Genomic DNA, 106204 nt, shown 5'->3' with positions numbered 1-106204 from the left:
CAGGCACGCACCACCATGCCCGGCTAATTTTTTCTACATATATTTTTAGCTGTCCAATTAATTTCTTTCCATTTTTTGGTAGAGACAGGGTCTCGCTCTTGGTCAGGCTGGTCTCGAACTCCTGAGCTCAGAACGATCCGCCCGCCTCGGCCTCCCAGAGTGCTAGGATTACAGGCGTGAGCCACCGCGCCCGGCCTCAAACCACCTAGATTTTAACAGCTCAGGAAGACTTATATATTCTTGGCAATATTAAGAAGTGATATACACACCCTGGTTAAGTCTTAACATTTCGGAGAAATAATAACAGTGCAGGGGACCAAAGGAAAGGGAGGGATTAAGAAAGGCAGCCAGGTGGAAAAAGAACAGCAGGGTACGAAAATGAGAGATGAGGTGCCACAAACTCCTGCAATCCAAAAAGAAAAAAGGTTTTCAAAAGAATAAAATTCAAACTGGACTCAGACAGTAAATGTCTGAGGACAATGAATTCTATACAAGACTAATCACTTGAGAATGAAGGCAAAGACAGGAGTGACCTCAAGAAATGTTAACTACCCAGACATCTTTTCTGATAAAGTTGCTCAGTTTTGAGATTCATGAAAGCATTGGGTCCCTGCTGGACCACCTATCTACCCCAATACTTTTTTCTAGTAATTTCTCTCCTCTTTCATGTGCTTGTTCCTGCACTGTATTGTGATAGTAGGAAAAAGATATGTGTGCTGAAATTTCTTTTTTCCGTTTTATCACTGTGCTCTCCTAGATTCGAAGCAATTCAGTTTCGTAACTATTGAAGATGGGCATTCCCGTTTTCACAGATGAGGCCTCAGAAGCACAGAAAAATTCAACGTCATGTCTGAGATCCCAGAACTAGTGAGCAGGGATCTGACACTTGGACCCAGTCTGGATCCAGTCAGTGCTCTTAATCACTTGCCTATCCTGAGAACGGTGCTTCTAAAAAGCTTATTCAAGAATCTCATCAATAGACCTTTCAGTGTTACCTTTGCTGCAAATGAAAGAGCTATGTACACTTGAGAATATTTATTGATTATACTTAAAAGTGCATTTCTCCAAGATGTACCCTGTTCCTATCTGTTAAGTTTGTTGAGCGATGGAATGATTCCAGTATTCTATTTATAGCAGAGGCTTTTTATCAGAGCTTTTATTCCCAGTTTCTTTTCTAAGTTTAATGTGTAAGGTACATTGTTTACCAACTTCTCAGAAAAAGTACAATTATATCAAATCATCTGTAAAAGCTAACATTAAGAGCAATGAGATCATTAATACTTTCAATTACCACATATAGTATCTATCAGAAATAAAGGACAGCGGGGGCAAGGGCAACATACGTAATCTAAACATCTGTACCCCCATAATATGCTGAAATAAAAAAAGTAAATGGATGAGAAAAAAAAGGACAGTAGTCTTTGTTGTCTATTATCAGTAATGTTCAGTTACCGTTCACCAAAACTGATTTCTCATTAGACATTTTTACATCAACTGTGATGTATACAAAGGATCCCTAGAATTTTACAATAATCACACAAAACTTCACAAGTAAATTGGGGTTCAGGGAATTAAGAATTTTTGACCCAATACAGTATTTTTCAAAAAGGTGGGGCATGGTGGCTCATGCCTGTAATCCCAGTGCTTTGGGAGGCTGAGGCTGGAGGACTGTTTGAAGCCAGGAGTTTGAGACCTTCTCTCTAGAAAAGAATTTTTAAAAAATGAGCCGTGCATGGTGGCACGTGCCTGTAGTCCTAGCCACTCGGGAGGCTGAGGTAGAAGGACCGTTTGAGCCCAGAGGCTTGAGACTGTCTTGAGTTATAACTGCACCATTGTACTATTGCACCCCTGATTGGGTGACAGAGCAAGACCCTATCTTGAAAAAAGAAAACAACAACAAAAAAAACCTCATGAAGAAGTATAACTCTAACTGTCCAAACTTCAGTGCATAGATGTTTGTGACTGGTCAGCTAGCTACCTTCCATAAATTAAAATGATTCTTTTATGCAGTTAGGAAATTTTAAGTTAATACTACCCTTCATATTTAGAACTTTGTTAAAAATAAAGATAGTACTTTCTTCAGTGCCAAGTAGCCAATGTCTCTTGTTCTGGACATCTAAACTATGCCAAATCAAATAATGCCAATCAGATTCCAAGAAACAAAGTCCAGGGAAAATGTCACTTGTATATTTCCTGCTCACTCAGTTGGGCCAAACAAGCAGCTTCAAGTGGGCTTCCTATTGTCTCACTGTCCCATCTTTCTTAATACCGTGTCCAGAGAAATATATTTAACATTTGCCCCAACACACTTTTTTAAAAATAAGAGCTAATGAAAGGTTTTCCTTCACTAAATACTCCTTGCAGTCACTGTTCAATATAGTTTTCTCCTAAATATCTTTTCAATGCTGGGATTCTAAGAAAAATTTTCTCTCAATTTCATGTTAATATAAAAGGTATCAGGTGACAAATGCTGAGGCAAACTAAAAATTGATTTAGGCCTCCTTGAAATATAAGATGCAATAATGTTTCAGCACAGCTAAAAATTCTGAAGAAACCATTTATTTAACAAGTTTTAGTACCAGATGTACCAGTAACTCATCAAAATTGTTTGTATTGGTATGTGGGAATTGAAATTGTGTGGACTGAGTTATACAGGTGGGAATCATGATAAATACACCTAACTGGAAATTTCCAGATTCAGTAGTGCACGTATGAGTGAAAACGGTACACAGGTACTTTGAATAAACGTATCATAAGGAAGTGGGTAAATTGGGTTTGGTAACATCATGAAAGGTCTTTTCTCTTGAAAATTCCCATCCCAGGAACCCATCCCAATGACATTATCTTCAGGAGGGGAAGCAAAACCCCTATCAGTGTTGTCTCTGCCTCCAATCAATCACAGAATTACATGCAACGTATTTTACTTTAATATGCTGCTTCCTACAGGCTGACTTTGCTTCCATCTACTCCTACCTTTCTTTCTTAAATTTAATAGGGATTCTCATAGGGAAAAAGGCACAAAACTGATTTCTTAATAAAAGAACGCTTGCCCTGATGGGAAAATGTCACCAACAAAATTCAAACAAGGAAAAACTAAAGATGCAAAGCAGCATGTGCCTTTCTCATTTGGTTGTTTCTAACCCTCTGCACTTTAAAAACATTACATTTTTAGAGAAATGTAAACTGTAGTTTACATGTAGTAACATGAAGTTACATCTTCTTCACTAAGAGAGCTGCCCGGTATGTAGATATTTGTGAGACAAATATTACCAAAGTTCCCACCTCGGCATATTTTTCTAAACAGTAAATTTACGAAGTTTCTAACTGAAAAAAAAGCAACCACATCCACACTACAAAAACCCGCATTCGTGAACAGGAACAAGCAAAATAAATAGCTACGTTACACTGATAATTTAAAAGCACCTCCATTATATTCTTAATGTTTAAATTGGTATTAAAAAGGCTGGAAAAATATTAACATTTATATTTTAATAAAGGATAATAAGTCAAATTACAGCCAACTGTTAAAGATTTTTTGGGTTTTTTTTTTTTAATTCTAGGGTACAAAAAAATCAGTTCAGGGTGTTTTTTTCTGGGCAAATGATCCCTCGGTCTTTCCCACAGCAGGCTCCTAAGCAAGTAAGTCTTTCACATTTGCTGCTTGTAATTCCCAAGTGGTCAATATCTAGTATTTTCACTTCTGGGTAAGAGAAAAAGCATTTTGGTCCATTAATTCACCCACTCGCTCCTGGAGGACATTAACCAACTCTGCTATTACAAAGACATGAGTTTCATCAATGTCTTGAATGATGAACTTCTTCCCCAGGGCATTGGACTCATCCAAATACAGCAGAAACTGCTTCATGGCAGGATCACTGTAGAAATAAACACACGATTATAAGACACCTTGTTGTCAAATCATACCATAGAGACTAAAGCAACTAAATTTGAGCATGTAGAATTTTTAGAACGATTTTTAAAGTTCTGAACTGTTACTCAAAATCTCACTTCCTCTCTGCCTCAAGTGTTAACAATATAGAGAGACATGACTTCATTTTAGAACTGTTAGTACAAGTTTAAGAGAAAGAGGCCAATGATAAGGTTTTTAAGAGTAACGTCACTGACAAGTGAAATAATAAAAGTATATTCAAAGCGTTGTAGTTAACAGGGCCTAGAATCACAGCTTCCTAAACTGATTTAAAAAATGAATTTCCTTACTTACCCATGACCATTACATTTAAGAAACCAATAGCTGTTCAATGTCTTGCCAGTGACAAATTAACTTATTAAACCAGTTAAGTAGTCACTCTGAAAAGGCAGGGTATATAGTAAGAGACTCAGATCTGGATTCAACCTCAGCTTTATCACTTATTTGTGTGACCCTGCATATGTACTTAATCTCCTAGAGCCTCTGTTCCCAAGTATAAAAGTGAGCTTACATATTAATAATAGAATTGTTACGGAAATTAAAGAAGATAAATGTTAAAGACAGTGTTTGGCTTGTAGTAGGTACTCAAGTTTTTTTCCTTCCTTAAAATTCTGAATGCTATTAGTCTGGACTATCATTCAGAATCTTTGAAGGGAATCCTAACAAAATAGCTTTGAGAATACTGAACTTGAAAGACTTGGGTGTCTGTAAAGGAGGAGGAGGAGGGAAGAGGAGGATTAGTGGGTGGTCTATGTTGATGATCTGGGATTCATAACTGGGGGTTTCTATGGAAGAGAGAGGGAGAATTTCTGGAAGGGGCAATAAGGAGCATGGTAGATACCTATCCCATTTCCTGGCCCAATGGTACCAGAGATAAAAGAGGAAAAAAGTCACCACTTGATAAAGCTGGAGGAGAAGCAGTGTGCTCAGGAGAAAGCCAGGTTTTATTATAGCAAAAAGGAAAAAGCGGGTGGGGGAAGGAGAAGAGAACGTTCAGAGAAGAGGCTGATGATACAGGGGATGCTGCCGCTGCTGCTACCTCACTATGTTCCAGAGGGTGAGGCGGAAGGATGGGGGGCGCTGGGCGCGTAGCAGGAGGGCAATGAATAGGAGATGGAATGGAAAAAAAAGCAGATGAATAGAGCCATAAGACAATGAGAGTCCATAAGGTAAGAGATGAGGGATGGCTCAGGAGTCTGTGGCTTTTTGGGTAACTGAAAGAGGAAAGGAAGGCCTAAAGACACAATGACAATGAGGATCTCAAGGCAAACAGTGACACGAGATCAAACAGAATGGTAGCAACAGCCAGTGACAATGGGAGACAATGGCGTCTTTTATGAACAGAGAAAACATAATGGCCACAGCCTTAAGCAGATACAGAAAATGATAAAATTCACATTTTCAGTAATTCCCTAATTTTGAAATTTAAATAAAAAATTAAAAAACAATTTTTGTAAAACAGTACACATTATACATTGAGAAATTTCATTGAGGTAAACAATTTATCAATTATTAACGAAGAGCAAAGGCAGAAACAAAAAATTAAAGTGCTTAAAGAGCAATTCCAGAAGGAACTTGGGGGTGATGAAGCAGGTTTAACAGGGTACTTCCCAGATAATATTACAGAAAGGAAAATGAGGAGGCCCAGAGGACAGGGAAACCTAAGTTTCAGCTTCTCTAAAACTATTGTTTCCCTACTCAGACTCTAAAGTAACTTAATTGTTTCCCTAAACTTTTCCTTGCTTATACAAATAAGGGGGGATGCAATAAAAGGAGAACTATTTAAGAGTAGACAGGGGTGATGGCTGGGGGCGGAGCTCCTCCTTTCCCTGCAAACAAGGAACAAGGGAGGACTCACGTGGTGACCTTGGCACCCACTGCGCTCTTGCCCCCTCCAGGCCCCACAAAAAACTCAATATATTCTACAAAAATCACACACTCAGAGGTTTCTTAGAAGGATATACTTTACACAATGAGACAAACAATTGTTTTGTGTTGGCACTTTAAAATAAACTTTGGGTCCAAATGTAACATGGTAATAAGCACAAATAGGACATTATAAAATTGCTGTCCAAATGTGATACATCATCTTGTTAGTGTTTGAGCTCAGTGCATTCAGAGGACACCATCTACTCTCAGTAATTGGCAGCTGCTAAGAGGTATGAAAGGTAGCAAGGGTTAAGTGGCTATGAAGACTAATATCTCTATGAACTTTCTAAACGAAATAAATTTACATCATTTCACTGATATAAAAGCTAAACCACTGAAACCAAGAAGTGTTGTGGGACTCACATTTGTGCTGAATCATCATGCCAGCACTTTCAAAATTTTTGCCATTTGCACACTATCCTTGTTATTTTGGCCATCTCTTAAAATACCTTCATTGCAAATCATGTAATAATTTTCCTTAAAGTGCCTTTAAATCAACTAACTTTTAAGCTTAACTTCATCTGGTAAAAAACCAAGAGTTTGATGTGTTAGTTTCCTTTTTTTCCCCTCAAATAAATTAAACTAGTCATATAAAAAATATTTTTGTGTTCTATTCTCCCCAAAATGTGTGTTCCTCAAATCATCTTGAACACTAATGGTATTCCCCATTCTTAGGGAAATGCTGACAAATGAGATGGCTCAGAAGAATGACTGGTTAGTAAGACACTGAAATATTAATAACTCTAATAGCAACTGCCTCAAATTTTGAAAGGAGATGGAAAGAAGTCAATTTGAGATTGAATTCTCCAGCATGCACTTGAAATGTTGATAATATGTAATGACTTAAAAAGACTATTTAAAAGACACTCAAAGTTAAAGGGACTTTTGTTATGAATGTGGAAGGCCTGAAATATTCTTGTCTGAACATAGGGCTATTCCACTTCCACAATGAGAGTGGCAAGAAAAAAGAATCCAAAAAACAGTGCTTAGGCACTGTTTTGGGTATCTGGGAAACTTCAGTGACACGACCATACAAAGAAGCAAAGGCTGAGAAAAGATTTATAAGTGCTGTAAAAGAATAGAACAATAATTAGACTGGTTTTGTCTCAGTTCTTCTTATTTGCTTCTCATACATACCACAGGGTTAAAAGCCAAAGCCATAAGAACATATATTTCTCCAGATTCTTTTCTATTATGCTATAAACTGATTGGAATTTGCACCTCTGCAACAGATCTTTCTTGCTAAAGTACTCGTCAAACCAACTGTGGTAACTGTCACACCAGAGGTCTGCTCCAGCACCTGGAATTGGACACAAACATACTTTGGGCATATGCTGCTTGCTTCAGGAATTGCTGTGGTTGGCTATATTTGGGAAAGTGCTTGGTGTGACCCTGGCAGTTGATGGTGGATCCCAACAAAGGGGAAGTTTACATCAACCTTGTTTTGACATGAAAACACAAATTTCTAAACATAAAGATTTTTTATTTAGATGTAGATTTTGATATTTGATAAGCCCTTGCTAGGCAAAGTACTTTGGTTTTTCAGTTCACTAAAGCTGGGCCTAAATGGCCATTGCCATAATCTGGTCTATTTGTTTCTTTACTGTAGAATCAAAATTAGTTAAAAGGAACTGATAGACATGGAGTTTAAAACTGGCAGGAAGTTAAGCCAATCTAAGACAGGAGTCATATTAAAAGACGCTGTTCTTGAACTATGCCATACAAACTTGAGAAGTATTTTGCTGCCTGCTGGGATGGAACACATAAAACAGCACTATGTAAACTATTACACATTACCTTGTACAGTGATGGGACTGGAATTTGGAGACAGAATTACTGGGACGGTGGGAGCAGTTTTAGGAAATTCTTGAGTGGATTGCCTCTAAATTCCAGACTTATCAAATTCAATACTCTGATACAACTAAATGCTTCATACAATCCATGGATGTTACAAGGTAATTAATAGACCCATGCCAATACTGTATTAATAACAATGTTTTCCTTGGCATCAAATAAGATATGAGGAAAGCTGAAGGACTTTTCCAGTCATCATCCCAACATCTGCACCTGATTGTGAAGGAGGATCCACCAGCTCTGGCCATACCCTTTATGAATCTGTTATTGTTAGGTCTAAAGTCTTTTTAATGTGGCTACTAACAAATTTAAGACTATGTATGTGAACCACATATTTCTATTGGACAGTGCTGCTCTAAATGTTGTAAGTGTCCTAGGGCTTGGTCTTGCTCCTTGCCAACACAGCAAACAGTACCATTATCCATGCAATCGCTCATATTAAGAGTAAAGAAGGGTAGATAGGAGTATTTTCAGACAAAGGGAGTGTCCACAGGGCAGAGTTCCCAGATGAGACAGAATTACTGATGGGGCAAACAGGCAAGTGAAGACTGAGCAAGATTGATCCAGCAGTTCAGGTTTTAAAACTGGGTGATAACTAAGTCCCATATGTTAGACTCCTCTGCCCATTACAGTTTCTAGCTTCTCCTTTGGAATATGTGCAAAGGAGTTCAAGAAACCTTCCTCAACTAGCTCTCTTGTTTTTCCTTCTCTTTTTAAAAGTCTACTGTTTGTAATGGTGAAGACTTAAGCAAGTTCCTGAACTCTTGTACGTCCTAAATTCTAGTTAAGTCCTGATGGTTTGAGAATACAAGCACTGTTTCCCTAAAGAGGACTAAATCTAACATATATGCTGGCTCTGATCATAATGCCAATTGCATCAATTCAATAAAAAGACTGAAATCTGGCACCATGAAAAAACTAGGCACTAAAATCTGTCCCACATGTTAATTAAATAAAAAAACTGAAGTTTACAAAGCTGAAAGACTTGATTTCATGCAGCTCTTCAAAATAAAATAAATGGACAGGATTTTAGAAAAGGTATATATGTAAATCAAGATTCAACATGTAAAATTAAAACTCACGAAGAATCGAAACTACTAACCATTCTATAAGCACTCCTTTCAAGACGTTGACCATCTTTTCCCACTCAGAATGTGCAGATGACCTCAAGGATGCTAATAAAAAAGATAAGGTGACATACAATTCAAAAGCATCAACTTCAATATACTTTGGGAATTTACCTCTGAAATGAGGCAAAATATTAAATGTCAACGTTAAACAGTTAAATCTCTGAATGACAGAACATTAAAAACACAGATATTCTGATCTTTTAACATAATTAAAATGAATCTACTTAGAATATCAATAATGAGAAAAAAATCTTACTTGCAAACAAATTCTACCCATGAACAATTAATCCTAATGAAGGCAAGCAGCATAACTCCACAGCAGCGTGCCCAACCCAGGTGTAAAACATGTCCATTATTCGAAGGCTCTCTTTTCCCATTCAGGAGAATGATAAAACGTAAGTTCCTGAGAAGCAGGAATCACAGAATGGTAGTTCTGAAAGAGGCCTCAAAAATTACAGACTGAGGCCAACCGCCTCATTTCACAGATGAGGAGACCGGTTGAAGACATTAAGCCATAGCTCCGGTCAAGGGAAGAAAAAAAAAAAGTACAAGCCAGATCTCCAGATTTTGTGTTCCTTCACTAAACGAACCACATCCCCGAAGGCTCCATGCTCGCAGGACACTACCCAGCGTCAGCCAACTTAACCCTCTCACGTCTACACCTGGACGCGGGGCGGGGCGCGCCGTCCCCACGGGAAACCCACGATTGAATTGGTGTGGACAGCTGCCCCTCCCCGCTAGGAAGGGCCCGGAAACGTGCGCGACACTTCCCCGTAACCCAGCACCCGGAGGACGGCTCCTAGGTATTCTCTCCTCCTCCCGTCTTTTCTCCGGACCCTTCCGTCCTCTCCGCACCCCACTTTCCTCAGTCGCCCAGAAGCTCGCCACGCACCTCCGCCCACAGACCCAGCGGCCCCTCGGTGTCGCAGACAGAGTGCGCCTGTGCCTACTACGTCATCGCGCCAGGCACGCACTCGTGGGTGGAGCGTGCGGGAGGGAGGAGGGCGTGGGCCAGGCCGAGGGGGCGGGGTCACGTGCCCGCCGCCGGCGGGTGGAGGGCGCAGGCTGGGAGCCGCCGAGGGAGGTGGGCGCCCCAGCCGACTGGGTCCCCGGTGAGCGGTTGGGGGCGGGCCGAGTCCGCGAGCTGGCAGGTAGGAAGGGGAGGCCGGGCTCGTGGGGGGCGGACGAGGGTGTCGGCGCAGCTGCGCGCGGCGGGGAGTGGGACGCGGGGACCGGGCACGGCTGGGGTGCCCGGCTGAGGGCGCGCGGCCCCGGACCGACCCGCTGATCCGCCGCGGAGAGCGAGGGCCTCTCTGTGGTCCTCGCTAGCCTGACTCTTCTTTCAGGGTCGCTGCCCTTCTCTGGTTGCTGTCGAGTCCCTGAGGGGAGCACCTACCGGTACTTCACTTTGGGCAGTTAGTTTCCGAAAGATAGTGGCAAGGAGTAGGGAACAGCCACAGTCACATCTGAGCCTCCCAGACCACCTCTTGTTGCTCCCTCTCTGACCCGGGAGATGGGCTAGATTGAATGCTAATAGGTCTCTAAACCCAGTAACGGTCATTTTAAAGTGAAAAATTCCAGAAGGTTCTAAAGTTAATCCCTTCCTCAAATTCTGAGCTGTAGTCTAAGAGCACGCACTGTAATTATTTTAACTAGTTGAGATACGAGGTTCTTGCTTTCTGTTCCTTAGGTTAAATTATGCTTCCCTAATTAAATTCATGCTGCTTTTTTATTTCATGTGTTTATGTGATTGCTTAGGAACCCACTTCTTCCATTTATTTCCCTCTTTCTATCCCTGAAATCTTTTCCAACTGGTGGAAATATTGTTGCACTCTCTCCTTAAAATTTGCCTCCAAATACAGTTCTTCCCAAGTGTCTTTTCTTTACTCTTTTTCCTCTTGCATACATTCTTCTGACCATCTTCTCAGTTCCTTCCCTTTGAATGCCACTTTTGAGCGCCAGGTGTTCAGCTCCAGGTGTTGCCTGTGCATTAATGAATGACCTATGAATAGACTAAATGTCACCTCTCAAACTGAACTGGTTTACCTCGCTCATCTTCACTTCAAAACCTGCTTTTCTTCCTGTGTTTCTCCAAATCATCCAGACTTAAAACCTCCATTTATTCACCAAACATTTTTATGTACCTAAAAGGTTCCAGAGCCTTCACACTATTCACGACAGTAATTTCCCGATAAAGACCTAAACATGAAAAGACACATCTGGAAGATAGAAAAAATACAGGAGACTATTTCTCTAGGAAAGATTTCCTTTTTTGTTTGCTTTGTTACGGTAAAATACACATTTACCATTTTAACCATTTTGAGGTTAGTGTTCAGTGACATTCACATTATTATGCAACCATCACTACCTTCCATCTCCAGAACTTTTTATCTCTCGGGAAGGATTTCTTAGGTTACAAAACACCATTGAGGTTGTTATCTCATTACTTCAAACTGAAGATGATGGTGGCTTGAACTGGACAAAGTGGTAGCAGTGAAGATGGAGAAAAGTGGGTGGATTTGGAATGTGTTTTGATAGCAGACAACAAATTTTGCATGGTTTGGATATAGAGTGAGGAGAAAACAAGGACTCAAGGGCAACACCTGAGTTTTTTGCTTGAGCTGTGAGGTAGATCATTTACAATCAAAGACCATTTACCATTTGGCTGATGGTGATGGAGAAAATGAGTAAGAGTTTGGGGAGAAAAAATAAGGAATTTTGTTTTGGACAGCTAAGTTTGAAAGTCCTGTTGGACATCCAAGTGGAATTGTTCAATAGTTGTTGGATACATGAGTCTGGAAAGGTTGTGGCTAAAGGTATTTTGGGATTACTGGCAGATAGACATTTAAAACTATGGTGTGTTAAGATTAGATTCAGCTGTATTACACAGAAAATATAATAATGGCTTAAATATGCATATGATTGCATACGTAGGCAGTCCATGGCTAGTATGGAAGCAGCTCCATGATCATCAGGCTCAAATTCTTCTGTGTTGCTGCTCTGCTATCCTTAGCAGGATACCTCATGGTTAAGATGGCTGCTTTAATTCGAACTGTCACTTGCTCATTCTAGTAAGAGGGAGAAAGGAAGGATGAAGAAAGGCACATACTCTTTTTAAGGACACTTTTCAGAAGTTGCACATGACACATCCATTCATATTCCATTAGCCAGTTCCTAGTCAGTGACCACACTTAAGTATAAGGAAAGAAAGATGATGTCTTTATTCAGGTATCTGGGTGCCCAGCTACAATTCAGGTTTTGTTAATAAGAATGAAAGTGCAAAATGATGGTTTTTTTTTTTTTTTATTAATATACGCTAGATCCTAGGGAGAAATGATGTTTAATTTCAGTGTGGTCTCTTCTTCAACCAGGACAATGAAGCTACCATTATGAAGACCGTAGTCGCCTCCTTGTTGTTAAATTTTTTTTAATTTCTTTTTTTTTTTTTTTAGAGACAGGGTCTCACTCTGTCACCCTGGCTAGAGTGCAGTGGTGCAATCATAGCTCTCTGCAGCCTCAAAATTCTGGGCTCAAGCAATCCTCCTGCCTCAGCCTCCAAAAGTGTCTGGGACTACAGGCGTCTGCCACCATGCCTGACTCATTTTTTAAAAATTTTTTGTAGAATCAGGGTCTCACTGTGTTTGCCAAGCTGGTCTTGAACCCCTGGCTTCAAGCAATCCTTCCGCCTTGGCCTCCCCAAAGTGCTGGGATTGCAGGTGTGAGCCACTGCAGTCAGCCCTTCTTGTTAAATTTAGTGTAATTTTTGAATTTTGTTTTATTTTGTAATGATAATCTTTACCTTTTTACTTTCTGTGTCCTTCTTAGTCTCCTCAGAATTTCATCTTTTTTTGCTGCTTAAAATCAGTGTTTCAGATTTAATGTAATCACAGTCATAATCTCAATGGTTCTTTTAAATAGAAATTGACAAGCTGACTCTAAAATTATGTGGATGTGCCAAGACTTAGAATAGTTCATCTTGAAAAGGTAGAACAAAGCTGGAAAACTTAATACTACCTAGCTTCAAGACTTACTGTAAAACTACAGTAATCCAGATAGTGTAATATTTATGTAAGAATAGGCAGAGCAATGGAATAGAGAGTCTAGAAATAGGTCGCTACCTATATAGTCAGTTGATATCTGAACAAGGAATTAATTCAATGAGGAAAGGAAACTTGTTTCAACAAGTTACACTGATACTATTGAATATTCATATAGAAAAAAAATCATCCTCAACCACTTTCTCGTGCCACACACAAAAATTAACTTGAAATGGATCCTAAATATAAAAGCTAAAAGAAAACTGTCTTTTAGACAAAAATCATAGAAGAATATCTGTAAATTTTATGTAGGCAACAGTTTCTCAGGACACAATGCAGTAACCATAGAAGAAAAAAATTGATAAAAAGACTTTATCAAAATTAAAGCTTCTGTCAAGAGGTACCTTTGGGAAAATGACAAGTCACAGACTCAGAGAAGATGTGTGTGGTATACAGTCATGCTCCCCATAGTGATGTTTTGGTCAATGACAGACCATGTATACCACAGTGGTCCCCTAAGATTATAATGGAGCTGAAAAATTCCTATTATCTGGTAATGTCATAGCTTTCCTAATGTTGTAACACAATGTGTTATTTACATGTTTGTGGTGATAGTGTGAACCTACTGTGCTTCCAATTGTATAAGAGTATAGCACATATAATTATGTACAGTACATAATACTTGATAATAAGTGACTGTGTTACTGGTTTATGTATTACTATACTGATTATTGTTGTTTTACAGTGTATTCGTTCTACTTATAAAAATACTATAAAACAGTAAGCCATGTTATGCCAGCAGCAGCCTTATACAACTCCTGTTTACCATGTCTCTTGATTGCATCATTTCTCTTGTGCTTGATTTACTCTCTTGTTTTGTTAATCATGGCCCCTAAGCATACAAAATCCGTGGCTAATATTGCCAGAAAGAGGCCATGTTGAGTGACTGACCTGAAAATGAAATTAAATTGATTAAGGACTATAAAGGTAGAAAATTAGTGAAGGTTATTGTTCACCAGGCAGGCATGTCCCATTCCACTGTAGCTAAGCTCTTTAAGAGCAAGAACAAAGTGATAAAGCTGTTAAAGGATCTGCTTCATTGAAGCAGTGAGACTAACAAAAATTCAAGGGGCGTATATCAGATATGGAGAAACTTCTAATGGCCTAGATTGAAGACCAGGCACAAAAGAGTATCCGTCTCAGCACCATGATCATGACCAAAGCAAAAAGTTTGCAATATTCAAAGAAGAGCTGGATCTGACTACAATGTAAAATTTACTGCTATCTCTGGGTGGTTTAAACCAGTCAAGAATCATAATTCATAAATCATGTGAAAGTGAGCGGTGAGTCTGTGAATGCTGATATGAAGGCAGCTAAAGAATTTTTGGAAACAAGATAAGCTGATTATGGAGGAAATAACTTTCATTCATAAGGAGGCCAAGTTAATGCCAAGTTTCAAGGCTTTTAAGGACCTGATAATTTTGGGGGGCAGTGTTGCATGTTATGAATTGAAGCCCTTTGTGACCTGGCACTGTGAGAACTCCAGCACTTTCAAGCATATCAGTAAGCACACACTGCCATTGTACTGCAGGAACAATAAGAAGTCATGGATGACCCAGCTTCTGTTCCAAGATGCCCTTCCAAATTGCTCTGTCAACAAAATGAAGTAGGACTGTTTGGAGAATAATATACCTTTCAAGATTTTGCTTATTGTTGTTAATGCTCCCACACCTCCTCCTCGTATTGGTGATCTTCATTCTAATATCAGAATGGTATTTCTCCCTCCAAATACCACTGCTTTGATCCAACCAATGGATCAGGGATTTCTCGCAGCTTTCAAGACCTGCTACCTAAAGACGACCTTTGCCCAGGCTATTGCTCCGACTGAGAAGGCACTGATGGAATTCTGGAAGGATTACAACATCTAAGATTCATCACGAACCTTGCTTGGGCTTGTGGTGATATCACAGGGAGTGTATAATGGCATCTGGAAGAAGACAATCAGGAGATTCATCCTTGACTTCAAAAGATTTGTCAAGGATGAGGAGGTTGCAGAAATCAACAGGGTTATGGTTGAGATGGTAAACAACTTTAATCTGTATGAAAATGTTTATAGCTGCTTTATTCGTGTTCACCAAAAACTGGAAACAACCCAAATATCCCTCAGCTGGGTAATGTATAAACAAAGTAGTATCTATACAATGGAATTGTACTAATCAATAAAAAGAACGAACTACTGATACACACAGCAACTTGGTGATGTGAAGGAAGCCAGACTCGTAGGCTACATACTGTATGGTTCCATTCATAGGACATTCTTGTAAAGGCAAAACCTTAGGGACAGAAAACAGATCGGTAGTTTTCAGAGCTGGGTCTGGGAGAGACTTGACTATGAAGGGACACAGAAATGTGTTGATAGAACTTTTATATTTTCATAGGATTGTGTTGTCAAAACCCTTGGAACTATACATTTGAATGTGTGAATATTAATGTAAATCATACTTTAAAGTGAAAAAAAAGGTATATGAACAAAATTGTTTTATCACCTTTTCCTCTAAAACTCAGAGATAACCTACAATGTTCTTGATAGACAACTCAGGACCACTAATTTTCTAGAGACCAAAATTTTAAGAAACACTGTCTTAGACAAGGGGGAATTATTGAAAGATTTAAAGCAGAAGAATAATATGCTAAGATTTTAAAAGTTAAATTTACTTCCAGGCAGCATCCTTTGCTCCCTCCGTACACATGAAAATTCTAGGTAAAATGTAACAGAAGAACTTGGAATTGTGAGAAGGAAAAGAAGAGGAAACTCAGAAGAAAGTCCTAGCATTGAGGGAGAAGGTTGAAGCAAGTTACAGAGTTATCAGAACACGATAGAGACCTTAATTGCTTGGGCCTAATGCGCACATACAGTTAAAGTCAGCTTAGCCTAAAAGTGATAATCTTGAAGGAATACACCTTCAAGGAAACAAGGACTGGAAAATTTCCTTCCAGTAGACAAAGGAAACACCATGAAAACTTGCTTTTAACAGCAAAATGAAAGAGTGGAAATTGGAACTCTAATTCTGTACTGCTTGTGGTAGTGGGGTTTGAATTCAAACTGTCCTCAGAGTGCTGGGAACCCAAATTGAGAAATCCATAAATATGTAATACCTGTGGTACTTTGGCTGTGATAAATTTTAAACTGCAGTATAGACCAGAGCACACAGGACTCCCATAGGAAATCTACTGAAGATGAGATGAGCTCTCAATCAAAGATTACAAATCATGTAAGCAAACAAACCACTATGAAGGATAGCCAACCCTAATTACTAGAAATAGTGGTTCCAACAGAGAGACTTTAAAATAAGTGTGTTTAAAGTGTAAAGCAAAGTTGAGATACTACATATGTCAGCTTTTTGTAACATTATAAACCATCTCATAGCCTACTGGCTAACCATTTGTTATTGCTTGCAAGTCTAAGGATTGAATATGGGGTTTGTAGGGTCAGCTAGAAGCTGGTTAGTCTTGTATAGCCTCACATGCTTGGAAGTTGGTGCTGGCCATCAGTTGGTACTTGTTGGCGTCATTAATGCAGATATTGGACATTGGTCATCCAGCAGACTAACCTAGGCTTCTTTATACAGTGGTGGTCACAGGGTTCTCAAGAGCAGCAAGACAGAAGCCTCAGTGTGCACGTGTGTTTCAAGTCTCTGCTTGCATCATGTCTCTATTGTCCTATGGCCCAAGTTACATAGAAGCCCAGTCTAAAGTCAGGATGGGAGGGAACTACCAAAGAGCATGGTTATAGGAAAAGGAATAGCTTATGATCATTATTTTTTTTAATAATCTGCACTTTAAGACAAAATGTGTGTAAAAAGAGCAGGCAAATGTGAAAGTGAGCCAGGTGGAAGTTTTAGAAATAAAAAAGAGTTATTGAAATACTCAATGGATGGATTGAATGACATGTTTAAATACAGCTAAATAGAGGATTGATGATTTGGAAGATAGATTTGGGGAAACAATCCATAATGCATGTCAAAGAGATAGGCAGGAAATATAGAAGAAGTTGAGATTTGAAGGGTAAAATAAGAAAATCTAAAGTATACCTAATAGGAATACCAGAAGGAAAAAGTAGAGTGGGGTCAAAGTGATAATTGTTAAGAATATTGCAGAATTGAAGAAAAATGTGAGTTCTAAGATTGAAGGAACACACCAAATCCTCAGTTGGATATGTAAAAAACAAACTCATACCCAGACATAAAGTACAGAATTGTAAGAACATCAAAAACAAAGAGATCTTAAAACTGCCAGATGGAATATAATATTGATAATAAGTAGCATTTATTGAACACTTAATTTGGAACAGGTACTATTCTGTGTGCTTTACACGCATTAACTTATGTAATATAACAACCTTTTAAAGTAGTCGCATTATTATTGCCATTTTACAGATGAGGAAAGTGAGACACAGGTTAATTAACTAGTCCAAGAGCGTATGTCTAGTTGTATTTTAAAATGTGCCTGGGATTTTGTTTTAACCACATCTGGTAAGATGATAGACATAAAGACAATTGCCTTGAAAGAAGAATTTATTATGTACGGTTCTCAAGGGAGAGTGGACATATGACACCACTCTAGGCCACGTGGGGAAGTACCAAGGTCAGTCAGGAGGCATAAGGAGCAACGGCAAAGCATAGGCCAGAGCCTTTATTGTGGTTTTTTGTGGGAGGGAGTGGGCGAGACACGGTAGGCAAGCTGAACAAGTTTGGGATTGGATGGTTGGAATAATTTTGGGAGGTCAGATGGGTGGTCCCTAGTTGTTCAGTACCTGGCTCTGAGGTGATTTAGGGTAGGGGAACATTGGCTTGGTGTGAGAGGGTTAGTTAAAGAAGGTGGTTGGGGGGGTGTGGATTCAAGATTGGTTGGTTTGCATGTGAAAGGCACGCTCACAGACAAGTTGGTTGCTACCTCTAGGAGTTATCTAACCCTGGGAGGGGAAGTCATTACCTGGATCTGCACAGCCCTAAGATGTCAAAGAATCATAAAATAAAAAACATGATTAATACAAGTCGCTGGTGGAACTGGATTTGAAACCAGGCAGTGTGGTTCTACAGAGCATGTTCTTAAACTTCTTTACTATTATTTTGCTTACAGAGAGACAATAATTAGACTTACAACAGATTTCTCCTGAGCAGAGCAGCAAGAAATATTAGTGAAAATATCATGAATGTACATATCATTTATGTAACAGAAGGAAACCTGCTGTTACTCTGACTTCTTAACCCAGAATTCTCAGCCCAGCTATTTTTTTAGCATACCTAAAGTGTAATGATTTTAGACATGCTAAGATTGAGAGTGCTAACTACACATAGGCCCTCTTGAAAGAACTGTCAAAGGATATACCTTCATCAAGAATGATATTAACCCAGAAAAAAGTTTAGGTGCAAGAAGCAATAGTAAGGAAAGAAATTGGCAAAATGTTGATAAATATTTAGATTGACTGCTTTTAAAAATGACTTTTTGGGGGATGTTCAAAAATAAAATGGACTTAAAATACTAGACAAAAATACCTAAGAAATAGGTCAGATTAGATTTAAAACATTTTCATATTCTCATTTGGGAGGATAATGATAATGTTTAATTTTATACTCTATATAGCATGTTTAAAATGTATTTATGTACTAAAGGGATAGAAATAAATGATTTAACTTTAAACCAGTTAAAGGATAATATAGAAAACGATCTATCCAGCATACAGTACGTGTAAATTGATTAAAATTCATCTATTAAAGACAAATTTTGAAATTGTAAATTATACCAAAGGATTATAACCATGATGGGAAAAGATATGATAAATACTTGTTAAAACTGACAAGGAAATATTAATATGTGAAATAGAACTTAAGGCAATAAACGTTAATAGGGTTAAAGGAGGACAGTATGTGATGATAAAAGGAACAAAGTACTAAGTTTCTAATAATCATCAATTCGTATGCACTTAATGACATATCTTTTCACATCATGACCAAAAACAATAGGTTTTGTTTGGCACACTGATTGGAGAGTTCTGCAGTAGAAAGTAAGATAGATGAAAGCAGGGGCTTATTTTTCTGTTCACTAAATTTCCAGTGCCTAAAAGAGTTCCTGGTTCACAGGGAATCATGTAGATAAGTATTTGTTGTATAAATAACTAATTTAAAGAAATAATGGACAGCTACGGAGGAAATTGATAAATATACAAGTCAGTGTGAAATTTTTGAAAACCTTTCAGATACTGGCAGATCATACAGACAAAAATTAGTTAGGCTGTACAAACTTTCAACAACACAATTGAAAAGCCTAATATAATAGCTTCTTGATAATTCTGCTCACAACAATGTATAAGCTTCTATGGTATAAATATTGACTGCAACCAGGTAACAAAGCAAGTCTTCACAATTCCCAAGAATCCATGCCATGTAGTACAATAAAAAGATAATCTTTAAAAATTTCATATGTTTGAAAACTCATAAAAACCATATTCCTAAACAGTTTACAGATTAGAGAAGAATCACAGTGGAAATTTAGAGGGGGAATTTATGGTCTTAAATGCATTTATGAAAGAACAAGAAATGCTCATATTAAGCATTGTTGAAGAAGTTAGGAAAAGGACAGGATCCACCCAAAGAAAGAAGAAAATGATGAAGAGCAGAAATAGAAAACAAAACAATAATATAGAGATGATCAGCAAAACCAACAGAATGATTCTTGGGAAAAATTAATAAATGATTTTTATATTAACGAACCTCTAGAAAACTCAGGAATAAAAAGCACAAATGTTAGGAACAAAAAATGAAACTTTAATCATAAAAAACTTAGGAATAGCATGAATAACCTTATACAATGATTTTGAAAACAAATGCATGGTTTCTTGAAAAATAGATATCAGGACCAATTCAAAAAGAAAGAAAAATCTGAATAGGCCAATAATTAGGGAAGTAATCGACTCTATAAAAGAGGCACATTATCAACGAAATAAGATGTGTGGACCTTGTTTGGATCCTAATTCTAACAGATCAATAGTGCAAAACAAAACAAAGTTTATGAAATAATGAGAATGTTAATCAGATATTTGATGATACCAAGGAATTATATTTATTTTGGAGGCATAATGATACTTTTTCTCATTTTCAGGAAAAGGATGAACTAAAGTACTCAGGGGTCATGTAAGACATTTTGGATTTGCTTCAGAATAGTTAAGTGGTGGTGGTGGTGGTGGAGGAAAGTGAAGATGGGTTAATTTTTTTTTTTAGTTTGTTTTTGTTTTTGATGGGAGAATATTGGGCATCCCGTATTTTTTCAGAAAGAGCTGAATGAGGGGGAGAGTGTGAAGATTGAGAAAGGTAGGTAGTTGATGAATCAAGGTCCCTGTGGAAATGAGATGAGATTTAGAACATAGATGGAATATTTTCCTTTGAGAAAGAGATAAGGCCTTTTCCTCAGAAACTGGGAAAAACAATGCACTTAAAGATCTATTTGGAATCTGGAAAAGGTGATACAGATAAATATACATTTGTAGGCCAAGGTAGATTTACTGTGGAATTATGACACGTAAGGTTTAGGGTGCTTTACTTGCGTTCGTCCCTTTGAGTGATAGGCATTGCTAGGAGTTGTAATGTTCGAGGTAGGGAGGGAACACCAGGTTGTAATCCAGAAGCATTTCTATGTAAGCATTTCTGATAATGAAATTTCAGAGGAAAGTTACCAGATTTCTAAGATTTAAGTAATTTATCGTGACTTCTTTTTTCATTTTAGATAACTTTCACTTAGTAGCTAATTTGGTATTTGTAACTTTGTGTTTCATTTTGTTAAAGAGTTCCACCCACCCTCCAATTTGAATAAACATTGAACTCCACAATACCTGGATTTGTCCCTGCTTGTTGGTATGGGGACAGAAGTTGAGGGAGTTCATAGTCTTCATTGTCTGAGTGAGGTAAGGGACAAGATGATCCGACAAGGATGGAGGTAGGCTAGGAGGCTTGGGTGAGGGTGTGGATTGTTTAGAATGGTCCCTGTGGCACTGAGAAGAGATCTGACTAGGATCTCTGCTTCCGAGAGCCCACACTGAATTTGTCTTTTATTTTCCTCCCCCCAGTTTTGGCCGTACAGGTGTAGGAGCAGAGAAGGCACACTTTTCAGATTAGGGTTCCAGGATAGTAGAAACGGGTGGGGGGATTAGTATATTGAGGAAGCAAGCAGAGAGAGAGGAGTTGGAGTGGAGGCTGGCGGGGAAGGCAGTACAGACAGCAGACGGTGCTCACTCTGGGAAGAGTAAGGGGCAGAGCATTTGTCCAGGCGAGGCTGGAGAGTAGATGCACAATCAAGCCTTGATGAAATAACCAAGACCCAGATGAGGAAGTAGAGGAAGTATGTTTCCAGCATACTCAGATTTATACCCAGGACTCAGTGGAAGGGAAGCCTGCGGAGGAGGTGAGTTTAAGTTATTAATAACACTAGGAAGGTTTTTAGGCCAGAGAAGTAATTGTAAAGGTTATTTGTATAATGTCTTACACTTGACTGCTTTTGTAGTAGATGTTAGGGTTGAAAGAAACAGTAGGTGTGTTTGCTCTGTGTTTTTTAGTGTATTTTTATGTAGTAACTAAAATACGACTCTGTTCACCAACACTGCCCTGGTTTTGTGAGCACCTACTTCATCACAGTCTTTATATCATTTTTACTTCCATGTGTGTCTTACAGAGAAGTAGTAGTCACCCACTAAACAAGAAAATAAGAAACAATGACCTTCAAAACAATGACCTTTACAAGTTTACTTGTTGCCTAAATTAGTTTGCTTAGTCACCAATTGATGCAGTGGAATCACAATTAAGAAAAAATTTGAAAGTTCTTCATTTTGTGTTATTTCTAAAAGATATTTCTTACTCAGGTATACCAGTAATTTCTCCCATCCCTATAAAGCTGCTAGAAGTTTTTAATATGTTGAACCAAAGGACCATTTCTCACATTAGTCCCTCACGGTACCTTCCTTCTTTACCCTTATAGCAAAAACAAAAAGAAAAAAAAGGTCTCATTATCCAAAGACAATCTGTTATGGTTCTAGAATACTGAATTGTTTTAGGAATGACTATCATATTTACATCATCTTTACTCAGTTGATGAATTAGTTGGATGACAGTTCTTTTTTGATAAACAATTAAATTTTAAATCTTTTATTTAAATTTTTTTCTTTGTTTATATAGGCCACCCTAATTTCAGAAAATTTAACAAATTTTAAACAATGTTAGATACCATCCTGAAGGAGCTAGAGAAAAGCTAAACACTTTTATGGAATCTAAGTATGTCTTCCATGTAGAGCCTCTCATTTCTGCAAGGCGTTCAGTCATCAGAGATAAATATGCATATATAATATATACATATGCCTATATTGGTATTCTAATTAATGATCTGTATATTCTTGTTACCTGTTAATCACTGTTAACAATTGGATGCAGTTTGAAGAAGAATAATGAAATTACTAGCAAAATATTCTAATAAATGTGTTTTGGGTTTTTAAAGGAGAAATTTTTTTTTTAATTGAAAAGTTTTTTCCCCGGTCTTGAAAAATCTAACTCTTTGGACAGTCAATCCACTGTGATGATAACATGTTCTTATAGTTGAAAGAAATGTTCTGAATTAGATGCTGAATTATATTTGTTATAATTGTTCCACATACACAGAATGTCCCTGGCTGCTTATTGTGTCATCTGTTGCAGAAGAATAGGAACCTCTACTGCCCCGCCAAAAAAGGACACATACTGGAGAGATATCAGTGAGTACAGTTTAAACAGTAATATTTCCTTATAGAAACAATGATTAAAATTGTGATTAACTTTCCATGGTGGACCACACAAACTTATTTATTAATACCTCATGATTAAGTCTTGGATTTGTTTATGACTTTCTGTACTAATGGTCTATCCAAAAATTGTAGGCCCAGAGCCATACATAGTCCTTTTTCTTAGAAATTCTTTTTCCTCCCCTGCTTTTCCTGTCAAATTTCACACTCATCCTTCTAAACTTAAATGTAATTGCATTCTCATTCAGGAGATATCTTTTATGCTCTAGCAAAATAAGGTGCCAGGCAGATTAGGTTCAGGGAATATAGTGCTGAGCGAGGAGTATGTTGTTGTTGCCCTACTGGGGTTTGGAATTTGGCTGTGATCTAGTCCCCACACTGTAGCCTTTCTCTAGGTCCCTCACACCCTACACCAGGTTAGAGCTGTCACTTGTCATTTTGTAGAGTCAATATAGAACTTCATTAATTATCTGACCTCCCTCATAGACTGTAAACTCTGTGAGGGTAGTGTTTTATCTTGTTTACTATTATATCCTAGTTGTTTATTCTTATATATGGCATATAGGTAATCAAATAGATTTGTTGAGTGATAGAATGAAATAACTTACTTTCTCTGAGTACTATTTCCTTTATTTGTAAAATCTGATTGGCTACAACTGTGTTGCACGGTTAGCCCTAACCTACAGAGTCATCGAGGAATTTGAATATTTTTAGGTAGTAATCAGGTTATGTTAGTAAGGATTAAGAGGCATGTGTATTGGATAGGCAATTGTTAATAGCAATGTCTGCCAGTATGATTTTTTTTTAATATTAAAAAATGTTTTCTGGCCAGGCACAGTGGTTTACACTTGTAATCCCAGCACTTTGGGAGGGTAGGGTGGGAGGATCACTTGAGTCCAGGAGTTTGAGACCAGCCTGGACAATGTAGCGACACCCCATCTCTAAAAAAAAAAATTAAAAAAAAAAGCCAAGTGTGGTGGCATGTACTTGTATTCCTAGCTACTTGGGAGGCTCAGGCAGAAGGAATGCTTGAGTTTAAGAATTCAAGGCTGCAGTGAGCTATGATCATACCTCTGCACTCCAGCCTGGGTGACAGAGACCCTGTCTCTAAAAATAAAAAAATAAAAAAATTATTTTCCAAGTTCCAAACAAAAATGTATTAAAAAACCTGTAGAATGTAACCTATATCTTATCCATCAATTGTAATTACTTTGGGAAACATCATTTTGTATACCTACTTGACAACATAATCCCTTAATCTAGTCCTAGTAGTCATAGGGAGCATTCTCCCCGTTCCTTTATTTAGTTGGATTATTAACTAAAAGGAATCGGAAGGGAAGTGAGCTTCCTGGATGTTGCGTTCAGTGAAAGCACAGTAGTCCCAGCAATATCACCGGGGGAACGGGGACTAGGGTCTCTCGTGATTTGGCAGGGGTTGGAAGAATAGGAGGTAGAGGAAGGGGAGGAGAGTATGAAATTCCATAAATATAAGTTACATTTTTGAACCCAGTGCTTATTGATTGGTTTGTTTGTATTCAAGGATAGGAAACCATGTGTTGCTAGCAACCGACTATATTAATAGAAAAATATCAATAACTTCTTACCTGATAACATATGATATAGGTAGAGATTTACACTGCCACCTATTTCCTGTCACACTTTGAAAAATAAAATTCGTCACATTGACTTCTTTTCTTTCTTTTTGAAGGAAATATAATAAAATTTACTGGATCACTTCTTTTAGGGTAAGTTGTCAACTGACATTAATTTGGCTTCATTATAGTACTATTCAAAACCTCGATGGAAGTGATTGAAGGGTGGCATGGGATAGTCAGAGGGTACAGGTGTTGGAATTAGTCAGATGGATTTAATCACTGGCTCTGCCACTCAAATGTTATCCTGATCTGGTTTCTTTACCCTCTGAAGAATGTTTTCTTTAGATCCGAGTGTGCAGCAGGGTTTCTGCTCGCCTGACACTGTTGCTGTACGGAAAACACTCAACACGTACACAGCAGGCATTCAGTTAGCTTTTGCACGCTAAAAATCACGTCTTGTATTAGGTTCTAAAGTGGGTAAAAATAGACTATAGTCAAAATTATTTTTGAAAATCTCTTAAATCACCGTAAAGTGTTCATGAAAGGAAATTGCAGCTGACTGAGAAAACAAACAGAATGACATCTCCCATTTCATGCTCCTCCAGAGGCACACGCTTAAGGAATGGAGTTACCCTCTTTCTGCAAGTTGTTGTTTTTTGTTCTGTTTTCCATTTTTGGGGGGGATATATATGTTAAATGTATATCTAATACTACTCTACTGTATTTGTTAATACTTTTTTCACTAGTATAAATATAGAATCAACTCCTAGATACCAAAATGACAAAGGGGATACATTTGGCATTTTATTCAAATGCATACATTTCTCCATGACATTGTAATTAAGGCAAAACATATTTAGATGATTTTTTCCTTTGACTCATTGAAGGATAAATGTACACATTCCCTTTTCTGTAATACAGTTTCTTTGTTTAGATCACAATTATATTCAGGAATACAATGAAAATTGATCACATAATTTTAAAAGAATTTTGTCTTTCATGGAAAACATAAAAATTCAGAATACATTTACTCCTTTTGGCTGTTCAGATAAATCCCCAAGAGAGCAGAGGATTCTGTAGAGCCTTGTCTGTGTTCTCCTTGTACTGGCCAGTGTCTGAACTTTCTTTCTCATCTGCTTGCTTTAGGGTGGAATCAGAAGTCAGGAGAAAGTGTAGGATACGGATGTTGCCAGCTCTGAATCCAGGCAGAGTGCAGCCTTTGTGTCTGGAGTGTGTAAATCAATTTGATTAGGAAAAAAAAGTCTTCGTTTTGTGTTGTACATACAACAAACAACATTTAAAAAGCTAATCTTTGTGGAAAAACAGTTTGACATTATCTAGGAAAGTTGAACAATATATATACTGTCACAAAGCATGTAATTCTACTTCTAAATCTGTATCCTAGGGGAACATACACTTACATACGCAATATAGATACGTAAGATGTATGACAGCATGGTTTGTAACAGACTCAGACTAGAAATGTCCTAAATGCCCATTTATGGTAGAGTGATAAATAAGTTGTGGTATATCCATACAATGGATGAATCACATACCATATGAAAATATAAATGCAGGCAACAACATAGATGAATCACACAAACATAAGGCTGAGCAAAAGAATACATATAATGTGATTCCATTCATATGAAGTTCAAAAACAGGCAAAACTAAGCTCTCTTGTTTAAGGATGGTAAAACTGTAAAGAAAAGTAAGGACATTATAAAAAATCAGAATAAAAATTACTTATAGAGGTGAGTAGAAATGAGAGAATGGGTCAGGATGAGGGAGGAACACACTGTAGGCTTCTGGGGCACTGTTAATGTTCTATTTCTTGCCTGGATATGATTATGCAGCTATTTATTATTATTCATTAAACTGAAATGTGTGTGTATATCTATCAGTTTGCCTAATAAAATTGATTTACACACTCCCTAAATTCAGACATAAAGGCTGCACTCTGCCTGTATTCAGAGCTAGCAACACTAGTATCCTACTGTTTCTCCTGACCTCTGGTTTCTAACCCTAAAGCAAGCAGGTGAGAAAAAAAGGTTCAGACACTGGCCAGCACCAGAAGAATACAGACAAGGCTCTAGAGAATCCTCTGCTCTCATGGGGATTTATGTGAACAGAAAAGTATGTGATTAATTTTCATTATATTCTTGAATATAATTGTGATCTAGTCAAAGAAACTGTATTACAGAAAAGGGTACATGTACATTTATCCTTTGCCTGGATATAATTGTACAGCTATTTATTATTATTCCTTAAACTGAAATGTAAGTGTAAACGTGTATACATACGGTCATGTGTCACTTAATGGTGGGGTTATGTTCTGAGAATCTGTTAGGGGATTTTGTCATCGAACTAATATCACAGAGTGTACTTACCAAACCTAGATGGTACAGCCTGCTACACACCTAGGCTAGGTGCTGTAGCCTGTTGCCGCTAGGCTACAAACCTGGACAGCATGTGACTGTACTGAATGCTGTAGGCAACTGTAACACAATGGTAAGTATTCGTGTATCTAAACATAGAAAAGGTATGGTGAAAATAGCAATGTAAAAGATAAAAAAAAAAAAAATAGGACGCCTGTATAGGGCACTTAGCACAACTGGAAGTTGGTCTGGGTAAGCCAGTGAGTGAGTGGTGAGTGAACATGAAGGCCTACGGCATTACTGTATGCTACTGTAGACTTTATAAATACTCTGCACTTAGGCTACACTAAGTTTTTTTTTTTTTTAAGAGGGTCTCCCTATGTTGTCCAGGCTGGCCTTGAACGTCTGGGCTCAAGAGATCCTCCTTACTCACCCTCCTGAGTAGCTGGGATTACATGTGCAAGTCACTGCACCCAGCAGAAATGTTTTTTTTCACTTTTTAAAAATTTTTGTTAAAAATTACGACACAAATAGACACGTTATCCTAGGCCTACACAGGGTCAGGATCATCAGTGTCACTATCTTCCACCTCTATATCTTGTCCCACTGGAAGGTCTTTGGGGTAATAACATGCATGGAGCTGTCATCTCCTGTGACAACAGTGCCTTCTTCTGGAATGCCTCCTAAAGGACCTGCCTGAAGCTGTTTTGCAGTTAACATTTTTTTTTCATAAGTAGAAGTACCCTCTAAAATAATGATAAAAAGTATAGTAAATACATAAACCAGTGACATGGCTGTTTATTATTAAGTATTATGTACTATACATAATTGTATATGTTAGACTTTTTTTTAACATAATGTACATATTTATCGGGTACATAGTTATGTTTCAGTATGTATAATGTATAGTGATCAGATCAGGGTAATTAGCATATCCATGACCACAAACATTTGTTATTTCTTTGTATTGGGAACATTCAGTATCCTCCTTCTGTGCTACACTTGTATACGACTGGAAGTGCAGTAGGTTTGTTTACACTGGCATCAACCACGAACAAGCAAGTAACGCACTGCACTGCAACATTGCAGTGGCTGTTACAACACTACGGGATAGGAATTTTTCATCTCCATTATAAACTTATGAGACCACCTATATGCAGTCCATCCTTGACCAAAAAGTTGTAATGTGTTGCATGACTGTATAAATATATTATATGCACATTATTATATATGCGTTTTTGAGTAAAAAAGAAGTTTATTATGAAAAGCTTAATAAAGGAGAGTAGTTCTTGTGTTACATTTGGATCATGAATTTATGATGAATTTTTTTGTTTCTTTTAAAGAGGTTCTTTATTTCTTACATATGAAGTTCTGGCCCTGAAGAAATCTTTGACATTAGATACTCAAGTGGTAGAAAGAGAAAAAATGAAGTCATATATATATCTCCACACAGTTTCTTTAGATAAAAGAGAAAATCACGGTAAGTTTGTTGTAAAGTAATCCCATCTTTGTGGAAAATGGAAGCTAGTTATTGAATTTTAAAATAAGCCTGTTTAAAACAGTATTTTAGGATAAATTCAGCTATGTCTAAGAATCACCAAACCCTGTGAGAACCAAATTCCTAAAGAATTAATTAAAGACCAAATTTTGGACTTCTGCATTTAACCCAAGTTTATAGCTCTCCTAGAACTAAGTGAAGTAAAGACTGGCTGGCTGTCTTAGTCTGAACCTGGAATGCCACACCTTAGTGGGGCGTTACTTCAGAGGCTAGCCCTCAGTTTGGCAAGTACAGAAATATGATTTTGTCATTTAGCTCAGAGGTATTTCTGCTTTAAGGGATTTATTCATGGAAACAAAACTCATGAGATGGATTTATAAATATGAATACCAGTTCATTTATTATTATTTGTCACAAAGGCTAGAAAACCTGTCTCTGCTAGTTAGGACATTCTCCTCAATATTTAGGTCACACGGAAGCCTTACTGGTAATTGACAACCAGATGGTTGCTTGGCGAACATGAAATTTTAGAGTAGAGGAATGTATTTTCATCAAGATATGGGTAGTTTGGTGAGTCACCACACTTGACTTACAGCTGCCTGTTCCTACATTGCCAGCCAGAGTGTGCCTGTTAGCACATGATGTTCCCTGAGTGGGGCAGGCTGTTCTGCTCCCCTGACTGTGAGCTGTATGTATTACTACTCTGTGCTATTAGTGTTTATTATCATATCACCTTCTTGCATTTCAACATGCTTTTATGGTATGTTTACAATTTCAACTACACAGATAATTGTTATAGTTTATAGTTTACTATAGTGAGGCTTAATCTCATTAGTAAGGTATCTCCAAATTTCAGTTTGAGGTGGGCTTATACTAAGGGGCATTTTCCTGGATATTGCTAATTCTATGTTGTATATGAGGATTTTGTTAGCTTTACTTAGGTAGTGTTTTTGTTTTGCTTTGTTTTTTTACTTTTTCCCTGACTTGGAGATGATCTTACTTTGAAATCCGGAGCTCTGTGTTCCCATAATGGTTTTAGTTGCATTGATAATGACAATAAAAAGACAAAGATCCTATTTTATATTTTTTTCTGAAAAAAAATTAGAGTTTAGTTTATACATTTCTTTTTGAAGTATTGGAGCATAGCATTAAGAATACATAGTTGGTTTTATTTAAGTTTGTAATAATTTTAGGGATTGTCTACCAGGCAAGAAAAGAACTTCACAAAGCAGTAAGAAAAGTTTTGGCAACATCAGCTAAGATATTACGGAATCCATTTGCCGGTAAGTATGAAATATTTAACTTGGAATCGTTATCAGTAATCTGAAAGTTATTTGATGATCAACGTGAGATTTTTTTTGGTCATTCCTTATACTAATATTTTTTATAGCTATGGAAAATTAATTCAGAAACATTATTCTCTTGCACTATATTGAATTTTAAGGGCTTAATGCTTTGGACAGTTTTCTTCCTTCCTTAGATACCTGTAAATAAATATGAGTTTAAATATACCCTGTTCTCTTCATGAGTGTTTCATAATTTTAAATTTGTTAGAAAATGTGTTGCATGCCTTCCTATAATGAGAACACAATCAGGCAAAACTACCGGAGGTAGCTATAAAAGAGCTGAGCTGATCTCTATAAAAAGTTGGCATCATGAAAAAGAAGAGGTGGGAAAACTTTCTAGAATTAAAAGAGACTTAAGAGACTTTATCAAATCCTGGTTTTAAAAAGCCTTAAAAATATCTTTTTGGAAAAATTGAGGAAATTTTAATATGGAGTTAGACTGGATTTTAGATGATTTTGGAAGACTTTTGTTAATGTTCTTGGGTATGATAACAGCAGTGTGCTTATGTAAGGGACGACAGCCTTATGCTTGGGAGATGCAGGTGAACTGTGAAAGGGTAAACTGTCATCATGTCTGCAACTTCCTTTCAAATAGTTTAGGAAACTATTTTAAAGTGATTTCATGCACATAGATGAAGCAAATATGGCAAAGTAATAAGTTATTGAATCTAGATGTTATAAATTTATGGATGTCAGTGTATCATCGTTCAGTTTTTCCATATATTTGATCTTTTTCAAAAATAAAACATTTTCATGGGAAAAAGAAAATGACCACATAGCGCAAGACAACAGAGTATATAAAACAAAAGCACACACAAAATGCTCACAATAAGTATAATAAAATAATATGACTGAATTGAGAACAAATATATCAGTCATTATCAATACCTACAAATGGATTTACCTCTCCTTTGCCAATTTCAGATCTTTATAAATTACCATCTTAAAGTGAGGATAAACATGTTTTCTTAACTGTACACATTATCTTTTTGTTTTGTTTTTGCAAAGACCCTTTTAGTACAGTTGATATAGAAGATTATGAGTGTGCCATGTGGCTGCTGCTGAAGAAGAGCAGGTCAGAGGACAAAACCGAGCGGTTGGAGGCTGTGCAGGAAATGTCAGAGACCCACCACTGGCATGGTAATGAGACCAACTGAACAGGTGGCACACCCTCACCCAACTCTTGATTTTGATATAAAAGAGAAGGAAATGAGATTAAGGAAGGAAAATAACTCAGGCAATCTTAATATATATAAAAAGTATTTTGATTGGACATAGTGGCTCAGGCCTGTAATCCCAGCACTTTGGGAGGCTAAGGTGGGAGGATCACTTGAGCCCAGGAGTTCAAGACCAGCCTGGGCGGCAACATAGTGAAACTCTGTCTATATAAAAATATAAAAATTAGCTGGGTGTGGTGGTGTGCGCCTATAGTCCTAGCTACTAGGGAGGCTGAGGCAGGAGGATTGCTTTGAGCCCAGGAGTTCAAGGCTGCATTGAGCTGTGATTATGACACTGCATTCCAGCCTCAGAACTAGACCCTATCTCTTAAAAAAAAAAAAAAAGAAGATATTTTAAAAAATTTAAGGGCCGGATGCTGTGGCTCATGCCTGTAATCCTAGCACTCTGGGAGGCTTAGGCAGGAGGATCGCTTGAGGCCGGGAGTTCAAGACTATCTTGAGCAAGAGCAAGACCCCGTCTTTCCAAAAAATAAAAAAAATTAGCCAGGTGTCATGGTATACTTGTAGTCTCAGCTACTCAGAAGGCTGAGACAGGAGAATCACTTGGGCCCAGGAGTTTGAGGTTGCAGTGAGCTGTGATAATGCCACTGCATTCTAGTAGGGGCAACAGAGTGAGACTCTGTCTCAAAAAAAAAAAAAAAAAAATTTTTAAGAAGACACTTCATTAATAAAGAAAATAGAAAACTTGCTGACCTGGTAGTTAGGTGTGTTTGGTAGGAGCAGCCTCAAAAATAAGGTGTACATATATTGGTATAACTTTCTACCAGAGCAAAATTTTGATTACATATTTTCTTGAGAGAAACTCTTGATTCTAATAGTTATTGCCTAACGTTGTGCTTGCATTTTCTTTTGGTTCCTATTTAATGGAATTTTGTTATTGATACATAAAGAATGGCATGTTTAAATCAAAGTACTACCATCTAGAACCTTAGACCAAATATTCATGGACATCATGGAATACCAAAACACCATGCCATCACCACAGAACAGAAGACTTACATGCAACCTCATGTGTTTTGAGTAGTGGTCAGAACTATTCAATGCTGGAATTATTAAAAAAGAAGTTAAATTGGTTCTGACTTACCAGTTTTCTCATTTGAGCTTCATTTTTTCCAAAACGTTAATATATCTGGTTGCCAGATATATTAATGTGTAAGGAGCATTGTGAGGTGAATCATGGAAATGTTGGGTATCTGTTATGTTAATAGCTTATAGATAATGTAACTGCAGTTGTAGTTGTGAAAAAATACTTGGGAAATTTTGGATTACAAATTTGTAGAGCGGTTTAAAAATTAGAGTGCTTTCAAGTCGTTCGTTCATTTAATCTTTGTGATGATTATAAACTAATTTGGGTGTTAACAAAAGATACACTTTTTTGATAGATTACCAGTATAGGATAATTGCTCAAGCCTGTGATCCAAGAGTTCTTATTGGTTTGGCACGAAGCAAAGAGAGTGATCTTCGCTTTTTTCTCCCCCCACCTCCTCTGCCATCTTTAAAAGAAGTAAGTAAAGAAAATAATCCAGGGAGTGAAAAATAGCATCATCTTCACTTTGGGTGCAAAGTGAACTTTCAAAAAGTAGTTGTTGGCTTCTTTTCACGAGTAGGCAAACTAGGATATAAAACTAAAATTGTAGTTTTCATACAAAGATTTGCTTCCTCAGTGTTCTTCCTCTTATATTATTTTCTGCCTCTGGGAATTGGGAGTCTCTGTAAACCACTGGATGACTCCATAGCATCACAGCATATAAACATCCATGAGCTGATCCCTTCTAAGAAACTGCTGTAGGTCAGGTTTTCTCAACCTCAACACTATTGATATTTTGGGCCAAATAATTCTTTGTTGTAGGAGGCTGTTCTGTAAATTGTAGGATGTTTAGCAGCATCCTTGGCCTCTACTCCCTAGGTGCCAGTAGCACCTCCCAGTCATAACTAAAAATGTCCCCGGACATTGCTAAATGTTTCCTGGGCAGCAAAATAGCCCCTGGTTGAGAACCATTGCCACAGATTTGAAAGCATGTTTCTTGAGTACCTTTCCTGGACTAGAATATGAAACTCTTAAAAAATTCTGTTAGCAATTAGTTTTTAAAAAGTAGAAAAGTGAATATACTAGATGTTAGAGTGTGGAAAGCCAGTGCACATGAGTTTTGAGAAAGATTTCTCCAGACAAAGTTTAGGATAGGAAGAAGAAGTTAATTTACTTTTTCCTGGGTGGAGACAGGGCCAGAAAAAGGACCAGCACAGAGGTGGAGAAAGGAAGAATGTGCTGGCCTCGAAAACCAGCTATTCAGACTTTTTAAAGGTTATGTTATAAATTAGCGGGCTGCAGTTGAGAAACTGCTGCATCTGCTCCTTCCTTTCTTCAGAAAGGGCAGCAAGATGTCTAAGTCCAAGAGTTGGCTCCCTCCGCCTTGCCTAGGAGTCAAGATTAGCCTAGTGCAGGAGATGTGACTTTGCCCTCAAGATATGGCTGAGGCCTGAAACTCCCATTCTGCTGTTCACGCAGGAACTCGGTAAAAACGGATCTTCACGAGCAATCTTAAAAGAGAAAGATTTACATTTCTTTTCCAGTCTATTCAGCTCTTTTCAGAAGTTGTGTAAAACAGAACTCCTGCAGGGTGCCTGTTAGAGAACTCATAGGATTGATCTTTAACTGTTACTAGGATATCGCAGGATTAGATATTTTCCTATTAATTTTGCAAGGCTGCCGCTTTCACTAGATATTAATTATTAGAAAAATGAGATAGTAATGAGCTCTGAATTTAAAAAGCAATAGCTTTAGTTAGAGAGGGTATAATAATTCATTTTGAGTCAAGATATCAAGAATGTCAAGGTGTCACTCTGAGGTGAAAATTGAGAGTTACAATTTGCAATAGGTCTCTCAAATTGAAGTAGCAGACCTGAAAATATAGAATTCAAAATTAAATCATTGTTTATTTACATGGCTGGGTGACTGTTTTTAGGACTGAAAGTACTAATTTATCTCTGCTTATATATCTCTCTATATAAATATTGTGTGTGTGTGTGTGTGTGTGTGTGTATATATATATATATATATAGCCTTTGATTCTTTGAGTATTTTTTTTGTCATACTCAGTTATTGAGTTTATTTATCAGGAATTTCTCTTTTATTTCAGGATTCTTCTATTGAAGAAGAGCTCCGACAGTTGCTGTCTTCTTTACCCCAGACGGAGCTAGATGAGTGTACCCAGTATTTTACATCCTTGGCTCTTAATGAAAGTAGTCAAAGTCTAGCTGCTCAGAAGGTTAGCTCATTTATTCATTCGGTAAATATTTTTGGGTGTCCACTCTTTTCAAGATACCGTGCCAGGGGCTAACACTTAGAACCTTAGAATAGTTACTCTGCCATAACTGAGTGAACATACTGACTTCTGGATTGTGCACTGGGCTAGGTGTCAGGAATGACAGGGAGGAAGGTAAGTAAACAGTCAAAGAGTGTGTAAGAGATTCATGTTCCTTCAAGAGCCCTTTGCTTACGAGGTCATTTCTAGCTTCATAGGAGGTAACTTCTAAATTGCATCTTAAAGAATGAATAGATAGTAATTTGTAGTTTTAAGTATCACCTGTGTGCTGATGCCTAAATTGATATCTCTAGTCCTTTGTTCTTACCTAAGCTCCAGATTTGAATATTCAACCTCCTACTTGATGTCTCTACTCAAATGTGTACTAGGAATCTCAGACTAACAGGTTGAACCTGCCCTTGCACCACAAAACCCTTCCTCCTTTAGTATTTTCATTTTAGTGAATGGCATAGCAGCCACCTAATTGCTTATGCTGAAGATGTGTTCAAATGCCATCTCCGATGGGCTGGCTGGCATTTTATATCCTCAGCCCTGGGCTTAACACTTCTGTTCTATGTTCTCTCTTCAATTCTAGTTCCCAAGGGTTTCCCTTTATTTCTTCTTTTTTAAAAATTTTATTATTATTGTGTTTTGTAGGGATGGGATCTCACATATTGCCCAAGCTGGTCTTGAACTCCTGGTCTTAAGTGATCCTCCTGCTTCGGCATCCCAAAGCGCTGGGATTATAGGTGTGGGCCATTGTGCCCGGCCTGTTTCTTCTTTTCTTTAGACCTTGGCTACGTTTTAAAATAGTTTTTATTGTATTTTATCAGACATTCCTAATGTTTGTGATGAGAGGGGTTCAGCAGAAGCCAAGTTCACCATCTTGTTGGATCTGGAAGACTTCCTCATCATTTCCCTATCACCTCTCAGCTAGACCTTGCAGCAAGCTCCTAACTGGTCTCTCCGCTTCCATTTCCTGAGGGCAGCCAGGGAGATCTTTTTAAATACATCAGTTAGAAGACTATACTTTCAGGGATTGTTTGTATAGTTTGGTACTAAAAACATCAGTTAGATCCAGTCACATCACTGCTTAAAGCACTCCAAATGGCTTCCCATCAAATGTTAAATCCAAGTCCTTTACTTTTTATACTCAAGACACAGACACGCTCTTGTCTACTGCATGGCTTCCCCCAAGGGTGGTGCCCCCAGTGATAGTGATGAGATTGGCAGGAAGTTGCCAGTAGGCACGGTTATAGGACTAAAGTTTGTTTGGTGGCAAAGTGTGTGAAAACTGAAGGAGACCCTAACACAGGCCAGGAGAGCAGAGCGTGCTTGGCTGTGGGCACAGTCTCAACAGAGCTCTCAAAGTGCCCTACAGGAACATTCAACTGCTGATGTCACCCTCCTCTGGAGTAAGGTGGCCTTTGGACGTGAAAAGCTATTCCGGTGAAGGTTTTGCTGCTGTTTTTGCTGTGATCTGCATAACTGGTGTGAACTGATCCTATTACATGCCAGAGGGCTGCTTCCGAGTGAGTCAAAGGGCAGAGTCCTAGGCGCAGCTTCCTAAACAGACTCCAACTCCAAGCCTCCTAGAAGGCTGTTACTGAATTCCAGTATTCTTGGGGTATCATCTCAGCAAGTTTTTGTGCTAATAAAATCTCCTATCTCTAAGAGAAATCAGAACAAATAACCATTACTATTAACTGTAATAACTATATAATCTACTCAATAAGGAGCAAGTATTTTGTCAGTAAAACAAATTACAGTATTTTATATTCTTTTACTAGTTGAATGGTTTATCTTCTCATTTTCCCTTTTATGAGAAATTAGGGACACATCAGTAGATACAACTTCTCTAGTAGACTTTATAATAAATTTCCCCTTTGGGGTCATATTTTGGAATTTCTCTAGTGAGTTATAATTGTTTTGTTCTCTTTGATGCTCAGAAGTCCATTGTGTGGCCACTAGAGCCCTTCTTTAGGGTGGCCTTCTTGTCCTTTTTAATTCTGTTCCCAAAAAGGCTGTGAAAGCACCTTTGTTTTCTGACAGATGTCCCTGGCTCTGCTTGATTCTTCCTGCCTACAAGATTTGGCTGCTCCTCCAATGAGATCTGGTTCTTCTTAGCAGAAAATAGAGTCAACAGCTCAGGCACTAGGTATGCATATTATATTGTTCCACGCTAAGGTAGAGCAAACGGACCCAGGGCTCCTGGACACCTAAGTAACAGAACAATTACCTTTTTCTTAAAAGGCCTTAAATTCATGATGGCATTTTCAATCCAAATAATAGCTTTATTGAGATATAATTCAAATACCATAAAACCCTTTACAAGTATACAATTCCTCGGGTTTTAGTATACTCACAGAGTTGTGCAATCATTACCACTCTCTAATTCCAGAATATTTTCACCCTCCCCAAAAGAAACCCTGTAACCGTTAGCAGTCATTCTCTATTCTGTGGCTCTGCAGCCCCTTGCAACCACTAATCTATTCCTTCTCTCTATGGATTTGTCTATTCTGGACATTTCATATAAATGGAATCATCCAATATGTGACATTTTGTGTCTGACATCTTTCATTTAGCATAATGTTTTCAAGATTCAACCACATTATAGCATGTATCAGTATTTCATTTCTTTTTATGGCTAAATAATATTACATTGTGTGGCTATACCATATTTTATTTATCCATTTATCAGTGATGGACATTTCAGTTTCTATTTTTTTGGCTATTATGAATAATGCTTCTATGAACATTTCCTATTGGGAAAAAATAAACTGTACTGTAAGATACAGGAAAAAAAACAAAGCATTTTTCCTACTTTCAAACACCACTTAACATAACATTTTTTTTTTTTTTTTTTTTTTTTTTTTTGAGACAGAGTCTCACTCTGTTGCCTGGGCTAGAGTGAGTGCCGTGGTGTCAGCCTAGCTCACAGCAACCTCAAACTCCTGGGCTCAAGCAATCCTTCCTGCCTCAGCCTCCCAAGTAGCTGGGACTACAGGCATGTGCCACCATGCCCGGCTAATTTTGTCTATGTGTTTTTAGTTGTCTGATTAATTTCTTTCTATTTTTAGTAGAGACGGGGTCTCGCTCTTGCTCAGGCTGGTTTCGAACTCCTGAGCTCAAACAATCCGCCCGCCTCGGCCTCCCAGAGAGCTAGGATTACAGGCGTGAGCCACCGCGCCCGGCCAACATAACACTTCTGACACCAGATGTGTGGAGGGTTTATTCTTGTACACGAAGCAGTTCTCCAGCGGACACCAGCTGGGTGTCCTCTAATTCAATTCTGTTCTGACACTGTCTGCCTGGAGATAGTGTCAGAGTCCATAGGTTAAGGACTCAGTCCCATAGGACTGTCCCCTACTTCAGATGCCAATAGCAAGCCCCAGGTTGTGACCTGTGCTTCTGATCAACCAGAAATTGGGAGTTCCAGACCCCCTGCTTGGGTTTGATTAATTTGCTAGGATGGCTCACAGAATTCAGGGAAACACATTACTTACCCATTTATTATAAAGAATATGACAGAGCATTCAGATGAACAGGAGATGGAAGAGATGTATAGGACAAGGTATGTGGGAAAGAATGTGGAGCCTTCATGCCCTCTCCAAGTGAACCCCCCCCCCAGACATCTCCACATGTTCAGCTATCCAGAAGCCCTCTGAACCCTGTCCTTTGGGTTTTCATGGAGGCTTCAATACATCAGCACAATTGATTAAATCATTGCCCATAGGTGGTTAACTCAACTTTCAGCCCCTCTCCCCTCCCCAGAGATTGGTGAGTGGGGCTGAAAGTGCCCACTCTCTAATCATGCCTCAATCTTTCTGGTGACCAGCCTCCATCTGGGAGTTATTTAGGTGCCCTCCAGCCACAGTCATCTCATTAGCACAGAGGTGTGGGGAGGAGACCAAATATATATTTCTTATTAAATCACAATATCAATATTCATGTACAAGCTTTTGTGTGGATATATGTTTTTGGTTCTCTTGAGTACCTAGGAATAGAATTGCTGGGTCATATGATAACTCTGTGTTTAACTTTTTGAGTAACTTTCAAATGTTTTCCACAGAGGCTGCACCATTTTACATTCCCACCAGCAATGTATGAGGGTTCCATTTTTTCCATGTACTCACCAACACTTGTTATTGTCCATTTTTTATTACAGCCGTCCCATTGAGTGTGAAGTGATATCTTCATTCTGGTTTTGATTTGCATTTTCCTAATGATTAATGATGTCGAACATCTTTTCATGTGCTGTTGGCACCTATATATCTTCTTTGGAGAAATGTCTATTCAAATCCTTTGCCCATTTTTTGTTTTTTTACTAAAGTGGTTTTTGTTTGTTTTTATTTATGTTTTCTTGAGATGGGCTCTCACTGTGTTGCCCATGCTGGATGGAGTACAGTAGCTATTCACAGGTGCTATCATAGTGCACTATAGCCTCAAACTTCTGGGCTCAAGTGATCCTCCCACCTCAGTCCCCTGAGTAGCTGGGACTATAGGCGCTCACCACCATGCCTGGCTCCCTTTGCCCGTTTCTTAATTGGGTTACTTGTCTTTTTGTTGTTGAGTTGTAAGTGTTCTTTATATATTTTGGATACAAATCCCTTATCAGATGCATAATTTGCAAATATTTCTCCCATTTTGTGGGTTTTCTCTTCACTTTCTTTCAGGGCCCTGGAACCCCCTGTCTCCAAATATTCCCACAGGAGCCCTGGGCAAAATCGACAGTGGGGATTCACTTGGCACTAGCCGAATGAACAGAAGCGTCCAGGGGTCCACTGTCCCTCAGCTGCCACCCTGATCCCCAGCACCAACCAGGCCTGGTGCTCTGCAAGCCAGGCAGGGGGCGGCAGGGGAGGTGCCAGGTGGCAGTGAGGCAGCCGTAGACAAGTGGTGGCTGAGAAACTAATCACAATGGGCCCAGGAGATGGACCCTTTTCATCTGGAAGGCCCCCTCCTTTGCCATCTGAGTCCTGGACTTAAAAAAAAAAAAAAACTGTTTATTTTCCTGTAGGCTTCCTGTCACCCAGAATCCTTTGCAATTTTGTGCAGTGTTCTTTCAGGGTCCTTCTTTACAGAAAGTCAGTCTGGGGTGGCTTTTTTGCTCATTCCTTTTGACTGTCTCAAAGGACTCTTTGGCTGTTCTTGCACATTCAAGCCCCACATCTCATACTGCTGCAAATTTCCCTGCTATGGCTAGGGGTTCCCTCTGGCCCAAATTGAGTTTGCTGGTAGGAGAGATCATGGCAAACCCTGGGTCATAATTTACTGGGGGTGAGACTGAAGAGTTAGTTTAGGCGGCACCCTCCTCAACCCCTCCCATGGTGCCAAGATGGTGGCAGTGGCTGGTGTTCCTTACCCCTGGCTGCTCACCACTCCACGGCAGACTGCGTGGGCCAGTCCTCCCTCCTTCTGGCTCCACCCCTGGCTGGTGGGGTTCCATCGGGGGCAGGAGGACCTCATTTATCAAAAATCTTATGAACACAGATCATTTTGTATATCATAAACAAATGAGTTTATCTTAAGCAGAGAGCCTTGAGACTCAACATTGTAACTCTATAGTGATAGGTCAGCCATTTCAGCTCTGAATTTTCCTTGAGATAATTTGCCCTTCAGTAAAAACTTATGCACAATAATTGGCCATCCTAAGTGGTTGGGAGAGGCAGGGTAAGTCTTTGTTATTAATATTTGTGCCAAAGGAAATGGCTCAGCCCGGACCTGGTAAAGGGAGGTCCTGGGTGGAGATCACAAGATTGTCTTCAGGGATATGGGATAATCAGAATCATCAACTGTAGTTGAACAGTAATTGTCTGAAGCTGAGAATGCATCCTTTAAAAGCTCTGTATTTCTGCTTATTATTAGGACGATGGCATTTCAGACAGGAGTCTCTGTTCTCCTCCTCTGCTGCCAAGTAATAAAACTTCTCTTTCCTTCTCAAAAAAAGAAAAAAAAAATTGTCCATTTTAGAAAACCTGGCACACCTTTGAACCTTATACAAATACTTGCAAGTAGAGGTGCCATAAACCAACTGGGGTGCCTGAAGGGGGTCGTTCTCCTTGTTTTTTAAAGGATTTATTTCCCATTTTTCTTTGAAAGCTCATTTATCTATAAACAAGACAGTTTGATTTCCTCTTTCACAAAAACACAGAAAGGCCAATCAAGATTAATTTTGGGAGAAAGAGGCAATGAAGAAGACCCTTTAGATTGTACCTCCAAATCAAAATTAGGATCCAAACAACAAATTCCTGGGAATCAACAGCTCAGACATAGGTTCATAGTTGACCATTCAGAAATTTCTCCCAAGGGACTTGCAGATGGAATAGAAATGGAGCCTCTCATGTTAGGACAAAACTCACAATCAATCAGACACAAACAATATAGGGGATTCCCAACCCAAGCAATCTAAAATGCCAAGGCCTGTTAATCAAGTGGGAATTTTCATTTAACGGCCTCTTCTCCTCACACTCCAGCATGTACATTGGATTACAATAACACTATTTTCGTTACACATAGGTTCATAGCTATAAGTTAACCATTCAGCCAAAGTTTTTCCCCAAGGGACTTTGCTTCCTTATGTTGCAACAAAACTCACAAATAACAAACATAAACAATACAGAGAATTTGCAACATAAAATGCCACAGCTGACCAAATGGGAACCATCCAAGCCAGAACCAAATTCTCAAATGAGAGCCACCATCTCCCAATCCCCTCCTGCTTCCCTGGGAACTGCAAATGAGCTCCAAATCCAAACCAGGTTCCCTAGTTCCACTCAACCTCTTGTCTTCCAATCCCAAATCGTGCCTTAAAACGAATCTAATAGGGAGATCTGAGATCCACCACCCCCAATATGGGTGGAAACAGGGTCTTAGCATCCTGGGGAACTTTACTTACAAATGGTCATGGCTGTCATGACGCTTCCCAAATCTGTTTCCTTCTCCTTAACTCAGTTCAGGTTGTGGGGAGCTGGTCTAATTTGGTGGGGAAAGAGATGGGAGTTCCCCGGAGCTAAAACATGCTCTGGCAGCTGCTGGGACCATCCTGTACTCTCTCACCTCAAAAAGAAGCTGCTGCTTGCAGGGAAGACCCACAGCTTGTCCCAGGGCTGCTCCCTGCTTCCTCCAGTAGTCGCAGGGTGCTGATCCTCTGGAGAGCCCATGAGCCCACCCAGGGACACCAAAATCTGTTTCCGAAGGTTTGGCACTTATCCTTGAGGCCACATCAGAATGAGAACAAGTGGTTTGAGGAAAAGGAAAGAGAAGTTGGTTTATTTGCCAGCAAATGATGAGGTTGGGGTCTTAAAGTACCAGTGTCATCCAAAGTTCTTATTTTGAAGTAATTTCAAATTTAAAGAATTATAAAAGTAATACATTTCACTAAGATTCAATAGCTATTAACATTTTATCCCATTTGTTTTATCATTCTCCCCATTTACTTTCCCTCTCTCTGTAGATACATTTTAATGTACCTATTTATACACATTTAATATTTTTCTCTCTGAACCATTTGAGAGTTAGGTGCAGACATGGTGCCCTGAGGACAGTCTCTGAAAGAACCACAGTACAGTTATCAAATTCAAAAAAATTTAACATTGATGTAATACTGTTACCTAGTATATATGCCATATTTCAATTTTGCTGGTAATTACTTTGTGGCAGTTTTTTGTTTTTTAAAAATCTAATCTAGGATCTTATTTAGGATTAAGCATTACATGTGACAGTCTTGTCTATTTAGTTGCCTTTTAGCTGGAAAAATTCTTCAGCCTATCTCTATCTTCGTGACATTGATGTTTTTAAAGAATACAAAGCAGTGGTTTGTAGAATGCCCCTGTTTAGTTGCTTCATGCTTCCTTGTTAGATTCACGGCGTGCATTTATTACAGGAATACAACATAAGCGATTTCGTGTCCTTCCCAGTAGATCACACCCAGAAGCGAGTGATGCCAGTTCATCCCCTTATTGCTGATGCTTAAAGTGATGTCTGCCAGGTTTCTCTGCTTGAATGTTAATGTATTTTTTTATTTGAAATTAATACAGGATTTGTATAGAGAGGAGGAGATACTTTGAGACTAGGAGATAATCCTGTTCCTCTTTAAACTTTCAGCCAATGGTTTTAGTATCATTTCAAGGAATCTTACCTGAATAACAGTTACTGTTGTATGGTTGAAGAATGGTGACCTTTTCCCCAATTGTATTATTCCTTATTCAGTTATTAGGAAGTACTCTACTATAAGGAAAAGCTTTCCTTCCTCCTTCCTTTCTTTCCTTCCTCTTCCTTTCTTTCCTTCCTCCTTTCTTATCCATATGGACTCGTGCATTATTATTTTTATTCACTAGATTATAATCCATTACTATCCTTATTCACGTTGATGCTCAGATTGTCCCTGATTTGGCTGTGGGAGCCACTTCAGGTTGTCTCCCATGTCTTTTGAAAACGTCTGTTATTTTTTGAGCACTTCCTTATTTTCTGATATTAGAAAATATTCCAGACTCAGTTAAACTTTCCCTGCTCCAGTGCTAGAATCAGCTGATTCTTCAAGAAGCCCTTGTTCCTTTTAGGGCTAGTAGTATTTAGAAATCAAGCTCTGGGCTAGGTAAGCTCATTGCTATTGGCATTGCTTTTACACTCTTTAAGTATATAGAGCTGGGGAAGTGGCAGCTTCGTATGGTTCAATTCAATATGTAAATTATATTTTTTAACAACATACCAGCGTGAAGGCTGTTGTTGCTTTGCTGAATAAGAACATTAAACTGTGGACTAGTTTATAGATCAATACTAACGTTATTGATCTCAAATAATTGTTGCTAAGGTATACTGGAAAGCAGGGTAGATTCTGTATCACTGGTATGAGAATGTGCAACTTCACTCTGTTTGATAGTTGGCATTTAAAGGAATAATGAGTATAACCGTATTTTCAGAAGGCTACAACAAATGAGATGTGATGTGAAAATATCTGTGCTTTCCATTGCTGACAGAATTGCAGATACAGCTTATATGACTGTGATTTATTGTCTATGTTCATAATTGAATACTGTGCAAAATTTCAGAGATTAGGAAAACAAAGATGTAATTTTTTTCCATTCAAGTTTACCTCCTGCCTACCATGAACTATATCTATTTGAGATCCTTAGGGACCCTGGTTTAAAAATTCCTGCTTTAGAATGAACATTTTTTTTTTTTTTTTTTGAGACAGAGTCTCACTGTGTTGCCCGGGCTAGAGTGCTGTGGCGTCATCCTAGCTCACAGCAACTTCAAACTCCTGGGCTCAAGCAATCCTTCTGCCTCAGCCTCCCGAGTAGCTGGGACTACAGGCATGCGCCACCATGCCTGGCTAATTTTTTCTATATATTTTTAGTTGTCCAGCTAATTTCTTTCTATTTTTAGTAGAGACGGGGTCTAGCTCTTGCTCAGGCTGGTTTCGAACTCCTGAGCTCAAACAATCCGCCCTCCTTGGCCTCCCAGAGTGCTAGGATTACAGGCGTGAGCCACTGCACTGGCCTAAACATTATTTTTTAAGCCTAGTTAATTTGCACAAATTGTAGAGCTTGAAGGTTGTAACTTTTTATGATGAAACACCAGAGATTAGCTCTTATGTATGATTGTGGCCTTTTAATTTTCATATCTTTTTATTATTGTTTTGAACATTTCACATTCTCCAGCTTTTCCTATGCATTTCTTTAATCCTTAAGAAGTTATTTTTTTGTTGCGCTTTATGGAATTTGATGTGTAGCATTTCTTAAACCTTTATGGATTTATTTAATCTTGTTATATTTTGACCCAGTGATAAAACAGCAGTAAATATGTATATTATTTTTATGTTAGGGTTAGAATATAATCCATACAACCACACCATGAATTTATACCTTTGTATCATTCCTTTTGGCTTGTACTTCTTACTGCCACATGATGTTAATACCAGTTGGTAAGTAACAAGCTTTGACAAGAATGGAATTGGAACTGCATTCTTATAATCACACTGCTGAAATGATTAAGAGAAACTATCATTTTTCTTTCCCTTCTCCCCTTTTTTTCTTTGAGACATTTAGGGTAGAAAGAGGGTAGATTATTCAAGGGTACATGGTGGGAAGAGGGTTTGGGGAAGCCAGGCTGTGGGGATAAATCTTTAAGAACAATGTCCCATTCCCCAAAGTCCACCAATCTACTACTTACCATTGTCTCTGCCAGAGAAGGGAATGACTTTTAATGTTAGTCCCTTCTCAATCCTCAACTTAAATAATGTGAATCTTTGAGATCCAAGTATGTTTAAACTTGGAAAAACAGAACATTAGAGAAGAAGGCATGAATAACATTTGTAAAGTGACCAAAAATTATTTTTAGTATTTAGTTGGTTTACTGAACCATGGACCTTATAATTAACTCAATACAGAACCTTATGGATTATATTTCCTATAGAGAACACTGGGCTTTATATACACATTTTTGAAAGACATTACCTTGTAGTTGTCTTTTTTTGCCACCAGGTGGTCTGTATGCGCACAGATATGACCCCTAGCTTGAAGGTGAAGTGTGTCGAAAGCCCCTGCAGTAATATGCCTTCTTTCCATCCCTTCCATCTCCCCTGTCCTGACGTACATGCACACACAGACACACTCTTTTACACAAAGGGTAGCTCATGACACACACACTGTTCTGCACCTTCTTTTTCTTACTTGAGGATTTATCTTGGGGATCGGTATATATTAATCTATGAGGAGACTCTAGCATTTTTAAACCTGCCTAGCATTCCATTGTACAACTGTACTGTAATTTATTTAACTGAACACCTATTGATGAATATTAGGTGGTTTTCAGTCTTTTGTTATTACAGACAATGCTGCAGTGAACAAGCTTGTACGTCTGTTATTTTACCTGTGTGTATCTCTGTAGGATAAATTATTAAAGGGCATAGGCACCTGTAATTTTGATAGTGGTTGCCAAGTTGCCCTCTGTAGAACTTGTGCCTTTGATACATTGATATTACCAGCAGCAGGGTGATAGGAATGCCCGTTTCTCCAGAACCTCACTTGTCTGATAGGTGAAAACTGTAGTTTCTCAGTGTAGTTTCGACATGCGTGCCTTTCATTATGAGCAAAGTGAAGTGTCATTTCATATGTTTTAGAGGCATTATGTTTCATATCCTATGAACTTCCTGTTTATGGCTGTTATTTATATTTCTATAGCATTGTTGATATTTTTCTCACTGATTTGTAGGAGATTATTGCATATTAGTGACATTAACCCTTGATCTGTGGTAAGAGTTGACTTTTTTCCTTTTTTATTTTTTTAAATTAAATTTTTAAAATTTTATTATTATTATTTTTCGATACAGGGTCTTGCTCTGTCACCCAGGATGGAGTACAGTGGCATGATCATAACTCAGTGCAACCTTGAACTCCTGGGTAGCTGGGCATGTGCACATTACAGGCATGTGCCACATGCTCAGCTAGTTTTTTAATTTTTTTGTAGAGATGGGGGTCTCACTGTGTTGCCCAGGCTGATCTTGAACTCCTGGCCTCAAGTGATCCTCCACATGGACCTCCTAAAGCACTGGGATTACAGGTGTGAGCCACTGTGCTCAGCTGGCCTATTTTATTCCTTATATTATAATATGTTTTAATATCTATTAGGAGTAGTCCCCACTATTCTGTTTCATATTTTTTGTAACTATTCCTATTTATTTTTCCTTATGAACTTGAGTTTCAACTTGGGAAGAATTAAAAGCTCTGTGATTATTGTTATCATAGTCTTTATTTTTAGTTTGTCCAATAATGCTTTTTCTATTTTTTATTATTTTGATTATTAGACTTTAAGTAGACAATCTGGAAAATAATATACTGTATTAACTACCAGGGGCTGAAAGAAATGACACTAGAATATTTTGATCAACTCTGGGCTCGTCACTTGATAAAAAATTGTGTGTTGTCACACTTTCAGATAAAAGGACACAGGAGAGAATTGAGAAAGACTCAAAGATTGCTCTCTTCTAGGAATAATTCTGAATGTTTTATATTCTAATAAGCAACAGTTTGCATAAAGTTCCCTTTAAGTTTCTAAAGTATTTTGAGTTCCTATATATTAGTATTTTCTAACACTATATATAGTACAGAGATTTTTTGTCAAAAAATATTAGTTTTTTAGTAAAATTTTTAATTATTTTAATTTCAGGGTGGCTTATGGTGTTTCGGAGGAAATGGACTTCCTTATGCTGAAAGTTTTGGAGAAGTTCCTTCAGCTACAGTGGAAATGTTCTGTTTAGAAGCTATAGTAAAACATTCTGAGGTAACTTACATTTTCAAAATGTGATTTACTTTTCATGATTATATTGAAAAAATTATACAGGTTGGTTCATGCAAGGGAATCATCATTTATTATAAAAGGAAAAGAAGTTTTCACTTGTTTTAAAATTTCTGCGTTTTTTCCATTTTGTTAGAATTAATAATCATGATTTAACACCAATGTATGAGTTTCATTTTTGCCAAGTATTTCTAAAATTGGATTTAATCTTAATTGCGTATAAAGAAAACAGCCTATCATGTAAATATGGCATTCACCTTTTAGTTATGCTGTCTTCTACTACCTTTCTCAGATTATTCTTATGTATAATATTTTCAGGTAAACAATTTCCGTTAAAACAACTGCCAAAGATGTGGCAAGATTAAAAAAACGCAAGGAAATATTAGATGACCACATGCTTGAATTATAACTATAGCACACATCAATGATTTTTAAAATTTTTGGTGTTGTGGAAACTTTTCTATCTTGATAACAGTTTAACTTGAAAAAAGCAACAAACCTTGTACTCAAAGAGTGCAGAAAGATCACCCAGAGAGCATGTTTAAAAATGTGTTTCCTGCTTGCCTTTAGCAACTTTAATTTAGTAGATTTGCTGTGGAGTCCAAGGATTTGCATTTGTAGCCAGCATCCCTGGTAAGGTTAATGCAAGTGGTCCATCCCACAGCAGGAGAAACACCATCCTAGAGATCCTGAACTCTCCTGAAAAGCATGGTACCCTCTAGTCATCTTTAGTTCCCACCTGTGGAATGAGGCACCAAGCATGAAGCAGAGTGGATAAGGTGTTGTAGTACAAAAGGGAAAACTATCTTCTGAGTATTTTCTGAAGCAATATATGTAGCTTCAGTACAAAGTGCAGTACATGGAGTATAATAGTTACCTCTTCAGAAATCTCCAGTTATTACAGATATTTCTTGATACACAGTATGTCTAAAAGGCATATATTCTAATGCACTTAAACTGTGATAAAACTTAATAAAAATTTAGAAAATGAAAATTGTCACGTATGCATGACTTGTGTCAGTGAACGAAACTAGTGATAGGAAGAGGCAAGGCCGTGCCTGGTGACGTTAAGGAGATTGGTTGGTCAGTTCTCTCACTTTATCTTAATATACATATTTCCTTTGGTTTTCTTTTTCTTTTGTTTCTTTTCTCCATTAAAAATGCAAATCCCTTTTTCTTTATTTTTGCTTAATCTTTCTGTTTAAAGATTTTTTTTCCAGCTTTTGAGTTTAGGCCAGCCCTGTAGCTGTGGGCATTGTGTTGGGTAGCACGTGGGGCCGTGGCGGCTGCTTGTCTCTACCTGGGCAAGTCCTTGTTTGCTGAAGCAGAATCTGCCTGCTTGCACAGAGGACTGTTTTCTGTTATCAGGAGGCAGATTCCTCAAGGTTAGAGAACCGTTGTATGGTAGTTTCAAGCCAAAGTATCACTATAAATTGAAACAGTCTTGTGATAATGACATTGTGAGGTTACATCCAACCAAGAGCTAAGCACAGTAGGAGTAACGGTGTTAGAAGTCCTGGTGAGAAATGCCTTCTTGGGATTTTTTGCAATAATTTTAAAGCATATCCCTCTTAGATAGGAATTGGCTTGTTTATTTAAGTAAGCTGAGATGAGAGTTTTGAGTAGTCTCCCTGCATCTCTGTCCTTGAGCAGGAGCTACCTGGCTGTCCCCATCAGCATGCTGTGTCATCTCTTGTAGTGAATTTGTGCAATATAAAGTGAGCTTTCATTCATTTATTGTGCTAGATATCCATGCATTGTGATAAAATCGAAGCAAATGGAGGCTTGCAACTACTTCAGAGGCTGTACCAGCTTCACAAGGACTGCCCTAAAGTACAGAGAAATATAATGCGTATCATTGGAAATATGGCTGTGAATGAACATCTTCATTCTCCTATAGTTCGCTCAGGTAACACCTTTATATACTTAGCATTTTTATTCAGTCCTTTGTTCTCCCACCTCTAGCCCCATGATACATAAATTTTTCAAAGGACTTAAGACTCTACTTAGGGTTAGTTGTGAGTCCTTAGAACATATTATTTTGGTAGGGGCAAGGAATTGCTTGAGATTGTAGATAATCTGTACTTAAGGTAGTCACTGTATAGATGATCACAGGAGAGTAGGTTTTGCCATGGTGACCATCTAATTGTGTAATTTTTAATATGATTCGGTTAACGAAGAAGCATAGACTACAGAAAGGCTTACTGTATAATTAATGATTTTCTCCCTTGTAAATAATAAACTGGCTGTGGGGAAATACTTAAGACCAGGCAAATATCCTGCTCCTCATCCTCTGAAAATTCCTGTCTGGTCCAGTCTTTACCTTGATGGATGCAAAATGATGATTTTCCAACTCTAGCATACCTTCTTCATTTACTTACCAGCATTTTACATTCTATCGGAAGCAAGAGCCCTTCTTTCTCTCTCTTCTCCCTCCCTCCCTCCCTCTCTCCCCCCGTCTCTCCCCCCCTATCAGTATGGGTACGTGAATTTCTGTTTTTAATGGTTTATAATGTATTGCTGTACTTAATACTTTGATGCCAGATTATCCAGCTTTGTTTGGTTGGAACCCCAACAAAATGGCCAGTGTCCTTGTGATATGCTCGTATCCTTTCTGGTGTGACAAGATAACAGGCTCCTTTCTCTGAGTGACCCTGTTCCCTTTTAGTGGAGAATGATATTAAAGACCAAGATCTAGGTGATAGGAGTGCTTATTGTTCCTGGGGTATCTTTGCTTCTTGGCTCTTTCAGTAGATAGAGCTAGGTAATACATATATATACATATATACATACATGTACATACAAATAAGTACACATAAGTGCACATATACATGTGTGTGTTCATATGTATACATATATTAGGGACTATGAATTTATACTTCTGGTAAGTTTTAATTTTGATGAAGTCTAACGTAGGACTTTAAGGAATCAGCAAGCTTTTTCTATAAAGGACCAAGTAGTAAATATGTTAGGCTTTGAGAACTATTAATAAATATGGCCTCTGTTACATATTCTTCGGAGTTTTTTTTTTTTTAACAACTCTTTAAAAATAAAAAGACTGCTCTTTATTATTTCCTGCCTTCTATTTACTATGCATTTTATTTGTTCTTTTTATAGCTTCTTAAGGTGGAAACTTAGATCACTGATTTTTAACCTACCTTCTTATTTCAGTTGTCTGTTACCGTGTATCAAACCATCCCAAAACTGGTTAAAACGATGGTCATTTATTTTGTTCATGAATCTGGAATTTGGGCCAGGTTCTGTAGGGAACTTACCTCTGCTTCACGCAATGGCAGCTGGGCAGCTGAGCTGTGGGATGAGGATACACTTAAAGGCTGGTATTGGCTATTGGCTGGGAAGGCACCAGGCTGGGAGCTGATATTTGCTCCTTTTCACGTGGGCTGGGCTTCCTTGAAGCATGGTGGATTCCAGGAATAAATGTCTCTCAAGGGAGGAAGCCAGGTCTAAGTTCTTTTGCCCCTTATAACCTATCCTTGCAAGTCATTTCCTCTGTAATCTGTTGATTAGAAGCTAGTCACTAAGGCTAGCAAGGGAAGGGCTTTAGAGAGGGTGACTCATCACCTCTTGATGAGAAAGTGTCAAAGGATTTGAAGACATGTTTTTGAATCAGTATAATTATTTTCTCATATTGGTATTTAAAACTATAAATTTTCTTCAGACTCTGCTTTAAATGCATCCCTTAAATTTTGGATATATTGTATTTTCATTATTTTTCAGCTTGAAATATTTTCTAATGTCCCTTGTGATTCCTTTTTTATCTCATGTGTGTGCTGCATAATTGCAAACATTAAGGGTTTTCTTTCTATTGTATATCTCTGATTTCTAATTTAATTCCATTTGTTCAGAGAACACACGCTAAGATTTCAGTCTTTGGAAATTTGATGGCCCATTGTACAGTCTATCTTGGTGAATGTTCTGTGTGCAATTGAAAGGAATGAGCATTCTGCAGTAGTTGGGGGAAGTGTTCTTTACATAACAATTAAATCAAGCTGATTGATAGTGTTGCTTAAATCTTTTCTAGACCTTTACTAATTTTTGTCTAGTTCTGTCGATTACTGAGAGATGTGCTAAATTCTTCAGCTGTGATTGTGGATTTTCCTGTTTCTCCCTTTAGTTCTGTCAGATTTTTCTTTCTGGTAAATTGTTCATTTTTTTCAATGGTTGCATATTTTTATTTAGTTATTTATTTAAATTCACATATAAAAATTGTATATATCACATACAGCATGTTGTTTTGAAATTTGTATACATCGTGGAATGGTTAATGAACTAATTAACATATGCATAACCTCACATACCATTTTTTTGTGGTGAGAACATTTAAAATCAAGAATATAATACATTGTTATTAATTATAGTCACCAATGGATCTCTTCAACTTATTCCTCCTAACTGGAATTTTGTGTCTTTTGACCAACATCTCCGCCACCCTCCCTCTTGTTCATTTTTTATTATGTAATGTCTCTTTATTATTATGTAATGTCTCTCACTGGTAATACTACTTTCCTTTAATTCTACTTTGGTATTAAATTAGCCACACTAACTTTTTCTTATGCTTACTGTTTGCATATACATATTTTATCTTTTTCCCTTTTTTTATTTTCATCTTTCTGTGACTGTAAAAATATGTGTGTCTTTTATAAGCAGCATATAGTTGGATTTTTTAAAAAAAATTCAGTTTGGTAGTCTTTCCCTTTTAATTGTAGTGTTCTGTCTCTTTACTCCTAATGTAATTATTGATATTGTTTGGTTATGTTGATCATCTTGTTCATTGTTTTCCATTTGTCCCTTCAGGTTTTTTTTTTTATCTTTTTCTCTTTTTTGCTGACTTTTCTTGGGTAAATTACTTGAACATTTTTTATATTGTTATTTCTCCTCTTTTGGTTTCTGTACAGTTTTTGTGTATTTGTGTTTTTAATTAATTAATTTTTAGAGCCAAGATTCTGCTCTGTTGCCCAGGCTGGAGTGCAGTGGCACGATCATAGCTCACTGCAATCTCTAACTTCAGAGCTCCAGTAACCCTCCCTAGTAGCTAGGACTATAGGTACGGGCCACTATGCCTTGCTATCTTTTTATAAAAAAGTTTTTTGTAGAGATGGGGTCTTGCTGTTTGTCCAGGCTGGTCTCAAACTCCTGGGCGTAAGCAGTCCTCCCTGTCTCAGCCTCCCAAAGTGCTGGGATTGTAGACATGAGCCACTGTGCCTGACCTGTTTATATATATTTTTTAATGGTTGTATCCTTACCTTATCACAGTCTACTTTGAATTAATATCGTTACCACTTCATATGATGTGAGAGTCTTTTTTTGTTTTAAGCTATTGTGTTTTGGTGTGATGTGAGAGTCTTACAACACTATAATTCGTTTCACATCCCCTGCCATTCTTTGTGGTATTGTTATAATGTATTTTATTCGTACATATGTTATAAACTTCGCAATATGTGGTTGTTATTTATTTATTTATTTAGAAACAAAGTCTTGCTCTGTTGCCCAGGCTGGACTGGAACTCCTGGGCTCAACTAATTCTCCTGCCTCAGCCTCCCTAGTAGCTGGTACTATAGGCATGTACCACCACACCTGGCAACATTGTTGTTGTTTTTGTTTTAACATTTGTCTTAGTCCTTTTTGTGCTGCTATAACCTGAGGCCATATACATGGGGCTGGGTAATGTATAAAGAATAGAAATGTATTCTCTCAGCAGTTCTGGAGGCTGGGAAGTCCAAGATCAAGGTGCCAGACTTTGGTGTCTAGCATTTCACATGGCAGCGGTTAAAGGGCAGGCTAGCCTTCACATATTCATGCTGCATGAAGCCTCTTTTTTCAGTTTTTTTTTTTTAAATTTTAAGTTTTTGTGAATTACATATAGTTGTACATATGATATTTTGATGCAAGCATATATTATCTAATGATCAAATCAGGGTAATTGTGATATCCATCACCTCAAATATGAAGCCTGTTTTGTTTTTATTTTTGAAACAGGGTCTTGCTGTCACTCAGGCTAGAGGGCAGTGGCATCATCATAGCTCACAGCAACCTCAAACTCCTGGGCTCAAGCGACCCTCCCACCTCAGCCTCACTGGTAGCTGGGACTGTAGGCGCTCACCACCACCCAACTAATTTTGCTATTTTTGTAGACATGGGGTCTCGCCATGTTGCTCAAGCTGGCCTCAAGTGATCCTCCCACCTTTTCCTCTCAAAGTGCTAGGATTACAGGTGTGAGCCACTGCAACCGGCCTCGTATTTATTTATTTATAATCTCCAATGTTCTTCCTTTTTTTCTGTGTATATGAATTTATATCTGATATCATTTCTCTTCAGCCTAAAGACATTCCTCTAGTATTTTTTGTACATTGGGTCTGCTGACAACAAATCCCAAAACAGCAAATGCTGGCAGGGATATGGAGAGACAGTAACACTCTTACACTGCTGGTGGGACTGCAAATTAGTGTAACCTCTGTGGAAAAGAATTTGGAGATACCTCAAAGAGCTAAAAATAGAAATACCATTAGATCCAGCAATAGCACTATTAGGCATCTACCCAAAAGAGCAAAAGACATTTCTTTAATAAAGACATCTGCACCTAAATGTTTATGGCAGCACAATTCACTATTGCAAGGATGTGGAAACAACCCAAGTGCCCATCAATTCATGAGTGGATTATTAAAATTTGGTATATGTATACAATGGAACATTACTCAATTATAAGAAATGGCGGTGATCTAGCACCTCTCATATTTTCCTGGGTAGAGCTTGAGCCCATCCTCTGAAGTGAGGTATCACAAGAACGGAAGAATAGGCTCCACGTGTACTCGCCATCAAATTGGCATTAACTAATCAATGCTATGTTGCTCACACGGTAGTAATATTCTCCAGGGATTAGCGAGTTGGGGGGGGTAATCTCACAACTAGTGGACGTGGTGAACATTGTAGAGGGGAAGGGCATGCATCTTCTCCTCACTTGGGTGAGGCAAAGTCATATAAAATGTAACCAAAATGTTTGTACCCTCATAATATCCTGAAATAAAAATAAATAAATAAATAAAAATAACCAAATCTCTACCAGGTGTGGTAAATATAACTTTTTCTATATTGGGCTTGGCCTTGACAAAACCTGATAATAGTCCAGTTTTTATCAATGCAATAAATAGTCTAATCAGTAAAAATAAAAAACAAAAACACAAATTCTCTCACCTTTCATTTTTGAAAATGTCTTTACTTTGCCTTTATTTTATATTTGGGAAAAGATACTTTTCCTGGATAAAGAATTCTTTGTTCACAGTGTATTATTTTTTTATGTCAGCACTTTAAAAATATCATCTCAGTCTCTCCTGGCATCCAATGTCTGATGAGAGGTTTCTTTGTAGTCCCACTTTTGTTCTCCTGTATGTAATGTGTCTTTTTTCTCTGGCTTCTTTTAAGATCTTTATGTTTGATTTTCAGCAGTATGACTCTGAAGTGTCTCGGTGTTGTTTTTATATTTATCCTGCTCAGGGTCCACTGAGCTGACTGAATCTGTGCTGAATGTTTTTGATCAATTTGGAAACTTTCCTGCCTGTATATCTTTAAATATTTATTCTTTTTGTCCTTTTTTCTCTCTTTTCTTCTTCTTGGACTATGTATATTAGACCTCTTGATTCTGTCCCACAGGTCATTAAGATTCTGTTCATTTTGTTTCAGTTTTTTTCCCTCTGTACTTTACTTTGGATGATTTCTATTGACTTATCTTCAGGTTCATTGATGGGATGGAGACTAAAGGATTCAAAGCAAGACAAAGACCTGATCAAGTCAATTATCTTACTAAAGAAAAAAAATCACTAATTTTTAGTCCTCAGCCCTGTTGGTTGACTTCACCATCTCCTGGACAGCCCACTAACCACCTTGGCCTACTAATTCCATGACCTCATCTTCACTGACTTCCTTCTCTGCTCCTGTGCTGTCTAGTACTCCACTCCCACTTCATACATTGAATTTACTCATTGCCTCAAAGCACTTCACCTAACAAATCAGTAATTCAACTTTCTGAGCACATCCTCCTCTCATTCAGGATTGTTTTTGCATCTACTCCATAGGACTGGTTTTCTTCTCTACGGAAATCATCTATCCACTGACCCCTTTATTCTCTCCCAGTCCATCAGTCCTTTTTATTCTTCACTTCCCTCCTGACCCAGCTTAAATTCTTGGTCCATCATTTCAGTAACATTCTTGCCAGTACCTACAGCTCCCTTTCCATTCTTTCCTTTTAGCACTCCTTGGTCAAGACCTCAGTCCCAGATGAAATCTACCACCTGCTTTTTCTATGGCTGAGCATAGAATCATTGTAGATTGGTTGTCACCATGCTTATGAGATCAACAAAGTAAAGGACTCAGCAGTCATGTTTCTTCAGTCAACATGGTTTAACATTCTTAGCAATGGCATTTTAAACCTTCTCCGTATTACTCAAACCTTCCACATGTTCCTTCTCAGCAGATCACCTCTCTTCCCACTTTACTGAGACAACTGAAGCCCTAAAAAGAATTTTTCCTCAATTTCACACTACCAAACAAACAAATTCTCTTCTTTCCTTTTCTCATTCTGAGAAAAGGAAAAGAGATGCCTCTTTTATAAGGCCTCCAGCCATACTTCAGTACTGTCTCTCTCCACCATCCCAGGAACTGCCACTGTTTCCTGGTCTTTATGGTCAGCAGCGCCCTCTCAGCCAGACCTTCTGATCAACACATATTAGAAGAAGATGTGAAAAACATAAACCAAAAGTCTTGAATCCACACCTCCCCCAACATCCACCCTCTTTCCTCCCTTTATAGCTCAGCTTTTTCTTTCTTTTTTTTTTTTTTTTAAGAGAGTCTCACTCTGTTGCCCGGGCTAGAGGGCTGTAGTGTCAGCCCAGCTCACAGCAACCTCAAACTCCTGGGCTCAAGCGATCCTCCTGCCTCAGCCTCCCGAGTAGCTGGGACTACAGGCATGCACCACCATGCCCAGCTAATTTTTTCTATATATTTTTAGTTGTCCGATTAATTTCTTTCTATTTTAGTAGAGACGGGGTCTCGCTCTTGCTCAGGCTGGTTTCGAACTCCTGAGCTCAAACAATCCGCCCACCTTGGCCTCCCAGAGTGCTAGGATTATAGGCGTGAGCCACTGCGCCTGGCCTATAGCTCAGCTTTTGAAAGAGTTATCTGTACTTCCTTTTGCTCAGCTCCCATTACTTCTCAGTATTCCAATTTGAATTCTCCTACCTTACCCTGTTCTTTTTCTTAGGCATCTATTATCTTTACCTGTTTTTATATATTTTATATCAATCTTAACAGTATCAGATCTGCACATCTTTGCCTTCAGATTTATAAAAATTAAAAAGCTTGATAATATCTACCATTGGTGAAGGTATGTAAAAATTGGCCCTATCATACACTGTTAGTGAGAATGTAAATTGATGCAGTTTTTTGTTGGGACTTAGCATTTGACCTAGTGGTAATTCTTCTAGGAACTTCTTCCACCTAAATACTCATGGGTGTTCTTAAAGATCTGTGTTTAAGAATGTTGGAGTATTGTTTATAGTATGGAAAAATTGGAAAAATCTTAAATGTCTGCCAGTATGAATAATGGTTACATAAACAATGGCATACTCATGCTATGTAATACTGTAGTTATCATTAGACAGAGTGAAGTTGACGTATATAGAGAGCACTCCAAGACCGCTGAGGTACGAGATCAAGGCACAGAACGGTAGGGATACTATGGTTCCATTTAGGTAAAAATTATGCACGCAGAGCTATAGTGTATATATATAAACTGCATTTTTCAAAAGGGTTAGGAGGGTGTCCACCAAAATTCTATTATAATTTTGGTTATTCTGAGAATATAAATGGAGTTGGGAAATGATGGGAATGCTAAAGCAAGACTTTGACCATTAAATGCTGCTTTTAGTTATTTCTTTGTTTTTTACAATTAACATGTACAGACATGCATCAGTTAACAGTAGGGATACATTCTGAGACATGCATCATTAGGCAATTTCATCTTTGTGCAAACCTCATAGCAGGTACTTACAGAAACCTGAATAGTACAGCCTACTATTATACTCCTAAACTATATGGTACAGTCTGTTTCTCCTAGGCTGCAAACCTGTACAGCATGTTACTGTACTGAACACTGTAGGCAATTGTAACACAATGGTAAGTATTTGAGTATCTGAACATATCTAAACATAGACAATGTACAGTAAAAACATGGTATTGTAATTTTTATGGGACCACCTTAGTATATGTGGTTAGTTATTAACCAAAACATTATGTGGTACATGACTGCATTCAGATATTATATAATTTTTTTTTTATTTCAGCATATTATGGGGTACAGATGTTTAGGTTATGTATGTTGCCCTTGCCCCCGATATTATATAATATTAAAACATTAAATATTACAGACACAAGTTTTCAAAAGGGCTTTTGATATTTTGTTAAAAGGCAGACTGTCTTGGGCATTGTGAAAATATTTTGTCAACTAAAGAATGCCATAGAGATGGCTTGTACCATACTTATTCTTGTGTTTCCTTTCTTGTGACTCCATTAACAATAAAGCCATATTTTTATACATAACAATAATATATTTCTATATTCTATAGGTAGAATTTTAAAATATTCTTATTATAAAATCTTTAACAGATTTTGAAGAGGAATTTTCTGACTTTATAAATTTGAATATTGTTAAAGAATTGGTCTGAAGCTTCTTTTGGATTATTAAATGCTGGCTTCTCACCATCACAGTGATTCACAACACTGTCATAATGAGTGGGAGACAGACGTGGGAACAGCTGTGATCTGTCGAGTGCCTGCTGGGCCTGCTAAAAGGCCCAGTGTTCTCACATACATTTATTAAAACCCCCTCTAGCTCAGAGTTGCTAAACAATTTGACTGAGGTTTCACAGCAAGTAAGCAGGGGAACAGAAATTTCAGCCCAAGTCTCTCTGACCTCATGGCCCGTGTTCTTTATTTTATGTTACATAAATAATATATTAATAGATTCTCATCGTAAGTACCTCAGAAAACACAGAGAGCAAAAAAGCTAAACCTACCTTTTTTACTGAGATCTCTTCCAGCCCACCTCCCTCCTAAGAGGTAATGACTTCATTAGTTTGGTATATCTTTCCAGATCTTTGTGTGTGTATGTGTGCATGCATGCACTTTCATACATATTTATGTACATAAAGTTATAAAAACAGAAACAAAAAATGAAATAATACAATATATAGTATCATACATGCCTTTTCTGTTTGCCTCTCTTTAAAAAATAGTTTTTTCTTTCTGAACTCCAAGTTTTACAAGACATTTGTGTATCAAACAAATCCATTGTTAAGAAATAATTTCCTCAGTTGTATTAAAGGCTGTTGATATGATTGCTGATCATGATGAAATAACTAGTATTAACCCACTGAGTTTTATAATTCTTACAAAAAGCAAAACAGCACACTATTTTGTTCACATTTGTAGCCTCATCTCTAGTAATTGCAATTTGTTTTAGATTTTCTAAATAAAGAAAATGGCTCTTGAACCCCTCTTTCCTTCTTTGAGATCCCTGAGAGGGTATGTGGTTGAGGATGTGATGGTATTGTGTCATGGGACTCTGAGGATCTTAGGAGGGGAGAAGGGAGTGCAGTGGTTGAGCTTTTCCACCAAGGACGGACACTCGAGGTTTGCCTGTCTCCTTCACATTCAGTTTGAGTCCACTCCCAGCAATCTGAGACAGAGTCATGTCAGTATTGAGGACGTATGTTCTTTTCACCAGGCTGGGTTTCCATCATGGCAGAAGCAATGAAATCTCACCACATTATGAAGGCTTCACATGCTGCCAGAATCTTGGCTAATCTAGACCGAGAAACTGTGCAAGAAAAATATCAGGATGGGGTGTATGTGCTACACCCCCAGCATCGAACAAGGTAAAGAAAACGTAAAGCCTAGAGGGCTTAAATGTTTAATTTATTTCTGCATACTTTAGATAAGTTAAATACCTTATAAGTTAAATATCTTGTTTATTGAAACAGTTTGTCTGTAATAACCTCAGAAGAATTGAAGATAGTTGTGAAAAGTATGTAAACTAGCTGAATTATGAGGTTATTTCACAAAGGGCTTACCATAAGCCTTTATAGTAAGGCTGCAGTCACCTATTATAAAGTGTTGCACTTAAACTTTGTAATACACACTTTCTTTGTGTCAAGGCATTTTCACTTAGATCTGAGTTAATAACTGATTTGGATTCTAGAAATCAGTCTGAATAGGAAGGAGATACAACATTGTCTGCAGGCAGCCAAATCAGCCTGGGCCTAGAACCCAAGGGACTGCAGAGCTGGTGTCTAAAAACACGCGTGGGAAAGGCCGAGTGGTCATACATTTGACTCATGCTCCTTCTTAAGGTTATTTGTGGTCACTATATCTGGTTTTATCATTGCTGAGACAATATAGAAAGGATCACAATGAAAACCTTACACATTTCTTGGATTTTCATAGGGTACTTTCTAAAAAATACCTCAGAAAATAGCAAAAAACTTTTAAATTTGAAAAATGGATTACCTGGTTAATTCATTTATAAATAAAATATTATGGTAATGTATTTTATATGTGTGTTGCATAATTGAGTGTGTACTATACATAGCTTGCAACTAAGATCCTATCTACAATTTTTAATGTCCTATCCAAAGAAAGAGTATGTTACTTTAAAATCTCATTTTCTCTCTTTCTGATAAATATATTTTCCTTAATACATTTTTGAAAATCTTTCATTTTTGAAAATCTCATAATACTGACTTGGAAACTATATTAGCATATTCTTATTTAATTTCTCAAATACTTTTATTGATTTGTAGGATATTCTCATGGAATTCTTCAGAGAGTAATCTAACTGTGACATCTGTCACTTGATTGATCACTAAGCTCATTATGATTGATTGTGGTTGGTCTGCCTGGCTAGGTATGTTTCCATTTTTAGAGAGAGAGCATTGAGCATGCTCTGTGTATGTCTTTGCCAAAACTCTTTTCTAGGGTTCCTCAGCAAACCTGTGCTTGTAAAGCTTGCTTTAATTAAGTTTTTTTTGTATCACATAAAACTGCTAAAGCTAAAGCAGTTTTACACAGAGAATGCTGTGTAGATTCTTACCAAATGCACTTATTCTGCTTCTTTTTAAAACTCTCTCCCATTAGTCAGCCCATTAAAGCAGATGTCCTTTTTATCCATGGCCTTATGGGAGCAGCATTCAAGACATGGCGCCAGCAGGACAGTGAGCAGGTTGTGATTGAAAAGGCTTTAGAGGATGAAGACAGGTATACAACGTGTTGGCCCAAGGTAAGGAAGCAGCTGACTCTGGCAGGCCACCTTTATCTCACGACACACCAACATGTCATTGGCTTTTGGGGCCCTCATTGTGACTTGCTTATTTTTCTCTTTTTACTGGGATTTTTTTTCCATGCAGTTCTTCTTTCGCTTAGGGACACTTATAGTATGTTATGATAGTAGCTCGGCTTGTCACCCTGTGTTAAGTAATTTCTGTTTAGGGTGCAGTCTGTGACTTTAAAAGAATAGAGTCATGGCCTATTTTTTAATCCATCAAGTAAAAAACAGGGGCAAGAGCCGGTAATAGTTCACTTCCATTGAAATATAATACAAAAAAAACAGTATAACCACAATTATATTTGTAATCCCATGGTCTTAATTATTATAAAAATAGACTTTGAAGAAGTAATTCTACTTTGAATTTCTTTGACATTATTTCTTCCAGAGAGCCTTAACTCTGGAATGAATTCATTGAATGGAATTTTCTTAAAGCTCATTTAAAAGCAATGTTGCATATATGTGTGAATAGTTTCCAGGATTTTGTTCTGCTAGTTCTTACTCATTCACACAAAGGCTTATGAAGTGGAAAGAGTGGTTTGCACGTTTTCTCTGGTGACACTGAAGTACAGAGATGACAGTAGACCCAGAATCCACAAAGACAGAACTGTGACTATTATTATTGGTGGCTCTGAATTAGTACCTCAGGTCCCAAGTCTGTCAGACTATACTGTCTATCCCGAGATAATGGCTTTCTACTAAATGCTTTCAAAAAGCCAATTTGATAAAAGATCCAAAAAATAGGCCTTGCTTTTAGCTTTAGCAGATTAAAATTGAGAAAAATCTCTTGAAACCTTCATTGGCCTTATGCTATAATTATTGATACCTCTTTGTGACTAGAGACGAAAAAGATAAAAGCTGGAATTGTTCTTATAATCACCTTCAAACTTTATTCCAGTACTATCTTTAACTAGTTGACAATATTGTAAGAGGCCTTTAGTTACAAATTTCAAGTTATAAATTTCACTAGGCAGTAATTGGGGTGGTGGAAATTCATATGTTCTCATGTACCTTTATTTTACTTAGACATGGTTAGCAAGAGACTGTCCTGCTCTCCGGATTATATCTGTGGAGTATGACACCACCCTCAGTGACTGGAGAGCAAGGTGCCCCATGGAAAGGTAACAGAGGGGATTTTAGACCGGGAGGAAGGGGAAGAGTTCAGGCCACAAGCGGATCCTCTGGGATTCTTATATTTTGATGCCACAGATAGGATTTCCTTATGAAAAACTAACCTAACCTTTTGTTCTCTTCCTTCTGGAAGGCGTTAGCTCTAAATAAACAATGAAATAGCAGAAGGCTTAGATATATTGTCAGCGTTGGAATGTTGGGCTCTTAACGTGGTTCATATACAAAAATTCTTTTTTTTTTTTTTTGGAGATAATGTCTTGCTGTGTCTCCCAGGCTGGAATGCAGTGGCCTCATCATAGTTCACTGTAACCTCAAACTCCTGGGCTCAAGCAATCCTCCTCAGCCTCCCAAGTAGCTGGGACTACAGGCACATGCCACGCCTGGCTAATTTTTCTGTTTTTAGTAGAGATGGGGTCTTGCTCCTGCTCAGGCTGGTCTCGAACTCCTGAGCTCAAGCAAGGATTACAGGCCACGGTGCCTGGCCATTTGCAACTATTCTAATAGTTAAGGACCATGGATTCTATAGCAAAGTCTCCTTTTGTACTGGAAGTAAAAGTGATGTTTTTTGCTTTTGTGTTCGCAATCATGTTGTCTAAAGTAAGCAAAGAAAAGGATGCTGAGCAACATGAGCTGCTGTATGTCCTCTGTGCCCACTGCATACACAGGAGGAGCACTGGATTTCTGAGTTACAGGACCGAGATTGTAGCAGGATCCTACATTTGACTCACTGTGCAGCCTTAGACAAGCCAATTAACTTGTCTGGGAAGTTTTGTCTGAAGATTGAGAGAGTTGGTCTAAATCAGTGTTATCAAACTGCTTTGTGAGTGGACCTACATATGTGCCTGAGAAGGGTGTTTTGGGTGAGTGAGCAGAACCCCGGGTCTCCTTCCCCATTCCACCCTGAGGAGCTCTGGAGAACGTTTATTTTAAAGATACTTATCTACAGATAAACAGTTTGAAACTATCAGACTAGATAGTTTTAAAGTTTCATTTTCGTTTAAAAATCACTTTATTTGAATTCTGATTCTAATAGCTTCCTAGCATTTCTAAATAATAAACCAAAATGATAAAAGTTTAATATTTGCAGCATAGATACATGTAGGACTAAAACCCACAAAAGAGACAGCATAGTCTTTAGTGATGCTTTCATTGTCAGGTCCTGGAAAGAGAAAGGATATCCACATCCTGAGTGGTGGGGGCAGGTGGGTGAGATGCAGGGTTGGCCTGTAAAAATTGCCAGAAACATATTAGATGCTCGAACAATGCTTGTTTAGTAAATGAATGGTCTGTTCTGGGCGTAGATATTCCCAATTATGCCAATGTTAATATGTTACAAATAGACATTGAACAATTTCAGAAATCGAGTGGAGAAAATAAGGGCATTCCTAACTCCAAAATGTAGTATGTAGCACTGTTCTCATAAACAAGAGTTCTTGACTAATTAGATCATAAATTGGGGGCATCAGCAGCCTCCCATTTTGCCTGCTGTTTTTGTTCTGTTCAGAAAATCCATTGCATTCAGAAGCAACGAACTTCTTAGGAAGCTCAGAGCTGCTGGTGTGGGGGATAGGCCAATGATTTGGATATCACATAGCATGGGAGGTAAGTGTGGCTTCATCTTTGCAAAGTGACTGTTGTGAGGCTACTGGCAGCCATTGTGGCCAACCTGAAGTTACTGCATCTCTCTGTTTTACTTAATAGCAGGCCGTTTCCCCCCAAAATTAATGTTTCTGGCTATGGCTACGAGTTTTAAAATTATTACTCTCCTTCTATGCCATTTGCTTTTCTGGAAGGGGACAACCTGTAACAAACCATATGAGAGAGAGAGGGGTTTGACAATGTAGTGCTTTCATGTAGTGGTAATGAAGAAACATCAGAAGCAGTCCCTGGCTCATATAAGCCTGACTTGTAAACATCCCTCAGTATTCCTGGGTGGCCCCAGGGGCTTCCCTTCCTTTCTCCTTGCTCCCTCTCACCACTGCAGTCCTTTGTTGCTGCAGTGCCCACAGCCCCTGCCCCGGCCCCCTGGTGCCTGCCTATGCCAGGCCAGGCCCGCTGAGTGGAGGTTTGATTGCGTGTCTGCTCTTGGGGTCCTAGTGCTTGCTTATCGAGCTGCATCCTCTGTCCCTCCAGCCCACTCTCCCCCTCCATTTCCAAATTTTCACCATCCACCTGGCAGATGGCCTTTTTGCAGCCCCTGGCCTAGTTAATCTGATGAAACGCTGAAGATTGCCAACTCTGAGCCGGAGTTTTTTGCTGCAAGAAAGATGGATATAGCTCTTTGTGGCCTCAGAGACCCACTGTCATCATCTGTGTGATCTCTGCGTTTCACTATTGGTTCTAAACCTGGGGTTAGGAGGATGGAAGAGAAGGTGCCTTCCTAGGTACAGTTCCCATAGAAGCTGTGTATTCCATGGGGGGACCGTGTATTTTTGAATATTAGTGCTGTCTTAAAGGGGTGGTCATTAGCGGACTGTTACGGCAGGCAGGGGAGACTGGCCGCTGCATATTCGTGCCATGCAGGAGCACCCAGCTCAGGCAGTGCCTCACATTCCTTCTGTGAGACCGGAGAGCCTGTGATGTAAGTATCTGCCCTACAAATGAGTTTCTACGATCTTACCTTTTTGTAGCCTTGTACTATAAATTCTAGAGGATCAGGAGTATTATCAAGTGTTAATATTTTAAGGCTCTGTTTCTTGTACTATGTACAGAGAATTATTGTATTATATGTACAGAAAGCATCTCTTTTTATGTACTTCTTATTTTGCATTTTTTTAAAAAAGTAATAGAGGGAAGGAAAATAGCTTATGCATTGGTTTTCTTTCTTCTCTGTGGCCAGGTCTTCTTGTCAAAAAGATGCTGTTGGAAGCCTCTAAGAAGCCAGAAATGAGTACTGTTATAAACAATACCAGAGGAATAATTTTTTATAGTGTCCCTCATCATGGATCACATTTGGCTGAATACTCTGTTAACATTCGCTATCTTCTCTTTCCTTCGTTGGAAGTCAAAGAACTCAGCAAGGGTAATACTTTTGTCACAAAGGAAATGGGGGTTGTATTAACATCAGTTATACAGGAGGAGAAAAAAAGTTTCTTCCTTGAATATATCATTTTATTGTTTGCATATAAAATTGTGTCTGAGACTGTTGATGGAAAACTTTTGGTTTGGGTTTGACTTTTCTTTGATACCTTCTTTTTTTGTTCTTAGCCATTATTTACTCAAGTATAGCAATAACTTTAATATTATCTTAAATACTTAGAAAAATTATATAACATTTTGCTTTAAGTATTATTCCAAATTAGCAAGAAACTGCTTTTTTCACCATGAGTTTGGAAAATCATCAACTATTTAAATGAAGGCTGGGTGTGGTGGCTCATGCCTGTAATCCTAGCACTTTGGGAGGCTGAGGCAGGAGGATCGCTTGAGCCCAGGAGTTTGAGGTTGCTGTGAGCAATGATGATGCCACTGCACTCTACCACCAGGGCGACCAAGTGAGATTTTGTCTCAAAAAAATAAAAATAAAAATAAAAAAAATATATGTATATATAAAAAGATGAGCTTTTGAGATTTTTAACGTATTTTAAAGCACTATATGTGTTTTGATTAATAAGCATTTTTTTCCTCTTGAACACCTGTTAATCAGAATTTGGACTCTCTGGCTTGAGCCTTAATATACCAGTTGTCATTTTGATTATATTTTCTCTTTGTTCTGCTTTATGGAAAATTTCTTGATTTTATCTTTTCAACCTTCCAGTGAATTTTACTTTCTTGAAGTCAGATTTTATTTTCCACAAGCTCTTTCTTGTTCTCTGGTTGTTCTTTACTCATATCCTCTTCTTGTTTTGTGGCTCTGTTATCTTTTCGAATCATTCTAAAGATACTAATTAGAGGAGTTTTAAGTTCTTTCCTGTTTCCTCATTTCGCTGTTTCTTCTGCGGCTAGCTTTTCTGTATCTCTGGTCTGTTTCTTTAGGCCATAGGCTTCTGCTAATACCTGGTGCTTTTTCTTGGTTGCCCTTTCACATTTGAGGAGGAGGGGATGGAGGGTGTGCCCTGTGACTAAGCACAGGCTTGTTGATGGGAGGCTGGGCTTTCACCATGGGGTGGAGTGGGGTGCCAGCCATCACACTGGGGACCTCTGTAGTCCTGCGCACCAAACTGCCCTGGATGCTGCTTCCTGTCAGCCAGGAGTGTGATCAAACCTCTCCTTCTGATACCTGGCTTCTCGGTTCTTTGTTGTGTTAGCCCTTTCCTTGAATCTAATGGCTTCTTGGCAGGGAGAATAAATAAACATGTATACTCAAGCCACCATATTGAATCAGAATTCTGATTTCCTGTCTAAATTTGAAAGATTAATGCACTTTATTATGAATAGGGTAAACAGAACTTGTCACAGTCTTATTCTGTAAAATCTTACAGATTCGCCTGCACTTAAAACACTACAGGATGACTTTCTGGAGTTTGCGAAAGACAAAAACTTCCAGGTGCTGAATTTTGTAGAAACACTACCAACCTATATTGGGAGCATGATTAAACTCCATGTGGTGACCGTGGAATCAGCAGGTATTTACTCTTTTGAAACTTGTTGGCCATTAGATGCTTAGTTGTGATTGTACCTAGCATTTGATTATAAATGTCAACTTTTATATCTAGTTTCTCAGTTTTAGGAGATAGTTTCATGAAGATCTAGATTAGAATTCTTTTCAGCCATAGATTAAAATTTCTCTGCAAACATAACCTTGGCATTATCCTTCCCTTTATTTAGCTGATTAGATGACAAAGGTTAATTGGCTAACTCTAAGTTAGGCATCAACAGTGAACTCTAAGCGCATTAAAGTCGGAATACAAAGCTTTCTATCACCTAGCTTGAAAGGGGCATTTATTTCACAGATAGTTACTCGTAGAAACCTTAATCAACTAAAGGCCTGGGAGCTTTAGTAAATAGATTTATGTGGAATATTCAAGCAGTGCTAAAGTACAATCTCTTCGTAATTCTAGAGTTGAGGGAAATGGCCAATCTCTGCTATTACAGTGTATTGTAGTGCATTATAGGCTCTTTCAGGGTAGAGCCCAAATCTTCACTTTCTTCATAGTAGATACCCTGTACATTTCACATTGCTCTACCCTCTCCACTTCCTCAACTTGCTTGTTTTCTCTGGGAACCTTATCACCTCTGAGGCTGGGTTCTGTGCCGTCCTGGGGGCACCCAGCTGTACTGTGAGTCTCTGCCCCCAGATGGTGTCTGTCTGGTGTGTCTGCCAGATGAGGCTTCAGTCCACATGATGTTTTGTCCTAATTTCATTATATACTACCAAAATGAAATGAAAAATACTACTTTGTAGTGGATCCTAAGAAAATGTTACCTCAAAGTAATATGCTGTAGGGTCAGGAGTTACTATTTAAAGAACTGGAAGAGTTCAAAGAACAGCTGCCAGATGTTTAAAAAAAGGACTTTGGAAGCTTGAAGCAAATGCAAAGTTAATCTCATAGACCAGCTGCTTATAGTGACACAACCTTGTCCTAATTCTATCAACAAGAGGCTCTTCTTCATGACCACCACCACATTCCTCGCCAGTGCCGCTTGTCACTTCCATCCAAGTGGACTTCATTAGACTGAAATATCAGAAACCCAAGTCTCTCAAGCAATCCAGGACTAAATCATCTTTCCCTGGTCGAGTGCATGGGGATTTGGGTGTAGAATGGATCCCATGCGAGACATTCCCATTCTTTTCATCAGGACAGGGGAGCTCGTTATGAAGTTTATAATATACACTCTATGGGGTTATTTAGCAGAAACCTGCAGGTGTAAGGAGGTTTTGAAGATGCTGGTGCTCAGGCTCTGCTCACTATTAAATTAGAAGTAGGCCAGAACATATATGAAAAATTTGTGAAAAGCATAACACTATGATTATACTTACTGAGAATCTATTCCTACAAGGTTCATCAAATATAGTTTTAAGCTACAGTCAAACTTTTGAATTTTTGTATCTTCTAAGAGTCCCGCATCATAACCAAAGCAATATTTAGAACTACTTATTTGGTCTCTTTCAATATTGACAAGGGGGAAGCATATATTTTTACTCCAGTTTATTGACATTTTTGTTTTCTTCAGATTTAGGCATCGGAGATCTAATTCCTGTGGATGTTAACCATTTGAATATTTGTAAGCCAAAGAAAAAGGATGCTTTTTTATATCAACGTACTTTACGATTCATCCGTGAAACTTTAGCCAAAGACCTTGAAAACTAACATTTGTCTTCCATTTTTCATATGCGAAGTCAGTGCAAGAAATGTGGTGTTCTCTTTCTCTTTTTAAGCTCTAAGCAATCATGCAAATACAGTCATTATGGCATCAACGTGGTCTGGAGTGTGTTGCAGACAACAGAATATTGTTTCCCATTGAAGCACTGTAAGCACCAACACAGAATCGGCAATCACAGAAGGAAGGGCTGGATTGAGTTCCTTTGACTTAAGGAAATCTCTTCTGTGCCACTTATGGTTTGCTCGTGGCTGGGAGCAAAGCTGCGGTGGCTGGAGTCCGCCTTTCCAGGTGCCACCATCTTGGCGCATCCTGGAGGAGCACTGGCAGATTCCAAAGGGTGAGCCATTGTTAACTGACCATAAAAATGCCATTACGAGAGGACCTAAAATGGAGAGAAGAATAAACTAGAACATAAAAGACTCCGTTTTAGTTCTCGGTATCCATGTGCTATAAATTTTTAAAACATGTCAGTTTTTTAAACTTTTAGTTTTTTAACTTTCTGTTAGACCGTTCTCATGTATGGGTCAGTTCCTTGCATCTTTCCGTTTTCATATTGTTGAGAACAAATCTTTTTAAAAAAATTTTAGCTTATAGTAATTCTTTCCAGAGTATAGCTACCTATGCTTATAATTTGTCCTAGATAAGGATAAAGTAGCTAATCGCTTATTGATCAAAGATAAAATAAAACTATTCTAAGCCATTATATGTATTAGCAATACTTTTAACATCAAGAGTCTCAGATTCTCTTTGGCTAAATAAAGTATACCTTTTTTGCTCATTTGGAAATGGTATTAATTGACCTCTAGCATGTGAAAAATAAGAAATAATGTTGATGGACTTTTTTTTTCTTTTGAGTATTAGGATTATTGAGATATAATTCACATATCATAAAATTCACCCTTTTAAAGTATACAATTCATTGGTTTTTAGTATATTCACAGAGTTGTGCAACCATCATTGCCATCTAATTTCAGAACATTTCATCATCCCAAAAAGAACCTTATACCTATTAGCAGTCACTTCCCACCTCCTCTTTCCCCAGCCCCTGGTAAACACTAGTTTACTTTCTATCTCTATGGATTTGCCTATTCTGAGAATTTCATATAAATGGAATCATACAGTATGTGGCCTTCTCAGCATGTTTTCAAGGTTCATACATGATATAGCATGTGTTAGTACTTCATTCCTTTTTATGGCCAAAAATATTTCATTGTTTGATATGCCACATTTCTTTATCCATTCATTAGTTGATGGACATCTAGGTTCTGTCTACTTTTTATCTGTTATGAATAATGCTGCCATGATCATTTGTGTACTAGTTTTTGTGTCCAGATTTTTTTTTTGTTTGGGAGACAGGGTTTTACTCTGTTGTCCAGAGTTGGAGTACAGTGGCATTCTCATAGCTCAAGGCAACCTCAAACTCCTGGCCTCAAGCAATTCTCCTGCCTTAGCTTCCCAAGTAAGCTGGGACTACAAGCATGCGCCACCACATCAGGTTACTTTTTTAATTTTGTAGAGACAGGACCTTGCTATGTTGCCCAGGCTGGTCTCCAACTCCTGGCTTTAAATGATCCTCCCACCTCAGCCTCCCAAAGTGCTGGGCTTATAGGTATAAGCCACCATGCATGGCCTGGGCAATTTTTAAAAAAGACTTTCTTCTAGCACAGGCTTTGGGGCATAGAGCAGGAATTATATTTCTGATCCTACTTACCCTCCTTAGCTGGGTATCTTTGTGCAGGGTCCCACTTTGAGGTCATTTGTAGAGCCAAAAGAAACCACCAAGAAATGGAGCTGTAGTTCCGGCAAACTTCCAAGGTGAGGAGGACAGAAGTCAGTCCAGGGCTTGCCAGGGGAGTCTGATAGCCTCACACATATGTTAAGCTGGGACTGCAAATGGCTGTACATACAAAATAAGAGTGACCCAGAAGGAAACATTCTGTGTTCATGACTCTTAGGGAATCTTAAGCCTACAACTTGAATTTAGAGGATCCCAGACTGGTAGTGTCCCCAGGCCATCTGCCAAAAAGCAAAGGAGGAAGATACATTCATCTCAGCCCTTAAATTATTCATACAAATAGTTTTTCAAATGCCATAATCAGTGAATAGTCAAAGATAAACAGGCATACAAGGATATAAAATACCATGAATGGGAACATTCAGCAAACAGCCCCCCGCAAAGAAAGAACAAAACAAAAAACACAATTGGGGTGGACATATCAGATGATAACTATGTTTGTTTTAAACGTTGAAATATCTTCAGAAACAGAAAACTATATTAGTGACTTAGATTTTAGAAAGTACCAAAAATAGATTCTAGAAAAGAAAAATAGTTGAAATTAGATTGTACACACCCGAAGAAAATCAGTGAATTGGAAGAGAGGTCAGAAAAAGTATTCAGAATGCAGCACAGAGAGGCTGAAGGTGGAAAATACAGAAGAGGCTAAGGACACATGCAAGTAAAAAGAGAATAAAGTCTGTTACAGCTGGGCCCGGTCGCTCACCATGTAACCCTAGCACTCTGGGAGGCAGAGGCAGGAGGAACGCTTGAGGTCAGGAGTTTGAGGTTGCAGTGAGCTGAGATGATGCCACTGCACTCTAGCTGGAGTGACAGAGCAAGACTGTGTCTCAAAAAGAAAGACTATCACATGTTTAATTAGAGTACCAGAAGGAGAGAAGAAAAAGAACATCTCAGAGGCAGTATTTCAAGAGATAATGGTTCGAGGTTTCCAGAACCAATGAAAGACACCAACTCACAGATCCAACAAGTTAACTAACCCAAAGCAAGCAAATAAAAATAAATCCACATCATGTAGAGCACAGGGAAAGCTGCAGAAAAGCCAAGACAGGAGGAAAACCTTTAAAGTAGTTAGAGGAAAACAGTTCAAAAGAACAATTAAAATTGCTGCTTCTGAGAAGTCATCAGTCCCATGGAAGCCGGAAGACATTGGAATGATATTGTCAATGTGCCAGCCTAGAATTATACATCCAGTAAAAATAGTAAACATTTGAAATATTAAGATAAATACACATTTTATATAAAGTAAAACAGAGTTTACTACCACCAGACCTTAATTAATGAAAATGTTAAAGGGTATACTTCAGGCAGAAGGCAAATGACCAGCCAGAGGGACTGAGATTCAAGAAAGAAAATGCAGTGAAAAAAGAGGTAACTATTTGGATAAATTAAATGAAATTGATTTTATTGAACAATAATGACGGGTTTTTTTTTTGTTTTTTTGTTGTTTTCGAGATGGAGTCTCACTCTGTCACCTGGGCTAGAGTGCTATGGCGTCAGCCTACCTCACAGCAACCTCAAACTCCTGGGCTCAAGCAATCCTCCTGCCTCAGCCTCCCAAGTAGCTGGGACTACAGGTGCTCACCACCATGCCTGGCTAATTTTTTGTTTCTATTTTTAGTTGGCTGGCTATTTTTTCTGTTTTTAGTAGAGACGGGTCTTGCTCTTGCTCAGGCTGGTCTTGAACTCCTGACCTCAAGTGTCTGCCTTTCTGCCTCAGCCTTCTAGAGTGCTAGGATTATAGGTGTGAGCCACCTAGCACGGCCAACAATAATGTTTTGAGTGGGTGTTAAAATATGTGAAATCAAAATATACAGCAACTATAGCAGGCAAGTGTTGAAGTGCTCCAAGGTTGTTGCATTATTCAGAAGGAAGGTAAAAACAATGATTAACACTAGACTTTGAGGATTTAATAACACATGTAATTTCTAAGATAACCAATAAAAGTACAGAAGTGGTGTATAATGACTTACAAACTAGGAGAGGATAAAAAGGGGAATGATAAAAACCCAAAAGGTGGCACAAATGGAGGGGAAAAGAAAGAACAGATGATACAAAGAGCACAAAATGGCATGGGAAGTTAAAACCCAGAGATAGCAATGGTCACATTAAATGTAAATGAACCTAATGTCGCAGTTAAAAGATACATATGTCAGGCTGGATGAGAGAGAAAACCAACTGTACGCTGTTTATAAGAGACACACCTGCAGCACGAGGGTTCAGAAAGGCTCAAGATTAAAAAGACGGAAGAAGACACATCATGCAAATACCAAGACAGCTGGTACAGCTGCATCAGACAAAACATACTTTTGGACAGCAAGAATTATTAGAAGAAGGGTCGATTCCTAGCGATAAAAGATTAAATCTGCTAGGAAAATGGTAAAGTTTAATTGTGTATGAATGTGAGTACATGGCCTCAAATTATATAATGCAAAAATAGAGAAAACTACAAAAAGACACCACAGGAGATTTTAACACACATCTCTTGCTATTGATAGAACAAGCAAACCAGAAAAAAAAAAATATAAGATTTGAACTACCTGATTTCTACATTTCCAGAATTGACCCACTGGAATATTCAGAGCACTGTACTATATCCAAGAAATGGAGAATACACATTCTTTTCAAATGTGATCATATGGGCAAATGAACTAAGTATCTGTATTAAGAAGTTAGAAAATGAATGGTGAAATAAAGCCAAAGAAAATAGAAGAAATTTAAAAAGAACATAAATATAGGAAAAAAAACAGAATCTCAACCAAACTAGAAGTTGATTATTTGAAAAGACTAATAAAATGGATAAACCTCAAGTGAGAGCAATCAGGCAGAAAAGAACGCACAAATTAGCAATATTAGGGATGAAAAGATACATTTAATATGTATATTTACACATTAAGAGAATATACATGAATACTTATAGGCCAATATTATTAAATTTTAAATGAAATAGAGAATTCCAAGGAAAATAGAGCTTACCCAACTTGCCTGTGAAGTAGAAAACATGACTAGTCAGTCCTCTATTAAAAAATAGAAGCAGAGATTTAAAAATCTCACAAGGCAGCCATAGTCCCAGTTGACTTTACTGGTGAGTGCTGCCAAAAGTTTGAGTAAATAGTTTCAATATTATCAAATTCTACCAGTTAATAGAAAAGAATGTACTCCCTAACTCATTTTATGTCAACAAAACTTTGATACCAAACTGTATAAAGACAATATAAAAAAGGGAAAATTACAGGCCATTCTCACTTATGAACATAGTTGCAAAAACCCTAAGCAAAAATATTGACAAACTAAATCCAGCAATGTTTAAAAGGGTAATATAATCTGTACAGATTGCATTTATACCCAGAATGCAAGGTTGCTTAGCATTGGAAAATTGAGCAATGTAATTCACCATATTAACAAAAGGAGGAAAAGCCATAATCATTTCCATATGTGCAAAAATATCTTTGATAAAATTCAGCCATTCATGCAAAAGATAAATTTAGCAAGCCAGGAAGAGAATTTCCTTAACTTAATAAAGGATATCTAAAAAAAAATTAACATCATACTTAATGTTAAAAATATTAACACTTTCCCTTTGAAAACAGGAATAACACAAGAATGCCTACAATCAGCATTTTTATCATTGTACTAAATGTCCTAGCTAGCTCTGAAAAGGCAAGAAAAGACACACAAAGACAAGGATGAGAAAGGAAGAAGCAAAATTCATTGTTTGCAGATGATATGATTATCTGCATAGAAAATACAAAAGAATCAAATCATGTTTTATCAATTCTAAGACACGTTTTAAAATATTTTAACATGTCTGTAATTGGGCTGCATCTCACAGTGGATGGTGAGTCATAATTTAGTTGGAAACTTTCTTAAAAATAATGGTATAGCCGGGAGTGGTGACACACACCTGTAGTCCCAGCTACTCAGGAGGCTGAGGTGGAAGGATAAGTTTGAGCCCAGGAATTTGAGACCATAGTGAGAATCTGTCTAAAAAAAAATTTCTTTTAATGGTGTATAAATGGTGTATCTATTAATTGATGGTATATTAGGTATATTAAAATATAGTATAATTGTTACAGTTTTATGAGAGTTTGGTAAGTTTGCTGATGCAGTCAATATACAAAAAAACTTTTCTATATTTAAGTATACCAGCAAAAAATAGCAAATGAATTTTAAGTAAGAATTATTGTTAGTTAGAAATAATCATAGTATTAAGGTCATGAAAGATGATACTATTTAGAGATACATATTGAAAGTATTTCAGAGTCAAACAGGATAGCAGAATTACTTTAAAATATTTCAGCAAAAGAAAAAATAAATATAAAGCAAATCTAGCAAAATGTTAATTACTGCTAAATCTATGTTTGAAAATTTTTATAACAAGTTAAAAACTTTGGGAAACATCAGTGAAGACCTTAAATGGAGAAATATGCCATGTTCTTGAAGACTGAAGATTATAAAGAAATCTATTCTATTCCAGTGCAGTCCCAGTCAAAAACAGTCAAAAACTCCAGTTTTTTTTTTTTTTTTTTTTTTTTGAGACAGAGTCTCACTCTGTTGCCCTGGCTAGAGTGAGTGCCGTGGCGTCAGCCTAGCTCACAGCAACCTCAGACTCCTGAGCTCAAGTGATCCTACTGCCCCAGCCTCCCGAGAACCTGGGACTACAGGCATGCGCCACCATGCCCGGCTAATTTTTTCTACATATTTTTAGTTGGCTGATTAATTTCTTTTGTAATTTTAGTAGAGACGGGGTCTCGCTCTTGCTCAGGCTGGTCTCGAACTCCTGAGCTCAAAGAATCCGCCCGCCTCAGCCTCCCAGAGAGCTAGGATTACAGGCGTGAGCCACCGTGCCTGGCCTTCCAGTAAGTTTTTTTAAAAATGGAACTCGATGAATTGATTCAAAAATTTATATGAAAATACAGAGTCAAGAATAGCCAAGATCCTTTTTTTTTTCAGAAAAAGTCTCCCTCTGTCACCCTGGATAGAGCGCACTGGCGTGCTTGTAGCTCACTGCAACCTCCAACTCCTGGGCTCAAGTGATCCTCCTTTCTCAGCCTCCTGAGTAGCTGGGACTACAGGCGTCGCCACCATGCCCAGCTACTTTTTTCTATTTTTGGCAGAGATGAGGTCTTGACCTTGCTCATACTGATCTCAAACTCCTGACCTCAGGTGATCCTCCTGCCTCAAAGATACTCTTAAAGAAAAAGAATATGGTAGGAGGGCTTGTTGTACCAGATATCAAAGTTAAATAAGACCAATGCTGTATTGGCACAGTGATAGACAAGCAGACCAATGGCACAGAACACAGAGCCCAGAGTGTCGGAATTCTGAACAGCCATATGAGGAGGGCAGGGAAATCTCTGCCCCAGAGGGATAGCTATTAAACTGGTCAAAATTAGCAAAAGCGATCATTGAGAATCGGTAGAAATTAAACAAAAGGCTTACAACAAATCATGAAGCATTTATTCAACAAAAATCAAAGGAATGTTGGTAGGGATAGCGGGAGGCCATCTCGCTGGAGCTCGAACTAGAGCCTTCACCCATCCCACAGATCTGCCTTGCAGAAAGACCTGTTCCAGTGGGGTGTAGTGGAACTGACACATCCAACCAATCTTTCTCTCTGTCTCATATACACACACACAAAATTTTGTATGGTATGACTAAAAAAATTATTTCATATTGATGAAATCAACTTCAAAAAATCAATCCTGCACATGGCCACACAGCAAACCTTAACATTAAATAAATTAAAAAACAAGATGTTTTCCTTCCTTCCTTCCTCCCCTTCCTTGCTTCTTTCCTTTTTTTTCTTTTTTTTTTTTTTTGAGACAGTCTCGCTCTGTCGCCTGGGCTAGATAAGAGCAGCGGTTTGTTATTTAATAAATGGTACTAATATAACTATCCCTCAAGAAGAGGGTGTTGGACCCCTACTTTCTATCAATTATAAACTATGTTCCAGATGTTTTGAAGAGTTGCTGTTGGCTCAGGCAAAGCCTGTAATCTTAGCCAGTTTACCACACAGATTTATTTAGGTATTTGTACTACCGACTACTTCTATTATCCACAGAATAAAATCCTGAACTGTCATTTAAGGTTCTGTGAAATTATCTTTCCCCATCAGCAAAAAGCCTTTCTATGTATATAAATCGACTTTGTTACTTTTCAAATTCTTAATCCTTCTGCTCTGCACAAGACAATGTCAAGAGAATAAGAAGACAAGCCACAGATTGGGAGAAAATATTTGCAAAAGACATCTGATAAAGGACTGTCATTCAAAATGTACAAAAAACTCTTAACACCCAACAATAAGACAATGAACAACCCAATTAAAAAATGGGCCAAAGATCTGAACAGATACCTCATACAAGAAGATATACAGATGGCAAACAAGCATATGAAAACATGTTGAATATCATATGTCATTAGGGAATTTCAAATTAAAACAACAAGATACCACTACCTACCTATTAGAATGGCCAAAATCCAAAAACACTGACAACACTGAATGCTGGCAAGAATGTGGAGCAACAGGAACTCTCATTCACTGCTGGTGGGAATGCAAAATGGTACAGTCACTTTGGAAAACAGTTTGACAGTTTCTTATAAAACTAAACATATTCTTACTGTATGATCCAGCAGTCATACTCCTTGGTATTTACCCAAGTGAACCGAAAATTTACGTCCACACAAAAACCCACATATTGATGTTTATAGCAGCTTTGTTTATAATTGCCCAAACTTGGAGGCAACCAAGATGTCCTTCAGTAGATGAGTGGATACACTGTGGTACATCCAGACAATGGAATACTATTCAGCACTAAAAAAAATGAGCTACCAACCATGAAAAGACATGGAGGAAACTTAAATGGCTATTACTAAGTGAAAGAAGCCAATCTAAAAAGGTTACATACTGTACAATTTCAACTGTGACATTCTGTAAAGGGCAAAACCACGGAGACAGTAAAAAGGTAAGTGGCTTCCAGGGATTGGGGGATGAGGGAGGGATGAACAGGTGGAGCACAGAGGATTTTTAGGGCAGTGAAACTCTTCCGTATGATACTACCACGGTAGATACGTGTCACTCATGATGCATTTGCCAAACCCATAGAATGTTCACCACCAAGAGGGAACCCTGATGTCAACTATGGACAATGATGTCTCAGTGTAGGTTGATCAATTGTTAACAAATGTACCGCTCTGGGGTCAACAGCAAGGAGGCTGTGCCTGTGTGGGGGCCAGGGGAGATGGGAATGCTTCACTTCTGCTCAATTTTGCTATGAACCTAAAACTACTCTAAAAATAAAATTAACTTTAAAAAATTAAAAAATAGTTAAGAATTCTTAAAACTCTTCTCTCAAATCTTCCCTGGAGCGGGTTAACTGTTAACAATTACTCTCATTTGTACTGTCATTATCTCATTGCGATATAGGGCAAACAAGACAAGCCCCTGTGAGACTGAGGTTTAAACTCATCTCCCCCACTACTTTGGAAAAGAAGGTTCTGCAACTGGCGGTTTTCTTCCTCCCCAAGTCCCAGGGCTGTGAATTCAATATAGTACTCCTTACTGGTCAGGAAGGACTAGCCATATTTATTATTTTGAGCATATCAATATATTATTGTTCCAGAATATCATCAGAGAACATTTATGACCTATATTTTGTGCATTAGTTAGAACAAACCTAGACAGAACCTAGAGTGTTTACTCCTTTCTCCTGCCTCTGTGCAGTAATGTACTCAAACTACGCTAGCATTTCAAGCTTTTATACGTTTGCTATAAGATCCCACTGAAAATGAATTCTGACATCTCTCAACTCTTAGAGATAATGTAGCATAAAGTTACTATATATGTTATGGCTATGATCCCCGCTAGCAGCATTCAAGTCAAATTCTTTTTTTTTTTTTTGAGAGAGTCTCACTGTGTTGCCCGGGCTAGAGTGCCGTGGCGTCAGCCTAGCTCACAGCAACCTCAAACTCCTGGGCTCAAGCGATCCTCCTGCCTCAGCCTCCCGAGTAGCTGGGACTGCAGAATTGCACCACCATGCCCAGCTAATTTTTTTTTCTATATATTTTCAGTTGTCCAGTTAATTTCTTTCTAATTTTAGTAGAGACGGGGTCTTGCTCTTGCTCAGGCTGGTTTCGAACTCCTGAGCTCAAACAATCCGCCCGCCTCGGCCTCCCAGAGAGCTAGGATTACAGGTGTGAGCCACCGTGCCCGGCCATTCAAGTCAAATTCTTAACCAACTGTTTACTTTTCTACTTTTTCAACTTAATTTGATGGTAAAAAATATGAACCAAAAGAAAAACTCGGAGGAATAACTAGTAATTGCATGTGATCTAGAACAGAAGGCTAGCCAAAGAAGATATTCCATGGTTGTCTTCATAGCTGAAAAATAATAAGCCCAATTAGGGAAAAAAAAAAAAAAAGACAAAAACATTTAATAGGTATTATGTACAACTTCAGTACAAATTATCATTTCAAAAAATATTACAGGGTTTTTATTAATCCCTAGTCCCCCAATAAATAATTTTTGCAGCTTTCCTTCCCATGCGATGATTTCATTATAGAGTGAATGTTTTACTACATGACTTTGTATATACTTACATGCAAATCAGGGAGAATATTAGTAAGTGTCTTGAACTTCAGCTTTAAACTTTTATAGGAATTGCTTGGGCAGATGTCCTAATTTCAATCACTTATAGGAACAAACAAAAAATCATCAAGAAGACTGAGAAGATTGTGTCGTACCAGGGAATTTAACTGGGGTCACGGAGACAATGTTGAGTTGAAAGGTACTGTACCTAACACACTCTGCAGTGAATTGTATCAATCATGTCAGAGAGGACAGCAGTAAAAAGATAAACAAGGTCACAACAAGAAGTCCTGTATAGTAGCATCAAAGACAGACTAAAAAAACACAGAACGAAATCTCCACGATGGCAGCTGCCCATTGTCAAGATTATTTAAGCAACTCTACTGCTAACATGAGAAACCTGCCAAGTAGCAATCATTGATTTAAAATACAAATAAGGCAATTTAATGTCCTTTTTTTTCTTTTTTGTAAGAGAACTCTGGTGTGAGAACTATAAATACTACCAACTCAAAATCTAGTCTATATTATTCACCAAATTTGAACACCCACGATCAAATATTTGTTCAATTCTTTTTTGAAACAGTCTCTCTCACGCTGTCACCTAGGCTACAGTGCAGTGGCCTTATCATAGCTCACTGAGTAAGCAACCTCGAACTTCTGGGCTCAAGTGATCCTCCTGCCTCAGCCTCCCAAGGAGCTGGGACTACAGGTGTGCGCCACCATGCCCAGCTAATTTTTCTATTTTCATTAGAGATGGGGTCTCGCTGTTGCTCAGGCTGGTCTCGAACTCCTGAGCTCAAATGATCTGCCTGCTTCAGCCTCCCAGAGTGCTAGGATTATAGGCATTAGCCACCGTGCCAGGCCTACTAGTGAACTTATTAGCAAAAATATGATATCTGCTCCAAATGGATTCTAGACCTTATACTACTACTTTTAAAATACAAAACAGTATGGTAATGTCTTTTTCAATTATTGAATAGGTGAGAAGTGGTGCTAGAAACATGCAGGAAAACTATATAAGCAAAAAAAATAAACCAAACAAACATAGACAAGCAAACCCAGAAATGCTTCCCTGGGGTTTCTTGTATTCAGGGACACGTGCTACTTTCCTCCCTGAAGCTACAGCCAGGCAGACCAGGCTAAACCAACATTCTTCATATCATAACAATGAGAATCAATGCCATGTGCCAGCATATGTTTTCACGCTTTGTGCTTTTGTAGGGTATGGAATCTAATGGGAAAAAGAATCCTTGAAGTTTCATTTAATAAGGACTAGGCAGTAGATAAAAATTGGTTGAGGGAGCACACCATGGCATAGGACTGTGGCAACTGACAGGGCATGCAACGTCTAAGACTCGGTACAGGAGTCTTCAGCTAGATTAAGCTGAGGTTAAGCTACTGGTGTATACTTTAGAACCTAAACTCTACAACACCAACTCCCATGGGATCCACACATAATCAAGGCTAACATACATGTACATAGTTAAACACAGGGCTCATGGGAATGTATAGGCTAGTCGTTTGGCTGACCTATGTGCTGCTTCCATCCCTGATTTTTTTTAACCTTGTTCAAGTGGGCCAGGACAGCTACTAATGGTCCCACTTCCCTTTTAATGTCATCCTTATTTTATGTATCAACCTTCAAGTGGCTCACCAAAAAGTTATGTCAAGTCTACAAAATACAAATGAAACAAAAAAATCCCCACTACATACACACACAAATTGGACAATCATTTACAGTTCAGTGGGAGAGAACTTCTTGGGCCCCATCAGTTCGATTTCCTGTCTTAAAATCCACACACTGAATTAATTTAAAAGGACTTTTCCATTCCCCAAGAGGAAATGTAAAATGTGTAAGTCTTGAATAAAACATATTTTGGTGGCTGAATAATAATCTTATTGAATAAGAGACATAATTTTTGTAAACTACACAAGAGTGACAGTGCACAAACGTTTTTTCAGTGTGCCTTTAAATAGATGTCTCTTTCGACCCGGGCAAGTCATGCCTGTAGGAGGAAGGTACACATTCTACAAGAAAGTGGCCTTCTGCGTAACGCAGTCATGTTTTTGCCAGTGGGTCGAACACCTGCAACACCATCCTCTTGTCTTTGTCACTGATTGTCATCCAGTGACTGAAGTTTTTTTGCCCACGGTCTGATGGCAGCTCCACCTCGGCAGCTGAAGCACTGACTTGCGCTGGGTCTGTGTGTGCCTTGTCGGGGCTCCTGGTCCCCGAGTCCAAGGGGTCAGAGCTCTTGGAGAGCCAGGCATTATTCAACAGTTTAGGATGGTGGAGAAGGCTCCAGAAGGGATCCTGACAATTCCCAGTAACGGAGGCTGTCTCTGACTTCAGCACTTTGGTGCCATCACTTTCAGGGCTTGTAGCAGATGAAGTGCCAAGAAAATCCACTGGTGGAAAGAGAGTGCCCACGTCAGGCCGAGGTCCAGAGGGACAGCCGCTGCCACCACCGCCACCGCTGCAAGTGAGACCCTGGAGAAGCTCACTGTTGCTCTGCAGGACCTGCAGGTGGAAGGCTGCAGGCGCTGACTTCTTCCTCCTTGGGGGGACCTTGGGCACAAGAGATGGAACCTCCGGAGGTGGTAGCATAGTGGCTCCTGCCATGGGAGGGGCTTCGTCTGGTGCTGGCATCCCACTGTCTGGTCTCCTCTCTGCACCTTTCCCAGGCTGAGATGTTCTTGGTTTGGGAACAGGAGGGACTCGAGGGACTGTGGCTAGAAGAGGGGTTTCGAGGGTTGTCTCCAGGGGCCCAACTGGAAAATGGACAGTCTGCAGCTCAAACTGTTCGTCCGGTGACGGGGGCTGAGAAGAGGCAAGACCGAGAGAGTAACTAAGCAGGCAACACTTGGGAAGCTGAGAATCAGAGAACACTCAGTGGTCAGCAGGGAACAGAGATGAGACTAAGCTGACATTCTAGCAAATTCAAGATTTGAGAATGTCTGGGATGCTGAAACACAACTGGGTGAGAAAAAGCACAGGAGAAACACACACATTGAACAGGTCATACCAGCGTGTCCAACAAGAGATGAGTGGGAGTTTTTAAAACCAGGGCCACAGTGAAGAATTTGAGACAAAGTTTTCTTTGTTACTTTAGGAGATGGGGTTATGCTCTTCCCTTATTAAGAACAAACCTCTTTGAAAAACGTTCTTTGAGGCTGCAGCTTGGCCTGATAATTATACAGTCCGTACCATGCTAGGGTGAAGTAACATGTTACTGCATTAAGCTAATTGAAGCACTAATGGATATACTTTCTCCTTGAATATTTTGTATTTAAATACAGAAGAATGGAAAATTTTACGCAGGGACTCACGTCCTTGGTTATGATTCAAATCTAACATAACCCCCCTCCCCTGCCGCCCCAAACAACTGCACAGAGCAAAATGAAGCTTTTGTATAGAAATGGCTATCGGTAGAGTAGTTAAGCATTGGCATTTCAGTATTTCCTTTGGTTCTTTAGAAAACAAACTAAAAAAATAATCCCTTCTCCAATAGCCTTTTACTCTAACTCCTATGCAGCAGGCTAGAAAAAGGAATCCATTTCTGCTCCTGGCTTTTAAAAGAAAAGAAAAGACAAAACAGATAGTCCCCGACTTAGCATGATTTGACTTAACGATTTTTCAACCTTAAGAGGGTGCAAATGCAATACACGTTCAGTAGAAAAGCATACTTCAAATTTTGATCTTTTTTTTATTATTACAAAACAAGCTTTGCATTAGATGCTTTTGCCTGCCTACAGGCTAAGGTAAGTGTTCTGAGCCCGTGTGGGGTGGGGTAGGCTAGGCTGAGCTATGGTGTTCAGTAAGTTAGGTGGATCAAATGCATTTTCAACTTAAGGATATTTTCAGCTTACGACAGGCTCATTGGGATATAAGTCGAGGAGCATCTGAACGGCATAAGGAGGGAAAGGTCCATTTTGTAAGAAGGCATGGCAAATGGACAGATGGCAACAATCCACAGCGGGACAGAAGAGCAACCCAGAGAACACAAGGCCAGCTCCGTCAGGAGCGAGGGGCCAAGGCGACCGCCCACACTCCCAGGCAGGCAAGCAGCAGCCACTCTGCGAGCAGACAAGGATTACCAAGCATCCGCTACTACCACCGAGATCAAACGGAAGATCCAGATGTGTCTATAGGTGCCAGTCTTTGGGCTGCTACTGTCCTTACAAACTCATGTCTTTGCAGCAGTAAGCAAGGCCGAGAAGCTTGAGAGCGAGAGCAAAAGACGATCTGCAAGAAAAGTGGCGAGGAAAGCTGCGCAACCTCCAGCAGCCCGAGGCCACGTGCCAGCCTGTTGAAGTTGCTCGGCTGGGAGTCGGTTATTATTTTCCAAAAGCCAATAAAACCTGCACATGTGAAACCATGTGCTAACGACACAGACCATACACAAATGGGCAATACTGGAACACGTGGGGAAAGGCATCCCACGGTGGTTCCCTCTGGGGACGCAGAACATTTAGGAAGTATAATACCTCCAAGCTGTTCTTGTCACAGTGAGAATCTGCAGAAAGACAGCGAAGTCCTGTTGTGCTGCTCAGCCAGACCGAGACACAGCAGGGATGTGCGGGAGAGGGGCTGTCAAGCCTTCCCTCAAAGATGCAGCCGTGTCTGGTGCCACCATGTGTACGGACAGACCAGTCACCTGGATTTTGTCTGTGAGATGCAGTTCTTATCTAATAAGACGTTCCAGCAACTTAGCAGTAAGAGGTTTAGGCGACCAGGTTTTTACCTTTCCTGTCCTTCTCAAGGTTGGCTTCTTGATGGCGGGAACTCTGGGCGCAGGCCGCCGGGGCACGAGTGGGGGGACCTGCGGAGTCTCCGACTTGGCCACCCCTGCTGTGGGCTCCGGTGCGGAAGATCCCTTGTTCCTCAAGGCCATGGCATTTAGGGCTTCTTCTGGGGCGCCTGAAAAGTAAAATCACATGGCTGAAGTGCAAAGGATGAGGCGCTCCACCGCGTGATTTACTCTTTAGACAATCTACATCCTAAGGATAATTAACTAATTCAGTGCATTTCCTTTTTTCTAGAAAAAAATCTTTAAGGAGTGTCAGGACCGGCCAGCTAGATTTGGCCCCAGCTTCTCCTGCTCGCTGGGTGGTGACCTAGGGCCCGTGGGTGGTCTGGGTGGGGGTCAGTGGGGCCCTGAGATCACAGGCAAAGCTTCATGTGAGCTAACTTTTCTCAGCGGAGATGATCCAAAATGCATCAAAATCTCAATGGCCCACAACCAAGAGAATGTTAAGTTGGGACTGTGGGTAGATTTCAAACCTGTACTAACATCTACATCTCTAGAATTTTTTTTTTTTTTAAACAGCTTTACTGAGATATAATTCACATACCATGAGATTCACCAATTTTAAGGTACCATTAGTGTTTTTTTAGTATATTTACAAAGTTGTGTAACTATCACCACTATCTAATTCCAGAACATTTTCATTACTCCAAAACCCTATACCCATTATCAGTAACTCCCATTCCCTCCTCCTTCCATTCCCTGGAGACCACTAATAATTTTCTGACTCTATGGGTGTGGTTATTCTGGACACATTTCATAAAAATAGGATCATATAATATGTGGCCTTTTATATTTTCTTGGTTTCACTTAGGATAACATTTTCAAGGTTCACCTGTGATGCAGCCTGTATCCGCACTGCATTCTTTTTATTGTTAGAGCTGAGCAGTACTCCATTGTGCGATGTACCCTATTTTGTCCATCTATCCATTTATCAGCTGATGGACACTGGGGTTGTTACATCCATAGTTTTAGTTATTTTTCTTAATTAAAAAAAGAAACCATTTGTGGCAGTATTATCCTCCAACAGTGTTTCTCTACCTCTTAACTCATGCCCTCCTTAAATACTATTGGAGAATTCCAAAAAAGTTAATTCACTGGCTAAAAGCAAATTAGATACCTATGACTGCATATATGCTTTCAAAGGGCATGATCTCCCCTCAGCAAAACAGATTCGAGAACAAAGTCGAAACCCGTTAGTTACCAGTGATTTTGAATGAATGATTTTAAATGAAGGTGGTTAACACGGGTTAAGACAAGAACAAAACACCAGCAGGCAGTGTCGTGGAGAAGAGCTCCCTCCCTGCCTGACAGTAAAGAATTTATTCGCACTTGCAGGCGATTTATAAGGTAGACTTTGTGCCTGAAATAAAGGCACACACCTTACTGCCTCTTTTTTACAGAGCTGGCATAATGACCTAGTGCACGCTGCATTAACCTTTTTTAAATTTTGTTTTTGTTTATTTCAGTCTCTTAAATGTTGCCTAAGAATCCCAGGATTATTTTTATATATTTACTGAATTTTGAATACACAATTTTAAATGAATAATAAATCTTAGTAATTATATAAAATGTTGCTAAAGGGTACATTCATTTAATACTGCCTCCAGAAAAATTTTTTAAAAAATTTATTCTTTTCTAGACCACTTTCAGTGGGAAGATGAAAAGGAGAACCGTTTTCTCCTTAGCCACAGAGAAGAGCCCAAGAGAGCACCTACCTCCTTTGGCTTCCAGCAGACACCGAATCGCTGCTTCTGCCTCCTGAGCGTTGGTGGTTTTGATCTGCTTCACGTTATAAGGCTTACTTATTCCAGTCCTAGCTTTGGGCTTGCGGACAGAATTAGGAGGAGAGGTGAATTAGCACAGGCAAGGAAACAGCCTCACTACCTGCCAGGCCGCGCCGAGTGTGGAACTTACAGAGCGCTCTCAGATGGTGAGAAAACCAACTCCGATCTATGCGCAGCCCTCCACCCTCCTTCCCCCAGGAGCACTCAAATCCCAGAAGAGGAATGCCATGATACTGAGAACCCATGGCCCTCGTCTCCCACACTGGGTGGTTACAGGCTTTCGTATGTGGACAGACCATCCATGTCGATAACCAGGTAAAAGCCAGAAGGCAGAATCAGAGGCCACCCTTCCACAGTCTGGCTGAGTTATTAAAACACCTTTCAGATACATGTTTCCTTAAAAGTGCTTCTTCTACCTGTTCACCCAGTGTCTGGGCTGTCCTCGACAATCCCCCTTCGTTCCCGTAAACCACTGGCATCGAGTCAACCCCTCTACCTGCCATGGCTGCTTGAGCACCCGGCCAGGCCCAGCTCTCCAGCCTATCGGGTGGCATCGTGGGGCACAGCAGCTGTCACCCAGCACCCGGCTTCCTGGCCCACACTCTGAACCTGCAGCTCACGGAACGCTCTGGTACCCTCCACCTCCACAACCCCAAATGACTGTTACTCTTTCTCGTGTTCCCCTGCTTTGTAACTTAGGTTGTAGGTCTCTTTTTAGTCTCTTCTGTCAACCAGCTTTATGCCAGAACCATCATCGTCTTCTCAAGATGACCGATCTGAATTTCTCCTACTGACCGCTGCTCCGTGCGCCGAGGGCAAAGGCAAGAATCGGAAGGGAGAGACACAGGTGGGTGCAGAACTAGTAGACCCCCCTTGCAGGGACACTGGAGATATTTCATCAAAAGTGATTTTCTCTGGAACACTCTGCACAACCATCTAAAAGCCCTAGAAAGGACCTGCTACTAAGAGTTATGGGGTTTGGAGACGAGGTGGTGGATAGGTAGAGAGTTAAAGAGACATAAATCTATTTATTCAACGAAAAGAGGCGATCCTGCACCGTCGCGGGGCAAACCTGCTGGGTTGGAAACGCCACCTGTTTGACCCTGCGCTGAATACGGAAGGACTCACCGGTTGCTGCGGCGCTCCCGGCAGGAGTTTCGCCGTCTGCAAAATTGAATACTGCCCGTGGGTGCCGCAGGAGATGGACGCGTCTGAAGCCGACTTTTTCACCAGCAAACCGGCTGTAAAAACCAACGAGAGCAGAATCTCAGTCTTGGTGAAGCCAGGACTTCCCCGCCAGAGCGAGAAGCTGCAGGCGGCAGGTGCCGGAGCGGCAGGTGCGGGGGGCGGGCGGACCGCTTGGATCCACGGAGCTCCTGCGAGCCTCTCGCCGCTCTGCCTAGTCACGCACATGCTCCGGAGAAACAGCATTTGAATCCAATTTTAATCTAACATTCTGCGGGCTCCAAATCTAATATAAAAACCAACCGATTTTTAAATGGTTTAAAACATTAGTATTATTAGGACCAAATTTTTAAAACATTTTGTGGGGGGAAAAACAAATCCCAAAGCAGGGGAACAAATAATGTTAAATTATACTTGCAGCCATGTTATACTTGCATCGTTTTAGAACATTTAATGACACAGAAAATATGACACAATAAATGAAAGAAAGACGACTAAGCAAAACAGACATCAAGTTTATAAAAAACATAAAAATTGTGTGTAGCTATAGATAGATCTAACTGGAAAAAGGCTAGAAGTCTTTTGGTTAACAACTATTATCTGTAGGTAATCAAGTAAATTTTCGAATTTCATTCTTCTTTATAGTTCTCTATTTTTCTAAAATGTCCACAATAATACATGATTTATAAATTCTATTTTTATGTCATTTTAATTTTCTATTTTATTTTTTTCTGAGTATAAGCTCAGAAAAGCAAAAATATGCTTAAAAAGTCTCGTGCTTCTGGCTTGCCACAGATCGCTATTGTGACGCGAGCCACGATGAACCCGATTCTGAAAGTGACGGCTTAGGCAAATCTAAGTCTGACTGTCACGTTTGTTGTGGGGGAGAAGTAAACCGTAGCAGTAACGTGGAAGCTGGTCAGAAGCACATCACGGGTTTATTTTCAGGTTATTAAGCAAAGTCTGATGGACTCAACATTGTTTGCAGAGCAAGAAGAAAACCACGATGCTATGGGAGCCAGGCTGGGGAAGAGCTTGTTCTCTGAGTCCAAGGAACATTGGTAAACAAGAATCCTCATATCGCAGAGGGTGAACCGGGTCCCCTTCAGGTTAGGGATCTGGCATTACTAGATCTTAATAAGCAGAGGGCGGGCCGGGTGGTCGCCAAGGAGGGACGTGCCTGACTCTGCGAAGCTAGACAAGCCCCTCCAGTACTGTGGCCCCCAATCCCATTCCACGAGCCCCCAGCTGAGAGCGGCTAGCAGAAGCGCAGTGACTGGAGAACAGCTTTGGAAGCAATCGTGTCACTTGCCATGAGAAGCACAAGGATCTCCAACATCAAACACATCCTGGATTTAAGACAAAAAGCCCATGGGGAAGAAGCGTGGTGGGGACTCAGAGGCTGGGAGAAGTAGATTTGGAGCCACGTGTTCAGCAGCAGGAAATTTGTTCCCAGCAGGCGTCAGGGTAAGCCGAAAGCAAGCAGAGTCTTACTTGGAGGGGGGGGTCTCTGCGGTGGGTGAGGTGGCCGAGGCCTGTTGGGGACCGACAGAGACCTGCTTGGAGAACGGTGGCGGAAATCCCCAACTGCTTCCAGCTCCTGCTTTAACTCCACCAGGTCCGCGTCATCTGGAGGACACGGTGGGTCGTGAGGAAGACGGTCTTTTCCAAACACGCGTGTCAGACCGGGGTCTGCGCACACAAGCTGACCGTAGCAGTGGACCCGCTGCAGGGCAGCTCAAGGCTCTGCGGAAACAGCCCCCTTCCTGCGGGCGAGGGTAGGGGAGAGGCACCCAACGCCTGCTTGGAACCGCCGACAAGGTTTGTTTTCCAGACTTGAGAGACACTGAAATACTTTAAAGCGTAGGTGCGTTTCCTTGTGAAACAATCAAAAAGCCACACAGAGTAGAGAGACGCTGAAAACCAGAGCCCCTAGATCACCCAACCACAGAGAGACAAGTTTTTAATTCCTTACTTTAAGACATGTCAGCTGTGTTGGAACCTGAGAGTGTTCTCCCTTCTCTGGCAGCGGGGCAGCCTGGCATCCCATGACAAGCTCCTAGGGGTGAGTATCCTGCCGCCTCCCCAAATCCTGTAAGCCCACTGCCCCGTTCACAAGTGCGAGCCGTCCCCACTCGCCCAGCATGTGCCTTCTAGGAAGCTAAGAGGGGCCCAAGGAGGCGAGTGCTCTGTTGTGTTTCACATCAACTCAGGGCTTCTCTCGCGCATCACAGCGCAGCCCTCTGCGTTTCATTTTCACTCGGACACTCCACCCTCATATCCAACAGCTCCACCTCAGGTATCTTCGAGGCTGGATCTGGGGAGAAGCAGTACTTCTCCGTCTTTTTTTTTTTTTTTTTTGAGACAGAGTCTCACTCTTTTGCCCGGGCTAGAGTGAGTGTCGTGGCGTCAGCCTAGCTCACAGCAACCTCAAACTCCTGGGCTCAAGCGATCCTCCTGCCTCAGCCTCCCGAGTAGCTGGGACTACAGGCATGTGCCACCCTGCCCGGCTAATTTTTTCTATATATTTTTAGTTGTCCGATTAATTTCTTTCTATTGTTAGTAGAGATGGGGTCTCGCTCTTGCTCAGGCTGGTTTCGAACTCCTGAGCTCAAACAATCCGCCCGCCTCGGCCTCCCAGAGAGCTAGGATTACAGGCGGGAGCCACCGCGCCCGGCCTGGTACTTCTCCTTCTAAAGGGAATGGCTGAACACCCACAGCATTGAGGACTGTCCTCTTGATGCCCGCCAGGTGGCAAGGCCACCCACATCGCCCCATATTGCTCTATTAATTTCTTCATGCAAAGAAGGCATTTGTGCTCACACCTGCCCTGGCTCCAGAGGCAGCCTGAATGACAGCCACCCCTGGAGAAAAGGGCCACCTCTTCTCTGAAGAGCACATCCCCTCAGTCACTTCAACTCCCGGGCAGGAGCCTTCTGCACGAGCAACTTGCAAAACCACACCGCCATGCTTCTGCATTGGGCAGCAGTCCCCAAAGCTGGCTGTGCGTCCAAACCACCTGGGGAGTGTCATGAAATGCCAGACTTGCAGGGTCCCACCCTGCTCCTGCCAAACCCAAGTCTGTGGCTTGGCACGGGCAAGCTATTCATCAGTCTGGGGACTGTTATACAGACAAAGGGGCGTGGGGGTCTTTGAACCCTCCCTGGGAAGCACCTTAATTCACCTTCAGCCCTATTCTCCATTCTCGGCCGTAGTTCAAGGGTCCCAACACATGGCTAAGCTCCTGCACCTGCTGGTTAGAGCTGTCCTCTGACTGGGGACACCGTGGGCTGGCAGCCAGAGGCATTCTTGGCTGTGGATGGGACGGCGTCAGTGTAGCTGATGCTGAAATACGAACTACCCTACTTGCCAGCCATGTCACTCTAGTGGGTTTTAAAACTTACTGCAAAGAGTTACTGCACCATTTAATCTCGGGGTGTGCAGTTCCATCCGTATGACCTTTCAGGCCCTCTTTACTTGAGGGCAAAATGATAGAATGATGCGAGTGAATAATGACTGTCTAACAATATAGTGTTACATGAATATAACAACATACCAGCAACTCAGGCACAGGCATTGAATATGTCTCTCATGGGACTGAATCACAAAAGTTTCGGGGAAAAAAAAATCACAAATATAAAACCAGTTTGGAACCGTGGCCATTTGAATATACAGAGGAAACAGGAATCATCCTGAATCTGGCATGTTTTAGGGGTAGACGTTGTAAAAAATAAAGTAAGTAGAGGACATCAGTGTGTGGCAGCTGGACACGTCCCCAGAGCGCAGGCCCTACCCCTCGCTACGCCTCCCCGGCTCAGGCCTGTCCTGGGACCCGCGTGCTTTACGCCGGGAGAAGGAGGAGCCGCCCTGAGTGAATTCCACGCCAGCCGCTACCGAGAAAAGGAGGGTTGAGCTACCTTTGTACGTGGGACACTGCTTCTTTTTGGTGAGCGCAGGAGACGCGCTGGCGGGAGCCACTGCCGTGGAGCCAGGGGCACCAGGAAGGTCGTCTCCCCCCAGTTCGCCGTCTGAGACCACAGGCTGGCTGAATTCATCCACCAAGTCGTCTTCGTCCTCTTCAAAAATATCCCCTGGGAGAAGGACACGCACCACGACCGGAAGGTAAATGGTGAGGGCGGAGGGCACAGCGACCTGCGCGCGCCTCCCTGCAGCCTAGGCCCAGCAGCACGGCGCCCCTCCTCCACTCGCGCCACAGCCCTGACATCCTCAAAACCGATGCTTATGATTAAGTCGGCCGTCTCCGGGTCCCGTGCACCACTGCATGTGTCTCCCCCACACAGGGACGCCGCCCGCCCCATCACACAGGATGGCACACCTGCACTTCCGACATCCTCTGGGACCTCTGCAAGGCAGACTTCCAGAGAAGACCTGTAAAACCTCATGCCTGCTGCTGGGAGAACTGCTTGCCTGCCCCCCAGCAGGGTCGCTCACCTTCTGACTCGTAGTCCAGACTCGTGAAGTCGAAGTTCTCCTCCAGCAAACGGGAGTTGGCGGTGGGAGACACGGGGGCCATGCTGTCCCGCTTCTGAATGATCTCCTCACGCAAGCCTTTCAGCCAGTCCTTTGTCTTTGGTCTAATCTTCACGGCTCTGCCTTTCACCTGTGAGGACAGGGTGGCGTCCACAAATAAGTACCAAAGTTGTGACAACGCCCTTTGATCACACAGTGTTTCTCACTCAAACCCACGCACCCAAAGCAAGGCCAGTCTTCTTGCTTAGCGAGAAAAATAGAAGGTTGAGACTTCGCGCAGGCTCAGCACGGCTCTCACACGTGTGGCCTAACATTGAACTATCGTCTCCAGCTTCCCATTCAGAGCAAGTTTAAAACCAGGATATCATCAAAATAGAAATTACCTATGAGCTGCATATTCCAACATACACGCTCTGAAGAGAACGAGCGGCATGCTCTCCCACACGGGGATGTGAGCGAGGACAGACCAAGTGACTCAGGGGGACTACACTCTAAAACTTGCTCTTTCTCCCCAATTCTGCAAGTAGCGAGGGCTGGACATGACAGCTCAGAACCAGAATGAAGCACGCAAGCTCCTTCCCGCACGTGGTGCCTGCACAGGGACACAGGCGGGGCACAGGCCAGGGCGAGAGGAGAGGGGAAGACACGACCACGTGAAAGTGGGATGGATCGGACCTCGCCCCACGGTGAGGCCAAGCACGACATACCTTCATGCCGTCCACATCCAGGACGCTGAGAGCCGAGTGGCTGTCTGCAAAAGTCACCAGCATCTGCCCTTGGTTGATCCTGGAACGAACGAGGTTTGCCGAGTCAGCAGCGCCAAGCGCGACTCGGCAGCTCTCACGGATCCTCACTGACACCCCCCGGAACCCGTGGCAGCCGGGGCGGTGGTTACCTGACGAGGACAATTGTCCCGTAATTCCCCAGTGTCTGCATGAGTTCGGTACGCAGGTCCTCAGGAAACTCGTTTTTCTCTTCTGAGGTTGGCGACTGAAGATTTACTACGACGGTGGCATCCAGGGGGCCCTGGAAAGAGGACACTTCCTGGAAAACCCTCTCTCGAGCACCTGCGTCGACTTCTTGTACTTCCACCTCCACGACGGCCAGCACGGGTCTGCGTCACAGGGCAAGAGGATGACGGTGAGCCCGGGGCCACACGCACACACCCCCAGCCTCTGACCGCAGCCTCAGGGCCCCGGGCTCTGCTGCAGACAGTCCACGTCGGCCCCCTGAGGGTGTGGCCCCGGCGGTGAATTGGCCGGTGACTGCAGGCTGGCGGCCTTTTCCTAGAGTTTTAGTCTTTTTCTTTCCTCAATATTAGTATCGCCTTGGCATTGTTACCGAAGGACGGTTTGAGGGAAGAAAAATACTACAGAGCACTAAAGATGTAGCCCAGGACTTGAAAAATAACCAGCCATCAGCAAAGATCTTCCACGTGGTCATCCCTGGCACCGCCGAGGTGTGGGGCAGGGGCATTCTCTCTCTGCCAGGGCTTCGAGCTCTTCGGACGGCTCTTTGGCAATTTGAATTAAGAGTCTCAAAAACGTTCATCTCTTCTCACCTAGTACTCTCACTTCTAGCACTTTATTCTAAGGAACTGATCAGAAATCCAGACAAAGATTTGTGCGCAAGGTCGATCATTTACAACATTGCTGATGGGATGGGGAAAAGAGAAATGGTCTAATTGTTCCGTAATGGGGAAGCAGTTATGATACGTCCATATAATAATATGCTATACAATCATTAAGAATAATGTTGTAGAAATCTATTTGATATACACAGGAAAACAGTTTAGCAGGAAATAATGCAATCATTATAAATAATTCCAATATAGGGATGGGTGTTACTCTATAAAAATTTAGAAAATCCTATATTATAAAGATTAACCTTATTGAAAACATTTACAATACAATATTAAGTGGAAACAAAAAATAATACACAATAATATCCAATATGGTGGCAGCCTTTAAAACAAGATAATACTGTAAAAATTGAGATATAATGGGGTGATAATATTAATAGTATCCTGCCCAAAATTTATATTGCTATTGTTAGATTTTTTTTTTTTTTTTGCATCAGGAAGAAAGACAGCTAAGAAACTCTGACACAGGAACATGCACTAAGTGAGTCATTTTTATTTTTTATTTAACTAAATTATTTTTCAGGGTCTCGCTGTTACCCAGGCTACAGTACAGTGGCGTCATCATAGCTCACTGCAACCTCAAACTCCTGGGGCTCAAATGATCCTCTTGGCTCAGCCTCCTGAGTAGCTGGGACTATAGGCACACGTCAACATGCCCAGCCAATTTAAAAAAAAATTTTTTTAGATATGGGGTCTTGCTATGTTGCCCAGGCTGGTCTTGAACTCCGGGCTCAGGCAATCCTTCCACCTCAGCCTCCCAAAGTGCTGGGATTATAGGCCATGAACTACTGCGCCCAGCTGCAAGTGATTTTTAAAAACTTCTTTTAGCAGAAGGACTTTTGGGAGGAGCCCCATGTTAGATGAAGTGGCATATGTCTGGGTAAAAGTAGGAACGCATGGCGGGTGGCTTCATTCACCCAGTGACAAGGAGGAATGAACTACCGAGTCACACAACCACCCAGGGGAATCTCCAGAGATGTATGCTCAGTGGGGAGTCAGTCCCAAGACTCTGATTCCGTTTGTATAACATCCTTGAAATGACAAAATTATAGACAAGGAAGGAAGCTGGGTGGGGGCTGGGGTGAAGGAGGGAGGGGGTGGGGGAACGAGTAGGCCTACAGAAGGGCACCAGAGGGAGGCCTGGGGGACGGGTGCTCTCTGTCCTGACCACGTCAATGTCAGGTTCTTGGCCATCTCTTGAACTAGAGATGCTCAGGGTGTCACCATCAGGGCACCTGGGTGAAGGTCAGGCAAGTTTAATTTAAACAATATTACTGTAGTAAGTAAAAAAGCAAACTCTAAAACAGTTCACGTAATATCATCCTCATCCTTTTATACAAATTTTACATCTGTGAGCATGTGTGCCTCTATCGCACCTGGAAAATACAGCAGAAAGACACATAAATCATTACTGGACATTGTCTCGGGGGTGGGCTCGTGGATGCTTTGTTTGTGTGTATCTTTCCCTAATTATCAATAATCAGGATGTTCTACTTCTGCAATTAGGAAAGCAATAAATGTCTAAAGTGCCTCTCGCACCAGTGCGTCCAGGTCTGCGGCTCCACAGTCCTCCCCGGCCGCGCCGGCGCTCCTCCACCTCCCCCCAGTTCCTCCCTCTCTCCACCGACCGGTCCAGCGGCTCCACTCTGAGTCTACGCAGACCCAGTGCTTCTCACCACCTCGACCCACGGCCACCCTGGCCCAAAGCCACTGCTGCGCCCTTGCTTGGTCACTGCAGTCGTCCACTCCTTAACTCGGAGCAGGAGCCGGGGGCTTCTGACCGCCTCTGGGGCTCCGCTGAATCTGGTTTCTCGCTCGTCTCACCCCTGTGCCTTCCCCTCACTCTCTGCTCCAGTCTCTCCTCTCTCTGGGCCTCCAGGCCCCCACTCCGACCGCGCTCCCTCAGACAGCACGCGGCTCACGTGCTCGTTTCCACCAGCTCCCTGCTCCGACCAAGGTCACCCATCCGAGAGGCCTTCCCTGGACAGTGGGTAGAAAACAGCCCAACCCTGGCCTGCCGCGACTCTGCTTTCCTTCACAGCACTTATGTTTGTTTAGTGTCTGTCTGTCCTCTCTAGAAAATTCCGTGAGAGCACGGTCTTATCTGCTTTGTTCGCTGCTTGCCTCCGGTGCCAGCAGCAGGGCCTGACATATAAGGGTCCTCAATAAATACTGGTTAAGTGACAGTTTCTAAATACTTTCATTGCACTAGCAAATCTTAACATCACACATCTGAAGATTCCCCAAGATTCATTTCCAGGTATGTATTTGCAACAATAGGCATCTAAAGGATGCACACGGATCTAGAGATTTAGACCTACTGGCTAACCAACTGTTCACAGCTCTTTTTCTTAATTTCTTCCCTTGTAAAAGTTGAAACTGACATAATAGTTTTGGTGGCAGCCTTGGGAAGACCAAACTCATCCTATTCACACCATCAAACACCATCTTCTGCTGTCTGTTAGAGGACCTTGCCGCAGTCCTAGCCCACGTCCTAGTGCGCACCCCAGGCTGACAGCCCCTCGCCCGCCGTCCCCTGCTGCCTGCTGCTTCCTTCCCATTCTCAATTCATGATGCCGGAAGCCAAACCAGCAGCTCGGAACATTTAAAAGCCCGAGTCCAAGATTTAAAAACCCTAAGGTGCTTCCAATAATAAAATATTGGGGAAAAAATCATCAGTAGCTGAATGGGTAAATTCCATGGATCTATTTAGTGGAACACTGGACAGCAGGTGCAAATGAATGAACGCGGTCTATAACATCCACAGGATCGTATCTTGCAAATGTTAAGTGACAAAAAAGAAAGTTGCACAACAAAATCATTCAAGAAAATTTTAAAAGCCACAAGATAGAGGTTGTGTCTTTGAAATTTTCATAAATGTCATTTATGATACGGAGCAATGACAAAATGCTAAGTTATTTATCTTTGGGGGTGGGTACACAGATACTAATATTTGTCGTGTTATTCGTTGTTCTTTAGCGTGTTGTGCACGCACACACACACATCCTGTGGGGACAGCATGCCAGTTCCCGGTGGGGAGGAGGAGACACCGCCTTCCCCAGTAAAGCTGAAAGTGTCCTTGGAGCAGGACCTCACCTGTGATCAGACGCTTGTAGCTCCGCGCGGCCATAATACCTGAGGGCGCCAGGGGACCAGGTGTGTCTCACTTTGGTGTCAACATCTAGATCGTTGTCTAGAAGGCCGAGTTCTCCAGCTACTCGTGGAGGTTCCATTGAAGAGACCCACATGCAACACAAATCACAACACACAGGAATGCGATTACGCAACTTGCACGACAGAGATCTGTATCACGACCCACCTCGCGGCTCAGGCTTATCCGCTCTACCCCCTTGAACTTGAAACCAGACTTCGGCTGCTTTGGGCCTGGGGTTAATTATTCAAAACAGTAGTGACCATGGCCACCTACCATCCCCCCCCAGCGCGGGGACGGTGGGACCCATACACTGCGGCTGCGGGTCTCTAGCCAGGGCCCAGGAGTTCCAGGACAGCTGCAGACGCCCCGCCTCCGAGCGCTCTGGGCCATGCGGGCGTTCACAAACCTCTCTGAGGGAAAAGTCATCTTTTCTATCCACAGAGGCAGTTTCCTGGCTTTGAAATCTCAGCAGACGTCTCTCTTGAAATGTGTAATTACTATTTCTGTTCTGGTCTATAGGTGTTCTAACTTTAAATAAACTTCACTTCCTAGCTGGCATCAACAATTGTTCAAAACATCCTTGACAACTCATTGATTTAAAACAAAATCAGCTCTTATTTGTACTGTGTCGTGCTCATGTTCCATGTGGAATCGGGGCTTTAAGCAGAGAAGAGTTTGGTGGAACACTGCAGTTTGGTGGCTGCACAAGGGACGTGCGTGAGCAGGGCCGTCACGATGCTTTGCTCCCCGGAACAAGCAGGGGGAGGCAGCTGTGGCCCAGGGATGCGGACAGCCAGGAGCAGCCCCGTTTGCAAGTCACCGTCCCCAGAAAGAGGCCAGAGGGAGAGCTCGCCCAAAGCACAGCTTCCAAAGCTTAGGGGTTAACATCCGGGATGGCTTTTGTGTCCTTCTGGGTTATTAAGAAAACTGTAACTTACATAGCAGAGCACCGGGCTGAGTAAATGTGATTGTTTTCCTCTCTGGTATTTACCGTTCAGCCTCCACAGCTCTGGGACACTCACCTGTCTTATCGAAAGGATGCTTCTTCCTCCACCACAGAACCCTGTCTGTCCAGGCTGGGGTGCGGCATTTGTCACTTGTATCGTAGGCAGCCGAGCCAACATCATACTTGTAGGTGGGCCCAAAATTAATGGTTCCTTCATGAAAGTCCTTAAAAATCTATTGGGAGAAAATCAAGTCACAAGTCTACCTTAGTTCTTTGAGATTCTGTATGTTCTATATAAAAACAAAAAAATAAAAAGGCATTTTCCAGAGTGTTCTAGTCCCAAAAAGTAACAGAAACCATATGATACTTGCAAATACCTCTAAAAACAGGACATACATGTGCCTTTTATCTAGCAAAAGAGTGGTGGATCCTCTGCTCATCCCGCTGACGGACACCCCACCCTTGAGCCCTCGCTCCGGTGTCCGATCCGTCCTGTCCGCTGGTGGCCCCCAGGAGACAGCGGGAGGCCTGAGGCGGGCTCAGGTGTGCTCCAGGGCGCAGTCCCAGGCCTGGTGCAAGGCCTGGCCCACACCCGCATGGCCTCAGTCAATGCTTGTTGAGGAGATGAATTGAGCACGCAGAGGCAGAGTGAAAGCGAGCTCTCCTCTCCTCGTTTAGCTTTGCATCGTCCTTGGTGCTGGGGGAAGACCCAGGAACAATCACTTGTTCTCTCAGCACATCACTGAAAGGGTGCGAGCACGCTGGCAGGAGGAAGAAAGGACAACCTGCTTTAGGGGTTTGGTGTGGTCCCTTGTCCACCTGGGCACCCCTCAGTGACCCACGTACTGGCAAGGGCAGAGGTGGGAAGGCACAGAAAACCTCGAAGAACGTCCGAATCTCACTTTAGGAGAGACCTTGTCTTCCCCAGCCTCGCGCATTTAACCAGCCTCTTTCTCAACAGGTAGACGGAATTTAGACCGACTTCCCTCATTCTAGCCCGTCTTGCTAGGACGCTAACAGATGCTGAAATAAGTAAACGGTATTAGCTGGAGGAAAACATAAATTCTGGACATTTGGGAGCTGGCCAGTGTGACCTTGAAGAACTGAAGACATCCCATGGTTCAATCTTTCCTACGTATGTCGCGGCCTAAGGAGTCCCTAAAAAACTGTGCCTGGGCCATGTGGGGGAACATATGTGCTCTGTAGTTTGACAGTCTTGGACCAAACGATGGCTCTGTACTGGCTGTGTGACCTTAGATAACTTATTTGACTTTGTCCTCAGTTTTGTCTATAAAATGGGTATAATACTAATCTGTAGGGTGGTGATGAGGATCACAAATTGTGTGTATTTAGATAGTGTTATAACTTGTTAGTGTTTTTACTAACAAGAAATAGTGACATCACCAAAAGAGAGTATGTTGAGCAGAGTGCAAAGTGTCATTGGTGGCTTATTACATCTAAGTAAAGCTGTCTCGCGCCTGATAGGAGGTGAAGTGGATCAGGTGTACGTGGACTCGTGTGTGGCGGCATTCCACATCCCCACACGGTGAAATGCTCGGGTGCTGACACTGGGGCCGTGTGAGCTGGACACAGCTACTTCCTTGGTGCTGAGACAGGCGCCAGGGCTCAGCCTGTCTGGAAGCGGGAAGGACACAGGGTCACCTCGGAGCACGGGAGCGCGTGCCTGGGTGGGCACGGAGACTCCTTGCCGTCAGCTCCCACAGCGGGTTTCATCGCTCCCAAGCTGGCTTTCCCACACAATGGCCCCTCCGGCCACGGGAAGACACACGGATCCACGTATGGCAGCCAAAGCCCGTTAAGGAGAGGCAGGAGGTATGTGTGAGTGGCCCCTCCTGTTACCCCTGTAACTTCACGCACCCCACGTTTTCTATAACACCAGAAACACTGTCAAATCCACTCATGGAACCGAATTTGCTGAACACTAGTGTATTCATTTCATTCCATATTGTCATTCCATATTGTAGAAGCTGCTAAAAAATGTTTTAAAAGCACAACTTACTTTTCCACTTGATTTTTGTAGCTGTAGTTGATCAAATTCCAGAAGTTTCTTCCAGTCTTGGCGTTTAACAAAATAGAAGACTTCTTCGTAAGTAAGATCGATGCGGTAGTTGAAATCGCCACACCAAAACACATAATCGTGAGAGAAGATGTTTCTCCCCTAAGTTGTAAAGAAAATCCCAATCATTCCAGCCCATCTTGCAGGAAGGCAGGAGAGGGGAGAAAAAACAAGCTCACCGGCAGGCGACAAACAGCAGTATTTTTTATTAAAAAGTTACTTTAAAAAAAAAGTTTTCTACTAGAAAGTTTTCACTAATTTCCTAAACCTACTGAGGAATTTATATGCCACTCACTTTATTTTAAACGGTGTTTCTGGGTGGTTTGGAGAAAGCTCAGCTGTCACTGGGGAAGCAAGCCTGCTCCCAAGAATTGCCCAATCGCTCAGCATTACAAAAACGAGATGTAAGAAGAGCAGCCTAAGTGTTCAGACCGTGCACCTTCATAAAACTTCATGACTTCGGAGCATTTTCACCCGCACCCTCCCTCTCCTGCTCACTCCTCCTCCTTCAAAACCTGCCCAGTCGCCAAGAACCCACAGCCCTGCTGGCCCTGGACAGCTCCTGGGGTCCTTGCCCTCCCTGTCCCTGTCCCCAGAGACCACAAACCATGACAGCAGCTGCTGCGGATCAACTGCCTGCAAGGGCCGGGCTCTGTTCCGGGTGCACACTGTCCTCACAGCAGCCCCTGGGTAGCAGATACTACCGGCTCTGTTCTAGATTTAAAACCAAAACTAACTGAGTCCAGAAGTAATTTGCTGAAGGTTGCACAGGCAGTGCGTGATGGAGATCTGAGCTCGTCTGCCGAGCTCCGACATCTGTTTCTGTTCTCCCACACTGTGTGGCGTTCCCATTTCCCTCACGACAATAATCTGGATGGAAGATTAAACTGATCCAAACCGAATAAAACGAGTGCCTAGATAGCACTGTCTAACAGAACTTTCTGCAGCACTGGAAATGTCCTCGGTGCTGTCTGACGAGGGAGCCACTGGCCACATGCAGATACTGGGCACTTTCAGTGTGGCCGGTGCAAGCAAGGAGTTACTGACTTTAGCTGAACACATCACCAGTGGCTGCTGTATCGGACGATACTGGTGTAGACGATCAACCTTCAGGTACCCTCTATTTCTGTTGTTTAAAACAAAGGAGCTATCTTATAAACCCCTCGATTATTTGGACTGTGTCCCATGTTTGCATTTTTAAGTGACAAGGGTTGGACTTTCTTTTTTAACTACATTATATATAATTAAAAATTTCTGAGCTCATTTGTTTCTTCTTTAACTCAAGAAACAGAAACTGTCACTAAGATCATGGCCCTTATTAATGAAAACCAAGGAATTTCTGCCTCGAGTGCTTGCGCAGCCCAGTACACAGGACGTCAATTTTAAGGAATCTCTTTTCAGGCGGACGAGCTCTGTGACCCAACCCGCCGTCTCTCAGACACCAGAGGATTCCGTGGCGAGAACAGCTGAAGCCTAGCAGGTGGGGCCTGCGCCAGGCTGAAGGTGTGCAGGGGCTCGTCCTTACACGGGAAGGGGAGCGTTACATTCCAGATGTGAAAAGTAAAGTCCTCCGGCTTCAGCGCGAGGACTCCGGACGGCCGCGAGAGGGCGCAGGACGCGCATCACGGGCAGCCTCGGGACGGCCAGAGTTCTCTGCGGCTGGGAATTCGGGGTTTGAAACGGGTGTGCTTATCTGAGCCACAACCGACTGTGTGAGAAGACTGCTCATCTTGAGGAAACGGAGATTTCTACTGCCTGGATGCAACTGTTCCCACCACGTGGACGGGACAAAGCACGGACACATCGGTTTTCTTTCCCCAAAGCACCACTTCAGTGACAGAACTGGAAAATGCACATATGAAACCCTGGGGCCCTGCACACGGCCGGGGACCGCTCAGGGAGGAGGGGACGGAAGGCTGCAGGGCGGCCTGCCGCGGGCATGTCATGTACGCCGCCCGTGTCCCCAGCCAAGCCCTCCGGGCAGGGCCCCTCCTGTGCTCGTGTCCCCCGGCCTGGCTCCTAGCAGCAGCTCACCGTGGGGAAGCAGAGCTTCTGCGTGATCTCCCTGTAGTCCTCGTTCCTCTCCTTCACCTGGGACTGGCCGGCGGTCAGGTGGCTGCACAGGAAGCAGAAGCTGGTGCTGTGGAACTGGAAGCGGATGCCCACGGCGCCTTTGTTGCCCGCCTTGCCGCCCATGCCCGTCTTCACCGTGTCGATCGCCACGTCCCTGCAAGAGAAGAACGTGCGCACCGCCGGCACTCAGTGGCCGCGAAGGGAAGCGTGAACCTGCTCTGCTGCAGAGAGAGCCTGGCAGCAGCGCCACCCCCGCCGCTCGGGGAGTCTGCTCCATCGCATCCCCAGTGGCCATGCAACGGCGACCCACGTGACTGTCACCGGCTCCACGGCCAGGAGGCCACCTCCCTCTCACTGCCAACAGCTGCCCGGTGCACCTTCCCCGCACCCCGACTCCGAAGTGTTTTGGGCTCGTGTGAGCCCCCCGAGCACCCAGTGAAGCTGGAGACACGGCAGGCCCTGCGTGCACCCCGCCTTCTCGCTGCCGGCAGGTGCGGCGTGGACGTCACAACCTGCCACCACCGCCACCTCCTGACCCCTGTGCAGCCATCACACAGGGCACAGGAGAGCCACCAGGCATGTCTTAAGAACTAGGAAACCACTGGTCCTTCGTGCTGGGCCGGGCAGTGGTGTCAAACTGACTTTTACACAATGCAGGCTCTCGCTGGTGCTGAAATGCCAACTTACAGCGCGTGCAAGTGAACGGGGAGGTCCACAGAGCCGCTTCCATGACCGAGCCACAGACTGAGGCCTACAGGCACATCTGCTCCCTCGCACGCAAGGTGAGGGTGACACCTTGCCACTGCTCCCTTTTCGAGTAGCTTATCTTTGACCCTGACGCCAGCCTTGCCTTTCCTCCAACCCTCACTAACCTGCAGCCCCTAACCTGGGACACTGACCCACTGCCACGGACACGAGCAGAGGAACATGGACTGAGCCATTTTCCGAAGGTCACAGGAGAGGACTGAACACGGAGCATGGTCTTGCTCCCCACGTGCCGCCACGGGGGACGCCTGCGGCGCTCTAAGCACACGCAGGTACCCAGCCAGGCATAAGCCTGCGTGGCTCAGGGGGAAGGTGAGCTCAGTGCCTGGCATCGGCAACCAGGAAGGCGAGGAAATTCTAAGGCCACGAAGCCAGGCAGCAATGTGAGGATACCGGAGAGTTGAGGGAAAAGCCGAGTTCTTCAAACCCACACCCGCCCCTTCCTAACAGGAAACGCATTTCCTAAGATTTCCCCTTTCTGACACTCACGGAGCTGTCACTCTGAAAAAACAATAGCGGACGGGCAGCGGTGGAGGCCCACACGGTCTCCCTAGAATTCTTCCAAAAAGAGACAAAAGAATAGCAGTTTCCTGACGAGTTAGTCAGCTCTTGGTCACAGGTTTCCTGTCTGTAAAATTCCAACCAGGAACTCCCTTCCTTGCGCAGAGCTGGGCTTAGGTGAGGACAGTCATGTAACACTCCAAGAAAGCCCAGCTCCCTGGGTCAGAAGTTCCCCACTGTGGCTTTTTAACGGCTAGACAATATGCTATTCAGCCTAGTTTTTCCTTGGGGGTTTCACGACACTTATCTAGAATAATGGCAGTCCCCATTCCTGCTGGAGAAGAGGAGGAAGTCATAGAACAAAACACAAAGACTAACAACCCCGTGTTCCCCAGATGTTTGTAAACAAAGGTTCTTACCTGATGAACGGGACATGGTATGGACGTACAAAGATATAAAGACAGACGCCCACCAGCTGTGCCGAAGTCAAGAGAATGTACCTATGGGAGCGTGAGATGGCTTTCTGAAGCTGCTCACCCCACATCTTCCTGTTGGTGGTGCTGGAGAGAAAAGACAGGAAGCGTGGAAGTGCCGTCTCCCGCCACCGGCTGCCCCGGCTGCGGCTTATGCCTGTGCCGGAACTGATTTCACACTGCCCGCGCCCAGCGCGCGCCTGCCTCCGGCGGGTGGCCTGCGCGTTTTCGGCTGTGCCTCACACGCCACGGCAGCCCCTCCTCGACTCCGACACCAGGCACAGGACCTGCTCGCAGGAGCTCCGCAGAGTCAGTTTTATTTACTTGTTCGGAAAATTCTTTGAACTAAAAGCTGGGCAAGTTTAGCGGGGGAAAAAAGTCCGGTTGACTTTACACCAACTGTTAATCCAGTGGTTTTAGGAGGGTTTGATTTTATTTTTTCTTTCTTTAAGAGACAGGGTCTCTGTCGCCCGGGCTGGAGTGCGGTGGTGCAATCACAGCTCAGTCCAGTGGTTTGAGTTCTTTGTCCTGGTGTAAAGGAGGGGCGTGCCTCTGCCCTGCACGCTCACCTTCTCACCTCTCCCCAGGAAACGTGAGTCAGCCACTGTCCCAGCCCCACCCTGCGCCCCGGGTTCACGCGCACCGGCTCCTGCAGCAGTGCCAATCGGCCTCGCCGAGGCCAGACAGCGCAGAGCAAACGGCCGTGATCAGTCCTTCTCTCTGCTGCCTTCGTTAGCAGGGAAGAGGGAACAGGGCAGCGCGTACGTGAGGCAGGGGACGCAGCCAGGGTCGCAGTCGGCTGTTCAGAAGCAGGCTGGCTCGAGGAGAGTCTCGGGGGCCCTGCTCCCAGCCAAACACCTGACTCAGGAAGACCCCGCTTAGCCCCCTGCACGGCCCCTTACCTGGCATTGACGATATTCCCTGCACTCAACTCCACCATCTCTTCAAACCCCACAGCAAATATGTCAGCCGGGCTGCTGTCGTCTGGGGAACAAGGCAGGAGACGAAAGAAATCAGAACCAACAAGTCCTGCATGACTGGATCGTGGGGCCCCCATTTCCCTCTTCTGAGCCACGCTGTCCCCTGCCCGTCCAACTCGAGGTGGCTGCCACCACTCTGGGGAGCGGCTCTGACGGAGCCCGCTGCAGAAAGGCCTGGTGTAAGTGCAGCCCAGCGAGCCCAGAGGTGCTCTTCGCACGTTCCGCCTTTGTTGCCTTCCAACAGGGGCGCTCAGGGCCTCGTGCGGTCCCTGCAGCAGTTACCGACCTCTCCGCTCGCTCCTCAGACACTCGGGTACCTGCGCCCTCGAGCCCAGACACGGTTCCAGCTGCTGCAGAGCGTGAGGCACCTGCCTGCCTGGCTCCAGCTGGGGAAGTGGCCTCCATCAGTGACAGCCGGGCAGGCTGTGCCTTCCTGCTCTGTGGCCCACACCGGGCAACTCGGAACTTCTAGCTTCACCATTTTTTTTTTTTTTTTTTTTTAAAGAAAACAATGCCTGTCCCTGCTTGATCTGTTTGGCAACTGTAACTACAACTCCTTCCTTTTCCTGACCCTGGTGGCTTTCTAGTGGGCTGGTGAGCCCACTAATGCCTACGCCAATAAAATCCCTGCGCGATGGCAACCAGCCTGCTGAAACCACCCACGCTTTCCCCGCAGGCAAACAAGAGGAGTCGCTTTAGCGTGAGGGAGGGGACTCTCCTGTACGGGTGTCCTCAGCATCACGGGGCCTGCTCTCGCGGCACTCAGGACGGTTTCTGGATGCGTGACAAACACTGACACAGGCCACCACTGACATGAGAAGCCCAGAGACTCTCAACCGTGGACTCCGCCACCTGCCCTGAGGCGGAGCGGAGGGCGCAGACCGTGCGCGGCAGGAGGGGAAAGGGCTTGGGCGACACGCATCTGGGCCGCGTGGAGAATGTACATAAGCGCAGGCCACCGCCTGTCCCCTGAACCACAGGCCACTCGGCAACAGGCAAAGATGCAGATCACAGGTCTCCTCCTGAGCCCAAAGGAGGACGAAGCGAGGCCCCGCGTGAAGGCTGACTGGACAAGGATCCCCTACTCCTCGCGTCCTCAGCTCCAAGGCCATGCGACACCTTATACTGCATGACGTAAGGTAAAAGGTGGGGTGTCAAATATGGAGTCGTTTTATTCTTAAAAAGTACATAAATTCTTTCGTATTGTGACTCCTTAAAGCAGACCACAGAGCTGGTCTGAGGAAAGGCCGGGGCGAGGGTCTCCGGGTCAGCAGCAATATCAAAGCCCCATCTGGCTCCCACCCGACGGGGACGCGGCTCTAGGAGCCACGTCGTCCTCCTGGCCACAAAGAGGTCACCAGGGAGGGGTGATCTACTGATCAAAACCCAAGACTGCACAATCTCTCTATGTGAAGAGCAAAGAGATTCGCCCCCTGATGACTCTTCTAACCACTGGGAAAAGAAAAGGTAGTTAATTTGCGGGGCAGATTCTGGAAAGTGAGACCATGGTGCTTTTTAAACATTCTGAGGAATGGAAACAGCAAACGCTAAATTCCATGCGGCAGTGGCTATTGCAAGGGTCAAGCCTGTTACACTGGGTTGGACGAACTCTGTGTGTGTCCCCACCGCGGCAGCTGCCCTCACCCTGGGGCCCCGCGGCGCCGGCCAGCTGGGGCGCGTCGAGCAGCCAGTCTGTCAGCTCCGCCGTCCCCAGGAGGTTGCTCCGGAACTGCTTTCCCCCGTTCACGTTCCACGTCCCCATGGCGATGCGGACGCGTTTGAGATTTGTGAATTCAGACTGGCGCTCCGTCATAGCTTTCAGGATCCTGGGAGTCACTGTGGGGGGCGGGGTATAAAAAGACAGATTTCTCTGCAGTTCGAAACCACGGGCACCCTCCAAAAATATGGGAGGGGCCGCTGTTCCAGAAGACGAGTGGTGAGCCTCTAGCTACGCTCCCTAAAGGAAGATGATGAAAGGCTTAAAACCACAGAAACCCCTGGTGCTTCCCTCCTGGCGTTTCTGCATAAAGGCGTGGAGACACAGGACTGCCAACTCACCCCCACACCCCGCCCCACCACAGCCACAGCGGCCAGCGGTCATGTGACATCAGATCACCAGGAGCCTCAGACACAACGGGGAAAAGCCCTGTCCCAGCACCCGCCCCACACTCCCTGATTCCGCAGAAGAACAAGGCATCGGAATCTAAGCGACGTGATGCTGCAACTGACCATATTTAAAATATATATGAACACACACACACACACACACACACACACACGTGTATAACTAAACATCTTACCAACTAAAACACCCATTCTTGCATTTTCCACCTTCCCTCCCGCATGCCTTAAATGTTTCATCTCAGACTTACTTAAGGCTTTAAAAAGTCATTACACAGAACCATCTCCATGGTTAGACAGCCAAAACATATTCGAGTTTTTAAACTAGTGACACGACCCAAATCTAACTGGAGTCTGCCCTGCCACTGAGCGAGACTCACCACGCTACTCAGAGCTTCCCTTGGCGTTCGCCAAGCGGGCACCGTGCCCAGGGTAGAAGCTAATTATCGCCATGGCTATCAGAAGCCAAAATGAGTTCCCCCAGTGATGGAAGAATGAGGGTAGAACAGGGCTGTGAAACCACTTTAAACACAAGCAAATGCATTTTTCAAAAACACCAAAAATTTCTAAAACAAAACTTAAAAGGAGAGAGAGGAGCCAAGATGGCGGATGAGACAAGCTGCCAGTCAGAAGGTCTCTGCAAAAAAGACGAATTTTAGAAGAAAGAGAAAAAAATAAGCTAGAAGAAAAACATAGATCCGGTGAGGGTCGGAAGGAAGGGTGCCTAAAACTACAGGAGACTCCACGGGAAGACGCTGCAGAGGAGAACTGGAAGGAGAAGGGTCCCGAGAGGCTCGGAGCCCAGCCACAAGGGTAGGTGGAGCGGTTAACTTCCCCCTCGCTGGGATCTCGGACTGCTGGTGGCTCCTGAGAGGCTGGAGAGACCTGCCGACACCAGCCCAGAGACGGCTGCGACCAGTGAGCGGTGGCCTCTTGCGGACTCAGCGCCGGGCTCCCAGCCCCTTCGGGCACCTCCCCCGGTGCAGACGCGAGCCTATCCGCAGACGCCATAGTGCTCCGTTCTCTCCTTCCCCCTCCCTACCCGTGTGTGCCCAGAGAGACAATTTAGCCGTCACACGGAGGCATCTCCAAGGGATGGGACCTCTCCTTTTGGGGCCCTACAGCAGGCTGAGGGGCACTCAGACTGCGAGTTCGCTACCCGCCAGCCCTCCCAGGTGCCACTTGCCTGGGGACTCCAGGAGAGTGGGGCAAATCCCGAGGCGGAGTGAAATCGATCCAGGTTGGGCGCCCTGTAGGTGATTCAAGACCACCACTTCTCCCCCTGGCAGAGTCAGGGATTGATCTCCAGAGTCTAGGGGTCAGGCCTGCAGACCAGACCCCGTGCACCCGGGTCGGGAATGTGCTGCCCTGGGGCACATAAGAGAGATCTGGGAAAGAGCCTACTGAGGAGTGTGTGCCTTCAGGGGCAGATCAGCATGCCTGACCAGCAACCCTCCTCCTAAAAGAGGGCTGTGCACCCAGCTCAGGCTACCATCCTGGGTAGGGAACCTCCCAGCCCACATCACAGCCAGGGGAGATCCATCGGCCTGAGGCCCCACTTGCTGGCAGAGGCCTGGGAGAGGACACAGAGAGGGGTAGATTGGAGGGGAGCGAGACCTGCTCCAGAGTGCGGGTCTTGGACAGCCCCACCCCCCAAGCCCAGACTTTCAGCTGAGTGGAGCCATTT

At 41.5% G+C, this 106204-nt stretch overlaps 3 protein-coding genes across 4 annotated transcripts in view; 1 reads left to right on the top strand and 2 right to left on the bottom strand.

Moving 5' to 3' along the window:
- Nucleotides 1-3477: 3477 nt before the first annotated feature.
- GTF2H5 (general transcription factor IIH, polypeptide 5) lies at nt 3478-9780 on the bottom strand. Its single transcript, XM_012646812.1, has 3 exons — nt 9734-9780; nt 8814-8886; nt 3478-3875 (listed from the first exon to the last, which is right to left on the bottom strand). The coding sequence occupies exons 2-3, from the start codon at nt 8846-8848 to the stop codon at nt 3695-3697; spliced, it is 216 nt and encodes a 71-aa protein (XP_012502266.1). The 5' UTR covers nt 8849-8886; nt 9734-9780; the 3' UTR covers nt 3478-3694.
- Nucleotides 9781-22577: 12797 nt separating this feature from the next.
- SERAC1 (serine active site containing 1) lies at nt 22578-67160 on the top strand. Its single transcript, XM_012646856.1, has 16 exons — nt 22578-22668; nt 24404-24440; nt 28012-28148; nt 29360-29449; nt 30521-30652; nt 32133-32254; nt 33888-34016; nt 46221-46334; nt 48096-48258; nt 58144-58294; nt 59553-59694; nt 60766-60860; nt 62375-62472; nt 63710-63892; nt 65289-65432; nt 66982-67160. Exons 1-16 carry the CDS (start codon nt 22578-22580, stop codon nt 67116-67118), a joined length of 1965 nt encoding a protein of 654 aa, XP_012502310.1. The 3' UTR covers nt 67119-67160.
- Nucleotides 67161-79473: 12313 nt separating this feature from the next.
- Nucleotides 79474-106204, bottom strand: part of SYNJ2 (synaptojanin 2) — an 89346-nt gene continuing 62615 nt past the window's right edge. For both annotated transcript variants that reach the window (XM_012646848.1, XM_012646849.1), the window contains 16 exons: nt 104041-104232; nt 102319-102400; nt 101363-101503; nt 99639-99831; nt 97548-97706; nt 95604-95760; nt 94524-94641; nt 90681-90899; nt 90493-90571; nt 89747-89915; nt 89212-89385; nt 86789-86923; nt 85238-85350; nt 84041-84149; nt 82260-82435; nt 79474-80335 (listed from right to left, as the gene is read on the bottom strand). In XM_012646848.1, the coding sequence (XP_012502302.1) occupies nt 79574-80335; nt 82260-82435; nt 84041-84149; nt 85238-85350; nt 86789-86923; nt 89212-89385; nt 89747-89915; nt 90493-90571; nt 90681-90899; nt 94524-94641; nt 95604-95760; nt 97548-97706; nt 99639-99831; nt 101363-101503; nt 102319-102400; nt 104041-104232 (2978 nt within the window). In that variant the 3' untranslated portion in view covers nt 79474-79573. The remainder of the gene's footprint in view (nt 80336-82259; nt 82436-84040; nt 84150-85237; nt 85351-86788; nt 86924-89211; nt 89386-89746; nt 89916-90492; nt 90572-90680; nt 90900-94523; nt 94642-95603; nt 95761-97547; nt 97707-99638; nt 99832-101362; nt 101504-102318; nt 102401-104040; nt 104233-106204) is intronic.

Source organism: Propithecus coquereli, unplaced genomic scaffold (assembly GCF_000956105.1).
Source record: "Propithecus coquereli isolate 6110/MARCELLA unplaced genomic scaffold, Pcoq_1.0 Scaffold25, whole genome shotgun sequence".
NCBI lineage: Eukaryota > Metazoa > Chordata > Mammalia > Primates > Indriidae > Propithecus > Propithecus coquereli.
The sequence above is the reverse complement of the archived record's forward strand: the minus strand, read 5'-3'. Positions and strand labels throughout refer to the sequence as shown.

What these genes read in the sequence shown, in the direction of transcription:
- GTF2H5 (XM_012646812.1), bottom strand. Translation starts at nt 8,848, where the DNA reads ATGGTCAACGTCTTGAAAGGAGTGCTTATAGAATG. An exon ending in AAAGGAGTGCTTATAGAATG is followed by an intron (nt 3,876 to 8,813) that starts GTTAGTAGTTTC and finishes TTATTTCTACAG; the next exon opens with TGATCCTGCCATGAAGCAGT.
- SERAC1 (XM_012646856.1), top strand. Translation starts at nt 22,578, where the DNA reads ATGTCCCTGGCTGCTTATTGTGTCATCTGTTGCAGAAGAATAGGAACC. An exon ending in CTCTGCCATCTTTAAAAGAA is followed by an intron (nt 32,255 to 33,887) that starts GTAAGTAAAGAA and finishes CTTTTATTTCAG; the next exon opens with GATTCTTCTATTGAAGAAGA. An exon ending in CACCCCCAGCATCGAACAAG is followed by an intron (nt 58,295 to 59,552) that starts GTAAAGAAAACG and finishes CTCTCCCATTAG; the next exon opens with TCAGCCCATTAAAGCAGATG.